General features: G+C 30.2%; 1 protein-coding gene and 1 long non-coding RNA gene across 2 annotated transcripts; one reads left to right on the top strand and one right to left on the bottom strand.

The window, feature by feature from the left end:
* Nucleotides 1-79545: 79545 nt before the first annotated feature.
* LOC129913956 (uncharacterized) lies at nt 79546-141912 on the top strand. Its single transcript, XM_055992963.1, has 6 exons — nt 79546-80067; nt 92448-92628; nt 123150-123358; nt 135081-135214; nt 135291-135537; nt 141762-141912. Exons 1-6 carry the CDS (start codon nt 80028-80030, stop codon nt 141869-141871), a joined length of 921 nt encoding a protein of 306 aa, XP_055848938.1. The 5' UTR covers nt 79546-80027; the 3' UTR covers nt 141872-141912.
* LOC129913957 (uncharacterized) lies at nt 93055-94152 on the bottom strand. The gene is made up of 3 exons (XR_008772115.1): nt 93626-94152; nt 93225-93321; nt 93055-93166 (listed from the first exon to the last, which is right to left on the bottom strand). It is a non-coding gene; the product is annotated as an uncharacterized LOC129913957 (long non-coding RNA).
* Nucleotides 141913-144179: the final 2267 nt, after the last annotated feature.

Here is a 144179-nt window from a genome sequence, read left to right as displayed (position 1 = left end):
TTCAGTGTTTCGTATTGAACCAAAATGATATCATAATATTCGCACAAGATAGGTTAGAGACGTTAACGTTATATCAGATGATAGCAAAAAATGTATAAATGGATGAAATTCCAATTTTTTTTTACAATTTAACTTATTACGAGTTCTTATAGATGCGAATACTGGAAAATATTTGGGAAGATTCGTTTTTGCACGTATTTCAAGTTTTATTGAAAGATGATATTATTTTGGGTGCCTCTTTTGAAGTTTAAAGAAGTCTATGTACAAGTTTTTCATACAAAAATTTTGGCATGCGGAAGAAGAAGGGTCAGTCAAAAACCTAAGAATGGAAAAGCGTACTGATTCTAGTTTTTTCCATTAATCTAAAGGAAGTTTATGGATATAGCATATAGGCTTGTTTCTATACGCTGGAGCTGTCAACTGATTTCGCATGCGTGACGCGCGGTAACTTGATGGATGTTTAAAGCCGAGGTGATGTCTTGAAAGGTAAGGAGCCGATATCTTGAAGTCCTCATCTAAAAGGCAATTTAAAAATTTACAAAAATTGCCATTATTAAAAAGTTTTTTGTTCAGTTGTGAATTGTAGCCTTCTTTCTAGTAGTCCTGATACTTAAATTATGGACAGAATATGATGAAGGTCCTTCCTATGATTGTAATAGTACAAATTAAATCAAGCCCAAAAATGAGATAGTTAGTTTTTACCTTCTTCATTCACTGTCTTTCAATATATGAAACGAAAATAGCAAATTGGGAAAAATTTTCAATTTCGCAACTATCCACTTTTAATAACGCAAATGCACGTGTTATATGTGTTTCAGGTGTCAGAAGTGGTAAGACCATACACTTTTTATATATCCGGGAGAAAAGATGGTTTTTTTAAAGGTTTTTAAAAACTTATTGATTTTATTAGAGTTTCTTTTCAAGGCATTGTAATAATGAAACCAGAAACTTTTTGATGATGCAAGTGGAAAAATTGTTCATAGTCCGTCATGAATAAAACTGCATTGAACTCAAACAAATTATTTTTAATAAACTAAAACAATTGATGGTATATTGCCTCCGACAACACTTAATATTCCGTTCAACAAATAATTTCACTTAAGATGAGGAGAGGAAAGAATTGTTCAACTTATCGAGGGTGACAAAAATATATAAGATAATTTTCAATTATAATTGAAATAATTAATAATTATTATATCCTTGTAAAATAATTTGGATTCCTCTGCTGATTGAACTGCGCTTTAGTTTTTTTCAAATTGATTTAAAACTGGCGTATTTTTAAACATATTTACTATATCAAGAGGACAATTGGAATTTTTCGGCAGTGTTTTGTTTTTTATTGCACGTATAAATTTCATCGCATTTTTAAATATTGCAGCTTTTGGTGCCATTTCTCCTTAGGCTTACTATTTTTGATTTTTGTTTTAATTGAGTTCACCAATTCCCAGTTTATCAAGAAATTCTTTTTGATTTTCGTGATCATGGGCACAATTGTTAAGCTTTTTACAAATATTATTGGACATGGGCACGGAACCACTTTCTTTACAATTTTATACAACAAAACGTACCAAATATATTTTTCCATTTGATTTCGCATGGCAAATAAATTGTTGTTCACTTTCAATGAATAGTAATTTACTATTGGCTTGTAAAGCCGGCATAATTTTAAAGTTCAAACTTTCGGCGTTATCTATTTTTTAGTAATATTTTCAGGTTGTGTTTTTTTCCATTGTTCCATAAAATTATTTTTTTTTCTAAATTTCAATTTGCATGACAACAATATTTGTAACTGTAATGTTTTGCCTCTTTGTTTTTGTTAAAAATGTTTAATTTAAAGTGTCAATAACACCTGCAGGTGTAAATGCCTTTTTGTAGCAGGAGTTATTGCCACATTAAAAAGAAAAGAATCCCTGCAGGTGCTAGATATTTTTTTTTTTTGCTCATTCGATAGAACATTGGCTGAATATCATTACCCTGATTTTTCGCACTCGTGAAATTCACCTTTCGGTCGCCATATTGGATTTTAGTTTTTATTAGATAAATATCTCCATTTCTATTTATCCTACATAAAAGTTGTGTATACAAAAAACGTAGAAAATTAAATTTCGCTTCTTTTATTATAAGAAGTTAAGTTACAAGCTAAAAAAAGTAAAAGAAAACGAAAAAAAAATAATTTTAAAGTCTTGAGAGCTTTTTATCAAAATTATGAAAAAAACCTTCCGAGAAAAAGTTGTTCACCTTAAAATTTTCTACAACTCTGCTATATCCTTTTTTTTTTGTATTGCTATAATAACAAAAGTTATTAATACTTTTTTTTTTTGTTAAAAAATGGTCTTTTGTTTGAGTATTATCTAAAATATGGTTTATTGTTTAAAAAGTTATACTGTTTTGTTTAGAGAAGATTTTTGTCAGTGTTGTTTTCATTTGAATAGGGTTGCCACATTTGTAGGCTGATGTTCTTTATAGTATTTTATTATTTTTTTATTATAGACTTTCGTTTTGCATTTCAATTTTTACTTGCGATATAGGTACTATATATCAAGTTATACATTCGTACAAAAAAAAAGTTGAGATAACATTTTTCCGTCTGTCTGTCTGTCAGTCAGTCTGTCTGTCTGTCTGTCTGTCTGTCTGTATAAGGAGCTACAGACTAAACGGATGGACCGATTAATTTCAATTTTGGTATGTAGCGTTATTTGGCGACTCTCCAAGGGGCTTTTTGGAATTAATTTTTTTTTGACCAAAAATAACGGTACTTTTCATTATCGATTTTAGTAAAATTGTAATATCTCAAAAACGGCTCCAACGATTTTGTTTAAAAAAATCAAATGTTAGTTTTAAGCTAAGGTCTACCTATCTTATAATGAAAAATTTTTTTTGGAAAATCATTATTAACGGTACCTGTTATAGAACCGATTTTTTCAAATCCGATCATCTCCGAAACTGCTTATTCGATTTCAACGAAACTTTTTTTGAGGAAGCATTTATACAATTTAAATATAAAACGAAAATAAAATTTCCAAAAAAATAATTTCTGGATTTTTAAAAAAATTTTGAAATTTTTTTTTTTGAAAAATCAAATTTTCGAAAACGTGACATTGAATTTTTTTGAAATTTTCTTTTTAGATGTTGATTAGTAATTTCTACAAAATGGCATACCAATTTTATTTTAAAACATTTTTTCCAAAAAACTATAAAAAATTAGTTTTTTAAAAAACGGCTCTAACGATTTTGAAAATTTTTTTTCTAAAAATGCATCTTAACATATCAATCAAAACTGTATACTTGTTTTGGAGGGCAATTTGATTTCAGATTTTATTTTATTTTTTTTTTTTTAAACGAATTTTAATAAAAAATCTTAAAAATTTAAGCAACTTTAACTCTAAGAGCAAGTTCGTGCGACCCACTCGTTCATTTTATTTGTATCTGGCCAAACAAAGATATGAATGTATTAGTTATGTGACAATTTTTACATTCAAATAGGGTTGCCACATAGAAGTTAACATTTGAAAAGTGGCAACCCTATTTTTTTTTCAGTATCAACTTATCATTCATTTGACACCTATTTTAACATCTAACCTTATGAGGTAAGTAACTCGACGGTCGCCTCTCCGGCTATAAGAAGTGATGAGTTTTGTTGCCATAAAGCAATGCTCTGGACAACAGACATCGTAACTAACCATATCTATCATACAAAAAGTGCTAACCATTTGTAGAGAAAACTTAATGATTGGATTGTTTCTATTTAAATCTAAGGCTTATAAAAGTAAGTCAAACAGAAAAACTAACAAAGCGTTAAGTCACTTCATAAATTTATTAAATTATTCGTTCAGATTTTCGTAAAAACGAATCATTTAGGTCAAAAACACGCGAGGCAACACGGATCCTTGTTTTGATTTTATTTTTCACTTGCATCATTCTATTACTGGGCCTTTCGATATCGTGCTAACCGTAATATGTCCGGTGATGGTGGTTTGGGTAAGGATATCCGTTTACTAGGTATCATCATGAAGTTCAATCTGATTTCTCCACACCTTATTTTTCATTTATTTAGTTTTTTCTTTTTTTTTTTGTTGCGCCTTCGGTTTTCCTATATTGATCTATACAAGATAAGGATTCCAATTGAATGGTAAGAGTAGGTATATTCATTCGATGGAAGTTAGGATATTTTTTTTTTTGTCCCTTGAAATCAAACCTTAGCCATATACTTTGCCGTTCTCGTTATACCTTTGGGGAAATCGGAATGGTGCTCATTGGAACGAAAGAAATAGGGTTCAAAACCGTATGGTATATTTCTGTTTTTCGTGTTTTCCTTATTTTTTTTTTGATTTTATTTTGAGATACATATAAACAGATTTTCTTACTTTTCTGTTGAAGTCCTTTTTTATATTTTGTGGTCTGATTTTGAGGCAAAAATGAAGCAAATAGGTGGGTGTTGATGGAAATGAGATGGTTTCTTAAATGTTTATGTCAATGTGAAAAGGGGTTTTTCTTTTGTTTTGTTTTAGTCATAAGATTGACATTTTGTTTTTTAGTTTTTTTTTGTCAAGTGAATCTAAACAATGTGTATTGAGTGGTTTTGACCGGATTTTCTCTGGCACAAGGAGATGGAATTTATAAAAAGGTTATCAAGTATTTGGAAAAAAAAACAACATGAAAATGAAATGACTGTTAATGCATATGCCTTCTTGGAAATTTAGACTTTCACAGAAAAAAGATTGGCAAATGGATTTGATAATACAATATTGTAGAAGTAAAAATTTAAATTCTTTATAAGAAGATCCAAATTTAAAAAAAAATTTAATTTTTTGCTTTTAAAGTTTACTTAAGGTCCTTACATTGGCAATTTTTTATTTTTTTTTATATTATAAAGATAGTACAAAAATATCAAATGGGTTCGTCAATAAAACGTTTGCTGATGTTTAAATGAACATAAAGCTAAGGGATCAAGATTATAGATCGATAACCATGTTTTAAAATTCCGAAATAATGAACTAAAACAGAATTTAAACCCAATTCTTCTACGGTTTATTAATTCAAAAATAGCTCAATAAAAGAAAGTAGGTACAAGGATTCAGTCTTTGCATTCTAATTTTTCCATTGTAACGAGTGTGACAGAATCACTTCAGTTTTTGGTTCCTGATTTGTGTACTATTCAATTAAAAGGTATTTCGTAGCTTCAACACCTAATGTATTTAGTAATTTATATATTTTAAAAATTACTTTTTGTTAAGTTATTTTTTTGAAGTGAAAACTTGTTTATATCGAAATGATTTGAAACACGATGAAACGAAAAAGCGACAGATCAAAATCCTGAGATAACGGTGAAAAGATGTTGTTTTTCTGATCTTTTGATCTAGAGCATATACAAATTTGATTTAACTTTTAAACGCATGCTGATAATATTAGCTTTGATATATCACACGTGCTCTACAAGTTACACAACATAAATTGAAAAACCTGAAAAAAAAACCTCAAAACACCTGTGGAGATCTATTGCCGATGACCGGCCACCAAAAAGTACCGTAATCTCAGTATGAAATTTCGACATGGTTGGCTTTACAAAATTCTTCCTTTTTATGTATGCATTGTAGAAATATGATTGAAACGTCAAATAAAAGGTGATATAATAAGCTTTCAGATGATATTAAATTTAATATAGGCTGTCATTTAAAAAAATCGATATAATGGTATTAGAAGAGAAAAATTATTGATTTTTTTACTTTTTTGGAAGAAAATTGATTGGCTTCGAAAAATTCTAGATCTTTTTGTAAATGTTGGACAGTCATGATTGAAAAAAAATATTAAGAGCTTAAGCAATAACCTTTCATATGATATAAAATCTATTAGGTATTATGTTGTCTATACAAAAAAGAAATGGATTTAAAGGTGATGGAAGAAAAAAATTAGATTTTTTCGATTTCTTTTTTTTTCAAGAAAAATGATTTTTTTTAAGTTTTCACTTCTACCACGTGTAAATTGCACACATGATTTTATTTGTTAATCCCGATTGAAACTATTTCAGTGACTGTAAGAAGGCAAGCGAGCATTGTAGTTTTTTTAAGTGAAAAATCGTGTATTTCGCATTCAATTCAAAGTTTGCTTAACTTACGAGGAATTAACATTTAGTTATTTTAAAATCATATTACTGAAGGATCTTCAACTATTTGCAGTTTTATTTCCAGAAGATACAAAGTCAAATTCTACAATTGAATCGTTTATTTCAGAAACGACATAAGTCCATGAGCATAAACTTTTCAGGAGCAACAAAAAACTGTTTTTTACTTAAAATTCCACAACACTTCAAATTTAGAGTATGCCGAGTTATAATCTAGCCTAAGATGCATTTAGAAACCTTTAAAATATAAACTTTTTTTTAGGTCTTTGTGGGTTTTTAAGCCTTTAAAGTCGGTGGACTTATGTCGTTTCTGAAATAAACGAAATTTTTGTGGTAAAACTTTTGTTTTATTAAGCTATAGTTTTTGAACCCTACTTTCGATTTTAATAAATTAAATAGCAGTAGATAGAGTTAATCTTTACCTTTTTATAGATGTATAACTTAAAGGCTTGCGTGTCATGATGTTTGCCAAAATAATTTAAAACTGGTAAAATGTCATATTATTCAAGAGTTAAAAATGCTGCCACCACCAGAAATCTGGCTATAACTTTTGAATCCTGAGTACAATTTTAATGAATTTAATAGATATAGATAGAGTAATTCTTTACCTTTTTATAGATATATAACAAAAGGGGGTGCGTGTCAAGATTGCTGCCAAAATAATTTAAAACTGGTAAAAAGTCATGTATTTAACAGTTAAAAATGTTGTCACCGGGTGAAATCATTCCATATATTTTGAACCCTTTTCTTTCAGTTTTCGTATTTTGGGGGGTCTGACATACTTAATTTTTTTTCAGAAGATGAATAACTATACATAAATGAGAAATTTCCAAAAAAAAATTTTTTGGAAAAAGTGGACTTATGCTGTTTCTGAAATAAACGATTCAATTTTTACAATTTCCTGTCGTCTTCTACCTAACTTCCCATTTTCCAAATTCGCCAAGGGGTTATTCCACGCAAGTTGAATAGGCAAAAATTGAAATTGGTATTTTCCAGGCCTAGTGACTTACTTTCAACGATTCTTGGGCGTGATTAATTTCTAGGGACCTACAATTTAACTCCGAGTCCGTGATTCAGAGATGCACTTTTTTATGATATATTTATAGGATATTTTTGGAGGCTTTATGAATTCTTCGCAAGACTCAGTTCCTACCCCAAAACAAAATGTTTTCATAATCTAGGCTGGATTTGAACCCAGGACCTCTTGTATGAAGTATGACAATCCATAAGCAACATCTGCTGGAATTTTTTCAGGAATTTTCAGAAACCTATAACCGAGGTTATTTTGAAAACTAATTTCATTTCTATATTTTTTTTTGCTTGTATTGTTGTTTTGTGACAGTTCGCTTGTGAGATTGCTTTTACATCAAAACATCGAAATGTTATGATCCGATTTTAATGAAAAAAAAAGAAACAGATGCAATTACAACACAAGCTTGATCTTTCTACTAAAGACATTTGTATGTCAACAATGAAACCACAAAATTAAATTTTTTTGATATCATCTGTTAACTTAAGAAACTTGGACTCAAATTTTTCAAACATTTTCGTTTTGCTTTTTTTTTTTTTTAGTAAAGAAATACTTTGTTTTTGTTGGGCGCGGCGCGTAAACTTTCAGACTATTGGAAAGCAATTAAGTGTCTGTTTCTGGCACGTACAATCCAAACGTGTCCACCAACATCACAGTCGTCGGATGCAATATGGATAAAAGGAAACGCAGAAGAGAAGACATCCCGTGGAATGAATAATCAGAGAAGTTATCACGAAATCAAAAAAAAAAAAAAAAGAAAAAACAACGTGAGAGAAAAAAACTCCAAAAAAAGAAATAGAGCAGAAAACAGAAGAAGAAGAAAAAAAAAATAGAAGAAGAAAAATCTTAACTCAGCTTGAATTTCGACCGGAAACCTATCTCAAGAAGTTTTGATGCACAAAAACTCATTATGTTGGTTTCGACAGAAAGAGTGGAAGTTTACTTTTTCTATTTCCTTAGTTTGTTTGATTTTTTTCCTACTTTTTTTTTTATTATTTATTTTGCTCTCCCTCATCGATTTTTGTTCGACATTATCGTATCTTGAGTTTTACATCCTCCCTTTTGCCCAAAAACATCATTTTCTTCCCAATGATGCTGATAATGCTCCCTCGCTGCTCTGCTCGCCTTGATTCTTCTGGTTTTGAAACCTTTTGTGTGTTACATTTCTTATACTTATGCTAGTATTTTTGGCTAAAAACGTGATTAAGCTGTTTTCTGTTTTACCTTTAAATATCCGATTCGCAGGCATGTTACAAAAATATATGTATGTGGTCCATTTCATAAGAGGAAGGCGAAAAAAAAACAATATTGATGAACTTCGAAAAAGAAATTACTGGTGAACTTTTGAAGGATACGAGATTAAGTGAGTAGTTCTAGATTGGTATAATTCTTTTTTGTTTTTTTTTTTTTCTGTTGGCAAACTCAAATTACATTAAGCTTCAAGCCAGCACAGCACGGCACAGCTTGCTGAGGGCAGACTCTCCCAAACTTTATCAATTTAAAAGTGTATTTTGATAGACAGGTCCAAAAAAAGAACAAAAAGTATTCAACGTAAGAAAACTTTACCATTTTAGTTGCTCGTGGGAATCTGTAAGCTATATGTTGATTTTATTTTCAAAAATGCAATGTAAGGTAAAGAGTTTCTGTTTCACTGTGACGGGGCAACATTTAGATGCAATTCTGTCATGAGGTGTCTTATTTCACAGTTTGCTTTTATTATTGTGTATTGACTTAGCGAGACGTGTCAAACGGTCTTTAACCCCTTGTAGCCCCATGTGACATTTCTGTAACAAACCGAAAAAGATCGCCCAAAAGCTGTGAAAAACATATTTTTATTCTTTTAAATCTTCTTACATAATCTTTAAGAATTGCTTTATCGAAATAATGCGCCATATTTCTAATAAATAGCACCAATAGTTTTTAATTGGCAGTTAATGTTGAAAGTTTGGCTTTTTTGGAAAACAAGCAAATTTATGTAAAAACTACGAAATTCAGAAAAAATATTTTTCGTGCATAAACTAACGGGGTTTTATTTTTGGATTTTAGGAATGCGCCTAAAAATAAATATTAGATAGCTTTTTGTTTGAATTTTTGCATTTATAATACAAAAATAAATTATTTAAACATTTTTTTTTTACTGCGTAAATTTCGAAATAACTAAGCAATTAATGAATTTATTGAATTTTTAAAAAATACGAGTTTTATTATAGCTAAAGCCCTTTCGATTGACATTATTAATTTTAAAATTTACGATGTTGGGTTACAAGGGGTTAAACTTGAAATTTCTAGACTTTTTTTTTCCTTCAGGACCAATTTAGTTTTTCAAAGAAAAAATAAAACAACATCTTAAATCAAATTGAGCTTCAAAACAGGTATGCTATTTCTTTCTTTTTAACCGACTTCCAGAAATGAGGAGGTATTCAATTCGTCTGCATTTTTCTTTTTTATGTTTGTTACCTCATAATTTTGGACCGAGTGAACCAATTTTGATAATTATTTTTGTGTTTTACTGTGCCTGCAGTGTGGTCCCATTTCAATTTGTTTTGGCTTAAAGAAACTATGAGAAAAACCATAAAACCCAGTTTAGATCCATGAAAGTCGGTTTTGTTTTTTGATAAAGAAGCATTTTTAGAAAAAAGTTTTTAAATTTTTTATAAATATTTTTTGAAAAAAAAAAATAAAATTGTTATGCCATTTTGAAGAAATTACTAATCAACACCTAAAACCAAAATTTCAAAAAAATTCAGTGTTCGGTTTTCGAAAAGACAAGAACCTCATCAAAACATTTTTGATTTAAGACTCTATCTAAAAAAATGGCCTCATAAATCAACATACACCTATTTCAAATGAGAAAAAAAAAATCATGTGTGCAATTCACACGTGTTAGAATTGAAACCTTAAAAAATCATTTTTCTTGCAAAGAAAATCGAAAAAACCTACCTTTTTTATTCCAACAACCTATAACAAATTTTATATCACCTTTTATATGACGCTTCAATAATGTATGTATCTACCATGCCTACCAAAAAAGTAAGAATTTTTTAAAGCCAACCATGTCGAAATATCAAAATGAGACTACGGTACTTTATTCACTGGTGGCTGATCTGATCATCATCGGCAACAGATCTTCACAGGTGATTTGAGGTATTTTTCAATTTTTTTCAATTTAAGATTGTGTAACTTGTAGAGACTTGTAGAGCACGTACCGTTATGTGTGATATATTAAATAAAAGGTTATGTTATCAGCATGCGTATTAAAGTTAAATCAAATTTGTATGTGCACCAGATCAAAAGTGTGTAGAAAAAGAACATTTTTTTACCGTTATCTCAGAATTTTGAATATGAAATTAATTGAAATTTTGTACATTTATAGTTTATTTAATTACCTATCTACAGTACAAATTTCATTCATCTATCTTTTGAAACAAAAACGTTATAACAAGTTGAATGTTCGTGTCGCGTTTTCGTTTCATCTTGTTTCAAATCACTACGATACTAAAGTAGTTTTCACTTCAAAAAGCGAAAAAACACGTATTTTTATTTCTCACGCTATTAAATCCATTTTTTTCCCTAACAACCTATACAAATTTTTACACCATCTGCTTATTGTAGCTCAAAATATATATATATCGATCAGGTGTAGAGACATCTACAAAAAGAGCTATAATTTTTTAAACTCGATGAAATTTCATCCAAAAAGCAAAAAAAAAACATTTATTTTTATGTTTTCATGCTATTAAATCAATTTTTTTGTTTGACAACCTATAAAAAAATTTATACCATATGAAAGCTTATTGTTTCACCTTGTATAATCTTATATATAAAAATGAGTTCATTTAGTGTGTGTGGCCGATAAACTCGCGTTTGGCTGGTCCGATTTTGGTAATTTTTTTTTTGTTTGAAAGGTATTAATGGTTTGTATACAAAAAAAATAATACCTTTTCTCGCATCTTTACATAGCTGTCAATTTGTACGAGTAAAAAAACACTCTCACTTAAAAAAAAAAAAATAAGCTTAATTTGTAAACAAATTTATTAGACAGGCTTTCAAAATAATTATTATCGTTTAAGGCCTGATTTTGACAACATTTGCGTACATGTTAATAGTTCGCAAACATGAATTTAATCAGATTTTGTTGTGTCATGCTGTGGATATGTATTTAGGTATGTATGCAAAAAAAGAACGATTAAATTCTATTTTTTTTGATCAAAAGAAGTTCAATTCTGAGGAGTACCTACTTTCAACTTCGTGATGCCATTAATGATGGTAATGTTAATGATATTGGTCAGTTCACTATTTTGCTAACTTCATACACTGGTGCACACTGGGGCCTACTGTATGGGTGGCTGATGTGATATTCTTATATATAGTAAATTAAAGTTTGGTTTTGTGTACGTTCGCTAACCGGCCAAAACGGTTGTCTGATTTTCTTAAAAGAGTAGAAAGTTTATTACAAAAAAAATTGATGATTTTATAGGGTAAATAGGGGTAACAGTACATTGAAAAAAGAGGCTATTTTCTAAACGGTAAGTTTTAGAGATCTGATTTTTTTAAATTGATAGATACATTTATTGTTAGTTTGGAAAAGGTAATGAAAAAATTCTAAAAAATTTCAAAATTAAGTTGTTAAGGGTTTTTTGCAGTCAAAACATGTGATATACCTTCGACAAAAGATTAATTACAGATAGGCAAAATTTTGTACAGAAATTTGAATTACACCATTAGAAAGATACTAAAAAAAAATAGGCGTCTTATACGGATTTTTTTCATAGACCCTGTACTTTTAAATATGAATTTTTGAAAAAAACAAGGAATTTTAAAAAAACTGCGAAAAATTTTAAATTAATAGGACATATGGGTTTTAATTATGCGCATGCATGTGCAAATAATTGAATTTTTAAAATGATTTTTGACCGAATAACGGGAAAAACAAGTTTTTTTTTCCAATTTTTTTGGCCGTTTTTAACTGTTTTTTATTTTTATCTTTTTTTCTTCAACATATAAATGAATGAAATTTACTGTGTAGATAGATAATAAGCAAGACTATAATTGTATATTTGTATCAAAATGTAAACACAATCTTGAATAACGGTAAAATAAAGTTCTATTTTTCAACACTTCACATCTTTTGATTGAGAGCACATAATAATTGTATTTAACTTTATTGAGCATCTTGATGATATTACCTTTCATTTGATCGCACATATCGCACATAGCCGTACATCAACTACAAGCTACATAATGTTAAATTAAAAACTTGAGAAATACCTAAAAACACCTGTGGAGATCGGTTGATCATGACCAGCCACCAGTGGTGGTGACCAGTATGGGAAGTACCGTAATCTCAGTTTGAACTTTTGATATGGTTGGCTTTAAAAAATTCTTACTTTTTTTGTAGGCATCGTAGAAATATCATTAAAACGTCATGTGAAAGGTGAAATAATAGGCTTTCACATGATCTAAAATTTATTATATAATCCAGTCAAATAAGGGTTTAACCTCGGAATGAATGTTAGTAGACATTTTTTTTGCTCAATATCTTCCTTTTGCCATTCTATAACATATCTCAAAAGTCTAGAAAAATCTCATGTCCGCTTGTCGCGATTTCAAGGTCAAATCGCGAAATGGAGATTTTTAAAATTAGCAAAAATAGGCTATGGTATTATATACACATATGATACATGATTTGAAGGTATTTTTTAATGCAAATTCCAAAAAATCTAAAATCAAGACAATCTGACGTCTCTGGAAAAAGTTATACCTGTTTTTCATCTGTCAACTCATATTATTATAACAGTTGCAAACTTACTGCCGAAAAACCCTTAAAAGTTATGGTAGATGAACCAAATTTTGCATGAAGATTTTAGAATCCATCATTATTAAAAATCAAAACAATCCATTACAAAAAATATATATACCTACGAAATAATGGTTTTTTTATGGAGGGGCAAATTTTAGGATATGCACTAAAGAAGATTCTTGTTCATCTTATGAATAAGTGCTAATAGGCTAATTTTTTCATTTTAATCTTTGTTTGGATATTCTTTAACTACCCTCAAAAATCTAAAAAAATCTCATGTCCGCAAGTCCTACTTTTCTTGGTTTGAAGATAAGTTGCAGATTTAAAAAAATTGAAAAACTACACTTCAGATATTTGTGTCAGATCAACATGAATAAGGTGCATTACTTTTCAAGGATGGTCAGGTTGACTTGTTTGTGAGTTTTATTGGAATAAGTGTTAAAGAATACCTTTATATCATGTCGCTTATGTTGGTATACATATAAAAATTTAAACTTTTCTTATTAATTTTTTAAAATCTGCACCTTATTTTCAAACCAAGAAAATTAGGACTTGTGGACATGAGATGTTTTTAAATTTTTGAGGGTAGTTAAAGAATATCCAAACAAAGATTAAAATGAAAAAATTAGCCTAATAGCACTTATTCCTAAGATGAACAAGAATCTTCTTTAGTGCATATCCTAAAATTTGCCCCTCCATCAAAAAATGCCATTATTTCGTAGGTATATATATTTTTTGTAATGGATTGTTTTGATTTTTAATAATGATGGATTCTAAAATCTTCATGCAAAATTTGGTTCATCTACCATAACTTTTAAGGGTTTTTCGGCAGTAAGTTTGCAACTGTTATAATAATATGAGTTGACAGATGAAAAACAGGTATAACTTTTTCCAGAGACGTCAGATTGTCTTGATTTTAGATTTTTTGGAATTTGCATTAAAAAATACCTTGAAATCATGTATCATATGTGTATATAATACCATAGCCTATTTTTGCTAATTTTGAAAATCTCCATTTCGCGATTTGACCTTGAAATAGCGACAAGCGGACATGAGATTTTTCTAGACTTTTGAGATATGTTATAGAATGGCAAAAGGAAGATATTGAGCAAAAAAAATTTCTACTAACATTCATTCCGAGATTTACCCCTTTTTTCTCCTTATTTGACTGTATGGTTGTCATCGAAAAAATTGATTTATAGCATGAGAAAATAAAGTATATGTTTTTTTTGTTTTTATTAAGAGACAATTAAATTAATTCTCTCCATTGCATCCATGTTGCTTACAATCAATTTTGAGAAATTCACATAACGCCATGCTTTTCATAGCGTAGGAATAGCTTGCCGAGCGAACCAGTTGAGCGAACCACGCTCATGCACATTATGGGGTAGCATATTTCCGCTGACTCGCACATGCTTTACGAAAAAATTTAACTATATGTAGAGAGATCAAAATATTTTCTAAAGTCGAGTAAAAATGGGCGTAAGAAAGGGCAGGCTAAATAGCATACACATTATTCAAATTTATAAAGAGCCGTTAAATTGCGATATTGATAATAGGGTGTATTTCCAAAACGCTGATTTTTTAAAGTGCCGTAACAAGCCGTATTGAAATATTTATGGAAAAAACGTTTGAAAGAGTTAATAACTTTGCATTGTGAAATTTTGTGTATTGCAGCATTGTAGTGCATGTAGTGAGCATTTTACTTAGGCTACTTTTTGCTAAAAGTTTAAAAGTGAATATTTTTAGACTCATTTTACAAACTTTTAAAGTTTTAATCCCCTTTTTTTTGTTCATTACAAAGTCGAAAATTGGAAATAAATACAAGAAATGGCGGAACGAAGTCCGCCGGGTCAGCTAGTGATGTATAAATCTTATTTCAAAGATGTCTACAAGAGAAGTAGAATTTTTTAAAGTCAACCATGTCGAATTTCCAGACTGAGATTACGGTACTTCCTACACTGGCAGCTGCCAGCTGGTCATCGCCAACAGATCTCCACAGGTGTTTTGAGGTATTTTTAAATTTTTTTCAATTTAATATTGTGTAACTTGTAGAGCACGTAACGTTATGTGTGATATATCAAATAAAAGGTTATGTTATCAGCATGCGTATTAAAGTTAAATCAAATTTGTGTGTGCACTAGATCAAAAGATATAACGTGTGTTGGAAAAGAATATCTTTTTACCGTTATCTCCGAATTTTGAATATGAAATTAATTGAAATTTTGTACATTTATAGTTCATTTAATTACCTATCTAGAGTACAAATTTCATTTATCTATCTATTAAAATAAAAAAATTATATCAAGTTGAAGTCGTGTCGCGTTTTCGTTTCATCTTGTTTCAAATCACTACGATACTAAAGAAGTTTTCACTTCAAAAACTTTAACCCTCTTGGGACACCATCGAGCGTCAAAATAAAAATCTGAAAAAATTAGGGGATTTTTTTTTTTTATTATTTTGAAATAGTTTTAAATACACTACATACCTTTTTTGCCGCTTCCGTTTCATTTCTCACAAAAGCACATCGGAAGAACCGATAATACATCTGATACTGACATCAGCAGAGTTCTGTATTATTCTTTCAAAGATGATTTTAAAGAATTTGCTATCGGCTTAGCTTATCTAAAACCTCTTTGAGATCCAAGGTGTTCGTGAGATGTTGCCCACCCTGGCCAAGCAGCAGCGTGAGTCCGCCATTGTCATCCTGCACAAACAAAAACTAGAAGATACTGTCATACGAGGCTTTGAAATCGATGATGGGTATGGATTTGATGTTTCTAAGTTTTTTCCAAAGATCTGCCGTAAAATGAACATTTGGTCGATGGTAGACTTTCCTGATCTAAGGCCACACTGGATAAGGACCTATCAGATTTTTAACGAAGATATTCATTTCAGACGTTCACAATACGACAGAGAGGATGATAGATAAAGTCGGTGTTAAGGAGACTGATTCCTCTGTAGTTGGGGGAAAAGAGGATCTCTTTTCTTAAGTTAAACCCGAAAAACGCTGAAGTTTTGAGTATTTTTAATTTAGGCTTTTATGATCTATGAAACGGACAGGACGTTTCGTTAACATTTTTAGGGTCTTAGATTCCAATCTGCGGGCATGCTTTCTTCTCACCAGAAAGGATTTTTTAGAGTAAAAAATAGTGAAAAATTAATTAAAAGTTTTCTTAATTAGGAACAAACAATCATACACACAAAAAAATGGTTTCTCTATTAAAAGAGGTTCAGTAAATAGATACCCTATACAAAATTAGATTCACATATTCACAGTTGGAAAGGTTTTGATAATTTAGAAACCAAAAATTCATGGGAACTAATTCCATATGGATCAACTTCTTTCCACAAAAAAAAAAAAAAAAAAAAAAAAAAAAATACCAAAAGAAACTCAGGGTGTAGCTAAAGAGGAATAAGAAAATATATTGTTTTGTTAATGAACAATGAAATAGACTTGTATATTGTATACTGTGTCTTCTTTCGTAGAAACAACACACTGTGATGTAATTTTATCTAAAGCCATTCTTCATTCTCCCAAAAACTCTAACCTGCTGTATATTTTCGTCTATCCCGCCCGCCATCACCGATTTCCCTTAACAATATCTTTTTCTATATAATTTTTCTATTTGGTTATATATACGGAAAATACGGCTATGATGGTTATACGGCAAAAAGCGGAAACGGAAAAGAGTATTCACAATGCATAACAATTTGTGTATGTAAAACATTTGTGTTTGTGTTATCTCTATGTTTTGTAGAAAAACATTAACATAAGTAAATAAATAGAAATTTGTTTTGTAAATTTTCCATTCGGGACATGATAGCTGATGCTTGTTGTATATAGGTATTGTGTTGGTTGGTTCGTTGTTCCTTCTTCGTTTTCAATGTGATGCGATGACGACAACAAGGACGAACGACCACGACCACGAAATCCAACGACTACGACAACGACGAGTATGATGATGGGCGAAGAAGAAGGGGACACAAGGCGAAATTAAACAAACCGACCGTTGAAATTGTAGAATTGCTAAATATTCTGTTTTCGAATTTTTAAGGGGCTCTGCAAAGGGACACGAGAAGGGAATCGTCCTTCGTAGTATAAATTAACAAACAGTTTTGATAAATATGCAAACATTCAAGGATTTTCACCAAACGTACTCGGGGTGAATTTTAATTTTTATTGAACAAGGTCCTTGTCGTAGTCGTTCAAGTCATTCCCATCCTCTCGGCCTCTTACCACTGGCCCCTTCCCTAGACTATAAGCCCTAAGACTATACAGAAGGATATAATCTTCATTATTTGCTAAAGCCTCACTGAATGCTAGGGCTCCCCCACACTGCAATACCCTATGCTAGTATTATACCAAGGGACCATTCTACATATTCTTATTCTAAGGACGAGTGCTGCACGGAAGATGTAACACTAACAATAATAACATTTAAGCTACCTGCCTATTTAGTTTAATGATAACAATTTAAGTTAATTACACTTACCTACTTTATGGGTTTCGGTTGTTCCTTTATTTGTTGGATGTACACTCGTCCTTTTGGTGCATATCTCTGTGTATATTGAAAGGGACGGTTAAGATAGTGTGGGGACCACTTGATGGAAGTTGAAGCTTCAGCAAGCATGAGTTCGAGTTTAGCTTCTTCACGTTTTTGCCTTTAATACACTCTTACGAGCTTCTTATTAAAATATCCTCTTTAGGCATTTTCTTATAAAAATGTAGGCGGTTGTTGTATATGTACAATATCCCCTGACCTGAGGTTTTTATTTAATGTTTATATTCTGTTTAAGGGATTTATGTTTCTTATTGCTCTTCAAGCGAAAGGTGGATTTTTTTTTGTATATTTGTACATTTTTGGAAAGACGTCAAAAGGCATCATAAAAGAGTCAACATGAGCTTTTGTTTGGCCATTAAGCTTTAAGGACTTGATATAAAAGAAATTTATTTCATTGTTATAATTTTCATTTTTCTTTGAAGGCCTTTGTGTTAATACAAAATAGGCATCATCGAAAAACAACACAGTTTTCTGCGAATCGGTTTTTGAAATGAAATATATTTGTGGTACGACACGCGACGATCCCATGAAGGAGCAAGGCCTAGTGACTTACAACTCTTAACCATTCTTATGTGTGTGTAAATTATTATAAAAAATGCAAAGGACTAATCGTTTTCCACCACCGAGTCCGAACGGCTAAGCGGAGATCCACTTCTTCATGACAAAGATACACTTACAGACTTTGTCAATTCCTCGCAAGAGGCAGGTTCCCTGAAATGTCTATTGGGTAAAGGCTGGACTTAAATCCACACAAGTTTGCTTAAGACGAATGAATTACATAAATGCAATGTAGAGATCTGGTATGGGTTAGCCTTAGGCTCCACCCAGTCATTTTTTTTTTTGAATTTGAGGCTTCACAAGTGCACTTCCGGTTTGATCAGGAGACATTTTAAAAAAATAACTAATAAAAAAAAAATTGATGTATCTAAACTCCAATTTTGCAGCTCCAACACTTTCAAAAATATTTTAGGTTTTGTTTAAAAAAGTTAGCTCAAAACTAAGCTTCCAAATTCCAAAACAAATCGAAATTCGATTTTGTAGCTCGATCGGTTTTCTTTTTATTCAATACTCAGCTCAAATAAGACTAAGCCTCATATGTACCTAAGGGTCAAAAGTTTGCATCAAAAATTTTTAGTTCCAAAAGCTACAATTGAAATAACAAATTACTGGGTGGAGCTACAAAATTAGTTTTAGTGCAAGAAATTAGCATTTAATTATCTTTAATTTTGGAAATCGAAAAAAATTATAATTTTCCTATTTTATTCGACTTCAGTCTTATTTTTGCGGAGTTTTGAATAACAAAAAAAATGTTGCGGCTATAAAATCCAAGTTTTTGGAATTCAAAAGCATTTAAAAAGCTACAAATTTGTAGGTCAGTCAAACCTATCATTTCAGATTTTGTCTGCTAACTTCAGACTTATTTTGGCGGAAAATTCCGTTGTGAAGTCTTACAACGTTTTTGGAGCATTCCTCATAGCATTTTGCAATACACTCGCAAAAGCTTTTTTTAAGAAGTCATCTTTCTCTTTCAAATTCCAGCTAGTCATCGATATTTCTGGAAAACGTCAAAAACTTGTTTTTAACAATAAATTCTAAATTTAATAGTCAAGGGAGGCAACCAGGAACTTTAAAGTCTTCAAGATTGAAATCATTTTAACCCAGAGTAGTTACCCAGGTTAATTTGTTTAATGTTCAATGAAACAAAACTTGCATTTAAGTTCAATTTATTTAACAAATTTAATGTTTACACTTGTCTTTATCGAAAATAAGAGCAATTTGCATTCATTTTATCTTCCCTGTAGGTACGAGTTTTGTAAGACAAGTAACAGTCATAAAGTCTTATCAAAGGAATTTACGACAGTTCTTGATATAAAATAAAATGGACAAACAGGATTTTAATTCATAAAACATTTTCATATTCAAAAAAAAAAAAAAAAAAATATAGAAACCAAAGCCAACGCCTTTATTCAAATACACATACAAAAAAAAAACACAAGAAATCAAACTTTTCTCCAACCTAAAAGAATAAGAAAATCTAACAACTAACTCCTTCTAAATGTCATGACATGACGATGTTACAATTAAAACAAAAGTTGGACTTATCAGATTTTCTTAATGAGTGTTATAACTTTTCTAATCAATGTTATGAAGAAGATGTAAGTTGACATTAAAAGCACATAAGGAAATTACAGTACAGTGTGCAAAATTTTTTTTGGAAAATTAATTACTTTTGTAAGTCCGCTAGAGTAAACTAACTTTTTTAAAATGCATAGACTGACTTTCTTTCAAATAAAATCTATAACTTATTGGAACCGATGTTGTTTGATACAAAATATTCCTTTTCTTATTAGTGGAGTAACTAAAGCTCAAAAATTGGCAATATTAGGGAACCCGGCCGAACAGCTTAGATTTTGATGATCTTTTTTTTCAAACGTCGGTAATTAAAAATACTTTAAAGTCTATAGATTAAAAATTGCCGGTGTTGCCGTTTTGATTTTTTAAATTTAATTGAAGATTTTTGTGAACAAAAACAAATTTTTTTCAAAAATTTTTCTTAAATTTCATAAATTAATTGATGCCAAAAGATTGTCTAGGAAATTCAAGGAAAAAAAATATATGGGAGTGAGGGACAATCTTCCATAGTTCAAGCGATAGATGCAATTTTCTTATTAATTGACTTCAAACACAAAAAAAAATATTTGAACACAACGGCAAATTTTTGAATATTCATCTTTATTTTAGAAATTAATAAATTTTTAATTATTTTCGGAAATGTTTTATATTAAAAACCTTTTCTTAATATTTTCAAATTTATTCATTTATAAAACAAAAATTAATACGCATTTAAAAAATGACAAATTTTCAAAAAGATGATTTTACAGAATTCTGCAATAAATTAAAAAAGGGTTTGGAAAATATTAAAAAGCTCGCGCTTTTAAATTTTTTGCAGAATTTTGAAAAGCAGAATTATGAAAAGCAGAATTTTGAAAAGCAGAATTTTGAAAAGCAGAATTTTGTAAAGGAGAATTTTGTAAAGCAGAATTTTGTACCCAACCCGAAAATGCTACTGTCAAGGTTTTAAAAATATCGATTTAAAAAATTTTAAATTAGGTAAAAAAAAATTTATTTGGATTGAAAATAAAGTTTTTATTGCAAATGAAAAAAAAAATTATTACAAATAAAAAAATTCAATGCAAAATGTGTGCATAATATATTTTTTTTTTTTAATATTCGTCGAATTACTTACAATTTTAAAGATTTTTCATGCAGAAAATTTTGTATTTACAAAAAAATTTTTTTTTTAAATGCAAAATATTTTTTTTTTAAATTTGTAATGGAAAACAAATGCTTTAAAAAAAATTTTTTTAAAACCCCATCTACTCGGACAAAAGAGCAGATGTAGATAAATTGTACTAGATCTACTTATCATGTAATCCCTAGTAGATCTACCACATCCAATTGAAAGGGGCTCTTGCCATACTTTAAAAGGTGCGAACATAGTTTTAACTTGACAGTAGACACTGCAAACAAAAGTACGAGATTGTAAATGTAGGTATTAAGTCAGGTATTCTAGTACTTTCTTCACTAATAGCAGAGCAGTCTTAACTTTATTTCATTGAATTTCTCAGGAAAATTTTTTTTTTTAACATTTTCGAAATTTTTTAAAATATTTTGACAAGTTTAAATTACTTCAAAATAAACATAACATAAAATATGTTTTCTTTACAAAAACCTAAGTAAACCATAAACCTTACTTTTTTTTTCACAGTACTATTTTTGGGAGACAGAAAATGAGTGAGCAAAGAATGGGGTGATAGAAGTCAAAAGTAATGTCCTTTAAAATTTATTATGAGTAAGGGCACTGACTGACTGGGCCTTGCAGAAAGATTATAAAGGCTGCGTATGGTTGACTTGTTTTTCTTGTTGAAAGAATTAAATGAGTTTTAGAAGTTTGCCAATAGTTTTTGTGGATTAAAAGGAAAAACTGGCAGAATTATTATAAGAGACATAATGAATATGAAACTGTTCAGGGCTTTTGTTTGACGATTTGAATTAACTATTCGTAAGCAAGGGTAAGTTTAGGATTCAAAAAAAAAAAATTCGAACTCAAGATGATGGAGAATGCCAAAAAAGTCGGTCCGCCAATTCTATCTTTCTGTTCGAGCTTCAGACCAAAACTAACGCTACCTGCCATATAACGGAAATAGAAAAGTTATTTTGTTTACAAAAACGGCTCATTACACTAAAGAAACAACCTTTGAAATAAAAAAAAATATTTTTTGTACCGTTATTAACGGTACCTGCCATAGAACGGTTTTTTTGGTTTCTGAATATCTCGTACACGACTAACCCGATTTCAATGAAAATTTTTGTACAAAAGCGTTTAGGTAAAAGTAATATTAAAATTTTAGAAAATTTTAGAAAATTTTCAAAAACCACATTTTTGGATTTTTAAAAAAATATTTCAATTTTTTTTTTTTTTGAAAATCAATTTTTTGAAAATGGGTTGGTGAAAAATTGTGAAATTTCGTTTTTATGTGTAAATTAATTATTTTTATATATAAAAATTATTTTTTTTTTAAAAACCGCTCTAACGATTTTCGAAAAATGTTTTCTAAAAATTCTTTTTTGTACAAAAAATTACTGGCATACTTGGTTTTAAAGCAGTGTTCAGCCAATTATAAAACGATTTTTTTTTTCACTACTTTTGAAATTCCTTAAAAATATCAATTTTTAAATTTTCCCTAATTTTGAATTAAAATTTAAGGTTAATTAGGCAAACGAACATTTTCTTTAAATAATGCAAAATTTTCAGGGGAGAAAAAATGAGTTCGTATCTTAATTAGAGGACCACCAGCTTACTTTTGTGGTTACAAAAAGCGAGAACAGTTGTTAACATGTTAACATCTTTTTCACATTTGACATGCAAGTTTTTCTATCCTCAGGTCAATTTTGAAACTAAAAAAAAAAGAATAGGTATCATTTAATGTCAAAGTTCTATATAATATTGAACTGTATAATACGGTTCAATTGTCTCGAGCAGACGTTTTAAATTATTACGGATTATCGGCAATTAACCGTTGTCCTTATTTAAATGAATGATTTGCATAATATGAAATTTCCTGCCAACCATCTATGAACATATTTGTGCATGTGTATTTGGTAGCACCCCAGCACAATTTTAATTGGAGGAAACATTATATTTATTGGCAAATTCATTATTCCATTATAAATATAATAATTGTCATTAGAATAGAAAATATCAAAAAGGAAATCGAATTGTTTTTGAAACAATATAACACAGCAAAAATAACAAAATGAACGCATTTAATTGGAAGTGATTTTATTAGCTGAAGTTGATACAAATTATCTCTCTATTTAAAGGGGATTTCATTTCAAATGTAATGACTCGAATTGAGCATTGTTCTAAATATTGTGATATTTGTTGACATTTTATCATGGATTTTAAACAAAATGTTAAACTTAAGCATGAATAACTCCGTTTTTTATGAAAAAAAACAATACATTTTAATAGCTTAGAAAAGGTTGAATGACAATTGACAAAAGTGTGTAATATTACCATTAACTGCAAAATGCTTTTTTTATTTTTTAGGTTAATTTATGCATAAAATTTTCACCAAGCTCCCTAGTATGAGAAGGTAGATCACACAGGAGCCCCTAAGACCCACCAAGTTTCAAGAAAATAGATTGTATCTTTAACATGCACCATCTATATCCTTCTCGCTACTTTAGAAAAGACAATGTGCTATGCCAGAAGGCACGCATCCAATAACTTAAAACAGCTCATACATTCTTACTTACGTCCTGAGAACTATTAAGTTCTCTAGGGGCCTATAGGACCCCGTGGCATATAAGATTCGCATTATGAAAAAAAAAAAATAATAATTCTGTAACCGATACGATAAAAAGTTCAACTATTAAGTCACTTACGTTTCTGTACCTGACCATTTATACCGAATTTGTAAGTAAAATACTTGAAAACTACCTGTATACAAAATGGAAACATTAAAAATTAATTCAGCACGATTGAATTTACGAGGAATACGCCGAAATGCTTATAATCCAGTCAAATAAGGGTTTAACCTCGGAATGAATGTTAGTAGAAATTTTTTTTGCTCAATATCTTCCTTTTGCCAGTCTATAACATATCTCAAAGGTCTAGAAAAATCTCATGTCCGCTTGTCGCGATTTCAAGGTCAAATCGCGAAATGGAGATTTTCAAAGCTAGCAAAAATAGGTTATGGTATTATATACACATATGATACATGATTTCAAGGTATTTTTTAATGCTGATTCCAAAAAATCTAAAATCAAGACAATCTGACGTCTCTGGAAAGTTATACCAGTTTTTCATCTGTCAACCCATATTATTATAACAGTTGCAAACTTACTACCGAAAAACCCTTAAAAGTTATGGTAGAGGAACCAAATTTTGCATGAAGGTTTTCATATCCATTATTATTAGGAATCAAAAAAATGCAATGAAAAAAAACATTCATATCTATGAAAAATTGGTATTTTTTGAAAACAAGGGGAAATTTTGGGATATGCACTTTAAAACATCCTGTTACAATCTTGCAATTAGTGCTAATAGGCTAATTTTTTTGTTTCTATCTTTGTTTGGATATTCTATATCTTATGTCAAAAATCTAAAAAAATCTCATGTCCGCAAGTCCTAATTTTGGAGGTTAAACTAAGTTAGGTGCAGACTTAAAAAAATTAGCAAGAAAAGTTTAAATTTGTATGTGTATACCAACATAAGCGACATGATTTAATGGTATTTTTTAACACTTTTTCCAAAAAAACTCACAATAAGTCAACCTGACCATCCCTGAAAAGTAATGCACCTTATTCATGTTGATCTGACACAAATATATCTGAAGTGTTGTTTTTTAATTTTTTCAAATCTGCACCTTATCTTCAAACCAGGAAAATTAGGACTTGCGGACATGAGATTTTTTTAGATTTCTGAGGGTAGTTAAAGAATATCCAAACAAAGATTAAAATGAAAAAAATAGCCTATTAGCACTTATTCCTAAGATGAACAAGAATCTTCTTTAGTGCATATCCTAAAATTTGCCCCTCCATCAAAAAATACCATTATTTCGTAGGTATATATATTTTTTGTAATGGATTGTTTTGATTTTTAATAAAGATAGATTCTAAAATCTTCATGCAAAATTTGGTTCCTCTACCATAACTTTTAAGGGTTTTTCGGTAGTAAGTTTGCAACTGTTATAATAATATGGGTTGACAGATGAAAAACTGGTATAACTTTCCAGAGACGTCAGATTGTCTTGATTTTAGATTTTTTGGAATCAGCATTAAAAAATACCTTGAAATCATGTATCATATGTGTATATAATACCATAGCCTATTTTTGCTAATTTTGAAAATCTCCATTTCGCGTTTTGACCTTGAAATCGCGACAAGCGGACATGAGATTTTTCTAGACTTTTGAGATATGTTATAGAATGGCAAAAGGAAGATATTGAGCAAAAAAAATTTCTACTAACATTCATTCCGAGATTTACCCCTTTTTTCTCCTTATTTGACTGTATTATTAAGAGTGTAGGTTGAATCGGGGCAAGAAACAAATAATACAGGAGGAAGGAAGGGTCTCTTTCCCCCGTTAATTTTCTGAAAAATGTACTTAATATTTACTTGGAAAAAAAATTTATTTAAAATCAACGAACACCTACACTGCCGTACTAAGCAAAAACGGCGCATGAGTCAAAAATCCAAAACTGAGTTAAAGGCATATTTGACATCCTGAAACAATGCCTCATTTATATGTTAACTAAAAACAGCGCATTTTCAATTCCAAGTGGCTCAAAATAGCCAATGAAAATGAGCACAATGATATTACTCCGCTGTATTCCTCAGTATAAAAATGCATTTATTACTAACTCTAACAATTAAAAAAAAAATTAGATACGCATTTGGGAAGCTTGAACAATATATAATTATTGTGTAAACTAAAAATTATAATTTTCCTACTAAAAGTTGCTTAAAATCATTTTTTAAATTGAGCACACTTAAAATTCTCAACCTTTTCCCTTTTCAGTAAAATGCATTTTACTTTTTTTTGCTTAGCACGGCAGTACAATAACGTGATACATCCTTCGCTTTTTGACATATAGGTACCTATAGCCAAAGTGTATAAAATGATAAGAGACCTACAACTTTGGGAGCATTTTATGAGGAACTTTTTAACCCGTATCATCACAATCATAACTCATTACAAGCCTGTTCATTTGAGCTACTCATTAAAAGTGTGCCTTTATTCAAAATCATATGCAAATGGAAAATAGAACAGATTATTTGCTGGCATTTTTTTCCAATTTGTTTGTTTTTTTCAAGCTTATTTTTCTTTTTTGAAGAAAACAGAAACTTTGTTGTAAAAAAGCCAAGATTTCTGGAAAAGAAGCTAGAATTTGTATGAAGAATTTTTGTATTTTTTTACAAAAAAAAAACTTAGCATATCTAATTTCATCCGAGAGCCATTCAAAATACCTAAGGGACAACCTAAATCGCTGTATATGTAGTCAAACATTAAGATCGTCTTCAAATTTTGAATCTTGAAACCTTGTACAAAGGAAGCGCTGCGATAGTTAATATGAAGATAAATTATTACGTAATACACGTAATATACGTAATACATATTGTATGTAAATGTATTTGGGGTAGTCTAAAGACTGTTTTCACGCGAATTATATGTCTGTCATGAGTATTTTTTGAAATCAAGGAAGTGAGAACGTCAACATCCAATTGAATTCAAGTGGTTATTCCAGAGCATAAAATCGCTTAAAAAAAGGGGAAGCATAAAAAACTTAGCATATCTAATTTCATCCGAGAGCCATTCAAAATACCTAAGGGACAACCTAAATCGCTGTATATGTAGTCAAACATTAAGATCGTCTTCAAATTTTGAATCTTGAAACCTTGTACAAAGGAAGCGCTGCGATAGTTAATATGAAGATAAATTATTACGTAATACACGTAATATACGTAATACATATTGTATGTAAATGTATTTGGGGTAGTCTAAAGACTGTTTTCACGCGAATTATATGTCTGTCATGAGTATTTTTTGAAATCAAGGAAGTGAGAACGTCAACATCCAATTGAATTCAAGTGGTTATTCCAGAGCATAAAATCGCTTAAAAAAAGGGGAAGCGAAACATAGTAATACAATCAAAGGAAAATGGACATTTTGGACGTTAAGCGGCCATTAAAGAAATTGATGTCAAATGAAAGAACTATAAGTCAGGAAAAACTTTGGCTATCTGAGTTTGGATGCATTTCGTTAAGAATGCAAGATATTGCAATATTAGTATTGTAAATGCATCGTTCAATGTGTGAAAGCATTTTCTCTGAACCTGAAGACATTAATCTTGAAAATCCGACCAATAGAACTCATAATATTAGATTTTTAAGCCAACTACTTCAAGATTTAGTTTGAGAGTTTTCAATCTATTCAAACAAAAAAAAAAATTGAGCAATAAAATTCTCAAAATAGGCTTGAATTTGTTATAGTTTGTGTTCTAGTTGTTGGATATTCAAGATAAAGGTCTTCAAACTCAAGTTACAACGTTGACATAATCTATAAAAAGTGTTAAATGCAAAATTGCATTTTTAACCTTCATGAAGTACATCATAAGGATAAAACTTCTGCATAATATAAGTAAGACTTAATTACATCCAAAAATAACAATTTCATTCCTGGCCACGTAACGTCCACATTCCATACAAATTTGTCCATTCTCCTTTATTTTTTAATTAACAATTAATTATTATTATTCTTATATCTGGTGTCATTAGGAATTTTTGGTAACACATTTAAGAGAAAAAAAGAGGTTGTCTGTACGGACAATGATTTTACGTGATAACATCGTAAGAAAACAGGTTGTGTGCTTTTTAAATGAGTCAATTGAAGAGTTTATTTTAGTCTAAATCCCAGAGCAGATTTTGGGAGCTGAGGTATAACCGAAAATAGGTCATATTTATGTGTAGGTAATAGCGTCCTGATAAAGAATTCGAAAATCTGGCAGGTTTATTCACGGTATTCTATGGTTTATGGGGAGTTGAAAAATGCATTTTTTCCGATTTTTGTGTAGAGTATATAAGCACTTTAATTCATATAGAGCCGATAGAGGGCGATACCTTGATTCCAAAAAGTTCGGTCCCAGGCGTTTTATTCGCGACATTACACTTGCCAGACGGCCTTGAAGATTTCCGAATTAGCGATTTTCATACAAAAGTCAGAATATTATTTTTTGCAAGATGTATAATAGGGTGGGTCAAAAAAATCGAAATTTTTTTTTTTGATTTGGTACTCCGAAAAATCGATTGCTAGACCCCTCTAGAATATACACACCAAATATGAGCTCTTTATATTAATGGGAAGGTCCTCCGCTTTGCAATTTTCCATTTTTACATCAAGCTTCTACTAAAAAAAAAATAATTTTTTTATTAATTGACTTTTTAGCAAATTTCTTTTCATATTCTTGTAGGAAATTGAACGCTCTACAAAAAAGGCCTTATACACTTTTTTCGTTTATCTAACCGTTGAATAGATATTTGAGGTCCAAAAATCGAGAAAATCTTTAAAAATTCGTTTTTTGTTCTTAATTTTGTAACAAATTGAAAAATTATAATGATCAAACGCGCAAGACATATTCCTGTTGGAAATTGATTGCTCCACAAAAAAGGTCTTATTAACTTTTTTCATTAATCTAACCATTCTAAAGATATTCGAGGTCAAAGTTAAAAAAAAATATAAAAACATTTTATATTTTTAAAAAATTTCTAATTCACTGAAACTTCATTATTTTCAAATTAGCAAGATATATTCTTGTAGGGGCTTAAACGTTCTACAAAAAATTCCTTGGAATGAAATTGATTGCTTTAACCGTTTAGAAGATGTTCGTATCCAAACCAATGCTTACTGATTTCAATAGTTTTCTTATGACCCGTATGCATTGCGATTTGGATACGAATATCTTCTAAACGGTTAAAGCAATCAATTTCATTCCAAGGAATTTTTTGTAGAACGTTTAAGCCCCTACAAGAATATATCTTGCTAATTTGAAAATAATGAAGTTTCAGTGAATTAGAAATTTTTTAAAAATATAAAATGTTTTTATATTTTTTTTTAACTTTGACCTCGAATATCTTTAGAATGGTTAGATTAATGAAAAAAGTTAATAAGACCTTTTTTGTGGAGCAATCAATTTCCAACAAGAATATGTCTTGCGCGTTTGATCATTATAATTTTTCAATTTGTTACAAAATTAAGAACAAAAAACGAATTTTTAAAGATTTTCTCGATTTTTGGACCTCAAATATCTATTCAACGGTTAGATAAACGAAAAAAGTGTATAAGGCCTTTTTTGTAGAGCGTTCAATTTCCTACAAGAATATGAAAAGAAATTTGCTAAAAAGTCAATTAACAAAAAAATTATTTTTTTTTTGTAGAAGCTTGATGTAAAAATGGAAAATTGCAAAGCGGAGGACCTTCCCATTAATATAAAGAGCTCATATTTGGTGTGTATATTCTAGAGGGGTCTAGCAATCGATTTTTCGGAGTACCAAATCAAAAAAAAAATTTTCGATTTTTTTGACCCACCCTAATGTATAACCGTCTGGTGGTAACTCTTAAAAAATCACTACTACCTTCAGATAAAAAATAAATTAGCGCCAGACTTTTAAATCACGGCATTACCCCCACCAGACGTCCTTGAAGATTCGCGAAATAGCGATTTTCATATAAAAGTCAGAATATTAGTTTTTGCAAGATGTATAACCGTCTGGTGGTAACTCTTTTTAAATCACCACTACCTCCAGATAAAAAATAAATTAGTGCCAGACGTTTTTCTAGAGATGCCGCGAACATTCGGCCACTATTCGGTATTCGGCCAATTTTTCTGGTATTCGGTATTTGGCCGAATAGTTTAACTATTCGGCCGAATATCGAATACCAAATGAAGAAGAAAAAAGACTTAAATTATTATACCAAAATGTGTGTTTTATAAAAAAATTGCAATTTTAGTACTCATAATCTACTAAAGGCAAGTTGTGGTGAATGAAAACTATTTGTTCCGCATTTGTTCGTAGTAAACGATTACGTTTATCTTCGTAGACTATTGCTGCTTCGAAAAATAGTCTTTCGCTGTAAACACTTGTCCCAGGAGAAGAAAGGTAGACTTTAGCAAATGTTGTCAAAATATGAAATTTTGTAGTATGTGTGGACCACCACTTGTATGGGTCCGCCGTTCGATCTTGGCGAACAGTCCTCATGTATAATTCGATTTTGGATGTCTACCTTTGCTGTAGTAGGTAGTGTGTTCAGACATTTACATATCTTAAAAGTAGTTCAGTTATTTATCGTTACAATACGATGTTGTTGGGAATTTTTTAAGCCACATCTATTCTTGAGACAAAGTATAAAATTTTTGAAATTACCAACGTTTTTTTCTGAGTGTCCTTGGCCGAATATTCAGTATGCGGCCACATCAATGTTCGCGGCAGGCATCTCTAGTTTTTACTACGGCATTACCCCAACCAGACGTCCTTGAAGAGTCCCGAAACAGCGATTTTCGTACAAAAGTCTGAATATTATTTTTTGCAAGATGTATAACCATTGAATAATTACAAATAGAAGTGGACACCCAGGGAAACTTCCGCTGTAAAATTGTAGTCGCTAGTATCGTGCGTTGAATTAAAAAAGCAAATCCAACAATCCAAAAGCAAATCCAACAATCCAAAAGCAAATCCAGCAACCCAAAATCAAATCCTAAACAGCTTATACATATGGATAAAAGTTTTTCTATTTCAAAAAGTGGAGATAGCCTAGAGGATAAGGTGCATGCCTGTTAAGTTTACCTGCCCAGGGACGAATCTGACGGGAGATGGAGATTGTTTTTTTTTTTTACATTACTAGAATAAAAATTAATTAAATTTCTCAAAAAAAATCTCCGCAAAAAAAAAAAGTTTCAAAATTTACCGGTATTCGAACCTAGGCCAGTAGGAGTAAAAGGCATCGGCCTTGTTCTCTAGACTAATACGACTTTTCAAAATACGAAAACTTATTTCAATATAAGCTCTTTGAAATGTATAATAATAATTATTAATTTTTTTATGAAGGTTTAAAAAAATTATTAGTTAAGACTCAACTCGAAAATACATGATAGTTGAGGCGCAAACCTGTAGTTCATCTATCTTCCGGTACTCTTATAGTCGCATGAGTAATCTGCGGTGTCACTTCTATTTGTAATTATTCAATGGTATAACCGTCTGGTGGTAACTCTTTTTAAATCACCACTACCTCCAGATAAAAAATAAATTGGTGCATTGCATTTTTCAACTTCCATTAACCATAGAATGCCGTGAATAAACCTGTCAGACTTTCGAATTCTTCATCAGGACGCTATTACCTACACATACATATGACCCATTTTCGGTTATCCATAAACTCCCAAAATCTGCTGTGGTCTCTCTATCTATTTATTTCAAACAATCATAATTAACAAGAAAAAGCTAAAAAAAATTACCTTTTTTCTTTTCTCATTATGTTCATTTTTTTTATTTTAAAAGCTTACAAAAAAAAAAATTATACCATTAAAAAGCCAAATATTTCTTCTAAATAATAAAACCATTTTTAAATTTTTAAAATAATTTATTAAAAACAGCAAAAAAAATATCATTTCTTATGAAAAAAGTGAAAACATCATTTCCATCATCCAAAAATTCATTTTTTTGATATAACAACCTAAAATACAGGTGTTTTGAGGTATTTCGCAAGTTTTTTTTATAGCCGTGTTTCGGTGGTACTCAGTATTTTACTGAGAAAACATTTTTTGCTGTTAACAACAATAAACGATTACTTTATTTTATTATTAACAATCCTTTATTGTTAAAGGGTAACAAATGTATAATTTTATAAAAAAAAATTCTCTGTAAATCAACAAACAAAAAACTTTTATTTATCCTTAGTAATCATTTGTTGTTGTTTCCCGTGCTAAATTTTACTGAGCTAAGTACTGAGTTACCAATAAAACACGGCTTATTTAACATTGTGTAGCTTGTAGTGAATTAACAGTTATGTGTGATATACCAAATTAAAGGTAACATTATCAGGATAATCAATAAAGTTAAATCAAATTTGTATTTGCTTTAGATCAAAAGATAGAACCTGTTGAATAATAAAACTTTATTTTACCGATATCTCAAAAAAAATTGTAACTACAAAATTATTTGAAATTTTGCACAGATATGTCTATTATCTATCTAAAATATAAATTTCATTTATTTATCTGTTATCGCGCATCGAACGATAAATGAACAAGCGCGATTGGTCAATTTGAACTGTGAATTTTGCTAGGTACCCCATCTTACCCACCACCCCGTCTTGTCACCCTGTCCCTTAACGTCTTTTTTGGACTCCTCTATCGGCTCGAACCTCGAAGGGGTTTAAAAAAAATTTTTATCTAAGGTTAGTTTTGCAGTTAAATATAATTAACAATGCAAATAATTTGTAAAACTTTAAGTTTCTTTTTGTTTAATATGTTTCGAAGTTATTGAATCCAGTACCTAGATTTTTAATTTAAGTTTTTACTTATAGGTACCTACATATATGTAAATGTAAGCTAATGGAATTTCTCTCTTGACATTCGAATCAATATTTGTTGCAGGAAATTTATAAACATCGTACATGTTTTTCCAAGGACTTATATCTACTCATTTATAGATATGAAAAAGATATGAAAAAGAAAAAAACTTTTGACATACAGATACACAACATATCGCATGTTTTTCTGCCGAATTTCTCAAGTTTGCGTGTATATTTACTTTTTGAGAACTTAAAGTTTTTGATGGTTCTACAAAAAAACAAACCATATCTTTTATATCTATATTTCGCTCTCAATCAATGATTTGCTTAAGTGTTTCGGAATCATTATTTCACCGTTCTGATGGTTGCACAAATTCGTGTATGTATTTATATTTGCAAGCAATTCAAGTGTGTTTCCTTAGTTCATCGGTTTCCAGGTTGCTGATGGTTTGGTTGCCGGTGTTGTTGCCATTGATATGTGATCCTTGTTTCCTTTCAGGAGTTGAAGTCAACTGCAGCACGAGACTCGGTATCGGTTATAAAACAAATTCTCTAGTTCTTGTATCTTGTTGACCTGCTTTTTTTTTTGTATTTTTTATTTTCTGCTGCCATCTTCGATAAGTATAGAGACAACATAACGTACAAATATAACGCACCTCCACTCCAATGCATTCCATCAGCCCCGCCCTCCCCTACTTTTGGGGTATATGATGATTCTGCTGTATAGCGAGACATCCTGATGCAGCATCGTGATGCATCCTGGCATCCAACTTAGTGATGGGAACTATCAAATAGTTTGAACTATCGATAGTTAGTAACTGAATGATTTGAACTATAGAATAGTTTATTCATTCATTTAATCATTCGAATAAAAACTATCGAACAAACTATCGGATAGAAACTATCGAATAAACTATTGAATCAAAAAAACTATTCGAATGAAAAAACTATCGAATCGAAAGAAAACTATTCGAATGAAAAAACTATCGAATAAAAAAAAACTATTCGAATGAAAAAACTATCGAATAAAAAACTATTCGAATGAAAACACTATCGTTTAAGAAAACTATTCGAATGAAAAAACTATCGTTTAAGAAAACTATTCGAATGAAAAAACTATCAAATAAAGAAAAACTATTCGAATGAAAAAATTATCGTATAAAAATAGTATGTGAATGAAAAAACTATTGCATAAAAAATAACTATCGTTTAAGAAAACTATTCGAATGAAAAAACTATCGAATAAAAAAATCTATTCGAATGAAAAAAACTATCGAATAAAAAAAACTATTCGAATGAAAAAATTATCCTATCAAAAAACTATTGAATGAAAAAACTATTGCATAAAAAATAACTATCGTTTAAGAAAACTATTCGAATGAAAAAACTATCGAATAAAAAAATCTATTCGAATGAAAAAACTATCGAATAAAAAACTATCGAATGAAAAAACTATTCGAATGAAAATGAAGGGTTTTCCATTAAGGGCGGGTCGATTTCAAAATTGAACAAAACAAGTTGTATATGTGATATCGATAAGGTTTTATCTTTATTTGAAAGCCCTATAAATGACATTATGTGTGAAATATGAAATTGTTTAAATGGCCGCCTCGGCTTAGCTGGGTGGTGCGCATTTGAAAGGTCCAGTTTTCGACGACTTTGGCGCATAAATCAGGCTTAAGTTGACCAATGGCATCGATTATGCTATCTTTTAGGCCAGCAGTGGTTTGCTGCTTATTCGTATAGACGTGTGACTTTAGAAAGCCCCATAAAAAAAAGTCTAAAGGGGTCAAATAATACGATCTTGGTGGTCCATCTGCACGAGCTTATCCAGCCATGAAACCTATCGTGCACAAAATCGATTGTGTTTTGAGCTGTGTGGCACATAGCGCCATCCTGGTGAATTCACATGTCTTCGGCGCCCATATCATCCAATTTAGGTTACAAGAAGTTTGTGATCATCGACCTATAGCGATCGCAAATGACGGTGACCGTTTTCGAAGAAGTACGGACCGATATGACGCCTTCAGCCCAAAATCCACACCAAACAGTAACTTTATTTGAATGCATTTGCTACTCGTGAGTCTCACGTGCATTGCTTTCGTCGCAAATCCAGCAATTTTTCTTATTCACACACCCTTTGTTCCAAAAATGGGTCTCATCGCTAAAGATGATTTTTCGACTAAAATTGGGAGCAACTTCCAAGTGCTCCAAAATTATTTGCACATGTTACTGTACGCTATAACTTGCCATGATGATTTGTCTTCAGTGACTGATTAAAAATCGATATTTTGACAGAAGGTAAAAGAAACAATATGGCCGCCACAAGCTGTCAAAATCAACCCGTCCCTATTGGAAAACCCTTTAGTAACTAAATAAATGAATGATTTCAAACAATCGAATGAATGAATATTTTACTATTATCCATAGTTTGATAGTTTTTTTTTTGATAGTTCCCATCACTATTCCTACTGCTACTTGATTGCCATCCATATACACAAACATTCATATACAAAAATAATATAAATTGTGAATGTGCCTGGGTACTTTTATACATAGTTTACGGGAGGATATTTTTTATATAAATTCGTAAACACACACCTGTGATAGAATAATTGATGTGTTTTAGAGTTGCAATTGAGTGCACTTGGATTTTATTTCAGATTCCAGTTCGGAGTCCTTTTTATTCCTCTTTTTCCTTTCCTCTCTCTGACTCTGCTTTTCTGTGCTTCGGAATGGGTCCTTTTTTGTATGAATCTGATGGTAGCTCAATATCAATTTTTGTTTCTATATATTTGATTTTTTTATTTATTTGTTTGTGTTTTTAAGTGAGCACATGTGTAAACAAATTCAAAGGGATTTATTGATTTCATATATATATTTCGTTTTTCGATTGCCCATTCAAGTATGATGCAATTCCAATTTTATTCAATTGAAATTGAATTATTCTTGCCGATTGAAGGTCCTTGTCAAATGCTTGAATATTAGTGTTGACTGTTGAAGGTACGAGAAGAGTAGGTTTTGGTATCTAGACAACAGAGTTTGCAGTTTGGCATAGATTCGAATTGCACATAGAATAGATATACTTTTGGAGAGGAGGTATAGATATACACACGATTCGTGCGGCAGACGCATTCAGAGTGCTTGAGTGCTAAACAATTGCTATCCTAGTTCGGATGATTAAAACCTAATGTCATTGCAATGATATATATTTCATCATTGATTCAATCAATTGTTCTCTGTCATCATTGGTCTGGGTCTGGCTGTTGGGTTGGCTTTAAAGTGTTTTAGGATGTTGAAAGGACAAACAGGTGGGTGCTATATGAGTAGCAAATAGGTACGTTAGTACTCTGGTTACCGTTGATTATTGTTTTGGCCTATATTGAAAATTGGTATTGGATCTTTAACTTTAAATTGGAGATTAAATGATTTTGGGATTCTATTGGATATAATTTTGTTGAAAAACCTTAGATTCGAAATTCTTTAAAGTAAGAACTTTGATTGATGTACAAAACATATTATGTATTAAAATTGAAGTTCGACCTTAAATCCACAGTGTTCCTTCTTTTTGAAGGTTACGTATGGAAAAATTACAAAACATTTTTTTTTTGCATTAATAATCCGTCCTGTTGTGAGTTTCACCTGCACAATTTTTCTCCCGAAATATTTTTGTTCGTCCGGAATTTAAAAAGCTATAGCAAGTTTCATTGGTAGGAAATAAGCATTTTCCGCTAAACTGGTTTTTTTTGTTTTTTATCAAAATTTAAGTAAGCTGCTTACTCGCATATTAACTGAAATAATGTTCAAAATACGAAGAGTTTTCGAAAAGAGAAATTTAAATTTTCCGGATGGAATCTTGTTCACTTGAAACTCGCAATAGGGCTGAGTATGTTTTTCGGGGAACATAGTGGGGCTTCTCATGGGACTTAACCACCACACCGACTCAACGAGCAAACCAAGCTTTGTCAATTTTTTAACTGCATATTATATAAAAACGGAACATACACTCAGGGAAAAAACAGCTTAAAATCAAAGAAAACCACGTTGATTCTCCTATTTTTCGGAATGATTTTGCGTTAAAGACGAAAATTTTAAAATCAAAGTAGAACATCAACCCCCAAAACCCCCGCCTGCGTTCGTTCCTGATCTTAGGGCCCCAAAAAATATTACTTGAATAATTTTAGCTAAATAAATGAAACATCCATACCAAATGTGTTTTAGACAAAATAAATGTTATTTCCTGGGTCCAAAAATATTACTTTTGGGGCCAAATATATAATTAAACGTTCTGGGGCTAGAAAAAATTAAATACTACTTCAGGACCAAAAAAAATGTTGCCCTGATATATTAGGGCCCCAAAAAAGTAAAAGTAATTTTTGCTAATGCAAAATAAAAAAACCTTAGGTACTGCAGAGGCCGTAAAAAGAGGAAACTACGTTTGTTAATGCACAGAAAAAAAACCAATATCAATTTAACATTTTTTAAATATCAGCCAAAAATGCTCTATAAAATGTGTTTTATGATATTTAAAATGTTAAAACAACATTTTTATTATCAGGATGATATTTAAATGTCACATTTTTGAAATTTTTTTTTGATATTTTATTATCATTTTTTCATATCAATTTCTCATTCCAAATTATTGAAAAATATTAAATAAAAAATTCTTAATGTGTACTAATTTAAAGGCGCTTTGTGTTTTTTCGAAGTAAAATGTATTTACTGGGAAAATTTGATCGGCACTTAGATTTTACTTCACATAGTTTGGGAGAAAATAACAAAACAATTATATCACCTATAATAGAAAAAATAATACAACCACAAAATAATAATATTATAATTCAGCAAAACAAAATATAAAATATAATATCACCACTATTTTGTAAAGAATATTCCCTTTCAGTACCTAATGTTTTGAAAAAAGAAAGAAAATTCTTAAAATAATAAGAATAATAAAAATGAAAAGGAAAGAAATAGGTTTCATTTTAATAAACTAAAACGTAAAATCTAGTCAACACTGATATTTTAATTGTCAAAGTGAAATTTTCACTATCCACTTAAACTTAAAAAATGTCAAAACGATATTTTAATTGTCAAAGTGAAATTTTCACTATCCCACTTAAAATAAAAAATGTCAAAATGATATGATAAAATATCAAAATTGATATTTTAATTGTTGGACGACTTTTGTCACTGAAAAATGTTAATTTGATAGCTGTTATTATCAAATTTTTTTTTCGGTGTGGCATATCACACATCACTTCATACCAGGCGCCCCAAAAGCTATTAATTCACTGCCTCAAAATATATATGTAGGGGAAAGGTGCGGACAGTGAGACACCCTTTTTTTAAATTGGTATGTATATCTTAGAATGTTTTCAAGATAATGTAACGAAACTTTGAAGTCAGTTTAAGACATATTTTATCTTAATGTTGCAAAAAAACTTGTAGTTAAAGAATGAATGAGAGCATCACATTGGACTAAAATGTAGAAAAAGTCAAAACGTCTCACTGTTTGCAAAGGGTGCGATCAGTGAGACATCCTTAGGTGAAAAAAAAATTAACGAAAACGTCAAATAATTAGGTAATTGACAAGTATATAATTAATAAATTTATGTTACTTTGACCCATTTTTTCAAAAAATATAACAAAAAGCCAAAAAAAGGAAAGAAAAAACACTACGAAATCATATTGAAGTCATGCTAAAATAATAGATTTTTTTTTTAAATCTTATGTCTCACTGTTTGCTTTTTTTAAAATCTATGTCTCACTGTTTGCTTTTTAATAATGTCTCACTGTTTACTTTTTGTAATTTTTCGGAAAAATATAAAATTACAAAAAACGAGAAGGAATTCTAATTACATGATATTTTTTTATGAAAGAACATACAAATATAATATATATTTAAAAAAAGTTCTGTCCACTAACCAGATTTTTTTGTGTTATACACTCTTTTTATAACACTCCAAAAACTACTTTCACCTGATTTTGTGTGATATTTTACGGTGTTGGAAAATGGACAGCTTTAATTTAGTCGGGACAATATTAAAAGACGCAGACGGGGAAATAAACGTTTTGACCCAAACTGGCGTTACTGTGCTTATTTTCAGGAAAGAGAAAAATGGATTGTCTCACTGTTTGCACTGTCTCACTGTTCGTACCTTTCCCCTATATAAGGCCCAAAAAAAAATAATTGTCTATCCTAATTTTGTACATACCGGAAATATAAAGGTATGTAGATGCAGTTAATAATTTTTACTTTTCTAGTACAAGTATTTACTACTTTTTATAACTGTGGAAAAGTTCATCACGGAAATATTAAATAATTATACACTCGTTAGTCAAAATATTACATAAACAAACCATTAAAAAAAAAAGTGTGGCGTATACTTAATTTTTTCTATTTTTATTATTTTCTGTATCAAAGAGGCCCCCAAATTTTAAACGGGCTCCGAAATTTAGTTTTGCCCTGAGGCCCCGCCAACTCAAGGTGTCCCAGCCATTCTCATTGTTGAACAGTTTGTCTTTGAAAATTCTTCGCCAGAAGTTTGTAACCGCCTCACATAGGGGTATTTAATCAATTTAGGCAGACAAAAGTCAAAATTTTCAACTGATCCAAACGTAAAAAATTAACATCCTGCTAAAAGTAGATAACTTGCTTAGCATTTTCTTATAGTTTTAAAATTAATTATCACTCCAGATGATTAACAGCAGTGGTCTAGAGTTCAAAGTTTTCAGCCCAAAGAAAAAATTATTTTCTTTTAGCGACAGTGCTTATGTAAGAATTTTTTTTTTAAGTGGCTATAGAAAAATGTTTTTATGGAATATTGATATAGAGATTCGAAACTGTCTACTAAATGCTGTATCTAAATGTTATATTACTTTTTAAATAAAAAAGTGATAAGTTGAATCTTAATATAAATTAAACGTAAACATAGTTTTATTTCTGTGAAAAGTTATACTATTTCACATTATTGTGCCATAAAATTTAATGTTTTCTAAAGGTTAAACTCGTATCTAATTGAATCTGCAAAAAAAAATTGCAACTAAGTGCAACTTTGACACATTTGCTCCTTTTAAACGTTTTAGGCTTTTTTAAATGCTTACCTTTTTTTCATGCATCCATATTTAGTTTTTTTTTTTTAAGATTCAAAGTCTTGAATTACAGAACCTGATTCCTTATAATTTTTCCTAAATTTTAAGACCTTTATCTTGTCGATACCATTAATAAAACTCTATACATGGAGTTTTAATAGACCTATTTAGGTCCATTCTTGAAACTTTTTTGTTTAATCAAAAATTGGTTTTGGAAGAAAAATGTTTTTATTGAAATCCACAGTTAAAATACTTAATTCAAGTACTAAATACAAGTTTTTACCTTGTCAATGAAGTAAAACCGGAAAAATAATTTTGTCCGCGTAAAACTGGCAAATACCCCTATGTGCGCCTGTGAGATAGTTCATGTATTTGCAGCTTATAACTGCACTATACTGGGCGAATGCAACATACAGACTTTCACCAACTTCAAATTTATATCTGTTTATAGTCAATATCTGATCAAGTCTATATAATAGGGTAATAAAATCTTGTTTCGTTTTCATTTATGATAAGGCCAAATTATTTAAAAGGCATCAGTAAAGAACACTTGGTTCTTCGCATCATGTCAAAAGGGATTCTTGATAGTGCATCAGCCTTTCCTCTTGTTGTTTTGATTATTTCAGTCGATTCAGTCGGTTTTGTGTTTATATTTATAGCGGAGCCTAGGTCGACAAACTTCCTTACTATTTATCTCAAAGTTACATATATGGCTGTTTATGGGAAAATCATCATTTAGTCCAGTAATTTTAGGTTTTATCTGCGGAAAAATTCCTACTGGGCTGAATTTTGGTATACACCTTAGTTATGGCGTTTTAATGAAGATGTGAAAAATCGACATTGATATCGTGCCGGCTTTAAAAGCTATAAGGGTCAAAATGTCACGAAAAGTTTTTCGCAAATATCTCGCTACCTATTGATCGGAGGTCATCAGAGGTTGTTTTAAAAATTGTTCGTCGTGAAATTATCTATATAATTATGCCTGTAAAAGGAACCGTTTCAGGATTAGAACTCAGAGAAGGTGACTAGATTGCACTCACATTCGAAAAAATACATATATTTTTGGTTTATTTTACTCAATTTTTGAGGTTTTTATCGAAGTAGTTTACTTTTTTTTGGTCTTATTAACTTATCTTATTACGTAAATACGGATTAACTGAAAAAAGTAATAATGAACATATTGGAATGAAAAAATATAAACAACCGGGGAAACCACGTTTTTTTATAATTTTTTTGTTTCCCTTTTCTGTACAATAAGTGCCTTCATTGCCTATTTAGAGCACACCTTTTAAACATGATTCAATTTTAGTATTGAGCGAGTTAAAAATCTTAAATTACCATTAAGCTTTTTCAGCAACTAATTTTGTACTGTTATAAGATATTCTGCAACTTTTCTCTTGAGAAGCTCAAAACGACATTTCCTGTGGAATTCATGTTTGGAAAATTGATAACAAGCTCAAAACTAAAATTGAACCATGTTTAAAGAGTGTGTTCTAAATAATGAAGGTGCTTATGCTTATTGTGCCAAAAAGGAAAACATACAAAATTTCCAAAAAAATGTATAGGTATTTCCTTTTTTGTATATTATTTTGTATCCCAATGTGTACCTTTTACTTTTTTAGTTGATCCGTATTTGCGTACTAAGATAAGTTAGTAAGACCAAAAAAATGTAAGCTTCTTCGATAAAAACCTCAAAAATTTGCGAAAAACTTTTCGTGACCTTTTGACCCTTATAACTTTTGGAACACTTAATAATTTAGGGCGACTTAACTAGCACTTAAAGATTCAATAACAAAACTTACTTTGCTCTGTTAACTTAATTGAAGAATTTTGTTTTTGTTTTTCCAAACTAAATACTTGGATAGAAATGGTTGAATAAAATTGCTGATTTAATAGACCTGTGTTTTTTACCAAAAATAATCCTGATACAAAACTATTAAATGTATCCATTAAACTAAACTTGATACCAAAGACTTCGCACTCAACAACCGATTAAATAAGTTTAGTTTTTTCGTTACAAGGATCAAACAAACAAATCTTCTATAACATTGCAAACTAACATTTTGATCCTCTTAAATTCGCAAACACTAATATATTTCTTTTAAAATTAAATTACCCACCAGAATTGAAGTATTTTAGCGAGATTAAAGATAAACATCCTCGAAAAATGAAAGCGAAAATATTTTGTGTTTGTATTTGAGTAGCTTTTCCGCATTTTTTTTTTCTTTCTTTAAATTGCAGAACTAACAAAATAACAAACACCAATAGAAAAAGTGAAAAAGTATATATACAGTCAAGAGTAGCTTCTATTTGACCAATTTTGTTTGGTCCTAATTAAACTTTTAACACACTTAAACAAGTACACAGTAGGTACACATTATACTTAGCTGTTTTTCGACTCCATGGATTCCCGGAAATACTCGCCTATTTTCCTTAATCTCCCCCTCTCCCTTTTTCTATATCCCATCTGTGTAAATTTTGAGTTATAAATTGCCAAAGATAAGCAAAATGAATTTAGTGAATTTTTAAATATTACAAAAACACAAGAACCGTATTTAGTTATATTTGGCAACATTTACCAAGGACTTGTGTTTCAATAATACCAACAAAACCGGGAAAAGCATCAGGATATACAACCAAACCACCCACTCGTAGCCGTTATTTATGATATAATTGGGTTATTCCATGGACATTAATCTAAATATTAACTAAGTTGAATTCTGATAACAATAAAACAACGCGCACCAGGATTATGCAAATCATGAGAAATTCGCCGGATGATGGAATTCGATTAATGTACTTGAGAAATATTCTTCTTCAGCTTTTGTAAATAACAAAAAAACGTTATACTCTCTCAGAACAGCTTACAACAACAACCAACCAACAATATCCTTGGGCTTTGTTTTTGAAATTCACATCTTCACGAATTATGGATGAAGAAAGCCGCCCTAAGGTCTTTGAGCTCTCATAACTTATATCCCAAGATTTATTTATGATATTTATATTGATTCGGAGCAATTGAAAATTAAAATCCATTAAGAGCGAAGTGAAGGAGGATGAGAATGAGGATAGGCATTAATTAATAATGCGCCTACTTAAGGAACTCTTATCCCTTTTAGAGAGTCTTGCGTGATGGTGATTGTTTCGTTCGTTCGAAGTGTGTATACAAGGTGCTTCTGAGTTATGCCAGTTTAGTTTGTGTGCGAGTGTTAGTAGATACTGCGAATTAATGTTGATATTTCGGGGCATCCGCTTATACCAAAGTTCATATTCTATATTCCTATAACCACCGCTATTTACCAGAATTATGTTGACCCAATAATCGTATTCGAGTGTTTGCTCTAATTGAGGATGTTGACATAGGATGTTTGAGGATCTAACATTTATTGGAGAATGCCGAACATTGAACAAGCATTATTTTAGTGGATTAGGATAGTGGAAATTCGTAGAAGAGCACTTGTTCAGTGTTTTTTTTTTTTTTGAAAATTAATTTTACATCATGATTAAGTAACCAAAATGTAAGTTTTTAGATAAATATTTCAGTTTATTTACGTTGGACTCAAATTGTCCTTATTTCACCATGAAAGAAATGATACCTATCATTCCATGATATTACGATGGTAGAAAATGCCAAAAAAGTGGGTCCCGGAAGTCCGTCTGTCAGTCTGTCTGTCTGTCTGTATAAGGAGCTAAAGCCTAAACGGATGGACCTATGAATGTCAAACTTGGTATGTAGCGTTTTTTGGCGACTCTCCAGAGGTGTTTTTGGAATTAATTTTTTTGGACCAAAAATAACGGTACTTGTCATATACCGATTTTAGTAAAATTGAAATATCTCAAAAACGGCTCTAACGATTTTGTTTAAAAAATTCAAATAATAGTTTTAAGCTAATTTCTATCTTCTAATGAAAAAAAATTTTTTTTGAAAATCATTATTAACGGTACCTGCCCTAGAACCGTTTTTTTTTTTTCAAATCCGATTATCTCCGAAATTACTTATTCGATTTGAACGAAATCTATACAATCTAAATATAAACCAAAAATTCAATATAAGTTCAAGTGACCTCAACTCCAAAAATTTATAAAGCGTTTCGCCCAAATAAAACTTCCAAAAACTAATTTTTGGATTTTGAAAAAAATTTTGAAAATTTTTTTTTGAAAAATCAAATTTTCGAAAACGGGACATATAATTTTTTTGAAATTTTGTTTTTAAGTGTTGACAAGTGATTTCTACAAAATGGCTTACCAATTTTATTTTAAAACTTTTTTCCCAAAAAACTATTTATAAAAAATTAGTTTTAAAAAAAACGGCTCGAACGATTTTTTTTTTTCTAAAAATGCATCTTAATATATAAATCAAAACTGCATACTTGTTTTGGAGGGCAATTTGATTTCAGATTTTGTTTTATTTTTTTTAAAAAACGAGTTTTATGTTTTTTTTTTTTGCACCTATAAACAATATACATATATGTACATATTACCTACATTTCCTAAATTTCTATATAAAAAGTCTTAAAAATTTAAGCAACTTGAGCTCTAAAAGCAAGTTCGTGCGACCCAGTCGTGCATTTTATTGTCACAGGCTTAATCATGCTCTTAAACTCTTTGGATAGTAGACTTTTTCAGTGGGATATTAATTTATAATATTAAATATTTTTTAACAAAATAGGAATATTTACTGTTAAATTTTTGAAATAACTAATTTTAAATGGGTTTTGATCGGTTTTTAAATTCCTATTAAGCAGGTGGCCTTGGCACAGAGGAATAGGTAGATGACTTCAGAGCCAGACATCGTGGGTTCAATCCCAACGGTCGGCTCAGAAGTTTTTTCTAAATCGCCAGCTTAACTGAAGCCACCTGTGCGATAATATGAGACAATTTTCAACTATGTCTCCTCCTCTGTGCCACGTAGTTCTATGTTATATGTTCTTTCTTAGTGTCTATCTGTCTCTTTCTTGTGTCATTGTCTTGTGTTGTCTCAGCCAAATGGTCTCAGTTGCCCGTGCTGTTAAATGTCTGTACTTCGTACATTTATGTGCGTTGTACATTGTATATAGTATAGTATAATATAGTATAGTATAAATTCCTATTAAATTTTTAAGGTTTCTTGAAATAACTACTTACAACTCAATTTTAATGATTTATCCATTTTATATAAAAATTTTAATTTTTTGAGTTTCACTTAATCTATTCATAGGCCAAGAGGCAATTATTGGATTTTTGTACAAAAAATTATATTTTATAATCAAAACCCTGATGAATAGATCTCGTTGATATGATTCTTGTGAAATTTTGAAAGTTGAAGCTTTTGAATGCAACTATCTTTTTTTTTTTATATAATACGACATTCTAAAAACTTTCTTTTACACTTTCATTATTTTTTATTTTATTTGTAACGGGTGTGACACAGTTACGTCATTTTTTGTTTCTGGTTTCAATTAATAAGGTATTTAATAGCTTCAACGCCTGATGTATTTAGTTGTTCATATATTTTTAAAATTAATTTTTTTTTAACATGTAGGGTAGAAGGGGGAGGATTTGCCAGGATTTAGGAAAATTGACTTAACGCAAAGTTTTTACGTTTCTTTTAATTTTTTTATATCTGATATTATTATTGACTTTATTATCTTCACTTAAATATTTTTTTTATCTTGATATATTAATTATTTCTATTTTTAATAATTTATTCAAAAAAATGAAAAGCGATGTGGCAAATCCTCCCCAGGATGGAGGCTTTGCCACGGGGGTGGGGAGGGATTGCCAGTTATCTAAATATCAAAGTTAATACAAATAAAACCAATAATCATAAACAAAACTTCTTTTTAGCTGAAAATACGAAGAAGGGACTGATTTTAAAGGATTCTGCCATCCTCTTTTGAGGAAGCTTACTTCTGGCAAATGAACCCCATGGGGTGCATTTGCCAGAGCAAAACCTACCCAAAAACGAATGGCAAATGCACCCCACAAGCTAATCTTTCAAAAATTTACTTATAACTTTTCTATAAGTTAAACAGTAAAAAAAATCGCTTCTACACAGCATAGTACTCATAATTTTGAAAAGATATTTGTATCAAAAAGTAATTTAACACGACAAATACCTACAATTTACGACGGTTATGTACCTTCATATTTTGGTTCTCAACATTAAAAAACTAACACAAGCGTCTACTTTATGTCGTGTCCAGCCACGACACAAGCGTCTACCCTACTTCAACGTCACAAACTCTTAAAATAAGATGTTACGGGTGTGACTTTAGAAAATCGATTCAGTCTGCTATTGTGACTTTTAGAAGTCATATTGTAGAGAATTGTCGTGGATATTGTATATAATATAAAAGAAGATTTTATTATTATTCCAGTTAGCATATATTTGAAGAAAAAAACATATTTTTATTACAACTCAAACATGCAATGGGTGTGACATATTTTTTTGAAGTTTGTCACAAACTTGTATAAAAAAAAATATTTATAAAATAAATAGAAAAAAATCGATAGGTATACCAACACAATAAATAACACTGTGCAAGTTTTTTCAAAATAATTTTTGAGACAAGTGCGCTGTTGACTGTTCCCCCCTATTTCGGACCTGACAAATCGATAGGCATCATTAGTTTTTCGATTTATCGATACGACTACCAACAAAATTTTTTTCGGAAGTTTTTTCAATAATTTTAAGCATTTTGCCCGGTTTAAAGTCATTAAACAAATAAACAATTTTATGCTATTTATTTAACAATTTAACAAGTTTTTTTTTGAAAAAATTCAAAAAATTTGGATTTTTTTTGCATTGTTATCGTTTTATTATGTTTAGTGGAGTAACTAAAGCAAATTACAAATCCAATTTTGATAATTTCTGTTTTTAAACGTCGGCAATGAAAAATTCTTTTAAATCTATGTGTTAAAAATTGCCGGTGTTGCCTTTTTTTTTTAACTAAAAATAAATTTTTTTCAAAACTTTTTTTTTTTAATTTCATATATAAAATGATGTAAAAGGATTATTTAGATTACACGGTGTAACACTCAAAATATACGTGGGCGGAGACCTATCAGGTTTTGTAGAGCTAGTCGTACTGATTACGAAACGGTATTTGAAAATCCCCTAACACCCCCAAAATCTGGAGTTTCGGGCAAAAAACGGTTTTTTGGACCTTCACCCATTAAAAAAATTCTAGCTTCGTCAATTGTTTACCCATTTTCGATTTTTTTACAGTTTCTGATAGAAGATAAATATAAATATACCTTTTCAATGTTTAAAACATATAACTCGGTTAAACCACTTAGAATTTATAAGCTGTCAAAGTTCAAAAATTACATTTTTTTCGTCATTTACCCAACTTCAGCATCAATTTTCGATTTCAACCCAGATACAGAAATTCGAACTTTTAGGTATAGAACAAAAATGTTGTTTCGGCACGTAGTAGGATAACTTGGGCGCCAGGATTTGATAATGGGTTTTTGTAGAGGAGCTCAATACAAACATTTTTTTCTTTTGGAGGGGGGTCTGTCTCTCCCCGTTTAGGTGGGAGGGGCATTTTTCTAAAAAAAATGTATCAAAATAAAAAAAAAATTATTAAAAATCAACGGCAACACTTACAGTAATAAATTATACCATTTCCGAAAGGAAAAATTGACCATTTGATTCTAATTTTCAAATCAATATAATATAACCAATAGTTTTTGAAATAATCGATTTCAAAGTTAAAAATAGGGAAAAAAATTTTTTTAAAACTCATTTTATTCTATTTTTGTCCAGACTGTGAATTTTAGTAAAAAAATTACTCACACAGAAAACTGGCTCAATTGATTCCTTATCGAACAGTGAAAACTATATGTTTCTATGTCTTTTAGTTTATGAGAAAATTGAAAAATAAAAAAAAATAAAAACAAAAAATATTTTGAAAAAAAGAATCTGATAAAATAATTTTTCAATTTTCTCAAAAACTAGAAGACATTATTGAAGTATAAGTATTTAAATACCATCATATAATTTGGTTTACGTTCACTTTCATTTTTTGCCTATAAATGGTCAACTTGCGTGGAATTACTCCAAAATTCAATACTTTTTGCTCGTAAATTACACAATCATACCTACTTAGGAAAAAAACTACCCTATTTAAATAGACAAAAGTATTTCGTACAAAAAATCCTTTGAGAACTCTTTGACAGTAAATACTTATAGAAAATATCGCTCGCAATTGTTTAGTCAAAAATTAATTCTCCCTTACCATTGAATGGGTGTTTGAATGATAATTTTATATATGTTACAATCCTGTCAATCCTAAAAAATATTATTATTTTCACACATTTTTGGACATAATTTGTCAAGTAAACTATGAGCATGGTATAATGTGATAAGAATATTGAATTTCTAGAAAATAAAAAAAAAATAAAAACAAATTTTAACATTTATCGACAAAATTGTTTTCATCATCACATACCAAAATGGTATTATTTTTTCATTCATTTATCAAAAAAAAAAAAATAATAATAATAAATAATAAAAAATAAAAAAAAAATATCCTGTTGAAAGGAGTGTCAGAATGAGAAATAGGGTGAGATTTTGATATTCAATCAATCTCAAACTAATAAATATTCTTGTTGAAACTTTCTATATACATAACTTCAAACTCAATAATTCACAAACATATTGAAGCTTCTACTATAGTCGTCAATATTACTACACATTGATTATAGCAGCTCTGAAGGTCTGCTTTCTGTTCTTGGCCTCCTATATGAATGAGTTAATGCGTATATCCTTTTTTGCACTGTGTTGTGTGTGCCACAAATATTTACTGGCCAATATAAATCAAAATGTTTGGCAACAAATTTATTTTCCAATAAATATTTTATCACTTTACTGCGTGTGTTGTATTTCGTCAATATTCTTTGAAATGGTTTTTTTTTCCATGCTTTGAACACCTTGAATTACTTGATTTAAGTCACTTTCGTTTTTAATTTTGCTGTTCATTTGCTGCAATCTCTCGAAAAAAGAAGCCAAACTTAGTGGGTCAATTCAATGAAAAGCCAATTGTGTCTACTTTTTTTAACTGGGCAATTTGAGGTATGAATAGTGAAAAACTAATACAAACAATTAGGACTTATTCAGGCGATCTGGAGTGTAGATTGTGATGCGAATTGATTAAAGTGAAAATTTAAGGTTAGATTGAACATTTCATTTAATGATAATGACTTTAAATACATAAGAGCACTTTAAGGAATGCGTGATAAGTGTAATGTAATAAAGAAAATGATCGCTATCAATTTCTATTATAACTTAAAAAGTAAATTCATTTGAACTATATTTTTAAAAAATGAATTTCACCAAATGATGAAGTGCAATTAAATATTTTTAGAAATTTTGCAAAAGCATTTCCGTTGAGTGAGAGTTGGACGAAAGTGATTTTTATATTCTAAATTCGATTTCGAAGTAAATAAAATGCACAACTCTTATCTTAAAGCTTTCTATGAAAAAATTATTTTTTATAACGGTAGATAGGGTAGGTGGTGTCAGTAATCAGAAAAATAATTTTTAAAAATCGCATTTTGTGAATTATGGGCATTCGAAAAAAAAAATAGAAAAAATGGTCACCCTGTGACGGTTTTTCTACAAATCTTAAGTTTTCTCATTTTTTTTCTTTTGTTACGGAACCTTGAATAACCCTGCTACCAAATGCATTACAAAATTTTAACTTAGGTGTATTAATTTTAAAGCAAACATCACCAACTATGTACTCAAAAATTTAACATGACCCTAATTCAATGAACCGTAGTGTAAAAAAAATGCACTACGATGCACAATGGGCCCAAAGGACCATTTGCGTCTCAAAAATGGTTTTTATGAAATTTTAATTTTTGGTAATTTCTTTACGGAAATGAATCAAGGGAAAGTCAATCTATATGTTTTCATTAAAAATTGATTTTTAAAATGAGTTCCTCTATTACAAAATTGTATCTGAAGTCTCCACTTGAAAATACTTTGTTTGAGTAACAAAATAAACCAAATCTTCACGATACGTTTTCAAAACTATATTTGAATAAATTATATAAGTGTTGTATGTCGTTGGAAAGCTTATTTTAACTGCTATTTATATTGCTGAAAATAAAAATTTTTTAAAATATATTTTTAATTAATATTATTTTTTTCACACAATAAGCTTTTATTTGCAGTTTTTTAAGTTCGAATTGAGTTTTAAATGTTTCCGCTGTCTACTTTTTTTCACAAATTTGTTTTTTGGTTTATGTACTAAAAGATACAAAAAGAATTGGCTGCTTTTATCTGCTTTTCTTTGATAGAGAACGATATATCTGTCGAAAGACATAGTACAAAAAAACGTATTTTGGTGCATTCTGACCTGTTTCAATACATATCATGAGTTCTATTGATCGCACTGTCAAGATTGATGTCTTCAGGCCTTGGGGAAATGACAGAGCATCCATCCTTATATTCAGAATGTGATTTTGTGTTATTTTAGCCTACTCATATTAATTGGAAAACTCGCGATATTTAACCTCTCGGAAACCATATAAAGCCGCGATTTAAAGCTGCCAGACTTTTGAATTCGTTATTAGAACGCATAAGGCTATAAAACTGCATTCTCACATCTTGGTTATACGCTATACCTCAACTCCCAAAATTTGCTGTGGGCTCTTAGACTTAGTATATGCACCCGAAATTGAAGATATTTGTATTTTGAACAATTCAGTTCAAAATACTATTAGAAAAAGTCTAAGGTAGCAGAAAAATGTTAGAATTTAATATTGTAATTGTTGAAAAAAATTTCATTTATGGAAAAAGATAGATCGAGATTTTATTTACTGATTTTGATTTTACTCGAAGATTTTCAAAAGAGCCGTTTAAAGTATTTAATTAAGAAGGATTTTCGTGAAAATTGACAACCATTTTTTTTTGTGATTTCTTTTTTTTTGCTCTTTTCTCAAAAGCGTAGTTTTTCTACTATTTCACTTTGCTTACAAACGACTTTATTTAAAATGAGTATAATCAATATTTTTCTTATAATTTTTCAATAAAATAGCTTTAATTTCAAATAACGTAACACAAACAAACTACATTGAAATGTATTATTTCTTTATTTTATACTCATAAAAATAATTAAGTAATTTTAAGACACGAAGGGAAGGCCTTTATAAAATTAAGAAACCAGTTTTATCTTATTTTGCAAAATTTGAGAAAATAATCTTTTAAGATACAAAAGTTACAGATTTTTGAGACGTTCTTGCCTAGTCAAAATCGTAGTTTTTTAGCTTTGAATAAACGTTTAATACTTAAATAAAAATATTAGCTAAAAAAACAGTGTGTCAAATAATTTTTTAAACATTTCAGGTAATATATTCCTAATTTGAGTTAATTATTTTCAGACGCGAAGAAATGACAGATTTTTGGAACGCCATAGTCGAGCCAAAATTGTACTTTTTGAACTTTGCCTAGCTTTTCAAAGCTCAAAAATAATTTGCATTTAAAAAAAGCTACGCTCAATGATTTCTGATGCATTAAAGATTATATGTTCCAAATTTGGTTTAATTATTTCAGGAGACAAAAAAGTTACAGATATTTTTAAATACCCAAATCAAGCGAAAATCGTACTTTTTGAACTTTGACTAATTTTTAAAAGCTTAAAAATAATTTTAATTTAAAAAAAAGTAAGTTGAATGATTCGTTATATATCAAAGGCATTACGTTCCAAATTTGAAGCAATCATCACAAAAGACAACAAAGTTACAGATTTTTGAGACGCCTAAGGCCATATGGGCCCACTGTGCGATGTTTCGGCAAGTTACCTTAAAAGTTGGTGTGTTCAATTCTCTTTTCAAAATTGTATAAAATTGTTGAGAATATTCCATAAATAACCGAGATAATAATAAGGTAATTTTTCCATATTATTTAAGTTTTGTAACCTTTCAGAAAAAGTTTTTTTTTTTTTTAACGGTATAAAAATTTTCTAATATTTTTTCAAAAAAAAAAAGTATTTGTTCCATTTTGAAAAAAATAGTTAACTAACACTTAAAAATTAAATTTCAAAATATTTCACTGACCCGATTTCAAAAAACTGATTTTTCGAAAAAAATTTTTTAAATAGTTTTCTATAAACCCAAAAATGTGTTATTTATAAATATTTTAGTGATTAGCAGGGATAGGATGTTGTGGAATTTGCCTTTTTTTCTTGCTTAATCGTAGACATTATAGATTAAAAACAAACACGTTTCACGTCCCCCTCGTGCCAAATATATGTAATTTATTTTGCCTTTTTTTTGCCTTTTCTTTCGTTATTGCCTTTTTTTGCCTTTTCTCTTGTTATTGCCTTTTTTTGTCTTTTTTATGTTTTTTTTATCTTTTAAGAGTCTTAAAGGTAATGCCTACACACAAAACAAAATTACCCCACACAAACAAAATTCGAATGAAAAGATCTACCTATGCAACTTGATTGTCTGCTATTGCTACCATTTATTGTCTCCTACGTTCTATTACGCGGCCGAAAACCGACACGTATCAGAGTTCAAAAGCTAACTTACTCAATTTACAATACTCGATTTGAGAGATTTGGAAGCTGCGAAAGGGGCAGTCGCAAAAGATGTTTTTCAGAAATACAGATCAATTTTTTTTGGCAAATAAGGGACTCGAAAGAGTTGAACAAATAAATTGCGTAATACATTGGAACACAAATCAATGGGTCGAACTACGGCATACGTACGTTAACGTATTGACGCTTTATGTCTCTATCATTTTCTTCTAATTAAATAGAGAAAGCAATAGTCAAAACGTTAACGAACGTATGCCGTAGTTCGACCTCAGAGCTCCCGGCAAATGTTGAAGTGGGCGATGTCGAGTTCTTTAATTGGGGTCCAGTCGTCTCAACAGATGTAGACAGTTTTTTAGCTCCTTTAGAGCACACTTAAGGGACAATCGGAGGCGCTTGTTAACTGAAAATTTTAAAAAACTCATGATTGTTCAAAATTACTGCAATTAATTTTTATATTTCATTCTTTTCTCAATAAATGCCTTTTTATGCCTTTTTGGGAGTTTTATTTTGCCTTTTTTTAAGTTTTTAGGTCCACAAAATCCTATCCCTGGTGATTAGTTGTGTACGAGATATGCAGAAACCAAAAAAAGTGTTCTATAGAAGGTACCGTTATAAACGGTTCAAAAAATATTGTTTTCAATTTAAAAAGTTCATTCTTATTTCTAACATTACAAACAAAAATTTTAATCAAGCCGTAGTAGGTAGTTGAAAAAAACGAGCCATTTTTGAAAAAAATTACTTTTCTATTTCCCTGTGAGTTTTTGAACAAAGTTAATTTTTTAATCAAACAGCAATATTTTGGGTTTCTAGTTCGGCTTCTTAGGATTAGTAGCCAACAAAAACTTAATGTCTTAATCCAATTTTAAGTTAACCCTTGCCCTTATAATCCAGTAACAAAATGCCAAGTAAATTGTTAAGTTCAAATTCAAAAAGTCACCATCAAAATTGAAAACAATAATAATAATAATTTCTTTACTTTAAAATTAAGTGAAGAAAGAAAAAGAATATAATGAACCTTCCAAAAAATAAAAAAAAACAACTTCCTCATCAAACCGCATCTCACTTCATTTAAGTTTAAACTAAAATTTTTGGCAACCAACAAAATATTCTTATTCGTAATTTTAATAAGTTCGTATGACCGCAGGCTTGCGGTGTGGACGCAGAGTCATCATCCGCACACCACACCATCGCATCCAAAAAGTATCCAGGACAAGAGACAGAAGACGACTTCTTCTTCTTCTCCTAAAGTCCTTAAAGCACTCAAACATCCATTCACAATAACTTTTGGAATTGCAAAATAATGAGCACATTTCTACACAAATGGAGGTTGGGAATCAAGCCTCCATTTGGCCAGCAACCAACTATCTTTTTCTTCTATATTCCTATTTCTTGTTGTTTTTTTTTTTTTTTTTTTTTGATAACACAAAAAGATAGACATTGTATGATCCTTAGTCTTCTTCCATCTTAAATAGTTTTATTTTTTTTGTTGTTGTTTTGGATTTTTTTTTTTTTTTTTTTTGGATTACAAGAGTAAATTTTGGCAGCGTGTTTTCTGCTTATTTGCTCGAAAATGAATGACTTCGTTTAATGGACCGACTGACTGACTTGTTATTCCCATTTTTGTTTTTCGTCCTTGCCTGTGATGGGTTGAGATAGTAGTTGTTCTCGTTTGCTGCTTTGCTATAAGGAATCTTTATGATTTTTCTACGGTTTTTTTCATGTTGGATGAGTGAGTGTGGTTATATATTTTTAAAGAGGTTTTGATGTAATGAAAGCTTTCATGATAAGAATGTTGATGAAAGTTGAATTCTTGTTTATCCATGGAGTTTTTTCTCCATCGAATCGAGAGCCAACAACGTCAGTCGTCTTGAAATAAAGTTGAGGTGGGTAAAATATATAAAAACAACCTCTTTCGTCAGTTTGTTGTGTTTGTTTTTCGAAGGTTTAGTCATCATAGCAGAAGAAAGTATAAGGTAGCATTTTTTGATAGGTGATGGCTGGTGCCTTCAGTTTTTATAAAGTCTATCATCTTATCGTTGTGTCAGGATCATGCTGTATTTTTTTTTTTTTATGATCAATATTTTGTGGACAATTTAGAAATGACACAGAGTGACTGAAGGAGTAAGGTAAAGTTAGATATATACATTATCAACTAATACTTTCGTAAATTATGTAGTTGATTTAAGATTATGACAGAAAAATACTATTATCTTCTGACTTGAAACATTGTGTTGATTGTGGAATTTTGTAGTTTATTTAGTCATCATTGTGGAAGACGCGGAGCCATTGTGGGTTTTAATCTTTAAATAATTTCATCACAAACAAAAACAAATAGGAACTCATTTTAGTTTTCGATTTATTTAGCTGCTAAATGTATCTTATAGGTTCATAAAAAATATTTACATTAGAAAAACATAAAAATTCTGGTTGGCAAAATATAAGATTTTATTTTTGTCAAGTACCTACTGACTTTTATATTCAAAAGTTTTAAAAAGGTTTTACATTTTATTTTTGGATTTGAAGAGTTTACAATAGGAGTGTTTTTTCTAATACTCAGTAGCTACTAATTTTTCATTGTATTCGCAAAACAATATTAAAAATTACACAGTATTTGTTTTATTGTTTTTCGAATAAAATAAAAAAAATGAGTAGCTATTGAGTTGTAGAAAAAACACGCCTAATATGTGTCTTGTTAGTTTTAATGAAATAAGGAACTGGTTTGAAAATCTAGTTTTAGGATAACTATTTTTAAATAATCATCATTACCATCTACCATTAAAAAAACAAAAACAAAGCACTAATAAACTTAAACGGTCACTGTGGTGTATACGTAACTTGTTTGTATTAAGAACAAAAATTGTTTTGCTCTACAAATAATGTTATCTTTTGTGAACCATTTTTCGATTATATTAACATTTTACAGGGATAATTTTGAATTATATATATTAAGTGATGATTCTTATGAACTTTGCAGTGTTAGGGCCAAATTAATAGATGTATACGGTATACCACATTTTTTTTTTTATTATTTGAGTTTTCTTCTTCTTACCAAAAATTTTGCATCTTAGAAGGATACAATTACATCTAACTGATGAGCCCAACTGTTGAAACTGGGCGAAACGCATTTGGACTAAAGGTCAATAACATTGGTATACATAATTCTTTACTGTGTTTAAAAATTAGCCAAACTCAGTTCTGTTATTTTGTTTTGTTTTTTTTTTTTTTTTTAATAATTTTAAACTAAAAATTTAACAAAAAAAAAATAATAATGTATTTTTTAAGCATCAGCGTGTTTATTTCTGAAAAACTAAGCCACATTTTGGAATCTGGATATTAAAAATCAAATATGAGACTTAAAAATCTTATACTTTTTTAACAAAGTTATCTAAAACAAATTTAATTTTTTTTTTTTCAAAATTTTGAGTTTGAAAAGGTATTTTTTTTTTCAAAAGCTTTTTATTGAAACAACCTGATTAAGTTATAAACTAAAAGAACGGATTCCGAAAACTAAGAGCTGACGATACTTTTAAATATTTTTTTTCTCTAGTTACAGTCCAACCTTTAAGCTTCTCATCATTGGATATAAGAATAAGACTCAAATCCATTTTCGAACCACACAAATCCCAACTCTAAAGCTTTGTTTTGAACTTAGATATGAAATCGGGCATTTCAAGTTCATGGTAGTGAAAAATTACACAGCCACACAAAATAAAGTTCTGAATTAGACTTGAGACTATGGTTAATTATGTAAAATTTTTTTAGGTTTTCTAGATAACCTCAAAAAGTGTTCAAATACACCCTGAAATGGTCTCTTTTCTTAGGTTATGTCATGATGGAGTAAAATAAATTTCAGAATCGAACATTTTAAACACGTTTTTTTTTTGTGTCACAGCCACGTGTCATCTTCAAAAGAAATAAAATGTTTTATTTTGGAACTTTCGACTTTTACCTTAATACTGGCGTTCACAAGTTTGCGATTTTCCAAAAAAAAAAAAAAACTATTTGGTTGCATAATGCATATCTTGATTCGATGGGTTTATGTCCGGAATTCGATATGGGAATTATGTCTCACTCATTGTCTTCCCTCTTTAAAGATCACTTATATGAATTTGTAATTGCCATAAGAGATCAATTGTGTTATTTGTCTCCTTTCAAAAAATACTGAAAATGAAGAATCTCTAGAAAAATGATAAGTATTTTGGTTTTGATCTTCAAAATGGCTATACGAATGCGATGGAAACTCCATATTAGAAAGTTATTTTAAAGTAAGGCTGAATGCAAACAGAGTTACAAAATAACTGCAATCTATAAAGTGTGCAACAAGTTTCGCGGTGTCTAAACTAAGGTAACATACATATAAGGTTTCTGTTCTTTCGAGTCGACAACAATATTTTGTAATAGAAGTCCTATTCCTGATAAAAAGGTTTAGATTGACACAACTTAAAAATGAGTTAAAAATTTCAGGAACTCCTTATAAGCTATAACTCTAGGCTATCAAATTAATGTTGTGACACTCAAGTTAATGTTATTTTATCCCTTTTTACCCATTTGAATACTAATTTCCTTCTAATGGTTGGGTTTGTTTGTGAATTTCCAAAAAAGGACATTTACCACACAAATAATAACAATAAAACAAGTTTAACCAAAACAAAATTCTCTTAAATTCTTTTCAAAACTTCACTTTCATACCAAAAAAGGATGCATATAAATGAGCTTAATTTTATTCATAACTCAGTTTTGGTGACAGTTTTGGTCATCTTGGCAAAAACTTTTTGTTTTGCAAAAAAATATATAAAAAAAAAAGAATTAACAAGAAGAAGAATAAATAAATATTTACAAGGCCTCAGGTGCGGTTGAGTGTCCTTTAAGTATTTTCCAAGAAGCATTTTAATGGCAACCAGTCAAACTCGTAACAAATTTTTTTGAAATATTAAATGAAAATCAAAAAAAACTGAGAAAAAAAGGAATTCATCCCATTATCATAAATTTACTTTGATAAATTAAAGGATGCTTTTTTCTTAATCACCTTTCCACACCTTAACCCCGAGGAATTATGCAAATTCACATAAATCATTTGAACAACTTTTCATCGTCCTCGCCGCTGCTGCCGTGCCGTGTCGGTTATGGTCCGGGTGCGATTCTCTCCCGGCGCCGCATCCCATCGCGCATTCCCCGCAGCAAAACAAAAATCATTTAAAAGTGAGTCAGTTAAATACATGGCTTTTTGTTCATTCAAGCACTAAATATTTAATGCATCTGACAAGTGTCTTAATTGAATATCAATCAATCAAATATAAAAGGACTGAAAAGCGGGACAACGACCGACGACGACGCCAATGCCAACGCAAACGGCAACGGCAACATGACGACACCGACAAAGTGCTGATGGCTGGTGATGTTTGCGCGAATTTCCAACGAAATTTGCAACCTCCCAGCAGCCGCTCTGATATATATGAGCATATTACCGGGGATCCGTGGCATGCCACAGTGATGACTGGTAAAAGGCGGCAAGGCTGTGTGGGTTGGGTTGCGTTTTTTTTGTCTGCTTTTGGTTTGGGTTTGGTTGGGTGACAGATTTTCAATTTGCCTACCGCTTCGGGCTCACACAGGATATTCACATTTTCCTATAAATAAATTTCAACGCCATACTGATCCCTCTCCTCCTCCGCCCGCCATATTGTTCTTCATAAATGCTACAAATAAATACTTTTTATTGATTTTTGAAGACAAATTGAACTTTAGCATGAAAAATAAAAATTAAAAATTTAGTTTTCAGCGAAATACGATAGATAAACAATGGCCACAGATTTGTTCAATAATGACGATTATGTTGGATTTAACCAATGTGTCGTGTAAAATTTCAAGGTAAACCAAATTGATTGGAAAACCCATTATTATTTTTTATGAAATAATTTTGTGTATTTTCGATTTTAAGCACATTTTTAAAGCAACTACTTCCTTGTAGAAACTATACTTTTCTACCAGTTTTGTTGATCCTTATTTTATTACATCATTTGAAAACGGAAACAGTTTATTTGGTCCTAATGTGTCGAATTGTATTCAGACCATGAAGCATGAAGACTCTAAAATCCTTGTTGAATTTAACCCATCGAAATATAACAGGCGTCAATTGTAAAAGTTGACTTTAAAGTAAGATTCTGGATTAGAAATTCTTACTTAATTACTTCTGCCAATTCATCAAAAGAGCGCTTCGTTATGTTCCTGCTTTTATTTTTGAAAATATGTTTCACTTCCCAACAAAAAAAAATGTTTTCTTTCTGTATGTCATTTTGTTCATGCTAAAGGACTTTCGAAACAGGATGTATATTTTGAAACACAATAATCCTTACTTACATTTTTACATTCCTTTCGTTGATCTAGATAAACAGGAAAAAAATCCCAAAGACATGTGTCTCATGGGACATGTCTCTTGAGACATGTTTTTAATTATTATACCATTGATTTTTGGAACTTATAGTGATTTTTCTTTAAAAAAAAAACACCCTTTCACATAAAATTTGCAAATTCTTCTAAGATTTTTAGTGTTTGTGGTAAAAAGAAGTATTTTTACCCATTTTCATTGGGATACTATTTTATGAGGTACTAATTCTGAATTTAATATTTTCTTTAAAAAAAACACCCTTTGGCTCAAGAATGTTTTTAAGACTCGTTAATCTCTTAGTATATTGTACGCCAAATTAAAAAAAAAAAGAAAACAAACAAATGTCAGTTATTACGATATTTGTCTCACAAATAACTCAAATCACAAAACACCCTTTCCCCAAAAAAATATTTTTAAAAACAGAACTGAAGATTAACAAACGCAAATATCAGCATCGTTATCGAAAGCTTTACAGTAATTTACTTGCAAAATGATTACAAAATTTACCTACACCGCACAGTGGTACCGGTTTCTAAAAAGGGCGGCCATAGGGGATTATGGTTAGGATAGCAACAAAATTTACTTGAATATGTGTGAGAATATATTTTTTTAGCAATAAAAAATGAATTAATTTAAAAACAATTGTTTTAAAAAAAAATCTTGTATATATTTAATAACAAAATGTAAAAAGAAGCCTTGAATCTACATACAAACAAATGATAAGTTATTTTTTAAAATTAATTATTTGGTTTTTTTTTCAATTTCAGTCATAATTTTTATGTTACATTTCAGATTTAAAGCTTGCTTAATATCATATATTTTTATAAAAATATGTGCAAAAACCTAAGGAAAACATAAAAACTAAAAAAAAAAAAAAAATTTTTGAAAAAGTTTTAAATATGAGAAATATGGGTAAAATTGAAACAATGAGTGTGAAAGAGTCAGTCGTCGCCCGTCGCACTTATTCGCAGACAGATTCAATTGTTTAAGAAACTACACATGCTAGAGAAAATTTATGTATATGAATCATGTATTTATATTGATGACAACATAGTTAAAAGTTTCGGTAAAGTGAGAAGAAAAACAAAAGTATGGAATTTGAACCTGTCCTTTTCTAGTCTGTTTTTTATTGAAAATTTTAAATAAAATAGAATTGTAAACTCTTTAAATAAAGTACATACCTTCAACTTTAAGTTCCATAACAAAAAAAAAAACTTTAAAAATAATTTTAACCGAAAAATACACTTAAAAGTTTAAGTTGATTCGGGATCAAATATAAAGCATTGAAATCAGACTTTTTTCGACAACTTTTCATGGTCGATATGAAAAGTTCCGTTATTTTCTCAAAATGTCTGTTATGCTATCTTAAAGAATAGGCTTTTTATAACAAACATAACGAAAAATGACGTCATTATATTGACATCGATATTTCGGCCTATGGCTTACTACGGAACCACTGTGCACCGTCCGCAATGATGCATATTTTCACAATCAGAATGTCGATAAGTTTTCTTTAACAAATTAGTTAAAAACTCATGTCTGTAAGAACAAACCTAATTTTGGACAAAATATTCCTGTTGTTCCTTTAACCCTTTATTTACCAAAGTTTTGAATTCTTCTGATTTTATTCTTATGTCATTCGAACTGCACAAAATTAAACAGTGGTAATCGATATGAACTTAGAAAAAGTGAACATGCATTCTCCCGAGTAAAAATAGAACTGCTCCCCCGCACCACCGCTGCACCTCATCCGCAGCACTTTTTGAACGACGCACCACCGCTGCACCACGTCCGCAACATGATCAAACATTTCTAAACCGCTGCACCACGTGTGCACCGTTTCATTTTGAAAAAATATGAAAAAAATTCGCTGTACCACCGCCGCCGCACCACGACTGCACCACGTTCGCACCATTTTATTTTGAATTCTATTCTCGTACTTTTACAAATGTTTAAGTCGTCTTCAAAGTTATTTTGACTTAAGTAACAAATTACCAGTTCGTGCCAACATGACTTGACGGTCCAGTGGGTAATGCGTTGGACTTCTAATTGAAAGTGCGCTGGATACTCGGGTTCGAATCTCCTTCTCGTAAGTAGATTTTTTTTTTATTTTTCAATAATCCTATTAACTATCATGGTGCGGCTTATTTTTCATACAAAATGAAATGGTGCGGACGTGGTGCGGCAGTCAAGATTTTTTTTATATTTTTCCTTAAATAATTCCATTTATATTTTTGCTCGGGCTGTAACACTTTAAAATTATTTAAAAAAAAAGAAAACATTCTTTCAAAAACAAACAAAACCTTCTTCAAATGTTTAATTTTTTTTCTCTTAAGATTTTACCTTAATCAAGAAAACTGTCACACACTCACAAAAAAATCTTTCAAAAATTTTGTCTTTATAAAATTATAACCAACCCCCCTCTCTCCCCAAAAAATTACACTTCTGCATGACATAATACAGACAATATGCTAATAATAATATGCTAATCTAAGCATATTCTTATCCACATATGATTTATCTCCTTCACCTGTTAATGAATTGTGTAACACTCTTTCAAAATTCTCCTACAGAAAACACTCTTCTGTCACACGGTGTTTTGAGGACGAGAAGAGGGAAAGAAAAAGGAATTTTCATTTATGAAATTAACATTTCAAATTTTCCAACAAGAAGAACAAAAAGAAAAATAAAGAAAGAAGAAGAAGAAACAAGATTTTCCAGAAATTCACAAAAAAATAGACAAAAAACCGAAAAAAATCCTCAAAGAACTAACCATCCCAATTTACATAGTAATTAATGAAAATGAATAAGAGTATGAGAAACAGAGCGATGAGAGAATGGTACAAAAATGAAATAACCCCTTCAACAAAAAAAATAAAATCCTCGCTAACGTCTGGCGCCCAACGTGGAGTCATGCATATTAAATAGTTCATTTTACATCTTCTTCTTCTTGCTCGCTTGGTATATGTAAAAGGTTAAGGGTTGGCATGACATAGTATAGGATCTTGTCTTACCTCTTTATATGTGATTTAATCTTGTCTTAAAAAAATAAATCTTTTTCTTTGAACATGATGATGATGAGAAGAAGAAGAAGAAGAAGAAGACGTCCCGGCTAAAAAGAATAGAGACATCTAGTTCTTGGAATTCAAGTCTTTAATTTCCAATGTCATATGTGTCTGCTTTTTACAAGTCGAGTGAAGATATAAATAGAGCAAAAAATACCATCTGAGAGAGAAAAAAAAAGGCTTCTCGTTCTACCGGAAGATTAGAAAATCAAATTAAGAAACATAATATGATTGGTTGGGTGGGGTTTTGTTGAACATAGATTCGGATGAATGGGAAATGGCAGGCAAGTCTCATCTATCCCTCAAAGAATTGAGTGAATACCTTCAAAGGAACATTGCTCAATTTTTGGACACAATAAACCTAAAGCTATATACTACAAACAAGACAAGAGACAAGATATACCTACGTTAAAGAGAAAACTTGTATGTGTCTTGTCGTTGTCGTCGTGTCATGAAGAAACAACCATAAACGGAATTAGTTTCTGGAGAGACGAACGACAAAGTGCCTCGGGTAATCCTTGAAGTAACAATCAATATTCTTCAAGTATATGAAGTAGAGATGTATCTATTCTCGTATATGGCTTAAAGCCGTTTAGAAGAGTTTTGTGAGCTGCAATATATTCGTACAATCACAAAACTTTAACATTATCTTCTTCATTAAATATGGATGGGGAGGGGATAAATCTCATGAGAAGTGACACCTTCATTGCGGATAAGAAGTAGAAGCTTATATAAATGTATTTCGCTTTATTAATTGATTCTAATCTCTTGATGTAATTAGATTATTAGCAATATCATGTGTGCCGTAGGAATGTTTAACCTTTTATATTTAATTGCGTGTAGTAAATTGTTGCAAATGGTGTGACTTGTTATCCATCAAAGGGCTTCGTATGATGCGTAGCGGGAAATTAGGGTAGTGTCAACCTCAGTTACAATGTGTTTGTGGTGGAGGAGTTATAAGCCTTATTTTTTTTTTTGTTCTATTGAATATGGACCCTTGTGGGAAGCTTAATTATTCATCATTTACCATATCCGTTCAATAACTGTAGGGTACTGACTTTAGTGGTCGGATTAAGCAGCTCTAAGGCCAATTGATATCTTAGTTACCTTTATGTTAGTTATTTGTTGTTCTGATCGTAGGAATATTAATACAGTGAAATCTCAAATATGTACTAACTTTGGGGTGGAATTAGTTTCGTCATCGCAATAGTAGAGATTTGAGAAGTTTTCCTGCAATTTTTCAAAATTCCGAGTCGGTAAAAGCAATTTTAAGGTAAATATTTTGACATGGTTCTCGTCTCTTCAGAGAATATTTTCATAATCAACTCAAGAATTGGAAATTGCTATAGAAAATCTTCTGAAAAGATCTTGGACTGATCCTGTTATAATACGAAGTGAAAAGTATGTTTTTGTACCAAAAATGTTACATTTACATTTTTACATTTACATTTTTTTTAGAGCAAATTCTTTTTGTTTTTACTTGCTCTATAGGGCAAGTATTGGTTTCGTGTAGAAAAAAAAAATTGAGGTTTTAATCAAAACCAACATTACGATAATGGAGAAGATCAAAAAAGTGGTTTTCGTCATGCCGTCAGTCGGTCTGTGCGTCTGTGCGTCTGTGCGTCTGTACGTCCATCTGTACATCGAGCTAGGGCCTAAACGGATAGATGGATTTGCTTGAAACTTGGTACAGATGACTTTTACGTAATTCCCTAGACCCTTTTTTTTTATTTTTTTAATATCTCCGTTTTAACGCATATCTCCCATATAACGTTTTCGAGGTATTGCAAATTTCTCGAAAACGGCTCTAACGATTTTGATTAAATTTAGTGTACGTAATACTCTTACTGATTCTAACAAAACTGCGTTTTTAGTTTTTCTCAAAAAATGCGGAGAACGGAAATATGGCGTTGCCGTTTTTCAAAAATTGACATATTTTCAAAGTTCATAAATTTCATCAAAACATAAGTCAATTTTATTCAAAATTTATAGACATAATTTTGAACTGGCGAATGTAAAAAAAATTAAAAAGAAGTTTTTAAAAAAAAATTTTTAAAAGGTTTTTGAAAAAAATAAATTTAAATGTAATTTTTTTAACTTTCATTTTTTTTTTGTATTTTTTCTCGACACTAAACAAAATCTTAAATTTCCGATAGATATTTAAGATAACGATACTTTGAACTACAAGAGCAAGTACGTGCGACCCAGTCGTGCATTTTATTTTATAGGAAGTCTGAAAGTGAAAAATCGTATATAACGGTCAAATTTTGAGAAAGACGTATAGACCATTGCAATAGGTTGCCTACCCAGAGTGTTTATACATAACAAAAATCATCGTTTTTCCATGTCCACTCTCCCTTTAAGAATTATTAAAAAAAATTATATTTATCTTTTTGTAAAATTCGTTTTTAAGATATTAAAAAAAAAAACAAATTTAGTACTGAAAAATTTCGAAATTCTGTCGTTTGTCCACTTCGAGTTCTTAAGATGTACCAAAAATCTTAATTTGTTCACTCTACGCTCAAGATATATTCAAAAAACGAAATTTACGGTACAAAATTAAATAGTCCTCAAAATTAAAACAAAAATCCAAACATTTTTAAAAAATAAGTACTCTACATGAGAAGAAGAAGACTTCGTCCCGGCAGAAACCCAAGGAATAGAGACAGTTAGTTCTTGGAATTCAAGTCTTAAAATTGCAATGTCATATGTGTCTGCTTTTACAAGTCGGTTAAAGATATAAATATAAATTCTACATGTGTCTGAATTTTTATAATTTAAGGAGTTTTTTTGGGAATAAAAAAACAGACTATGCAGCACTGTATAAGCCCCATAGTCAAAATTGTTCACTTACTAAATTGTGAAAATAAATCAGATGGCTTTACCTGCTACATTAATTAAATTAGATTAAACTAAGAAAATCTCTTTGTTGTATGCGTAACTTTTGTGTATTTTAAAATCCTATTTTATTTTTATACGAATTCATTAAATTGAGCGTTTAAGTTGATTTTTCATTTTTAAACTTCCTATGAAAAAAGAATTTGGTCTAAAAATTTGAAGGGTGGGCAGACGAATTAGACTAGTTTGGTTCAAAGATTTTGAGGAGCTATATTAGGATGCGCCTTATTTTAAAACTTTTGAAATTACATTCTCCCAACCAAAAAATATTATATTATTCAATTTTTATAAATTTTGTAGACAAATTTTCTTTCTGACAATGAACAAAATGGCGGGTTGGTACGGTCAAAATTAACAAAATTTATTACTCCATATAAGGAGCACCCTAAGCTATATATAACTATCGATTTAAAGAAATCTTATATCGATGAACTTATTACATTGAGGGAAGTTCCTGTCGATAGGCCAGATGATTTTACAACTCAGGACTTTTGTTATATTGAACTACGTTAAATCACTGATGCAAACAAATTTTAGTAAATTAATTGTCAAAGTTCCAAAAATAATTTTTGAATTTAAAAAAAAATCGTTGTTTGTTGAAAAATCAATTATTGTGAAAGTTCATCAGTGAATTCTTTCAAAACTTTGTTTTTAGGTAATGTTTCTATTGGCATACTAATTTGTTTTTGTATTAATTTTTTTTTTTGAATATAAAACTTTAATAAGAATAAATTCTGCGTTATACAAGACATTTTTTGGTATGCTTTGTTTAAAAATATGTTTTTAAATAAATTTTATACATTTTTTTTTAAGTTTTTAATAAATTTATATACAGAAAAATTAAAAAATATTCTCTTAGTAGACCGAAAGCTGACAGTAGATTTTTTGCGTGAGATGTAACCGATTCAGATTAAAGTTAAAATTTGTCCGGTCATGGTGATGACAAAAACGATCGTCTGCCATTATGTATCGACGCTTTTATAGTGGGTTCAACCACTTAGAAAATGGATCCTGACGCCCTCGTCTTCCTGATTACAAAAATATCCATGACAGACGTTTTACTTGCGGACTTAACTTGCATGGTTTATTGCTAAGAATATTTCAATCTTCAATTAAGCGGACAAATTTTCTTAATTTATTGAATATTTCAATTTAAAATATCCATTTAATTTAAAAAGAAAGAAATTTTATTTTCATGTGAAAACATTTTAATTTAAGGTGGATTTTCACTAAAAATAAAGTTTAAGGCACTTAAATGCAATAAGTTTTCTGACTGAATTTACTTAAATTTCAAACAACCAAACAATCTATCTGCAAAAGAATAACAAGCAAAAGTAAATGTTTTAAGCAGATTTTCACGTTAATTTAAAACGATTAACAAAGTTTTAATTTTAAAAAATGTTATGTTTTAATTTAAAAAAAACGTTTTGTTTTAATTAAAATTATGTTCTACAAACTTGTATCTGAGCGTATTATATACAAATTAATATTAAGGTTTTCTTGTAAAAAGGAAAGAAATGAGTACAAAATTTTGAAATGGGATTGAAAAAAACATGACGGGACAAAATCACATAATTTTATTTTAAAGAGCCTTATTTTTCTTCGTGTAGGTTTCACTGTATTGCTGGCTTACGTCTTCTTAAACCTTTTACGAATATTGGAATAGTAATTTAAACTTTTACGAAGGTTTCCAGCTTTTTTTTTTTGAGACATTGATGAACTTTTGAAGTACCTATACGGATATTACAGATTCAACACTTTAGCGGTTCAATATTAGTTTGATCATTAAGCTGACATTGACTTTGGCTTCTTGATTCAGCTATTGATGTTTTGAGTGCAACTAGTAAACTCTAAAATGCTTCCTTCTCTTCGAGGATTTAATTTTGTTGTGCTGTGGAGATTGAATATATGGCAAACCATTAAACCAAATAACTAATGCCACAAAAAACTCAATAATTTTCAGTTGTCGTATCTTTTCCTTACCCACAAATGTTGAGTGATGAACTTGATTCTTCTAATGCTATAAGAAAGTGATGAAAAATTACACATTCACCACAGTGTACCAATACATTACTATCATAACTTTGGCATTGTTAATCACCATATTTCTGAGATTCTATTCAACATTGTCCTTGCTTAACACAATTATATAGAGTAAACCCTCTGGGTTTCTTCAAATTTGCTAGGGGACTCGCCATTTTGCTTTGGAGTTGTGATTTGTGGGCACCCTGTTCATTTCAAAATTTGATAAATACCAGAGTGACTAGAAAACCAAAAAACAACACTAAAACAATAATACTAAAAAAAAAAAAAACTGGTTAAAATGACATAAATTCTAATACAATTACAGTCACATGTCCTTGTCATACTGTCGACATTGTCATGTCATTATTCTTGTTCCATTTCCCCCCCATTTTTGTCTTCCCCCATCCACTCTTAATTCCAATATAACTTTTGGTTAAGTAATCTTTTTATGTTTCTCCACTTTAACTCTCTCTTTCTTTCTTTTTTGATCCATGTTTCTAAATCTTAAAGATAAGAAGGAAAAAAAAATATCTCTATGAGAATTTTGTGCTGCCAGCATACAAAACCGAAAATAATCAAACATTCATTTTCATTCTCTGCGTAATTACAGAATGTCAGGACGAAATTACACGCCTATCTTATATCATAAAATAAAATTTATCGTACCTACTTCAGGACCATGTCTGGTTATATACAAAAAAAAAAAGAAACAAAGCAACACAACAAAGAAAAAGAACAAAACAAAAAAAAAAAAGAAATCAACAATATCAACTCTATAAGTATATTAATTTCGCACATATCCTTTTTGTTGGACAGACACACTACACACACACACAAATACACCCCCTCACCCTTATCTCAGAGAGTCCTAGAAATATTTTCGGGGAATAAAAGAGATTCCTCTATATTATATATTCTCCTTCCATATTCGTCTATTTGGAATTTTTAGAAGAATCGGGATATTCGGGGGCTGGCTGTGAAGGGAATTATCATCTCGAGGGAGAAATAAAGTATGAAACTATAACGCGAGACTATGAATCAAACAAGACAAGCAAAAAACAATCAACACTGAAACAAAAGCAGAATAGAAAAACAAATAAAAAAAGAAAAAAAAAATGAAAAAAAAAAACAAACAGCTGGATAAAAAAAAGCAAAAAATATAAGGATAAACTATAAATTTAGTGTTCGCAATGAAATATTATGTAGGTGTGGCTGGATGATGTCCAGAGAGAATTATGTGTGTCTTATGTGTGTGCACAAAGTTGTGTGCAGTAAATGCTATCACATGTATCAAATAAAAAACAAAATAAAGAGGGAGATAAATATAGACGGAAGAGATGCGGTTTACAGTGGGACAAAAAAGAGACAAAATCCTCCTGCAAATCATCAAACCTGGTAGACCGAGAGCCGACAGCATATTTTGGCAGTTTTGATATAACCGAAATTCGAGTGTGCACATATCTAGATATGCACCACAGTATATCAACGGAACAAGTCTGGCAGTGATCTTTTTCAGCTTTCCCTTGCCAGACGCATCCAAAGTGCAGCAAAAAATCAATTTTTGGCGTTTTGGTATAACCGAATAAATGATACACCAAAAAATCATAAAAAATCCCCTGATTTCGAATCTGTGGGTACCGCAAGTTTCTTTTTCAGCTTTCCCCCCGCCAGACCGCTTTAAAGCATTTTTAAGTGCATTTTTCTAATGAAAAACCTAATTACTTATTTTCTGTTAGGTATAACCGTATGATGGTAACAAATTAATATTCTATGTCTATTCTAGGTCTAGAAAATATAATTTTTAGCCAGCTATTTTTCAGCCTTCCCTCTGCCAGACGCATCCAAAGTGCAGTCAAAAATCAACTTTTGGCGTTTTTCTAGGTATTACCCCAAAAAATGATACACCAAAAAATCATAAAAAATCCCCTGATTTCAAAAATGTGGGTACCAGAAGTTTTTTTTTAGCTTTCGCCCCGCCAGACCGCTTTGAAGCATTTTGAAATGCATTTTTCTAATTAAAAACCTAATAGCTTATTTTCTGTTGGGTATAACCGTATGATGGTAACAAATTAAAATTCTCTGCCTTTTCCTGATTTAGAAAATGTAAGTTTAAGCCAGTTTTGTTTCAGCCTACCCTCTGCCAGACGCCCTAAGAGGTATCTCAATAGTACGGGAAAGTTAGATTTTACTATATGGGGCATGGGGGTCTGGGCAAAAAATCCGAAATGCATTTTGACTTCAGGGCTCGAAAGGCATAAAGACACGAGTAGTAAACCAAATTTTTTTCAATCGCACTAAGAGTCATTTGGCCGCCATTTTTTTTTAATACAAATTTTAGTTTTTCACATAACTCGCGTAATTTTGAACCTACGAAAAAAACAATGTATGACAAACTTGAAATAATTTAATTTTCTACAATATATGTTAAATAACATTTTTCGATTATCCCTTTGGTTTAAAAGTTAGGGTGTTTTTTTTTTAAACACGTCAAAAAGTGATTTTCTTATTTTTGTCATATCTCTTTTACTTGAGCGTTTTTAAAAAAATTTCTTCGTTGTAAAAGTTGTAGATCTTTTAATTACCTTCATTTTTTACAATATTGGTTTTTCGATTTGACAGACCGTTTTCGATCTGTAGGCAAAAAACTTCAAAAAATTGCAATTTTTTGTATAGGGACAAACAAAATGATTCTTGGTGCGGTTGTACAAAATGTGGTTTTAGACTCTTTCGATCCCTGGGTTTATGCTCTTTTAATCCCTGAAGACAAAATGCATTTCGGATTTTTTCCCATATAGCAAAATCTAACTTTCCCGTACTATTGAGATACCTTTTAGGGCGTCTGGCAGAGGGTAGGCTGAAACAAAACTGGCTTAAACTTACATTTTCTAAATCAGGAAAAGGCAGAGAAAGTTAATATTTGGCCATCATATGGTTACTCTAAACAAAAAAATATTATTTCAATTTTATAAGAAAAACACAGAAACTAGGTGTTTTTTCTATGGAAAAACCTGTTTGGAAAACCTTTAAGGGCGTCTGGCAGAGGGAAGGCTGAAAAATAGCTGGCTTAAACTTGTATTTTCTAAACCAGGAATAGACATAGAATTTTAATTTGTTACCATCATACGGTTATACCCAACAGAAAATAAGCTATTAGGTTTTTTATTAGAAAAATGCACTTAAAAATGCTTTAAAGCGGTCTGGCGGGGGGAAAGCTGAAAAAGAAACTTGCGGTACCCACATTTTTGAAATCAGGGGATTTTTTATGATTTTTTGGTGTATCATTTATTGGGGTAATACCTAGAAAAACGCCAAAAGCTGATTTTTGACTGCACTTTGGATGCGTCTGGCAGAGGGAAGGCTGAAAAATAGCTGGCTAAAAATTATATTTTCTAGACCTGGAATAGACATAGAATATTAATTTGTTACCATCATACGGTTATACCTAACAGAAAATAAGCTATTAGGTTTTTCATTAGAAAAATGCACTTAAAAATGCTTTAAAGTGGTCTGGCGGGGGGAAAGCTGAAAAAGAAACTTGCGGTACCCACAGATTCGAAATCAGGGGATTTTTTATGATTTTTTGGTGTATCATTTATTCGGTTATACCAAAACGCCAAAAATTGATTTTTTGCTGCACTTTGGATGCGTCTGGCAAGGGAAAGCTGAAAAAGATCACTGCCAGACTTGTTCCGTTGACATACTGTGGTGCATATCTAGATATGTGCACACTCGAATTTCGGTTATATCAAAACTGCCAAAATATGCTACCGGCTCTTAGACTATGGTGCTTTTTTTCCTAAAAACAAAAAGTTTATCACCGAATCAGTTCGAAAATTTTGAGATCATATATAAAGTCTTAGCTAATCAACGTCATCACTTGAGAAAGGTACATGTTATGAGGTCTTATATACAAAATTTCTGTACAGTCTTAAGCACCAATCTTTCATATAAAGTGTGAAATTAAGTTCGTACCCTAAACAGAATAAATGCATTTGACTGATGATCAATATGACCCAAATGAATAACACTGGCCAACAATTTTCAACTTTTTAAAAATTTCCAGAAAGATTTATATCAAATCGTATGGATTTGGGTTCAGTAAGCTCAAAAATCAAATTGGTTTCTCTCTAGCATATTTTAAATATTTAATTTAATTTTTCATATTTGGGGACATGTTAATACAAATTTTCAAGTTTTTCTTATTTTGAGCCTTTATTAAAATTTTCCAAAAAAAATTATATTAAACTTAATGTATTTGGGGCCAGTAAGCCTAAAAATCACATTCGTTTTTATCAAAGAGCACTATTTTTTAAAATATTTGAGTTTTTCACATTTAGAGAGGGTAATTTTGTACTAATTTTAAAGTTATGCTAAAACAGTTAAACAGTTTGTTAACTTTTTTGCGGAAAATTTTGTATTAAACCTAAAGTATTGGGGTCCACTTAGCCTGAAAATCACATTGGTTTTTTTTTCAAGGAGCTCTAATTTTTTAAATGTTTTCATTTTTCAGATTTTTGGGGTAGTTTCATACTATTTTTGTTAGTTTTTCTTATCATATGTGTTTTCAAAGTTAGACTGGAAAAATTTATTTTTACTGTAATATATTTTGGATCAGTAAGTAACATAAAAATAAAAAAAAAAATTAAATAAAAACAAAATTTACGAAAAAAAATTGTATGAACTTGTATGCTTTTATATGTATGAATAATTTTAAAACTAGAGCTGCTAGAAAAAACTAATGTTGTTTTCGGAATCAGCACTTTTTCATAAAATATCACCCCTAGATTTGGATAAAACAAAGTGATTGTCGTTTATTTAGTGAAAATCGGTCCATTATTACAGTCCTATGTTTTTTAAATTAAATTTTTTGGATTTGTTTTTAGTTTTTTGGCCATAACTTTTTTGTTAAGACAAATAAAAAAAAACTAATAAATAAATCGGAATCGACTTTGGTGGGTTTTCAAACTTCAATAGGCAAATTGTCTGCAAAGTTCAGGATCATATTTTTAAACAAAAACGTTTAAATGACCTAAATTTAAAAATTAAGTTAAATTTGATTTTTTTTTAAATACATATATAGGTATCAATTTTTTTGAAAACGGAACAATGAATTTTCTTAAACTTTTGTTGAAACATTTGTACCATAAATTTTTTTGAGAAAGGAATGATTATTTTTTGAAAAATATTTTTTTTTTAAATGGCTCCAACAATTTCCAAAATGTTTACTCGGGTGAAAAAAGGATCGTTTATAACAAAGAAATAGTTATAACTATAATTTTATCGTTGTTTGTTAAAAATTTCATGAATGCAACTTTTTAATAGTTTTGTTTTGTTTTGTTTTTTTTTTTATTTTACATTTGTCAAAAAAAAAAAAAAAAATTGTTTACTTTACATAATATTATTACATAATATAATATTTACATAATATATCTGTCGTTTTTTTTTTAATGTATTCAGTTTTCAAAACTGTCTTTAAATTTTGTGTACAACCATTTTTGTTCAAAAACTCATTTAACTTATAATAACCAATAAATGAGGCGTTCAGAATAATAATGGGTCAAGTCCATTTGAAATTTGTGCATCATACAGAACTTTGAGAAGCTCTATCTCAGGAGAAAAATGGGAATAATATTTCACAGATCAATAGCTCTATACCTCCAAAGTTTTCTTTCATTATATTTAAGAAAAGGCGAAACTCTTAATTTTCAAGACTTTAAAACATCCAATTTGTAGAAAAGTGGACTTGACTCATTTATTACTCTGAACGCCTCAAATAGGTTAAAGACAATATTTAAAAAAAATTGAGAAATTTAAGCTCAGAACACAAGGTTTTTATAGTTTTTACTTGGATTAAGTTAAAAAAAATTCTAAATCAGTTCACCTTAAATCTCAAAACTAATTTTATTTCAATTTTCGATTTACTTAGTGTTTTTTTTTTATTTGAAACTGATTCCAATTATATCAAATACACTGTCCCACTGTGTTAGTGTGTAGTGGGAGAAAAGTTAACAATATGACTTTTTTATTTGCTAAAAGGACAATAAATCATGACTCTATGAGTCCACTTAAATGTCCCTGAAGGGAATATGCTAGGAATGTGTGATGTCTTGCTTCTGCTGGCTAACTTGATGGATTAGAAATTATTCTTCTGTATATAGTTTGAGGCTGACAGAGGTGAATAAAAATGACAGAATGAGGTTATGAGATTTTTTTTTCATTTGTATATTTCTCAGTCTGTTTTTCTTGCCCCCCCCCCCCAAAAAAAAGTACGACGTTTTCAAAAAAGATAGATATACTTATTTTTTTTTATTTTATATTATTAGAGCATAAATTCGATCAAGTATTTTGACCTCTTGATATTATGTGTATTGAAAAGTCAAGTAGTTTGCATCTAAAATATATCACGACACTAACAGGAAACTGTCAGTTAGAAGTATCTATCGGAAAGTTAAATTGTTTTACAGAATCAATATAACAAAAAAAATGTTACTCATACACCATAGTGACCGATTTGAGTTTTGAACCTTTTCAGAAACTAAAAACTATATTCAACTCTATTAAACAACTTAGAAAAATTATTTTTTCTTTGTTTGTGTGTATGCACACAGGTGTTTTATATCTCTATAAAACTAAGTAAACAAGAATTGCATATTTCAACTTCAAGTCAATGTTCTTGCATCGCACTTTTTCTTCAAAATTTTCAATTTACTATCTGAAATGATGAGAGAAAGTCGTAAAAAAAGTGAAATGAACGAGAGTATTCTCTTTTCCTTTCAATTCACTGAACAAACTCAAGTAGCACAAAAGTCTAAAATACACCAAAATATTTGGTGTATTTTTTGCACTTTCGTGACATACATTTTCAATATAAAAAATACACCATTTTCTCGTATATAATAAACTCCGGTGGTTTAAAAAATATACCGATTTTGGTGTATAAATGGCGCTAGTGGTATATTAAATGATCTGGTTTTTGGTGAAAATCATCCCTTTGAAATTGAAAAATACACAATAAATCTATGGATAAAATACACCATTTAAATTATTCTGATTTAAAATTTGAGCCAAAGTTTATTTTTTACCTCAAACAGTTTGATGAATTCTAATTCACACCATTTCTTATGAAATAAATGAAAATGAATTATTATTCACTTTTATAATATTGCTATAAGAAACTAATGGTTAAATATGAATTTGTTTGCCTAATTTTAAAACGAAACACATTCTGTCTACTAATTTTAGATACTACCCCCCTCTAAAAATCGAGCGCCTCAAAAATGTCAGTGAATTAATGATTTTTTTTCGATTTTAAAAATCAGTTTTTCAAAAATTATAATTTTTTTTTGTTGCTTTTACATTTTTTTAGAAGAGTTCTTTTATAGTATAATATACCGAAGCGAAAAAACCAAGAATTCGGGATAATTAGGTCAATAAATATACTATTATAGTAAAATATTTAATCGCTGTCTTCTTTTTTTTAATGGCGGCCATTGAAAAATATGTCGTCTCCCACTTATGCATTCTGGTGAATTTTATGTCCACAGGGTGTACTTCCTACACCAAAGAGAGTGTACAAAATATACCGTTTTGGTTGATTTCAAAATCGATTAATTTTATGCACCATTAGTGGTATATTATAAAAACAACTGAATATCGGTGTATTTTTTGCACGGAATCTTAAAAAAATGTTGAAATTTTTTACAGAAAAGACAGTGGTATAATTTGTATACCAATAATTTTGAGAAATACACCATATTTTTTCAATTTCCTCAATTTTACACCAAAATTAATGAATTTACACTGATTTATACACCAGTGTGCTACTTGAGAACTCAGTGCAATGCACTTATTTTTGTATATCTTTACAAGTGAATCTACACTTTATGGCGAAATAGCAGCAAATCATGTTTCTTCATCTTCGCACTCGATTACCATGAATAGCTTTTAACGATGTTCAGTTTTTTACGTTTTGTTTTTATTTTGTCTGATTAAATTTTGTTAAGCGAATTCAATTTTATGAGAAAATGAAAATGTATTTTGTTTGTTTTTTATATTGATCGGATAGTTCAATTAAAATCTATTATCCGGTATAAATTGATAGAATTTATCTAAGATAATGAAACAAATTTATATAAAATGTAAGTTGTAAGAAAAACCTTAGTTTAAGTATAACAAAGATTTTTTAGAATTATAATTTTAAAAGTTATTTATGTATAATAACTTAAAACTTAAAAAAAAATAGTTTGCTGCTGCTAATATATTATATCTATCGTGCAGGTAAAATAATATAAAAATATGACATATTAATGTAAAAATAACTTTTTTTTAAATTCTAAAGGCAAATGTTTTTATTTTTGAGGTAACAGGGTGTCATTAGGTTTAGCATTATAAATAAGTTAAAACATGTGTCACATTTTTTATATGCCTAGCACTTATTTTCACTATTTTGTTGACCTTCACCTTTTCTTCTATCCCACCAAAACGCAACTTCCCCTATATCTAAAAAATGACCTCATAAGTCAACATACCTATACCTATATCAAATGAGATAAAACTTAAATCCTCGTGGGGCGCCATCTAGCGTCAAAATAAAAATCTAAAAAAATTAAGAGATTTTTATTTTATTATTTTGAAATAGTTTTTCCTCTTAGGAACACGATCCTCAAAAACCATTAAGTAACGAACGGCCTTGTATTTACAGAAAATAACTCAAGCCAAACTCTAATATCTGTACAAAAAATCCTAATTTTGAAGACTCCTCCAGTTCTTGATTTTTTCCATAAAAATATTTTTTGAAAAGCCAATAGGGGTTATAGGTAAAAGATCGCTTAAAATAGTGTTAAAATAAAAATGTTAGCTGTTAAGTAAACATGGGTTCGAAAATCTTGAAATGTGTTGATCAACTTTATGTGAACCCGGTTAAAAACCCAATTAACCTAGTCAAAAGTTGTGAGGTAACAAACATAAAAAAAAAAAAAAAATACAGACGAATTGAATACCTCCTCCTTTTTGGAAGTCGGTAAATATTAAAGTTTTTCATTAAGACTATTTTTAATTTAAATAAAAACTAAAAAAAAATTAAAAATCAAAATGTGAAGATAGCGGTTTTAAAGCACAATAACTGCAGTAAAAAAGAATATTCACGACTGGGTCACAAATACATGTAAAAGCTTTTCATGGAAACATTTTAATTTGATTTTTATGGAACTTCATTAGTAATGTAATATTTAAAACAAAAATAGTATACTACATTTATGCGTTCGTTATTTTTGAATCAAGTTACTAAGTGTAAAAACTGTTTCTAAATAATAAAAAAAAAATCCCCTAATTTTTTCAGATTTTTATATTGACGCTAGATGGCGCCCCAAGAGGGTTAAAGTTTTTCTCATTTGAAATAGGTATATGTTGACTTGTTAGGCCATTTTTTTTTTTAAGATATAGCCTAAATGTAAACATTTTTGATGAGGTTGTATTCTATATTAAACACCCTTTTCAAAAAGGTATAAACCATTTTTCTAGGACTAGGGGTTTAGTCAGGACATGCATGTCTTTTTTTAGAGCAGCTTGAAACTTTTAGATTAGATTAGATTAGATTAGATTTAGATTTATTGATTCATCGAGAAAAAGAATTACAAAAACATTTTGTTTAATTAACTTAAATCTTTAAGGGCATGGCCAGATGGGCCGTCATCCAGATGATAGCTTTGCTAAATGATTACATTTATGAATTTGTAAATTAATTGATTTTTGTTTCTTTTTAATATAATTTTAAAAGGCTTCTCTTAATATTTTGTTTCTATAACTTAATGATATTTTTATATATTGCGATAGTTGGTGCCAGTTTTTCCCATTTAAAATTGCAAGAAGATCATTTTCATCCAAATAGTTTTGTTGCCATACTTGTCGCCTTATTTCTGCCAAAATTGGACATCTTGCGATGAAATGAACAATATTTTCCCTTTCGTTGGTATTGCATAAGGGGCATTTCAGAGCTAAGTCTTCGCGGTGCGGTATGAAATTCAATGCTAAGTGCTGCTTGAAACTTTGTAACAGCACTTTTAATTGTTAAAAATAATGCCTTCTCTTTCATAAATTAGAAAAGCCCTGAAATTTTCTTATATGAATAGCACTTATGTATATACCTACAAATTTAAGTTTTTTTTGATTCTGAGGTAAACTATCAGCCCTCAGCCCTATTCTATGAAAACATTTTCGGGAGAAACCTTCCCCATAAAAAAAACTCCCAGAACGTTTGTGCCTTTTTCACTTTTTTTTTTTTGTAATACATATTTAAATAAATTGCACGACTGGGGTCGCACGTACTTGCTCTTATGGTAAAAGTTATTTTAATGTTAAAGCTTATCATTAAACAAAATAAAGGAAAATTTAAAATTTGATATTTGCACGGAATTTCATAAGTGTTGCAAAAAAAAAAATTAAATCTGTTTTTATAAAGAATAAATACCGCTTTAAATTATCTTTTACAAAAAACTAGGTTAGGTTAGGTTGAACGGGGTGATAATCCGACAAGTCGAGTTATCCCACTCGGATCTCGATGGATCCATTGTGATCCCCAGGGTTAGGGTGGGCAGGAGTGAGGATGGGTAAGGGAAGGGTTTATTGGGAATTAGGTGTTGGAATTAGTGTTAGGGGCCTCCCTGAACCATCCTGAAATTACAAAAAACTAAGTATGCCATTTTATTTCTTGTATAAAAAGGAATTTTTCGAAAATCTTTAGAACCGTTTTTCAAAAAAATAATTTTCTAACATTTTTCAAAAAAAAAGTTGGTATGCCTTTTTGAACAAATATTTAATTTACACATAAAAACGGATTTTTAAAATTTTCCACTAACCCGTTTCCAAAAAATTGATTTAAAAAAAAAAATCGAAATATTTTTTTAAATCCAAAAAAGTGTTTTTTGAAAAATTTTTAAATTTTTTAAATAATTATTGTTAAAACGTTTATGTTTTGTCGTTTACGAAAAATTCATAAATCAAAAAAAAAAAACGTTCTATGGCAGGTGCCGTTAATAACGATACAAAAAATATTTTTTTTTTATTTACAAAGAAACCTTTTATGTGTTACACTACACACACAAATTTTAATCAAAATTGTTAGAGCCGTTTTTGAAAAAAAAATTAACTTTTCTATTTCCGTTATATGACAGGTACCGTTAGTTTTGGTCCTAAAAAAAAAATTTCAATTTTTCCTCTAGGGAATCACCAAAAACTTTTAACTACCAAGTTTGAAGGAAATAGTTCCAGTAGTTTAGGCTGTAGCTCGAGGTTCCTACAGACAGACAGACAGATAGAATTGCCGGACCCACTTTTTTGGCATTCTCCACCATCGTAATGTCATGTAAAATTGTTATCTCGAGTTCGATATTTTTACGAATCCTAAACTTGCCCTATAGTACCTATATCGCAAGTAAAAAATAGAAAGATATTTAAGACAAAGCAGAGCCGTATTCTGGGAATTTTTCGATTGATGGGAGCCTTCTTTCTAACCAAAACATTTTCTTGGGATTTCTTATTTAGACTGGGGCTGAGTTTCTTTTTCCTTACCTACTAAACTTAGTTCGAACACACAACAATAAATGTCAGCTCTCCCAATCTTGAGCAAACTAACAACATAATACCTACACAACACATAGCCCACAATATTTTATTTTGGATGTTAAGAACAGACTTGCGTCTGCTTATTTATCTTGTAAGTATCTACATCTCCAATTGAGCTCCAAAATATGAATTCTCTTTTAAAAATTCAAGTAGGTAAACTTTTAAAAAATGTATTTGTCAAATATCTCCTGTAGGTTAACATTTTTACATGTTTGATATGGACCACTAATTGAACCAATTAATTTTGTAAGTTTCCAGTATTCATCAATCCTTCTTAAAAGAAAAAAAAAGATAAAATGTTTGAGCAAAATATTTTCAATTTGTATTTTTATTTATAAAAGATACAAAAATTAAAAAAAAAAAAAAATTAAAAAAGTATTTAAACTTAAATTATACCTACCCACAGTATTTTCCAAGTATCATATTGCATATGACGATGAACTAAACTTTCAAAAATTATTTTTGTCTACCTCTATCAAATAAACTGGTACACAGGGCGCGCCCTAGCCCCGAATTTTCAACAACAACAAAAAAAAAAGAAAATCTTCAGAAAAAAACGTTTCAAATTGCAAAAGATAAAAATCTCCTCTCAAATTCTCTCCATCATATCAAAGCTTTTACTCCCAAACTCTTTCTCTCCATTCAGCATCTTTTGAAACCTGCGTGCGCTTGAAAAAACCACACCAACTCCGAAAATTGAGAAAAAAAGCTTCATAAACTTCTCAGCCTCCATGGTACTTTAATCTTTCATGAAAAGCACAACAAAATAAATGTCAAAATCCTAGATAGCATCCACAAAAGCAAAAGAATTCATCTGTTTTCTCTCAGGAAGAGAGAGAGAGAGAGAGAGTACTGACATTCTACCACTTGTGATTATTTTAAAACACTCAGGATGCTCAGAAAATCATGGCCAGGAAACACCAAAGGAGCACATCAACGAAAGTAAATTTTAACAACTCACCGATAATACATACGGTCCATGGTACTTCAGTCCGATTGTAAGGTTCAATCAGAATAGCTGGTTAAAGGCTCTTTTTTTCACACATTCTCTTTTTCTATCTTCCGTTTCTCTCGTGGAATAGGCATAAAATTGTGATAGTTTTGATAGTTCGAAAAAAAAAAATAATTTCCCCCACAACAACCCTACGGAATATAGGATAAAGTTGCAATTTATTAAAGATCCGTTAATTACCGTGATAAATATGACTTTGTACGCGTGGGTAGCAACTCAATGACACAAGGAAAACACAAAGAAATACACGAAAATAGAAAAAAAAAATATCATGAATCTTTGAATTCTTCGCCATGAATTCTTGAAAGGACCTTAATCCCTCTTAATAGATCCCTAATTGTCCCAAGGCAAATTGTCCTTACACACTCATGACAATATATCGGATTAATTTTACGCCATCCGATCCGTTGTTCGCCTTATGGTTTCATGATTTTTTTTTTTTATTATTTTTGCTTTTTTCGGTTCATGTTTCCGTTTGTCGTCGTGGGGGGGAGAGGACTTAACTCGTCCTTGCGTGGGTGAGAGCTCTTCTGCTTCAGCTACTATACCATAAGGATAACAATAAGCTTTTGTGTCATTCAATTGCGTACAGGGAAAGAAAAAAATCCATCCATGCTAATCGGAATAAAATTAATCTGACGTCAGAAAAAAAAAGTACGGAGACGGGCGGAGAGTGTGTGTGTGAGTGTTTTGAACGTCTATATCCTTTCTCTCTCATCCGTCGTCGTCGCGGGAAGCACGACAAATGTTTTCTTTTTTTGTTTTTTTTTTTTTTTTGAGTGAATGATTTTAATTACTTTTTTTTATCATCATTATTTTTTTGAAACCTTGACAGTGATTTAGTTCGGTAAAGTCCTTTATTATTGTCGTCGTGAAAGGATAAAGTGGGAGACACATTACCTAACTGAATAATTATATTCTAATTAAAGTTGAATAAGTATCAATCCTCTGAGCAGCGTCCTGGGGGGAAAGTTATAAAGATAGAAAGAAAAGAAAATTAAAAAAAAAAAAAAAGTACGGTGGCCGTGACAGCCGTAAGTGAATTAATTGCGAATTTATAATTTCCTGTGATTACGGTTTAATGTGCGTCCCAATTAAAGTTTAATAACTTTCTTAAGTTCATAAATTTTTTTTTTATTTTGTTCTGCTATTTCTCTTGGGTGGACGTGTTTTTGTACAATTTTCGTATTATTTTCACGAAGAAGGAAGAAAGTTTTTTGTGGATTATCGGTTTTTTTTGGCGCAAAATGTCGGTGTTTTTGGTGCTGTTGCTGGCCTTTGTTCATGGTAAGAATAAAATGCCGAGAAAATGTATTTTTTTTTTTCTAGCAGGATTTATTATTTGTACTCCATCTTCATCGTCGTTGGTTTTTGGTCGTCATAGTCGTGTCGTCTAACTTTTTGACTTTGACATCTCAAAAAGTGGAATTAAAATTTGCTGAAACTACACTATGCTTGGGTTGTTTGTTTTTTTTTTTTGCCAAGTTTAAAGAGAGAGAGGGAGAAGGTTGGTTTATTTAGAGGGTATAAGAGTGCTATTTACCCAACTTGACAGTTTAATGTTATTTGCCTTACGAAGTTTAGCATTTAGAATTTGAATAAAGTTTGTTTGTTTTTTTTTTTTTTTTTTGGAAAAGTTGAGTTTGAATTTGTATATAATGTCTATGAAGGGAAAAAACTTGACAGTTTAATTTAATTAATTTGTGGGATTTTATTTTGGCCAAAAATATTTGTCCTGTTTTGGAGAGTTATTATACTGCGGGGAAGAGGGAAAGGTATAGAATGTCTGGGAAACTTGTGAAGCATGTAATTTGTAATTATTGATTTTAGATGTGCAACATAGCGTAATGTTTTGATTTAGAAAATATGGTTTTATAAGAGGGAATGTTTTGGATAATAATATTTTTTAAAGTTTAACTCCTATGGCTAGATATGACGATATGAGATGGTTCAAAAACAAATACATTTGTTTACTGTAGTGGTAGCATATTGTTAAGCTTTAAACTAAAAAAGTGTCACTACGGCGTATGTGTAACATTTTTGTAAGCACATTTTTGTTGGTTAAGATATTTTTTGTTGTCAACACAAAAAACAGTACAAGTTCATTTCATCGTCTTATAAGTCGATGAACCATGGCAGCCATCACAAAAAAGTGACGCCATTTTCTAACGTTACACTCTCGCACTTTCGCAGTGCGGCAAAAAATTTCAATTCAAAAATTAAAAATAAACTATTAGAGATACAAAAATCTTCTATAGCTTATTTGAATAATAAGATAATAACCTAAAGCTTAATCAAAATGAAGGATTTTTAAATTTAATAGGGTAAACAGGGGTAAAACGGAATGATGAAAATTTTGTTAAAATCTAAACGCGAATTCGTAGAGAATTGATTTTTTTTGCTATAGATAGATGAGATTAATTGAAGAATAACTGCATTTAAAAACAAATTCTGAAAAATTTTGAAAGTAAGCTATAGCGTTTTGTTTGAACGTTGTACACGTGTTGGGGCTATGACAAAATGATGATTTTGGGTAAAGGAATTTTTTTTTTTTACAATTCTAAAGATGCCAGGTGAAAGATGAGGAAAAAAAATTAAATGTCTGATACGGATTTTTTTCCAACACTCTACGTTTCGAAATATGAATTTTTGAAAAACACCTTGTTTTAGGGGTATTTTTGGGTAATTTTTGATTTTTAGCTTTTTTTTGGAGCGTTCAAAAAATCTCAAACTTATAGGACATGTAGGTTTTGTCATACATGTGCAAAAACTTGTAATCGTTTAGTGAGTTTTGACTGAATAACGGAAGAAACAAGTTTTAAAAAAAAACACGTTTTTTGACAGTTTTTCATCGTTTTTTATTTTTATCTTTTTTTCTTTAATAGATACAGGAATAAATATGTAGAATAATGATAGACCATGACTACGACTATATGTGTGCGAAGTTTCGATCATTTTCGTAAACACAATTTGAGATAACGGTAAAATAAAATTTTAGAATTCAACAGGTTATAACTTTTGACCAAGAGCAGACAGAAATTTTATTTAACTTCAATGAGCATCCTGATACAATTACCTTTCATTTGGTATATCACACATAACGGTAGACTAACTACAAGCTACACAATGTTAAATCAAGAAACTTGCGAAAAACCATCCGCATTTGCGCTAAAGTCACATAAATCAAAGTAGTTCATCTTTGAAACAACGACGTTTCAACTTCAATTTATTTTTTCCCTCAGTGTAGGTATGTTCATTTTTGGAAATATTGAAGTTTCGACAAAAAATGTATGCTTTATTGAAATTTTCAAAATTCAAACAAAATTTTCAACAATTCTTATGACTCTTTTTTTGGACAAAAAAAAAACTGTAACAATTCAGAAAATAATATTTTGCTTCAAACAAAATTAAATCTTACTTTAAGACCAAGTTTACGTACCTATATTCACAAAATGTTTTATTTTAAAAATTTAAAAAAACAAAAAATTGTTTTTTTGCATTATTCTAAATATTTTTGAGGTTATTTAATTAAAGATCCAAATAAGAGTTGTAGATATTTGAACACTTTAGCTTATTTTTGGGCATAAAAAACGTGGAACTTTCTTTGTAAGCATTCTCTTTATAATGCGTAAAACATTAAACACAATCCGATTTATACATTGAATTCAATTTTGAAAGAAAAACAAATTATATTCTTAGTCTACAATTAATATTGAAAAAAAAAAAAATCCATCCATAATTCACGAAAAAAAAAACATTTATATCAAGTCACCTGTTGTTGTAATATAATATCCGAGCTTCATTTCAATTTTTCATACTTTGTACCTACAACCATACATATATATATTTATGTATGTAGATGTAGGTAGGTATAATGCACCTGTCCTAAACATATTTTATGTTCAGCAGCTAGCTCAAGGCCGAACTGACTAAAAAACAAAAAAAACAAAACGGATAAGGCTTTTATGTATATCTGCGTATAACAACGTTTATAGTACACCTCAAATATTTTGTGTCAAAGCTTCCTTCCTCCCTTTAATCTGGGTCTGCCTTCTACTTGATATCATGAAAACGAATCTGCCTCGTTTTTTTTTATTTTTTGCTTGGGTCCACTTGCAAATGTGTTTTTGTTATTTTTCATTTAATTTAAACAAACACATGTGAACACCACCGAACGACTTTGTAGCTTTTGTTATTCCCTACAATGGCTTTTTCGCATTCACTCTCGCATCCACCCCAAAACTCTCCGCCTTCTTTTCACCGCCCATTGCCATTACGAATCGGGCTATAAATCGGGCTAACAACAAAAAAAAAGGAACAAACCCTTAAAGAAATAAATAAAAATAACTTAAAGCAGCTTCAAGGACACGCCGATCTGATGCAGATGGTTAACAAGAAAAATTGAGAAAAAAAAGAAGAAAACACTCACTCAATGGGAGGAAAAACCATTCAAATCGACAGAACTGTCCCGTTTCCGGCAGGAAGAATCAGTGAGAGAATAGTGGGGGGAGATTTGAATAAAAATGACAACGGGTGGTTAGAAGAGAGAAGGGTTTGGTGGTTAGGCATTAGTATCATGTCACATAAACTTGTTATTCCTTTTCCAGATTTGTTATTCTCAGCAGCATCCTTCCCCTGCATGATGGCGGTGGTGTTCATATTGATGTTGAAGTGAGAAAAAACACGGTTTGTCTCCAAGCTGTAGAAGAGTTAGTTTCTTCTCCGTTCCGTTCTGCACTTCAACACTCTATCGACAGAGTTAAAGAATCATACTTCCTTGAAGTCCTTGCAAAAACGAGCCCTTTTTGATGTCCTCGACTTCGACTTCCCTCGCAAGAATTGTATGTTGTCGCTCTGTCAGTTTTATTCATGCTCGCGCGTTTAGCCATCATAACATAAACATTCGCCCCATTCGCCCCAATCGCCTTGGGCTCACTCTGGCTGTATGATGTGGCCGGAAATGGTGTGAAATTTCGAGCTGAATTCCTCCATTATACTTTCTTCGGCATCAAAGTGTCATTTATGTAAGTGCTTTGTGTTTTGATGGATAGAGGAATGCTTGGCTGAAGCTGGAGGTTCGTCTTCTTGTAGAGCTGTTAAAACCTTACGTCATTCGGTATAAAGGTCGTCGAGGGGTTGAGTTTGAGTGAGAGAGAGACTTTTACAACTATCATTTCATCACATGTGGAGAGAGATCCTTACACCCTGCCTTCTACCATAATAATACTCAACTCGTACATATGCACATATATATTTTATTTCGGGTCGTATTATGTCGTACAGACGTCTTTCTATCTGGATGACGTACTTTTGCAAAATGTTTTATGGACACCAGGGCAATATATTCATTTTTATGCCTGAAGGCAATTTGAAAAGCAACAAAAAAAAAAGAAAAGGATTGTTGCCTTTCGAAAAAGGAGAAGGCGTTTGGTTGTTATAGTGTGCTTCAGATGGGTGTTATCAGGTTGAGTAAGTGAGCCGTATCGTCATGGAATATATTTTTTGGGAAAATCCTTGACTGTTGGGAAGATTATGCGGGACCATTGAATGTGTCCATTTTTATACGAAAATGTATATATGTTAGGTATGCCAAAAACGAACTATTTCGTAGAGTGAAATAAATGGAAATCGTTTACGATGTGACCTAAAATAAGGCTTGATTTTGACCTATGCTTTCATATTATCCGAAAGAAGTTTTGGTTTTTTTTGTTTTACCTCATAAATATGAATTGAAACCTTCTTTGAGGACAGTCTTTTTTCAGATTTTGTGCAGACTTGATTTGAAATTAAAGCTTTTATTAATTCTATTCTTAAAATTTGGTTGAAATTTAAAGAAAATTATTTCTTCGAAGCTTATATCGTATGTTGCAAAGACATTAATTAGTCTTTTAGATTAACACATCAGGTAACCAATGTGGAGAGACAACTTACGTTTTGCCCATTTTTGAAGTTATACTTCTTATGGGAGGGTGAGTATGAAAATTTACTTTTTGACAAGAATGTCAAAGGGATTATGACGCGATCACTCTTGGTAGCAGGGCTGTTGTTTCACCTTTAGAGTAGGCAGTACTTTAGTATTTAAAAATGCAGTACGCCGCAGTACGGCAAACATAAAACACACAACACGTTGCAGGTTACATGTTTCATGTGGCAAGTTCCATGTGGCAAGTTGTATGTGGCAAGTTGCAAGTGGCAAGTTGCATGTGGCAAGTTGTATGTGGCAAGTTGCGTGTGGTAAGTTGCATGTGGCAAGTTGCGTGTGGTAATTTTCATGTGGCAAGTTGCCAGGGTTGCAAAAAGCTCACATTTCAGCTCAGCTCACACCTCAGCTCAAATTTGAGCTAGCTCGCTTTTGAGCTAGGTACCATAGCTCAGCTCATTTGAGCTGAACTGAAAGTGGGCTGAGCTGAAAGTGAGCGCCCCCAACTTCCAACGTCTATATCTCGGAATTTTGAAGAAAATGAAAAAAAAAATTGTTGATGCCAAAAGGTAGCGGGGACTCTAACCTACATTTGGTCACAACTCTCATCCCTGTAGGTCCACGCGTTCTCAAACCGGGAGAACTTAAAAGTAAAAAAAAAATAGGCACGATTCTGAAAAATTAGGCATGATGTGGCGGTTTAACATTTAAGGCGATTTTTTAAAAATCTGATAATGTGCGAAGCGTAGGCCCATGACACAAGCTATCATTTGGCATCACTCCCAAAAATTGCTCTAAAGCGGTTTAGCATCTAGGAGCGTTCAAAGATTCGGGGATTTTTCGAAAAAAAATTTTACCCCAACTTTCAAAGGCGATTTTCTCGGAATTTTGAAAAAAATCGAAAAACCGGATTATACCACTATCGGGTAGCTGAGAATATAAGCTTTCATATGGCACCACTCCCCTGTCTCTAGATCAAAGCGTTCGAACACCTATATCGCTAAATTTTGAAGAAAATGAAAAAAAATTTTTTGATGCCAAAAGGTAGCGGGGACTCTAACCTACATTTGGTCACAACTCTCATCCCTGTAGGTCCACGCGTTCTCAAACCGGGAGAACTTAAAAGTAAAAAAAAAATAGGCACGATTCTGAAAAATTAGGCATGATGTGGCGGTTTAACATTTAAGGCGATTTTTTAAAAATCTGATAATGTGCAAAGCGTAGGCCCATGACACAAGCTATCATTTGGCATCACTCCCAAAAATTGCTCTCAAACGGTTTAGCTTCCAGGAGCGTTCAAAGATTCTTGGATTTTTCGAAAAAAAAAATGTACCCCAACTTTCAAACACGATTTTCACAGAATAAATTGAAAACTACACAGAGAAAAATAGACCTCATAAAATAGAACAAAAACAATAAGATTTCTCTATGGTTTTCATCCAAGAAGGAAACCTTATTAAAACAATCGGGTTTTCCTTATTGTTTTAAAATCTGAAAAAAAATTAAAAAAAAGATGACCAGGCTGGGAATCGAACTGGAGACTTCAAATCATTAGTCGCCCACCTTACCACCTGAACCAACCTGCCATGAAAATATTGATCGCGATTTTTGTTCTAGTGCTTAAGTTGCAAAAAAAATCAACTTTTCAGTCAAATTTTAATAAGATTTTCTCTATAAAAATAATAAGAAATCTCCTTAAAAAAACCTTATTAATCGTTGATTTTAATAAGATTTCCTTATGAAATGTATGGACGGTAAAACAATATGGCAATCTGTTATTTTTTAGCGGGTCATATTTTTCTCTGTGTACATGGACGCAAGGAGGATGAAAGAATTAATTTATTGTTCACTTGATAAAAATGTAAAAAAACTAAGTGTGGATTAATTACTTCATAATAGAAATTAAAAATATCAAATGAAATTCATTTACATATACTGAATGAGAAGTATAACTTTAGTCGCGTGTAAATATGTACACACACTCTTTTTTTAGAAACAGCAGATTTTCAACGATTTTTTTTTTGTTCAATACTTTTAAAAAATTTTCTTTTTCTGCCAAATTTTAAATGCTGGACAATTTTTAAAGGACGACAAATATTGCGAAAAGACCATGAGGCAAAACCAATGTGAAATCGGTTGTGAATAAATAACAAAATCAGAGTGAATTCACCACCGTTATCATTACCCAACCAAAAAGTTTCTTTGTATGTATAAGGCCTTACAGCAGCTACTTTTGCTTTTGTATTGTTTCAAAGAAGGTACAATTGGACACTTTGTGGCATTGGTGGATCCCAGGCTCTTATCGATGAAGACAAAAAATGTAATTCTTTTGGAGGAATGGAACACGACATTTTGATCATTTCGATAAACTCGGTTACATGAACTTTCTTTTAATTTTCAAGTTGCTTAGAGTGTCATAACCTCATAACTAAAAATATTTACAAATAGATTTTGAAATTAAAAAAAAAATACTTACGTTCCGCATGGGAGGAGAGGGGGAGAGTTTAGAAAAAAAAATAGAACTCCAAATAACAATCAGACATGGAATTACGATGATATAGAACGCGATAAAAAGCGTTTCGCAATTCTGTCTGTTTGTCCGTTTGTCTGTATTTATCTAGATGTACAGTCTTAACTACTGGAGCCATTTTCTTTAAATTTTGTAGTAGTTATGAGATTTATAAGATTTATTTATTCAGTACAGCTAAATACTAGCTTCAATTTACATTAATTTACAAATTTTAACAAAACATTAAAACATTATATTAGGTATAAATTACAAAATCGAGTAAAAATTTGATTGAAATTTAGGAGATAAATTAAGTGATTGGTCAAATAAATTATGAAATCTATTATTGAAAACATTAAATAAACTGAACATTACATTTAAAGGAGAAAAACGTTCGTAATTGGTACGATAGTTTGAGATTAATATACTATTGGGGACATTTCTGAAATTGCGTTGAGGAATATTAAAATTAATGCGAGACAAAAGGTGCAAAGAGTCTATTTTCCCATTAATTAATTTTACAATGAACGAAAAACATAAATAAGACCTTCTATTCTGAAGACAAGGCATGTCAATAAGTTTGAGTCTGTCTATGTATGGGGGGAGGTTGTAAGGGTTGTCCCATCCTAAGCCTCTTAAGGCAAACCGCAAAAACCTTTTTTGAACTCGTTCTAGCCTCGCTATGTGACACTCATAATGAGGTGACCAAACCTGACAAGCATACTCTAGGATGGGTCTGACAAAAGTTACAAATAGCTGTTTTGCAATAAAAGGATCGGAAAACTGACGTGACTCTCTCTTAATCCAACCGAGAAGCGAATTGGCTTTATTGCTTATGGAATTGATGTGTTCAATAAATTCCAGTTTAGGATCAAATAAGACACCAAGAACAGAAACTTGACTTACATTCGACAAGGAAACTCCATTTAACAAATAATTGAAAGGAATTTTAGATAGTTTTCTCGTAAAACTCATAAAATTACATTTATTGACATTAAGAAGCAAACAATTACGAACACACCAATCGAAAAATGAGTTAAGGTCACATTGCAACATTTCACAATCACGAACATTAGAGACGGTTTTAAAGATTGTAACATCATCCGCATAAATAAGGCAATTCGAATGTTTCAAGACGGATGGTAAGTCATTTATGAATATTATAAAAAGTATAGGGCCCAAATGGCTGCCTTGCGGTATTCCAGAATTAACACAAAAGTATTTTGATGGACAACCATTGAAAAGCACCGAGTATGATCTATTTAATAAATAAGATTGAAGCCACTTAACAAAGTTTTCATTAAATCCAAGAGCTCTCAACTTACTTAACAAAATTCTATGCGAGAGTTTGTCAAACGCCTTGCTGAAGTCTGTGAAGACGCAGTCTAACTGTTTCTTAGTTTTAAATGACTCAATACAATTTTCGGCAAATTCCATGAGAAAAGTCACGGTAGAGCGGCCTTTTGTAAATCCGTGCTGATTTGGGACAATAACTGATTTAACATAGAAAGACAAAGATTCACAAATAATAGCCTCAAAGAGTTTCGGAATAACCGACAACTTTGCTATAGGTCTATAGTTTTGGACCTCGTCTTTTTTTCCTTTCTTATGTAGAGGGATAATAAATGATTTTTTCCAGATACAAGGAAATACACAAGAAGATAACGATAAATTAAAAAGTACAGAAAGAGGTGACAATAATTGACTTGCACAGTTTTTTATAACAATAGAAGGTATACCATCAGGACCAGGTATACAATTGTCGTCAAGATTAGATATAAACTTTGAAATGTTGTCAGTATTTATAACAAAGTTTATATCAGTCAAGTATGAAAAAGGTTTCAAAAAGTCAAATCTTTGACAATTTTCGTCAGAATTATCACAGATCGAAGTATCACAGTTTAAAGTATCACAGTTTAAAGTATCACAGTTGTTAGTATCACAGTTAAAGGCGCCTTGAAAAAAGTCTGAAAATAATTGTGTAATAACTCGAGGGTCATGGCTAGACATTTCATTTGACTTTAGAACAGATGGATATGGACACGAACTTTTTTTACTATTAATAAATTTCCAAAAATGTTTAGGATTCATTTTGAGATCTCTTTGCACCTTTTGTAAATATTCCAGATACTTTAAACTTGTAATTCTATTAAAGTTATCTCTAGCTAAACAAAATCTGTTGAACTGCTCTTGCAGTTCAAAGTACTTTTAAGTTAGTTTACTTGTAGATTATAAGAGCTGCTTCTATAATATAGAATCTAGAATATAGAATCTATATACATTTTTAAGAAATTTGGTTTATGTAAGGGAAGAGCCGACATGGAGACCATATTTTTGTTAGCTATTTGACTTTTTTGAGAAAAACTAGAAATGCTGTTTTATTGCAATTGCTTTGAATATTACGTATGCAAAAATTAATCAAAATCGTTAGAGCCGTTTTCGAGAAAATTGCAATAACTAATTAAAGATTTAAGGGAAGAGCCGACATGAGTGATTTAAAAAAATGAAACATACCATATTTCCATTATCCGTATTTTTATAGAAAAACAAAAAAAGCAGTTTTGTTAGAACTTTGTACAGCATTACGTGTGTTAAATTTAGTCAAAATCGTTAAAGCCGTTTTCGAGAAATTTGCAATAACTCGAAAATTTTGTATGGGAGGTATACGTTCTAAGCGAGATATTAAAAAACAAAAAAAAAACCAACCCTGGAAATTACGAAAAAAACATCTATACCAAATTTCAAGAAAATCTGTCCACCCGTTTAGGATGTAGCTACTTGTACACATGGACGCACAGACGCACGGACACACCGACGCACAGACCGACGGACGTCATGACGAAAACCACTTTTTTGGACTTCTCTATCATCGTAATGTTAGTTTTGATTAAAACCTCGAAATTTTTTTTTTACACGAAACCAATACTTGCCCTATTGAGCAAGTAAAAATGTATGTATTGTAGTTCAAAAGGTGCTTCTTTTGATAAAAAAAAATATTTATATTATTAACGATAGCTGAAATGTACATTTTCTTGATTTCTGACTTTCCCCTAAATAACTTTAGTGCAACAACGTTTTAGTAGATTTAACTTAAAAATTAATATATATTTTTTTGAAAAATTAATTTTTTCAAAACGGATCAAAGAATTTACTTGAAATTTTGTTTGAATATGTGGAAAAATAATTTCTTCAAAATGGCTTACCAAATCCTTTTTTGAAAAATATTCGAAAATTTTTGTATACAAAAATTATTTTTGTTTTTTTTAAACGGCTTTAAAAATTTTCAAATAAAATTTCAAAACTCTTTTGTTATATAGGAAATCCGTTGGCAATCTTTATTTAGAGATTAATACCATTTAAAAAGGTGTTTTCGTAATTTTAAAATCAACTTTTTTTTTACATTTCTTATAAGAATAATGATAAAATTAAATAAATATTCTTTTAGGATGTTTATATAAAGCTTTAACATTCTAAGTAACTTTAACCATACACAAGAGCAAGTACGTGCGACACAGTCGTGCATTTTATTTTATAAAACTTCGTTTTTATTTGTCAATTATGTAATTAATTATCTCTTAAGAATGACAAAACACTTAAAATTTTTCAAACTTTCTGTTTTTATATGGAATTAAATGTCATAATTTGTTAAAAGATTAACAACATTTGAAAAGATATTTTTGTAATTTTTAAAACTTTTAAAATATTTTTTAAAGTTTTTATTTAATTTCTCATCTAATTAAATCAAAATATTCTGTTATGAATTATTACATAATATGAAGGTTTAATATGCTAAAAGAGTTTCGCATTCTGAGTTCCAGCAATAATATGGGGCATTCTATAGTCACGGGTGGGACACTTGTATAATCAATTAACTGTTCCCCTCTCCAGTTTCACCCATTGTTAGAAAGTATTTACATAGACTTTTATAATACCATGATTTGTTAATAAATAAAACTGTGCAAAGAAAAATATGTCAACTTAATTATTTTTTTAATATAGACGAGGTCTTTTTTCCGTCATGGGTGGGACAAAAACAAGAAGTGATTTCGAAACAGAAAATGATCTTACAGAATATCTGTAAACATTCGTAATTTCTTTTCTATTACAAGGAGAAAATTAATTTAAAAAAGAATGTCTTTTTAATAAAAATGCTTTTAAGTAAAAAATTTATTTTGGAATGCATCACCTAGAAGTTGAAAAAAAGACTAAAATTTAATATCCATTAAAGTGAAGTAGTTCATCTGACCTATTTCTCTTGAAGTAACACATTCCTTTTGGTTTTCCACACATTACCTTCATTCTTACCTACATCCTAAATCTATCAAAAAGCTGTCAGAAAATAAAACGATTCTATCACTCTTTCACGCTATAATGTAGGACATCAAGCATAAAAGTCTCTGCAATCAGACATCAATTCATCAATATTCCTCGTGCCTGATATATTTTTTTTTTCTTTCTTTTTTTGTCACACAAAAAAGTCAAAGCCTAAAACACTTTTCAAAAATGAGTCTTTATCGATTTGGCATTATTAACACATAAAAACCTACATACGCAGTCACACATATGTGTCAAAACGCATTTTGTCATAAGAGCATAAACACCTCTCATCAAAGCTTACGCGAGGGGATTCCTTTCTTCTTTTTTTTTTGTTACTTCTGATAGCAAATAATAATATAAATGTGCCTCCAAGGCTTTTGCTACATTATTCCAACACATCTCTTTTCTCTTCGTTTCTATAACTTCACGCTCGATTACGCTTACGCACTGCGCCTTTGCATTCTTTATCCACTCAAGTGCCAAAAAGGAATAAGCAGTTGCTCTTAAAGCCTCTTAAAGCCACCCCTCTCCCTCACCCATTTCAAAAGGTAGATTTGAGGAACCATCCAGGATCCAATATTATATGGCAAAGTGCTGAAGTCCTGAAGTGCTTGCTTGGTTGCTGGTTACTGGTGCGAATTCTAGGGAATGAAGGAAAGAGAATGAGAAAACAAATGAAGTGACGGGATATATGGTGTAGAGGTAGGTAGTAGATAGGTATTCCCCTAACATGTGACAAAATGCTGTCAGAGTAACATGTCAGTTAGATTTATGCAAATATCGTTACCGAATCCCTTGCTACTTCCTATTCATGATATGCACAACATTCACATCGTTTATCCTTTTCACTCTTATAAGCGAGATAGAAATATGTATATCCTTTTTTGTATATCCTTTGGAATTTTTTTTTTTTTTTTACAGATTGTCAACTTGGTGGTGGTGGTAGGGGAGCCAGTGGCGTGTACGGCCTCTTTGTGACTGACATCAATGTTCCAGAAATTGTTGACTTTCGGGATAATGTGACTTTGTCGTGCAGCTATGATATGAGTGGGCACACATTAAACTCTGTGAAATGGTACAAAGATGAAATGGAGTTTTTCAGGTGAGTAGCGAAATGGCATATATGATAACGTAATTTGACAAATTATATTCAAGATATAGAGGCATATTAATGAGCTAGGGTGACCATTTGGATATTTGTTCGTCAATTAAACTAAATATGTTTCTAAAATTGGAATGCATGGCGGCTGACCATACTTATAGTAATAACTAAAAACCATTTTTGACATAGGATTTTGAACATATGTACCTTATATGTATAGAGCCTTAAACTAAAATTGCAGTAGAAAAAAGAATTAGAAATCCAACAAAATACGGACAGGAGCTACTCAAAAAGGATTATAATCAGGGTTGTTCAACCACACATTAAAATGAATTTAAATACAAATTAAAACATATTGTATAATTTTATAAAAGAAATGAATTTACTAAACACTGAATTAAAAGATTAAATAATTTATTAAAAATCTTGTTTTTCATTTTTTTTTAAGATCACATATTACATATCACATTTTAAATTCTTAATCTAACTTAATTCTAAACTTAAAATTAATAAAAATTCTTAATATTCAGCTTCAATCCTGAAAAAGAAAAAAAAATTTTATTATATGTTGCAAAGGTAAAATATCATCAATTTACCCTATTTTATAAATGCAATGTAAATAAAAAAAAAATTGCAAATTTATGTCCATTGGAGCACCAGCAAAATCCAATTGCCTAATAAGGGAGTTGGAACCTGCAAATGAAAGAAAAATTAAATTAAATTGCTTTAGTTTCATATTTGTAAACTATTAGCACTAAATTACAAACAAAAAACAACACATAAATCAGAAAATTAACAATTTACATTGAAGTTGCAATTTGCAACACTTATATTAAAACACACAACGTCACAAGTTTATTTTTTTGTATTAAATATACATAAACAATTAAAATAAACAAATATAATCACTTCAATGACTAAACGAAAATGTTTAATTGTATATAAACAATTAAATAAACAAATTTACAACAAAAAGGTTTATCAAAACATAACCTACAAAGTACACATATTATTTTTACTAAAATTTCACTTATAAATTTATGTCCCCGAACAAATACACATTAAATTTAATTAATTTAACAATCTTTTAATATTTTTACAATAAAAAATTAAACAAAACACAAATATTTCACGAATAAAATAAACAAATAAAGTTAAACGTCACTTGTAAACATGCGCGAATAAACAAAGTTGTTTTGACGATACAACTTTATAAACCGAGATTAAAAAACTTATTCACAATACAAATATTTAGTTGGGGAACAATAATTTTATAATAAATTATAAAAAATGTTAATAATTTATTAATAATTTAATATTTTATAATTCCCAATAGATCCAATAAGTGAAAAAGAGACAAACATATATACCGACAACAACAAACAATCATATGAAAGCTAAGCAGCTGGAAGAAAAATGCTGCCAAGGCTCATTATTTTCAATAAAATTCTACAAATTTGAATGGCAGCACCAAAGCTCGAATTAGAATATAAAAGGGCGACAATTTTCCGAAGAAACTCACTTTTTTCCCGACATCTCAAGCAAGAAGGATCGTACAAAATTGTAAGTTGTAAATCAAATTGAAATTGTTTTACGAATATATACGTAAAACAAATATAATTTGATATAATTTTTTAACATTAACATTTAATACTAAATAGTAAAGAAAAGGTGGAATTCGAAGTTGAAATCGATCGATGACAATATACGTCGTTCGAATATAATCTCGAAAAAACCCTTTTTTAATTGTGATCGTTAGTAATTAATTAACATAAAGTAGTATTTATAATTAAAAATTCGATTGGAAAGTGTTCGATGACAATATACGTCAAGCACAAATCTTTCGAAAATAGTTATTTATATTAAATTTAATTAATTAAGCATTATCCAATAATTGTTAAGAAATTAAACGGATAATAAAACTTACATTTATTAATAAAATTATCACCGCTTCCGACTTCTTATTTTTTTTATGAATTTTGAACCTACGTCGAATACGTACAGTCGTAAGTATCAACGTTGGTCAAAAAACATTGGTGGTTCCATCCAGGAAGGTGATAAATATTAATAATTTGTTAGTTTATTAAAACCGAATACTTTTCTTTTTTTTTTATTATTTTTTTTTTGTTCACTTTGTTTTTTTTTCTGTGCTAATCACAGCAAAAAAAAATCAATTACACGACCGGGTCACAAATTAATCGCATTTATATCCATTCAATCATGAATGATCTTGACAAGCTATTAGTCAATCAACTCGTTTTGAAAACGAAGATTGAAAAAACAATCGAAAATGGCAAGAAAACCAGATTGGAAAAACGAACGGCTGGTTTTTACAAACAAAAAATGATCGATATGCGTGAGTTTTGGCATGAATTCGTTAAACAAGATCGACAAATAAATGAAGCCATCATCATATCAAAGGCTGAGTGCGAGAATGCTTATATAAAAAAGCAACAATTCGATGAAATCGAAATCAAATACGATGAGTATATGGGCGAGCTTGAAGATGGTATCAATAGAACAGCTACAGATACCAACCTAAATTCAACGGTTTTAGCAGAACCTCAGTTCAAATATACTCAATTGCCAAAAATTACATTGCCAAAATTCGATGGTGATTATAATTCATGGAGATCATTTTCCGATTTATTCACATCATTAATTCATGATAACAACCAGCTGCAACCGGTACAAAAACTCCATTATTTAAAGGGATGTCTTAGTGGTGATGCGGAAAAATTATTAAAACATACTCCCATCACTAATCAAGATTATGAACCGGCTTGGAGTAAATTAAAAAAGCGATATGAAAATACTAGAACTTTAGCAAATTTTCACCTCAAGACCCTAGTCAACCAAATCAAAATTACTGCTGAATCGGGAAAGAGCCTAAAAATGTTAGTCGATACAACCGAAGAGTGCTTACAGCAGCTCAAGGCGTTGAAAATAGACACCAGTCAATGGGATGCATTGTTGATATTTTTGATAGTTCAAAAATTACCATTTATGACATTGCGCCTCTGGGAAGAGGAATTGGGAGATAACCAAGAACTTCCAAAATACTCAACATTTTTAGCATTTTTAAACAAAAGGATTCGAGTATTGGAATCCATCGGTAATACCATTGGTGCAAAACCAAGTACCGCCAACATAAAAAGGGAAAACATTCAAACCTATCACACCGTCGTTAATTCTCATTGCCCCGCCTGCAATGAAAAACATTACGTTGGGACCTGTAAAACTTATTTAAATATGGATGTACCTACACGCAAAAAAATAATTAAAGCATCGAATAGATGCCTTAACTGTTTTTCAAACAAACATTCGCACGCAAAGTGTCGAAATAAGTTTAAATGCAAACAATGTCATCAATCACATCACACTACACTTCATTTCGATGAGTCTTCATCAAAGGATTCAAATACTGAAAGGGTTAACAGTAATGATGCTGAAAGGACAAACACTTTCCTGTCAATGGAAAATTGTAATGCTCTATTGCCAACGGCGTTGGCAACAGCATGTGACCGCAATGGTCGTTCAACAATATTGCGATGCCTGATAGATACAGGATCGCAAACCTCATTCATCACAGAAAAAGCCTGTCAGAGGATGCAAATACGTGGAACACCCACATCAATACAAATTCACGGTCTAAGCAAAAACCAAACTGCATGTTCCAAACAAAGGGTGCAGTTAAGACTTAAATCTACTAAAAACAACCACACGGCGGTAGAAGTGAAAATGTTCGTATTAGAAACAATCACTGACCTACTGCCAGCTAAAGAAACATCAAGTCAAGTCTTAAAACATTTCAAAAATCTTGAACTAGCGGATCCAACATTCTGGAAACCTAATCCAGTAGACATTTTACTTGGAGCCGATGTATATGGCCATATTATTCGCGAAGGCATACGCTACGCTCCAGGTAGATCCGTAGTTGCCATCAACACTATATTTGGATGGATAATATTAGGAAATAATTTTATCTCACCTAACGCTTCAGTGAAGGTATTCATCGCAACTACAAACCCCATCAACGAACTCGGATTTCTACTTCAGAAATTCTGGGAGATGGAAGAAGTGCAAACCTTCAACACACAAACTCCAGAAGATCAAAAATGTGAGGAGTTATATAAAACCAATTATGAACGGCTGCCAAATAATCAATATATGGTAAAATTACCATTCACAGATCCAAATGGACCAAGTCTAGGTTCCTCAAGGGAACTCGCGCTGAGGCGTTATGAATATTTACAAAGGAAACTATCCAAGAACGCACAACTTAAACGCGAGTATGAAGCCTGTTTGGATGAATATATAACCATGGGTCACATGGAAGAATGTGAACCACCCAAACCAAATGAACCACATTATTACATACCACATCATGCGGTTTTTAAACAAAGCACCACTACCAAACTACGGGTAGTTTTCGACGCATCTGCTAAAACTACAAATGGTAAATCACTGAACGAGCAATTATTGATCGGTCCAACCATACAGCCGAAGTTATTCTCTACTGTTCTCAATTGGAGAAAACATAAGGTAGTGATCACAGCAGACGTTGAAAAAATGTATCGAATGATTTGGATGCACCCAGAACATCGCACGTTTCAGCGCATCCTATGGAGAGATCCAGAAACAAAAATGCTTAAAGATTATCAACTTAAGACCGTCACCTTTGGCGTGTCCCCTGCACAATTTTTATCCGTTCGCACAGTACAACAAGCAGCACTAGATGAACAAGAAACATATCCATTAGCAGTGAAGGCAACTTCATCAGAATTTTACGTTGATGATTTACTAAGTGGAGCAGAAACCATCGATGAATGCCTGGAATTACAGAGGCAGTTACGAGATATGCTTAGTAAGAGTGGATTTAAACTCCGAAAGTGGGCAAGTAACCGAGTAGAAGTAATATCACACTTACCAACAGAAGATAAGGAGCTACAAGGTTCACTCGAACTACAAGAAACGGAATCTGTAAAAACTCTGGGAATTCGATGGTATCCTGCAGAAGACTACTTCACTTTTAATGTTCAAGGTTTATCAGATACGCAGGCCAAAACCAAACGTATCATACTCTCGGAAATAGCATCATTGTATGATCCAGTTGGATGGATCTCGCCTATCATTATAACAGCCAAAATACTTATTCAAACCCTTTGGATCGGCGGTTACTCTTGGGATAGCAAGGTTTCTCAAGATATCGCACAACAATGGTACGATTTTAAAGAGGATTTAAAAAATCTGAATAAACTAAAAATTCCACGATGGATTGGTATATCGAAAACCAACCAAACAAACCAAATTCACGGATTTTGTGATGCTTCTATTAAAGCATATGCCGCAGTTCTATATATTCGAACCCAAGATGAAAATGGAAATATCAAGGTAAATTTATTAACTGCAAAATCCAAGGTTGCTCCAGTAAAACCAATAACTTTACCTCGTTTGGAATTAAACGGCGCATTGTTGCTAGCTAAACTTATAAAAGCTACGATTCAAGACATGCAACTTGAATCCTTTCCTGTATTTCTATGGACGGATGCTACTATTGTTTTACAATGGATTCGAGAGCATCCATCGAAATGGAAAACTTACGTTGCAAACAGAGTTGCAGAAATTCAAGATGTGACACCTACTGAGTATTGGCATCATGTTCCCACAAAGGATAATCCAGCTGATTTAGCTTCGCGGGGAATAACAACCAGGCAAATCCTTGATTGTGATCTATGGTGGCATGGACCTGAATGGCTTAGCCAAAATCAAACCCAATGGCCAAGAAATCCAATTCAACTCGAAGGAACAACCTTAGAAGCCAAGGCACCATCTATAAATGCATTACTTTCAACGTCTTCAAGTGACTGGTTGCCAAAGTATTCATCATACACTAAACTTGTCAGAGTAATAGCTACGGTATTGCGATTCGTCGAAAATTGTCGCGACCGTGAAAATAAACGAACAAGTCCGTTATCCGTTAAGGAATTGAATGAATCAAGCACGCTGATCTTAAAAATGGTACAAATCTCAGCCTTTAAATCTGAGTTAGATATATTCAAGGCAGAAAAACCTCTATCCAAGAAAAGTCAGCTTATGACACTTAGCCCATTCTTAGATGGAAATGGTTTGATCCGAGTTAGAGGTAGACTGGAAAACGCAGATGTTCCATATGATATGAAGCACCCCATCATTTTACCACGAGATCATCACGTCTGTAACTTGATTATTGATAAGGCCCATAAGGAAACATTGCATGGAGGCACTTCATTGGTTCTTAACACTCTTCGCAATAATTTTTGGATCCTCGATGGAAAACGAGTCGTAACACGGGAAATTCATAAATGCGTTATATGTGCAAAACATCGAGCAGCAACAACACAACAACTAATGGGAGCTTTGCCGGCACCTAGAGTTAACCTCACAAGACCCTTTACACATGTGGGTATTGATTACGCTGGACCCATACAACTTAAAATGTCCACTCACAGAAACGCAAAACATTACAAAGGATATTTTTGTATCTTCGTATGCATGGCAACCAAAGCTATACATATAGAGGTCGTATCAGATTTGACCTCAATGGCTTTCATAGCAGCTTTAAAAAGGTTCGTGTCTCGACGAGGATTATGCTCGGACATATATTCAGATTGCGGAACGAACTTTAAAGGTGGAAAGGTGAAATTGGATCGCGATCTAGAACAAGCCATCAAGGAAGCAGCTCCAAACATAGCAAATTATTTGTCAGCCCTAAACATTAACTGGCATTTCAACCCACCTGCCGCTCCACATCACGGAGGATTATGGGAAGCAGGTGTAAAATCCATCAAATATCATTTGCGTCGTGTGCTAGGCACAACGGTTTGCACATTTGAAGAACTCGCGACATTGCTTGCTCAAATTGAAGCATGTCTAAACTCAAGACCCTTATGTGCATTGAGAAATGATATTGATGATCTGGCGGTTCTAACCCCAGGTCACTTCCTCATCGGTCAGGCTTTAAATGCAATCCCTGAACCTAACCTAACAGCATCAAACTCTTCGTTTAACCAAAGATGGAAACATGTCCAACAAATGAATCAACATTTTTGGAAAAGATGGTCAACGGAATATTTAAACCGTCTCCAACAACGCCCTAAATGGCTAACCAACGAACAAAGCCTTAAGGTTGGAGATGTTGTCCTAATAAAGGATGAAAACACTCCACCGACTGCTTGGCCTTTAGGGATAATACAAATGATTCATCCTGGAAAGGATGGATTGGTACGAGTTGTAACGGTTCGAACAAGATTTAGTACTTGTCAAAGACCCATTGTAAAAATTTGTCGTTTGCCGATCGACCAAGTCGAAACTATTACGACAACATGAAACCAATTTATACTAATACTTTGTCCATGTGTTGTTTGTAGTAGTTACATGTCGTGTCGTACTTATAAAACTTTCATACAAATTTCTACAGATAAATATTCTTACAGTTTAATATGCAATCCAACTGGGACGATATGGATTATATCACCATTCTTGAGGATATAAGGTTTTCACCACCTACCATTTCAACCCCATTGGTAGAATTGATACAGGAAAACCTAAGGTGGTCGGCTGAAGTGGAGAATGAATCCGAATTAAGGTGGTCGGCTGAAGTGGAGAATGAATCCGAATTTATTCAAAATAATGAAGGCTTTACCGAACCCCAAATACAAATTCATAGAAACGAAGGCATACCGATTCCGGTTACTATTAATGGGTCGACGATACATTCCCTCGATAGATTACGCCCATCCTCCACTATCCAAGAAATAAAAATGAGGATAGATAATGATTACCAGAAGTTTATAACCCGCGAAGGGGAAGAACTCTTCATTAACAGGGATACTCTTAGTAGGATTGATTTTGAAAGGATCCGAAATAGTAAGAGGAAGCAATTTTCGGTAAACCTACCTGACAGGTACCAAGTTAAGGTAAACGTAAACAAGGCTGGAAAGGTTGTCTTTCATCACCACCATCGCCGTGGGATAGAAAAAATAAAGGCCAGAATACTTGAACGTAACCGTTCAACGGGGGGAGTATGTTCAACCACACATTAAAATGAATTTAAATACAAATTAAAACATATTGTATAATTTTATAAAAGAAATGAATTTACTAAACACTGAATTAAAAGATTAAATAATTTATTAAAAATCTTGTTTTTCATTTTTTTTTAAGATCACATATTACATATCACATTTTAAATTCTTAATCTAACTTAATTCTAAACTTAAAATTAATAAAAATTCTTAATATTCAGCTTCAATCCTGAAAAAGAAAAAAAAATTTTATTATATGTTGCAAAGGTAAAATATCATCAATTTACCCTATTTTATAAATGCAATGTAAATAAAAAAAAAATTGCAAATTTATGTCCATTGGAGCACCAGCAAAATCCAATTGCCTAATAAGGGAGTTGGAACCTGCAAATGAAAGAAAAATTAAATTAAATTGCTTTAGTTTCATATTTGTAAACTATTAGCACTAAATTACAAACAAAAAACAACACATAAATCAGAAAATTAACAATTTACATTGAAGTTGCAATTTGCAACACTTATATTAAAACACACAACGTCACAAGTTTATTTTTTTGTATTAAATATACATAAACAATTAAAATAAACAAATATAATCACTTCAATGACTAAACGAAAATGTTTAATTGTATATAAACAATTAAATAAACAAATTTACAACAAAAAGGTTTATCAAAACATAACCTACAAAGTACACATATTATTTTTACTAAAATTTCACTTATAAATTTATGTCCCCGAACAAATACACATTAAATTTAATTAATTTAACAATCTTTTAATATTTTTACAATAAAAAATTAAACAAAACACAAATATTTCACGAATAAAATAAACAAATAAAGTTAAACGTCACTTGTAAACATGCGCGAATAAACAAAGTTGTTTTGACGATACAACTTTATAAACCGAGATTAAAAAACTTATTCACAATACAAATATTTAGTTGGGGAACAATAATTTTATAATAAATTATAAAAAATGTTAATAATTTATTAATAATTTAATATTTTATAATTCCCAATAGATCCAATAAGTGAAAAAGAGACAAACATATATACCGACAACAACAAACAATCATATGAAAGCTAAGCAGCTGGAAGAAAAATGCTGCCAAGGCTCATTATTTTCAATAAAATTCTACAAATTTGAATGGCAGCACCAAAGCTCGAATTAGAATATAAAAGGGCGACAATTTTCCGAAGAAACTCACTTTTTTCCCGACATCTCAAGCAAGAAGGATCGTACAAAATTGTAAGTTGTAAATCAAATTGAAATTGTTTTACGAATATATACGTAAAACAAATATAATTTGATATAATTTTTTAACATTAACATTTAATACTAAATAGTAAAGAAAAGGTGGAATTCGAAGTTGAAATCGATCGATGACAATATACGTCGTTCGAATATAATCTCGAAAAAACCCTTTTTTAATTGTGATCGTTAGTAATTAATTAACATAAAGTAGTATTTATAATTAAAAATTCGATTGGAAAGTGTTCGATGACAATATACGTCAAGCACAAATCTTTCGAAAATAGTTATTTATATTAAATTTAATTAATTAAGCATTATCCAATAATTGTTAAGAAATTAAACGGATAATAAAACTTACATTTATTAATAAAATTATCAAATTATCAGAAGTCGGACTTCTTATTTTTTTTATGAATTTTGAACCTACGTCGAATACGTACAGTCGTAAGTATCAACGTTGGTCAAAAAACAGGGTTGTAAAAATATAAATTAAGGAAATGCATTTGAAATAAAGTAAAAAAATATTCATTGCAAATAAAATTACCATTAGAAAAAAAATATTAACTGCAACTAAAAAAAATAATTTTATTGCAATTAAAAAATGTCTGCATTGAAAAAGAAATTCAATGCGAAATGTTTGCATTAAATATTTTTTCGTTGAATTTCTTAAAATTTTGTCTATTTGACCATACAAAAGGTTCAATGTTATACTTTCAAAATTGTAAAAAAATTGAATTCATTTATAATTGCCGAAGTTGTCGTGCTGTTTTTTTTTTTGTAAATATTTTTTTTTTAATTTTAGAATTTGAAAAATCAAATTAAATAAAATAAATTGCACGACTGGGGTCGCACGTACTTGCTCTTATGCTTAAAGTAACTATAATGTTAAAGCTTTTTATTCAAGAAATTTAAAATTTTATATTTTGAAGAAATTTCATAAGTAGTATAAAAAAATTAAATCTGTTTTTATAATTAATTAAACTCCGTTTTAAATTATCTTAAAAAAAAAACAAATATGCCATTTTATTTCTTGTATAAAAAGGTATTTTTAGAAAAAAATTTTCGAAAATTGTAGGAGCCGTTTTTTAAAAAAATAATTTTTTATGTATAAAAATTTTTAACATTTTTCAAAAAAAAAGTTGGTATGCCATTTTGAAGAAATAATTAATTTACACATAAAAACTAAATTTCAAAAGTTTTCATTGATCCGTTTTCAAAAAATTGATTTTTCAAAAAAAAAATTTGAAATATTTTTTAAAAATCCAAAAATGCGTTTTTTGAAAATTTTTTAAAACTTTAAAATTATCTTTACTTACACACGTTTGTTTAAAAAATTTCATTTAAATCGGGTTAATGTTGTACGAAATATTCAGAAACGAAAAAAACCGTTCTATGACAGGTACCGTTAATAACGGCACAAAAAATATTTTTTTTATTTAAAAAGTTGGCTCTTATGTGTAGTACTACACACAAAAATTTAAAGTTTAATCAAAATTTAAGCCGTTTTTGAAAAAAATTAACTTTTCTATTTCCGTTATATGGCAGGTACCGTTAGTTTTGGTCATAAAAAAAAAATTTCAATTTCCCCTCTAGGGAATCACCAAAAACTGCTAACTACCAAGTTTGAAGAAAATCACTTCACTCGTTTAGGCTGCAGCTCCAGATAGAGACAGACACACAGACAGACAGACAGACAGACATCAGACAGACAGAATTGCCGGACCCACTTTTTTGGCGTTCTCCATCATCGTAATGTTATGTAAAATTGTTTTCTCGAGTTCGATTTTTTTTACGAATCCTAAACTTGCCCTATAGTACCTATATCGCAAGTAAAAACGGGAGAGTATGACAATTATTATGTTATTCTAACTTAATTTTTGACAAACTTATTAAAAAAAAATTATTTATTTTTCAATAACACTTTTAACTAATTTGAATTCTTAAATCTTAGATAGAATCCTTTTTATCAATACCGATCCAAACATGGATTTATGATTTTCTCCTGGATTCTATAGTCAGACCTGGTCAAAACAGAAATGGAACCAGACTTTCGAATACAAAAAAAAAATCATCAAAATTTGTTCAACCAGTTCAAAGATATAAGATCACAACCATAAAATAAATAAAGTATAGAGAAATTCATAGGATAGCCTTCTCCTTTCTGGAAGTTGGGAATAGAATTGTATAAATTTTTTGAGGTAAAATTCGTTAAAGATGATGTTTTTCTGCGTGAAACTATTTTGATGATTCTTTTTGTATTTTGTATTTGAAAGCTGGTACATGCAGTGTCGTCCCATTTTTTGGTTCAGTTTTGACCATGACATTCATGAGAAAATCATATAAGTTTAAGTTTTGATCGATAAAAGCCGGTTTTATTTTTTTTTAAAAACTATTATTTATCATTAATAACGACTTTCTCTCAAACGACAACACTGATTTTACGGAATTTCGTATAACCTTTTGTAGCTTCATGTGACATTTCTGTTACAAATCCACAAAGATCCCACAAAAGCTGTACAAACTCACAGTACAAACTATATTTTTTACTTGCGATATAGGTACTATAGGGCAAGTTTAGGATTCGTAAAAAAAATCGAACTCGAGATAACAATTTTACATGACATTACGATGATGGAGAATGCCAAAAAAGTGGGTCCGGTAATTCTGTCTGTCTGTCTGTCCGTCTGTCTGTCTGTAAGAACCTCGAGCTACATCCTAAACTACTGAAGCGATTTTCTTTAAACTTGGTAGTTAACAGTTTTGAGTGATTCCCTAGAGGAGAAATTGAAGTTTTGTTTTTAGGACCAAAACTAACGGTACCTGTCATATAACGGAAACAGAAAAGTTGATTTATTTCAAAAACAGCTCTAACGATTTTGATTAAAATTTTTCTGCTTACTGTTACAGATAAGAGCCTTCTTTGACAATAAAAAAAATATTTTTTGTACCGTTATTAACGGTACCTGCCATAGAACGGTTTTTTTGATTTATGAATTTCTCATAAACGACATAACAGATTTCGACCAAATTTGTAATACAGAAACGTTTAATTAATCATTATTTCAAAAAATTTAAAATTTTTCAAAAACCACATTTTTGGATTTTTAAAAAATATTTCAAAATTTTTTTTTGAAAAATCAATTTTTTGGAAACGAGTTGGTGAAAAAATTTGAAATTTTGTTTTTATGTGTAAATTAATTATTTATTCAAAATTGCATATCAACTTTTTTTTTTTTTAAATGTTAGAAAATTTTTATATATAAAAAATTATTTTTTTAAAAAACGGCTCTAACGATTTTCGAAAATTTTTTTCTAAAAATTCCTTTTTATACTAGAAATAAAATGGCATACTTTGTTTTTTGTAAAAGATCATTTAAAACGGTATTTTATTATTTATAAAAACGGATTTTATTTTTTTTGTACCACTAACGAAATTCCGTGAAAATATCAAATTTTCCCTAATTTTGTTTAATAAAAAAACTTTAACATTAGAGTAACTTTTACCATAAGAGCAAGTACGTGCGACCCCAGTCGTGCAATTTATATTAAGCTTATAACATAAATTTTAGATATATTTTTTTTATCAAAATAGTATATCTTTTTTCTAATAAATGGCACCAATAGTTTTTTATGGGCAGTTTATGTTAAAGGTTCGGCTTTTTTGAAAATAAGCAAATTTGTGTAAAAATTACGAAATTCAGAAAAAGAATTTTTTCTGGATAAACTAACTGGGTTTTATTTTTGATTTTAGGAGAATGCCTAAAAATACATAAATAAAATAATTCTAAAACAAAACATTCAAAAAATAAATTTTTTGTTATTTGGAAGGATAACATCGTGTTATCGGTGTAACACATCTATCATTGAAAAGGTCTCTATAAATGTAGTGTTTTTTTTTTTTTTTTGTATGGGCCTTAAATTATAGCTTGTTTGCTTCACAATAAACAGTCCTATTTAGTAGCGGAATCAAGTATTACATTTTGATGTCTAATATGAAATAAATAATAAACTAAGAACTATATTCGTGTCTATATTCTATTAGACATTGAAAACAAGTATTTTGAAGAACTGCCCGCTCCTCTTTTATCACCAGGTGTGATTACAATTAGGATAAGAAGACAAATCTCAATATACATACTTGTGCCCTTCCTTACTATTTTTGATCAAACGTTTTTCCTGTAGGAAGCATAAGTGCACGATTTATAAAGTATTGTGATGTTTTTTTTTCAGTGAATATATTATTTAATAGTGTCTCTAATCATTTCAATAAATATTGTACACCAATCTCTCAGATATTAAAAAATAAAGTTCGCTATTCAGCTCTTTTGTTTAACGAAACTAATTCTCCTAAATGGACTTTTTTATCTATTTTCAAATTTTAATTAATTTAAAATAACGATTATATGCCAAAAATGGTAATTTCATTTATTGAAATGCAAAAAAAATTGCCGTGTTTCTTATGCATGCGTCTCCAGTAATGTTTAAAAAAAAACATGGCTGAGTTAAAACAGTTTTTTTTTTGTTCAAGATACTGATTTCACTTCAGCTTTTTCCCAATTTTTCTAATTTCTAATTTATCAAGAATTTTTTAAGATTTTTAATTTTCTCTAAAAAGTTAAAATTGACTTTTTTTCGGCTTTTTGATTTTAATAAATTTGAAAGAAAAATTTAATATTCAAACCCATTTTCTCCATTTTCCTTAGAAAAACTGAATATATATGAAGAGAACAAAAAATAGATTTTTTCAGAATTTCATTTAAAACGCAAAAAAGAAAAAGTTTGGTCTGAGGAACTTGTGGATGGTGCCACGTGCTGCCATATCCAATTTCTAAAAAATAAAATCTTCGGTCATGTCACCCTAGACTATGGTCCTTTTAGTAATTATTTGGTTTCATTTTTATTTTTCCTTGAAAATGTGGATGGTATAGGTGAAATTGTGATATCATTTTTGTTAGAGTGTATATATGTCATGTTGAGTAATAAATAATAATGTTAGTTTAGTGAGTGAGAGGATACACAAAAACCATCTCTTTTTTGATATACCTACCTACCCGATCCTACTGGAGTCTGTAGGCATTCATTTAGGACACTCTCTTGTTGGGTATATCTACTTTATAAAACATAAAACCTCGACAGAACACGCAATTTATTTACCCGTTCACTCTTGAGGGCAAGTAAAAAAGCAAAAAAATAAAAAAAAGATGCTCAAAGGGATACACACGACATACACACATAGAGATTTAAGTACCAAAGAAGCTGTGTAACTAAAGCCTTAGCTTGTGTACACATTAATGCGCTCCCGACATGAGAACCACATTAGAATTATTTAGATTTTGTTCTCCTTTTGTCATAACATAAAACAATGCGGTATACGCTCTTTGGTTAAGGTTTTTAAAAAAAGGATCAAAAATGTAAAGCAGAGAAGACTCGTGTTCTTGTGCTCTTAGATTTTTTTTTTTGTATTTTACAAATACAATGTATAATGTTAGGACGAACACAAAAATTAGATCCTTTTTTTCATGGAGTGACTTTTTTTGTTGCATGTCTTCCGAGGCTGATAAATTATTTTAGCAACATTTGCCTATTAATTCTGAGGTTTTTTTTTGTTGGTTGATTGTATATTTTTTATTTTTTTTTCTGTTTTTTAATGTTGACAAATACTTGCTTATGGGAACTCTCAATTTATTATAATTAAGTCTGTGAATTATTTGCAATAAAAAAGTATTTACCTTAGTTTTAAATGGAGTTTCGAGTGGAGGGAATAAAGAAAAACCTATAAATTCACCGCACGTGCGGTGTCCTTTTAGGAATTGGAGATTTAAAATTGCTTTAGTCGAGAATATAATGTGCGTAGGAGGTATAATTTTACCTTGTGTCCTTGTATACATATCTTATCATGCCAAAAGCTATTACATCGCTGAATGAATCTGAGAAAAAAATTGTTATCGTTATAGAGTTTTTCTTTATTTTTGTTTTGTCTTCTTTTGGTTTCGATTTTATCTGGTGGTCTAATTAGTGATATTGTGAATCGATTTAATACAATAAGTGAGAAAACTTGAATAATTTCAAGAATAGAAGAATTTGTAATAACTAGCGGTATAATTTGTCGCAAAAAAAAATAATGATAGGTAACAGAACCTACAATTCTGTATTTTGAATCACAGAAATTAACAGTTTATTTTCAAGAAAACGAAGTTGTTACAAATAATACAAATAAAAGCTCATAAAATCTCACAAAATTTATTAAAAAAAAAAATCAACATTTTCGATAGTTCCATTTATCAAAGTTTTTAGTATAACATTAAAGAACTACTTTTTGAATGTATGACATTAAAGATAAAGATTTAAAGTGCATTTAAAAACAAAAGAAAACCAAATTTACAAATTAAAACTTTTGAAAATTTAGTCCTTGATAAATCTTCCGTCTTAAAATGTAAATTTTTTTTTTAAATATGAATGTATATTTATTTACTTTAACAGTTAAATGTTAGTGTTAGAGTTTTTTAAATTGTTCTAATCCTATAATAATTTTTGTTAAAATTTGAAGATCAATTATTTCAGATTCAAAAAATAACTAACGCCCATATTATTAACATTTATCAAACCTCGAAATAAAACTAGTTTTCGTTAAAACTTGTTTTTTTTTTTAACGAGATTTGAAAAAAACTAGTTTAATCAATAAATTGGAATTAATCACTTAATTAGGTAGAATTAGTTGTGATTTCCAAAATGGTTTCTAGATCCGGTAAATAAGAGGTCTGTTTAATGAATCTGTTCCGCATAGATCCAAAATGACAGATTGTTGTGAAGCACAGTTTAACTCAAGTTTTTTGACTCCTAATTTTTAACAGATCAAATGAGTGAGAAGTGTCAAGGAGCAGGAATTTCTAAAAAATGGTTGTGTGCTTTACATTACAAAAAAAAAATGATTAAAAAAAATTATTTTTTGTAAACTTTTTTTGTACAAAAAATTTATAAGATAATAATATTATCTGTACGTTTTGTAAAAAAAAAAACGATCATATTTTTCCAAAAAAAAAGCCAAAAAATTATCTTTTTTCAATTTTGTCAATTTTTATATTTGAAAAGTTTATAAAAACTATTTTAAAGATTATACTCGTATGTATTGTAAAAAGTATCATAATAATTTTTTTAAATCTCTAATTTTTCCTGAGTAAAGCTAGAACAAAAACAATTTTATTGATGTGACAGTTAAAAATGAAAATTACTTGAAAAAATAGAAACTTTTTTGTACTTTTTTCACTTTGTGTTTCTATGTAGTTCAGGCTTAAAGCGAAAAAAATCAACTTCTTTTGTCTTCGCACAACATTTTGTCAATGCTTTTATTATGACGAACTACTATAAATTTTATACCATCAATGGCCTATTGCACCAACTTTCAATTTAAAATCACAAAAATTGTAAAATAATTAAAAAATTCTGTTGCACCAATTTTTCAACAAATACAAAAGTTAAAAGTTTGTTAAAAAATTGGTTCAACCGGGGTGGTGCCCCGGGGCTCCCGACACGCAGGGGCCCCAACTGGATACAATGCAGAAAAGGCAACTTATTTTAAGAGTAACGAAGCAAAAAATTTGACCTGAATCATAGAGAGAAAAATTATATTTTTCAGTGTAATGCGTAATGAATTGATAGCCAGCCGGACAAAAAAAAAAAATATTACCTCAGGGGCCCCAAAAAAATAAATCGGTTTTTTGAAAGAAAAATTATATATATTATCTTATTGCCCAAAAAATGTTACTTGAATAATCTTAGCGACCAACAAATGATACATCGGGGGCCCCAAAAAAATAGTAATGCGTATACAATACATACTTTTTTATGTGTTCATATTTTCTATATCAAAGGGGCCCCCAAAATTTAGTCTTGCCCCGGGGCCCCCGGCAACTCAACGTACGCTTCTGCCTCATACTTAGTTTATTTTGGACTAAGAGTGCGACATGAGCCTTTTTTCCTCTGGATCATTCACCGAGAAAACTTTAGTTACGTTTTTGCGTTGATGCAGCAGAAGTTTACCGATTTATAAGATGGTATGACGTCAAAAAATAAAATCCTTAGTTTATTAACTTCTTTTTCCTCGATTTAAGATAAGAATATTAGCCAAAATTGATTTTCAAAATTTTGTCACCAAATTAATATTTTTGAAATAAAACTTAATTTTTTTCAAATAGGTCCCACAAATAAGAGGTGGAATTACGGCATGGGATCGGTCAAAATTCTGGCTTCAAAATTCTGTTTTTCAAAATTCTGCTTTTTTTATGAAAATTCTGTTTTTCAATATACTTCTTTTTTTCTATTCTGTCTTTCAAAATTCTAATTTTTAAAATTCTGCTTTTCAAAATTCTGCCAGCATATTTTTTTAAACAAAAAAATTCTGCTAATTCTGTTTTTTTTTCATAGGGATCGGGTCAAAATTCTGCTTTTCAAAATTCTGCTTTTTTAGCGAAAATTCTGTTTTTCAAAATTCTGCTTTTTTTCTATTCTGTTTTTCAAAATTCTGCTTTTTAAAATTCTGCTTTTCAAAATTCTGCCAGCATTATATTTGAACAAAAAAATTCTGCCAATTCTGTTTTTTTTTTTTTATAGCATATGCACTGGCTAAAGAAATATACACTTCATTAATGTAATTCAACATTGGTACTTTCCTAATTTTGTTTATTTAAGTGTAGCAAATATTTTTTGAATTCCATATACCTACTGACTTTCTTTCAAATAAAATATGTAAACTAATTGGAACCGATGTTGTTTGATACAAAATATTCCTTTTCTTATTCAAATTTTTGAATATTCATCTTTATTTGATAAATTAATAAATTTTTAATTATTTTCGGAAATGTTTTATATTAAAAACCTTTTCTTAATATTTTCAAATTTATTCATTTATAAAACAAATTTTCAAAGAGATGATTTTACAGAATTCTGCAATAAATTAAAAAAGGGTTTGGAAAATATTAAAAAGCGCGCGCTTTTTAACATTTTCCAAACCCTTTTTTAATTTTTTGCAGAATTTTGAAAAACAGAATTTTGAAAAGCAGAATTTTGAAAGCAGAATTTTGTAAAGCAGAATTTTGATAAAAGAATTTTGACACCGGCAGAATTTTGACCCCAACCCTTTTTTATAGCAAAAGCGATGGCATCTCATTAATCCATTATAGTAATTCAACTTTACTACTTGCCTTTGTTTATTGTGTAACTGCCCCAAACATTTGTTTTAATGCATAGACTGACTTCCTTTTAATTCACATTTATAAACCGTCGAAAACTATTAGAAACTAAAAGGAAAGACACAACATAATATTCCTTTCTTAGTCAATTTTTCGAACATTCACTTTTATTTGATAAATTAATAAATTTCTTATTATTTTTCGAAATTATTTATTAAAATTAAAAATCCTTTCTTAATATTTTTTAAAATTATTGATTTATCAAACAAACAATGAACATAAAAATAACTAACAAAGTGAGTAAGTAATCAAATAAGCAGCGAAGAGATAATTTTACCAAATTCTGCAAAAAATTAAAAAATGGTTTAAAAAATGTTTAAAAGCGCGCGCTTTTAAACATTTTCCAAACCATTTTTAAATTTTTCGCAGAATTTTTGTAAAACAGAATAATTATGAAAAGCAGAATTTTGAAAAGCAGAATTTTGAGAAACAGAATTTTGTAAAACAGAATTTTGAAAGCAGAATTTTGTAAAGCAGAATTTTTAAAAAAGAATTTTGACGCTTTATGTCTCCATCTTTTTTTCTGATTAAATAGAGACAGCAATAGTCAAAACGATAACGTATGATCGTAATCGTATGTCGTAATTCGACCCTGAAAACAGCTAAAAACTGAAAATCGTATGAAAAATCACAATTGTGCTTTTAGTTTTTCGATTTTCTGACCAAATATAAAACGTTTTTTTGTGTTATCCCCTTTAAAAAAATTCATGTAAGGCTTTGCAGTACCTCAAATATAAATTAGTCCAAAAAATCTGCAATTCACAGTTTGCAGAAATATTTTTTTCCAGCCCCTTACACCAACTTCTCTTGTCGTCTTTGCAACTGTTCTATAATAGATCTGCAGGTTTCTTGAGTATTATAGCTACGGTGACCATCCGTCCCGGTTTACCCGGGACTGTCCTGTATTTCTACAACTTGTCCCGGGTTTTTATTTAAGAAACTCGGGACGTATAAGTGTCCCGTATTTTGTAATTTGTCCCGTGACTGTCCCGTATATGGACATTCTGTGATTTTTGTATTAAATATTTTAAATACTTTGTACGGAAAAAGGGAAAACAGTGGCTGCAAATTAAAATTTGTCTAATTTTTCGGATAAAGCATAAAGTCTAGTACGCTTCTGAAGCAAAACGAAAATTTTTCTAAGTCTCCAAAGTCAAAAAACTTTTGCTGCAAGAAAAATAGCCTGGACAAATAAATTAGGGTGACAAACGCTTTATTTTTTTTTTTTTTTAATTTTCGTCAATTATTTAGTTCCAGCTTCTGTTTGTCAGGTTGCTACGTCAGGTAAAATGTTTTCGAATAAAGAACAACATAATATGGAAGAGTAAAGAACCCAGTTAAGTTTCAAAACTTTTAAGGAAACGTTAAAAGTTGTGTTTAAGATCATACAATTTCAAAATCATTTTAAATAAAATTTAAATGTTAAAAAACAGCTCTCCCGTTTTTTAGAAGTTATTAACAGACATTATTATAAAACCATTTTCTTGATTTCTGATTTCGTAAATGACTTAAATGATTTCAACAAAAACGCTCCCATAAAATCGTTTAGGAAATCTTGATATCAAAATAAGGAAAAATTATGAAAACTCATTTCAAAATATTTAATTTTTTTTTTTTGAAAAATCAATATTTTTAAAACGATCCAACAAATATTGTATCTGTCCCGGGTTTCGCTTCCGGAAATATGGTCACAGTAATTATAGCCCATGTTTTGAAAAAATCAATCATACAGATTTTGGTTCGTAATTATAATTGCTACTTCATTTTTTCATTTTCTCGAGGAGGAGTGTTTCTTTATCCGCCACCTGAAAACCCACTCGATGTAACAATTCGAAATAAAACCCCACCCCTGTCTGATGTCACTACTCAATTAGAAGGTACTCTTCTTAATAAAAACCCTTTAATTAAATGATTTATTTTTCTGTCTTCCCAATTTGTTTTTTTTGTTATTTTATTTTATTTTTGGTTGCGGCAAAAGAAATGTACACATCCATCCTTCAATTGGTTTTAATTCGTAAAACCAACAACGAATATTTACGAAGAAAAAAAAACACAAACACACACAAATTTTGAACAATGGAATATATCAAGTCATGCAACAATGTTGTTTGTTTTTGCAGTCTCTGCTATATCTACTCCTTGCTCATTATCCCAGCATCTTTTTCATATAAACGAGTAGATGCGAGAGAGAGCGAGAGAGAGAGAGAGCGAGTATTTGCGACGAGGAGGACTTGTGCTCCAATTATTAAGTTTTTAATTAGCTTCACCACGCGCGTGTAAATTTATATCCTTAATTCTTCTCCTTGCCAAATAAAATCCCAATGCCATGTTGGATGTAAAGTGGTTCTTCTTCTGCTGCTGGATATATGTTTGTATGCTTGCTGATGATGATGATGGTAAGAAGATCTGAGTCAAGTATTTGCTGTTTTCAGTACCACTCAGCATAAACCAACTCATTATTCCATGCATGCATCGTATAGTGTTTGCTTGCGACCGCTACACGAACACAACCCTACCCTTCTCAGAACTCTCAGAAACATCAGCTTCAGAAGCAGTAGCAGCAGCAGCAGCTTCCACATAAATCTTGATTCGTTTTGGTATACCTTTTAAAGACGAGGTCATGAGTGTGTGCTCTCGAGAAATGTCATAATCAAGGAAAAGGATTAAAATAATGAAAATAGAAATAAAAAAAAAACAACAAAATACCCCCCCCCAACACCCTCTAACACACGAACAAACGAATAAACTTTAAAACAGACTTTACCTTGTGGTTTCAAAATATATGATGAGCTTCTTTAGATCTCCTCTTAATCATTTTGTGTTTAACCAAACACATGGGTGCAACATTTTTCAATTATGTGTTGGTTTTAAAAGAAACTACACAGAGACACAGTCTGTTCGGTGGGTGACAGCACAAAAAAAAAGAACAAAAAAGATTGTCTCCAATTTGGTTTTGCTAGAAGAAAAGGTACGGGTACATCACTCCTTCATTTTAAACACACAGCCAACATCTTCAGGGTAGTGATTTTCTTAATCCGATCTTATTTGTCAAGAGTTTGCTTAGTGTGCCACCCCCTTTCTGGTATTTACATAGATTTATTTCGAAAATTTTAATTAATACAAGAGTCCTTCGTTTAAACGAAGAAGTGAAGTATACAAAAGGATTGTGGGACGTATACGAGATGGATAATTTAAATTATCATCCTTAAAACACAACTTCATTAGGCAATAAAAGTATCAGGGATGGATTTGGTTACCTTTTTTTAAAATTTTTTATTGATAATTTTTAAACAAAATAATAGCAGGTTTTTGAAAAAGGCAAAATATATAAAAATAATTTTTTCAAAAGTTGTTAAATCAAATTCATACAGGTGATTATAACAAAGTCTGACTATATGGACTGCACGGATTTAGAAATCCAGATTGTGATGACATCCTAGTTAAACGAAGTCACATAAGTTTAAAGAGATCGTTAATTGAATCATCAGAACAAAATAAGTTCACTTTGGAAAACTGTTGAGAAAACGCAAAAAAACAGAATCGGGTCCTTTTATTTCTTTTTTTTGTGATGTTTGAGCTATATATTCTCATTATTTTACTCAAATTGACTTAAAATTTTGACACAATACTCTTGAAATACTAAGCATTTGAATTAAAATAATACCCGACCGAGGTCGAACGTACTTACTCTTATGGTAAAAGTAACTTTAATTTGAAAGCTTTTTGCTGAACAAAATTAATTTTTTACTTATTCAAATTTTATAAGTAGTGTAAAAAAAAATAAATTTTGTTTTAATAAAATTAATTAAACACCGTTTTAAATTGATCAAATTGAACAAAAAGTTGGTATGCAATTTTTAAGAAAACGTTATTCAACACATAAAACCGAAATTTCGATAAAATTCATCAACCCGTCTTCAAAAAAAAAAATTTTTTTTTAATTTTTTAAAAATCCAAAAATGTGTTTTTCAAAAACTGTTTAAATTGTTTAAATAATCATAGTTTTATGTAACATTTCAGTATAAAAATTTTGGTTGAAATCCGCTTTGTTGTTTACGAGAAATTCATAAAACAAAAAAAAACCGTTCTATGGAAGGTACCGTTCATACTGGTACAAAAAAATATTTTATTATTTCCAAAGGAAGCTTTTATGTGTTACACTACACACAAAAATTTTAATCAAAGTCGTTAGACCTGTTTTTGAAAAAAAAAATAACTTTTCAATTTATTTTATATCACAGTTACCGTTAGTTTTAGTAATAAAATAAATTACAATTTGTCCTCTAGGGAATCACCAAAAACTACAAAGTTTGAACAAAATCGCTCAAGTAGTTTAGGCTGTAGATCGTACACACAGACAGACAGAATCGCCGGACCCACTTTTTTGGCATTCTCCACCATCCTCATGTCATGTAAAATTCATATCTCGAGTTCGACTTTTTTCCGAGTCCTAAACTTGCCCTATAGTACCAATGTATTTTCATCAAAAGGTCATTTTCGGAAAACAGTGGACTTTATGTGATGATTCACTTTAGCTTGATGATATTTTTTGACGGATTTGGAACTAGAATTTAATTCGATTTCGTGGCCTTTTTCATCGATGACAGTTCAAATCAAAAAATGTATGCATTTATTTTTTCGGACGCTGACGATACTAGATTTTCTATCTTAGCTGGTCTAATTTTGATTGGTCTCAAGCTCAAATTTTTATAATACATAATTACTTCAGTTTGGGTCGAGACAAAGTTATTTTATTCAAACAAACAAACAAACAAGTTTTTAAAATACAAAAAAAAATAGTGCGCATACGCCACAGTGACTCATTATAAACTGAGCATACGTAATAGTAAATCACTTCTGTATGAATATATGAGATTGAAAATTCTTCTTCGATGTTGACATAAAGATTCTTTACTTATTTAATAGTTTCGACAAAACGACTTGTCTTGGGAAATTTTTTATCCACAAAATGATAGGCAAATTGTCGCAAGCTTTACAACGAACCCAATTTACTTCACAGTTATTGATGTCAATATTTTACATAAATTGACATTTATATAGGTAGATAATGTATTTTCTTTTAAAAAGTTTTTAAAATCTCAACTCGAAAATCAGTATGGCAATTTATAATAATTTATCAAGAAATAATAGTTAATTAAAACATACAATTCGTTTAAGCACGAAAAAAATATAGTGTGTAGAATTGATTTTTTCTATTATAATTTTTTTTTTTTAACAAACCAAAAGAAAAAAAAATCAAAAATTTAAATAAAATATTTAAATTAAATTTAATATAGGGGAGAGTGGGGCATATTTGAACACTTTTTGCTTTCGCCACTGCTTGAACGAAATATGTTCGTTTTCTTGATGTATAAAGTTTACTAACATTGAACAGTAACATTGAACTTCGATTTCAAAGAACATTTGGTTAGTTAAACAAATTATTTATATTGTATTTGATGTTTTAAAAATATAGGCTCTTATGTTCAAAAGTGCCCCATGTATGGGGAAGTTTTGAACATGGGAGGGGCACTTTTGAACAGCAGTATTAGTTTCGTTGTAATGAATAAATAATACTTAACTTTTTATTAGTTTTTTAATAAGAACATACAAAAACTCCAAATTGATTATTATATCATATTCAATTAACCAACAAATAATAAAAACTCAGAAAAAATAACATTAAAATTTAAACTATAGTTATTAGTTTATCACATTTATAAGTTCAAAAGAAAAACAAAAACCAAGAAAAATTCATTTAAAATATATCTTAGAAAAATGGAATTCATACCATTTATGCTTCTCAGAGTAAAATAGATTTATTTTCAATATGTATAGATTTATTTCTAGACATTAAATCCAAATGCTAACAAAGCGTATGGTCTTCATGTACCAGGAGCATTAATTGGTGTAGGTAGCTTGACTTTAATTTCTATAACACTTAAGCGGTATATAATCGAGTTCTCATCGAGAACAGTCTAGCAGAACTTGAGGTACTCAGGCATTTTTTTAAATTTTCAATTATGTTGTACATATTCCCATTTTTTCTTTAATTTTGCCCACAAACACAAATGCTATAGTTTCATTATTTTTTTTTATAAGAACATTACGATTTATTAAATAAAACACATTCAAGTGTCCTTAAAATGTCTGATACAAACTGCTGGATGCGGTTTTGAACATGTTCAAAAGTGCCCCACCACACTTGTTCAAAACTGCCCCAACTGTGTCAACGACATAAAATGTTGAATAAATATTTAACATTAATATATTCATTCAAAAATTCACCGTCAATTAGTTTAAAATTCATTAACCATTAACAAAAATTGTATTGCGTTTTGAAATCACGTACCAATTTTTTTTTAAACTCTTACAACTAAAAAACTAAAATAATGCAAAACCACTATAAAAATCATCTTCCACCTATATATCTGAAAGTCAGCCGAGATAACGATGGAAAGTCATTGACATTTATGGATATCGTGTTGACGGGTTCAAATATCGAAATACTTCTAAAAAAGATTGATATACTAAAATTTTATATGCAGTGTTCAAATGTGCCCCGTGTTCAAAACTGCCCCACTCTCCCCTACATATAAAATTCTCGTGCCGCAGTGTTTGTTACCAAACTCCAATCCGAAATTTTGTGTGCTTTTAGCATAGGTCTGAGAATTGGCCAACATCTATTTATCATATCTCTAAATTGTTAGGGTGGTCCAGCCAAATTTTTTGTATATCTTTTTGGAACGATCTTTACGAATTTTTTGGTGTATATCGGGTAGGTCTGAGAAACAGCCAACATCTATTTTCATGCCACTAAATGGTTAAGGTGGTCTAACCAAAAATTTTTTTTATATATTTTTGGAACGATTTTTATGAATTTTGTGTGCATATGGGATAAGTTAAAGAATCGACAAACATCTATTTTCATACCACTAAATGGTTAGGGTGGTCCACTCAAAATTTTGTTTTTAAATTTTTTTTGAACGATTTTTATGAAATTTTATGTCCATATCGTCTAAGTCTGAGAATCTACTAATATTTTTTTCATAAAACTAAATGGTGCCCGGCAGTATTTGGCCTGAAGACATAATTCTCGATAAAGCGATCAATAGAACTCAAAAAAACAACATTCTTTTATTTATAAAAACCTTCATTTATTTTTTTGGAAAAAGATTGACACACTCCAAAATTGAAATTAAATAGCAAAAGAGGCGTAACGAAGTCCGCCGGGTCAGCTAGCTTATAAATAATTCTTTGGCCTTATCCGAAAAATTGATTTTTTTAATTTGGAAGTGAGATGTATGTTTTTTTTTTGTTTTAATCGAGGTTACGATAAATGCGGGTGTACTACTAAGGGCCATTGTTTTAGTTTTTGAAAGCTCAAAAAATATGTACTTGAAAAACTTGTTGAAAAATTTAGGTATAATTTAGAAATTTATATTAGGGCATAGGTTAAAAAAGTCTTAAACCGGCCACATCGTTGGACATAGATTCATGTTCAATGAAATTTTATTTTGTTTTTTTTTTTTTTTACTTTTTTGAGAAATAAATGGCAGCTATAATGCAATTGCTTTCAATATTACTCATGCAAGGCTTAATCAAAATTGTTAGAGCCATTCTCGAAAAATATGCAACAATTTGAAAATTTTGTATTGAGAGGTACACGTTCTAAGCAAGATATAAAAAAAAAAAAAACAAAAACCAACATTCAGAATTCCATAAAAATCATCTGTACAAACCAAAATTTTCGAATTTCTCCATAATCGTTTTGATTCAAACCTCTAAATTTTTTGACACGAAACCAATACTTGCTGTTTAGTTTACAGAGCAATTAAAAATGTTTATACATAATTTTTCGAGGCATGATTTTTTAAAGGGTTCTTTTCAACATCAACAATTTTTTATTTTTATAGATATAATGAATCATTTATTTTCAAAACATAAGAAAGAAGTAGTCTATTAAAGCAATAAAAAATGTCCGGGATTTACCATGTTTTGATAGTAAAAAAAATATTTTGCGTAGCTGTAAAATCGGATATAGATGGAATGGATACTTTATATTTTGATTTTGAAGACAAATGTCGTTATCTAGGTAAAGAAAACAAATTTAGTAAAAACAAAAAAAAAAAAAACACTTTGAAAAAAATGGACTATCAAGTTTTGAAGATAAGTGGAAAAAAACGATCATATCTTTACAACTTATCTATAAATTTTTAAGAAAAGTATATCTTGTTTTCTTACAAACTTCAAGGCAAAATAAGGACTCCAAAGATTTTTTCTTTGGGTTAGATATTTTATTGGCAAAAATTTCCTAAAAAAACATTTTTATTTAAATATTTTCAATCAATGCTTTGCTATTTTACTTGGTATAAACAAACAAACTAGCTTAGAAAGTATGATTCCCTCTTAAAAAAAAGGCAAAATAAGGTGCGCGATTCTCTTTTTCGTACCCAAATAATTGCTGACAACAACAAAATATGACAATCTCATTTAACTAGGTACAAAGCAATTATTAGTTTTCCCGTTTCCCCAATGTCCTCTATTTGAGTCTCTAATACTTGTGGGGAAAAATAGTTGAAATGCTTGCTAGATCCAACCCTGTTAAAAAATATCCGAAGACACCATAAACATTTTATCCCCTTCAAAGAAGATAAAATATGTTTTCCTTTTTCCCGTTCGCTTGTAATCCGCTAAGGATAATGTTGTTGAAACAATTCTACGCTCTCTATACGATGATATGGGTTGAGATGAGATGAGATTGAAACAGGCGAGACGCTTGCTAAAAGAAAGTGAAAAGCGGTATCTTCTATTAGCAAATACTCTCCTACACACACACACTACCCCGCACCCGTTCTGTTTGTGCCTCTTGGCTCCCTTGTGAGTGCACAAGGGTACGTAATTAAAACGATGTGAGGAGTTGTTCTTCTGCTTGTTATTAACGTGGTAATTATGGCTGCTTAATGGTTAAGATACACGATAAGATACAAAGAGAGGGAACATATGATTGAATCACAATCACAAAATGTCTCTTTGTCTATGTGTGTGTTTGTGTGTGAGTATTTGAGAACATGATTATAGAATGTCACCAGACCAGAATTGCTTGAAGGCTGCATTGCAAAAGCTCTATGTTTTGGGTTGAAGCTATAGGGGAACTAATTGTACGTTTTCCAACTTGTTCAATGCCAACGTTTGACTTTCTCTCTCTCTCTGTCATTATAACCCAAGGGTTGTCATAAGGAAATCATGTTTTTTTTTAATGGAAATGGAGAGATACATGATGGGTATGTTGTACATATTATGTAGTAGGTACTTTCGTATGAAGGTGAAGTAGGCACCTAGATAGGTACTTGTCAAATGCTTATGATATGCCTGCGAATATTATTGACATTAAGAGGAACAAAAAAAAAAAAAAAGAAGAAGATGATGATCTTGAGGCTTACCTTTATGTGTATTTTAATTTGTACGCGTTCGGAGATTAAAAGATTTTTAACGATTGTTAAGATAAAAGCAACAAGTAAGCATTCCCATAAAAATGTGCATAAAGTCTAGATAAGTACCTATAGAAAAATAATTATAATGGGGAAATAGAGATTTTATTTTAAATTTATGGAAGAGAGAGTCAACATTTGTTTACTTCTTTTAATTTTATTTTTTTTTTTTGTCAATGTAGCTAAGATGGTCACTGTTGCGTATGTGTAACATTTTTTTCAAAAATCTTAATTGTTCTTTTCTTGAACAATTTAATACCTCAATGGATTTGAATTTGTTTTAGGTACTATTTTCAAAAGCTTAAAATTACAAAAAAAAATTGTCAAAAATTACAACTACGTCATCCCCGTGTTGATTTTGTTTTCAAATATTGGTAATTTTCATGAAATTTTCATGACCATTAAATTATTAGAAAAAATTGCAATCTTTAAGATTATTATAAATAACTTTTCATTAAAATGTGGAAAAGAAGGCAGTTTCGATATATTAAGCAAAGCTAGCATCGTTAAAAAAAAAACTAAACTGCAGTTTAAAAAGAAAAAAAAAATCAAACTACATACATATATATAGTTAAATTATTATTATTATTATTACATATATTAATAAAAGAGCTCCTTGTGTTTCTAAGGGCATAATCCTTAGATTTGTAAAATTGTTCTCCCTTTTTTTGAAATTATTATTTTTGAAAATTATTCCAGGTTGTTCTCGATATGTTCCCGAATGCTTTTACCTTTTTTCGAAAACTATATTACATATGTTCAAGTTTTCAAAGTTTTTCCTAACAATTTTTTTATTGTTGGGCCTCTCATAAGTCCAGTGTCTTGAAAACAAAAGACAATTCTATTACAAAATAATTTTTTTTTAAGTTTTTATATTTTTTCGATTTTTAAAAAGTTTTTTTTAACCATTTTTATTGAAATAAATTTTTTATAAATAATTTTTTGAAACAAAAATGAAATAAAATAGGTGTGCCATTATGTAGCCATTATTATAATCAACCTACCTTCCTACAACAACAAAAATTTCAAAAAAAAATTAATGTCACGTTTTCGATAATTTTATATTTAAAAAAAATGATGTTTTTTTTAAATCCAAAAGCTAATTTTTTCACAATTTAAAAATTTTGGTTTATATTAAAATTATATCAATACTTTTGTACAAAAAATTTCGTTGAAATCGAATTAGTAGTTTCGGAGAAAATGGTATTTTAAAAAAATGGTTCCATGGCAGGTACCTACAGTTGATAATGATTTTTGAAAAAAAAAATTTCTTGATTTTAAGATAGACCTTGTATTATGACTAACGGTTGGAGCCAGTTTTGATCAAATTCAATTTTAACTAAAATCGATTTATTGCAGGTACCGTTATTTTTAATCCAAACAAATTAATTCCAAAAAACCCTCTCGATAGTCACAAAAAAACACCACACACCAAGTTTGATGTTAATCATTCCATCCGTTTAGGCTGTATATGTATAGTTTCGTATACAGACAGACAGACGAACCACTTTTTTGGCATTCTTTATCAACTTTTTTTTTTTGTACGAATGCATTGCTAGATAGTAAAATCAAAAAGGTTTTTTTTTTTGTTTTTTGAACAAAAGTTTCGAAAACGATATCTTAAAAAAACAAACATTTAACGACATCATGTTGTTTTAAGAACCATGGTTAGAATACTTTTTTAAAAAGCTGCCAAAATATAAAATCTTGAAAAATTGGAATGTTGAAGTTGGAGGTCCAAAAATTTGAAAACAGCTTTTATAACCTGAAATACATTTCAAAAATTCAATTACAGAAAACCAAGGGGGGCTAGATCAAAAACGATTTGATCGAAAATAAATTGGAATATTCCGAAACAAATTGATATCAACCTGGAACAACTTTCGTGAGCAACGATTTAAAAAAGGGGGGTTACTTTACACACTCATAGTCCTAACTCAAAACTGGTGAGGATTTCATAAAAGCATATAAGCAATTAATGCTTTAATCGCACATACTTCTAATGAAATTGAAATATATAGGCACTACAATGAAATAAGACGGGGAAGATACATCAAATAATTATAAAAATAAATATTGGAATATTCCAAATGAATCGATTTATTTCAACCACTATTGAATGTTTGGTTTCTTGATTTTTCAAACTTTAAATGCAAAGAACTTAAAGAATCTTATTTCTGGACATTCTATAACAACTCTTTTTACCCCCTTTAAAATGATTACGATTTCAGTTTGTCAGAGTTGAAAGTAATGCGACCTACAAACCGTATCTTGTATGAAGGTAGGGAGGTAGATACGTTAAAGTTAAGTTCCAATTCACAATAGTTTTTAAAATTACTGCCATAAGGTTTGTATTGATTTTTACTTCATGTCATCTTTAACAGTTAAAATCTTAGACAAAGTAACATTAAACTACACAAAACAAACAAAAAAACTAATTGTATTAAATTCACTTTCAGATACTCTCCAATGATGCATCCAGTTTACATGAAATTTCCAGTTGCTGGTGTGATGGTGAGCGAAGATAAAAATTTCTGCAACGAATTTTCGTGTCAAATCGAATTGAGTTTGCAAGGAAAAAAATCATCAGGTGTGTACCGATGCGAAGTATCTGGTGATGCACCACATTTTAAGCTGACAACTAAAGCTGCCAATATGACTGTTGCAGGTAAGTCTCTTAACTTTTTTTTTCTCGACTCTCATAACTTAAAAGCCAAATGACATTTCATCCGATTTAACACCATTCCACTATATCTTACTGTGATTTCTTATTTTTCGACTTAAATGTTTCAATAATGGTTTAGTCTTCATCTCTCCCAAAATACACACATACATCGATCATTAAGATAATGAAGAACGAGGTACGATTGTATCATCATTTATATAGCCATAATCTGAATGGAAAAGATTAACGAGGCCTCATAAATCAAGGATTTTCATGTTTTACGAGCTCTTATTGTGTGCAGCAGTTCAACTGCATTCAAGCGCAGAGTGAATCCACTCAATCTTCACCCTATTTCATTCATTCATTCATCCAGTTCGTTTCGTGCAAATGTCGCGTCGGTCGGTCGTTCGTCGTTGACGATGACGTTAGTTCAAAGTATCTTGGTCCTTGGAACTGAGTTTTTGAAATATTACTTTGCTGCAGCGCAACACCGACCGACTTTACTCTGTGAGACTGAATAAATGTGAATGAAGAATGAATGGTGGACGGACTATGGATATCCACTTTTTCCCAGTACCACTTCGTCTTTTATAATATTTAACGTATGGGGACTTATAGTTCCAACAAAAAGTTCTTCGCAAGTGCATATGCTTTTTCTTCCAAGAAGTGCAAGCTCCAAGAGGATATCTCTTATCATTCATGTCAAATGCATTATGGTATGTTTCGTTTGCACTTTTGTGTCTTTTCTTTTCTCTTTTTCATTCTTTCTTTTTGCATTTTAATGTAAAATTTTATACAAAAAAAAAATATAAGAAATGTGTCATAAAATCTCACATGAATCTCACATGACAAGCAGATAGATTTATTTGAAATTGTGTATCTTTCAAAGGGAAATTTTTCAGTTCTTAGAAAGAGAAAGATGAGTTTTAAGAATTTTTCTGCTTTTCCTTTACAATTTGTAGTAAATTTTATTTTAAATAAGGTTTTTATTTTTATTTTATTTTTAAATAAAAAATTATTGTTCTTAGAATTAACTTTTTAAACAGAGTATATGAAAAAAGGGAGCAATAATAGGTACCTGGAAAAGCAACAAAATTGTATGCCATTTTAGCTTTAGTTGGAACAGACTATTAAAGTACCTATACAGGAAAACTTAAACAAATAATAGTTTAAGTAAAAAAAAAAATATTTTTCAAATTATGATTTTTTTGTGGAAAAAAATAGTTTAATACTTTGCATCTTATTTATGTATGTATGCATACCAGTGTTGCCAGTTTTGATTTCCGATTTGTCGGAATTTGGCTCTTTTAATTTTGAACATGGTGATTTAAAGCTCCTTTAAAATCAAAGCTTTTTGCAGCAAAAATCTACTAAAGATGTGAACAGAGACAACCAATTTGCATACATTTTTCATTTTTTACGTATTACAAATCTAATTTAACCCCCGTAATTGAGCGTGAAAACAAGAATTATGAAAAAAAATTATTATACTTGAAGTGTGATAAGGAAAAGTTATCTGCAAATTAAAACAAAATCAAAAATCTCATACTAAAAAAAAAAATTGTTTGCGTGTTTTTGGACCAATTTTAAAAGCGGCTATTGACTGTTCAAAATTCTGGCAACACTTATGTATACTGAGATAAAGTGAAAGAAATTGTTTTGTTCGCAAAAAAACTGGCAGAATTCACTCAAAATCATTCTTTTTGATTTCAGAATGAGTGAAACCAAATAAATGACATACATTTTAATTATGTAATTTTCGATTGGTTTCACTCAAGGATTCAGTCATTCTGAGATCCAACAAAACAGTCTGAATCACTTCCACTCAATTCTGGAATTTTATATAGCTATGCATTGGTGAATAATCAAATACATTTTTTTTTGCTTTCTACACTAGTTTACAAAAAAAGAAAAAACAAATTTTTGGACACCAAGTGCCGTTATACTTTTCGTATAGATTTGAGCCCAGAAAACTCGAAAATTTAATCTAAAAAAATGTTTATGCGGATAGTTTTTGGAGATATGATTTTTCAAAGTTTTTTGTCGTTGTTTTTCCCAGTGTTCTTAGTATTTTGGCTATATCTTGAGTAATAAACTATCAATATCAATAAAAAGAACCGTCACCTTAAAGCGAAATAAATGAGCAAGAAACACTCAATCAACTTTTTTCGGTTACTCCAGATGTTTAAGTGCAATGTATCAAAACATTTAAAAAATATCCATTTTTAAGGAAAAGTTTTACAAAAAACGATGTAAATCATCTCAAAATTCCATAACTTTTTTGTTTCTTAATATTTTTGTTTGAAATTTGGCACAAATATACTACAATGTATATGCTTCAACATGGAATAAAAATCAGAACTAAAAAACAGAAATTATGAAAAAAAGCTCAAATTCATCAATTAATGGCTTAATTCATATACAAAATTATATTTTAAGTCGTTGTAATTTGTGTTAAATATAAGTGAAGTTATCCTATATATAATATATTGATAAGAAAGCAAAAATTAAAAGATTATTAATTAAAAAAAAGCATACGAATGAAAGATAATATAAAATTCATTGTAGGTAGAATTTATTTTATAAGTAAGAAAAGAAAGAAAAAATGTGAAAGGGATAAGTATCCATAAGCGTAGAGACTAAATTAACCACTTTCTTAATAAAATCAAAATTATTGTGTATTTTATAAAACTCAAACCAAAAAAAAGGAATGAAGAGGAAAAAAGTATTAAAACGAAATAGAATATGAAAATAATTTATATATAACAAAAGCTTGAGATAAGAAATAAAATAGCGCAAAAAAATAATAGTTTGAAAAAATGGGATGAAATTAAATAAAATCAAATCTGCAGATTTTGATTTGCGGTAGAAAATGGGACTTGAAATCCGTTCAGATGGTCAAGCTTGTTGGGAATTCCCTTTGTAGGGGATCCCAAAAGTAATAATTTAAAATACATATCTCAAATTCTTACCATTTTCGATAAATGCACTTCTTGTGAAATTTCGAAAAATTCCTACTTTGAAACAGTATTTTACTTCACTTTGATTTTTGTTTTAACAAACGTTCACTGAAACATTGGTAAATAAGAACCAATTATTTAATCAAAACATTATTTATTTTGTTCGCCATATCGCTACAAATTAGTTAGCAGTTTTAACGAAACTCAATTTCTTACTTTTATTTTAGAGCAACACCCTAAAAAATAAATTGTACATTTTGAAACTGGTTTATCATTTTTATAACTTGCCTAGTTATCAAAGTTTTCAAAAAAAGTATACAAAATTCGGAAATTGAAGTTAGGATGAAAGATACTATAATTTGAATTCAACAAAACAAGGTTTTTCAGAGTAAAAAAAAAACAATAAAAAACATAGGCTTTTGTTTAAACTAATTTGTAGCGAAATAATTTTTTTTTATTTGTCAATTGTTCTTAATTGTCAATTATTGTTTTAGGGACATATTTGTAAAAAAAAAACAAAAATAAATTATGAACAGCGGAAGCAAAATACTGTTTTAAAGTAGGAATTTTTCGAAATTTCACAAGAAGTGCATTTAATCGAAAACCGTAAATATTTGGGATAAACAAGTTACCAAATTTTAAGAGCCCTTTAAATAGCCTATCAGAATATTTCATTTGAATCATTAATTTTGAGACACCCTGTAGATGACAGTAAAAAAAAGATTTGCAAACATTTTTGGAAAATTTTTATTTTACCTATACATTTTTGATCGTAGATCAAAATGGCGCAAATATGCGCAAAATTTTATTTTTATTCCTTAATTTTGAGTAAAATGAGATTCTAAATTCATTCATAACTCGACATCGGCAGTCGTCGGCAAAGGAGAAATCTACAATTGAAAATTAAAGTTGTCCAAATTACTTAACATTAATTGTTATTTTTTCTAAGCAATCAATTTAAAGTACATTCAAAAACAAATAACGATTTATAAAGTAGAGATTCTAACCTTTTTATTGATATACAACACTTATAAGGTTTCTTCACAAACTTCTAAGAAAACTAAGTTTAAACTGTTATATAAAATTGGACGAAAAACAATAACAATTGAAATGTAAGGTTCGAGACTCATTTTAAGTACTTTTATCCAAAATATATTAAAAACGATGTATGCTATCATAATGGCGCACATTTCTATTATGTTAAACAATCATTACTTTTTTGAAATGATCACATTTGTTAAAACCAATTTTGAGATGGTTTTGGTGTTTGGTCCCATTGTGGATTGGTGAGGAACATATGGACTGGTGAAAAAACTTAACAAAAACCATTTGTATAGTCTAAGCTACATTTTAAAACCATAAAAACTAATATATGTAAGTTGCGGCGTTCTTATGTTTTTAGCGTTTGAAGGTTTTTTTTCGATTTTTAAAAAAATCAAACATGGACATTTTTTTGTATTTTTTTAGGTTTACATATATTCGGAAATTTTATGTTTATATTCGTTTGATAATCTCATTACAATTCTTTTGAGACCGTAGCATAGATCTCGAAATATTAACATTTCATTGCATCATATCAATGAATTTTTCGTTTATTTTTTCTATTTCTTTTTTAAAATCTAACTTTAACCGCTTTTTTGTACTTAATATTTTTGGAAAATTTTAGTGGTAACCATAAAAATCCACAAAATTAACATTTCTGTATAAAATTATTTCCATTTTTGACAAGCCGAATGACGCATACGCCACAGTGACCCGCATAAATTTGTGTTTTACAAATATTCTCTGAAAACACTTTTATCTTGGTTTTCGTAGATTTTTTTATTGAAAATGGACTACTTGTGAACGTACAGTCGGGATAGTCTAAGAGCCAGGAGCAGATTTCTTGCGTGAGAGGTAACCGATTCATATGAATGTCAGAGGTAGCGTGGGTCATGGTGATGACGAATACCTTAGTCTGCCTGCATTTATTTGGGGAGTTGTCGAGAAAAAGCGCATCAAAAGTACCATTTTTCTGAAAATCGATTTAGTGAGGGTACTTAAAATTTATTGATAACCAACGCACTGTGGGGCAACTTGTATGGGAGACCGGAAAAAACTCAATTAAAACTAAACTACTGAACCAATTTTCATGAAATTTGCAGGAAAGGTAGCTAATAGCAAGACAAATCTACACCAATGACCACCCATTGCCACGCCCACTCAGAAAAAAATTATATTAAAAAATCAGAAATCAAGTTTTTGCAGCTGTAAATGACTTATACTTCCAATCGCTTTTTTAGAAAAATCAAATTTTTTTGAGTTTATTTGAACATTTTATTAATAAATACCGTTTAAATTTTACACAAATAAAAAAAAAATCAAAAATTTTCAAAAAAGGAAAAATGTCCAAAAACGGTAGGTATGGCATTTTTTTCAAAATTTAACTTTCTTGGAAACTTTTTTTTTTTTGATTAGTTCTAAAATTTAAACGGCTACCAAGCCTAAACTTTTCCTTCAATTAGCTGAACATTCCATCAAATCATTCCATCCTTTTTTTGGAAACAAGTGGAACTAAAGATAAGAGAATCTTCAAATAACCAGTTTTACTGTATTCCGATTCCGATAGTTATAAATAAAGTAAAAAAAGTGGCTTAGTGAAAAAAACATTTGTTTTAATAGGTAAATGTGTAATGCAGGTTTCATTAACACAAACTCCTGATCCCAACAGCAACTAAATTGGGAAAAACTTTAAAATTGTGGGTTTAAAATTTTTTTTTGCAATCTTATCAAAAATGTTGGGCTGTTTAGCAAAACGGACTTCACATTCAGATTCAGAATACCAAAATACATTTAGAAAGATTTGTCTGGCGAAAATAGCTGCATATTTCTTTTTTGCCTTATTTTTTTTTTTTTTGGTTTTTTGAATGACTTTTTCAGATTGAAATTGCTATAAAAACCGAATACGGACGTCTTCGGGTGAGATTTTTTTTTAAACTATTGCTGAGATTCAATACTATCTAGGAAAACCTATCCGCCAACAGAGGCAGACGGAGGCAGTAGTTAAAACCTAATTTGAACCTAAAAAGTCACTAAAATTGAATGTTTTTTTGTTAAAAAAATTGTATTCAATTCTTTTTCGCTAAACTAATGTACCATATTGTTTGTCAATTTATTTTAAGCCTATTTACAAAAAAAAATTGTTCAAACCTTTAAATTTTAAGGAAAATAGATCATTTTGAAACTACTTGTATTTTTATCAGTTTTCACTGTTTTTCAACTTTGAGCGATAATTTCCAGGACCACAATTTTTTTTGAAAAACAGTTTTCATTTTCTGATTCTTCAACTAATTTACTGTTAGAAACACGTGCAGTATCAAAATAAATCGTACTTCCGAAAGTTGGGTTTTTTCCGCCTTTTCCCCACTGCGCAACGCCACATACTCACTGATAACAATGGCAGACATTTTAAGTGCGGCCAAACTCCCGGCAGACTGTCCCGAAAATGCGTTTTTTTTGGCGTTTTTAGACTTTGGCTTAACCACCTAAAATTAATCGCATCCTGTAGCGGTGGACTCCCTGATAACAAAAATACCCATGACAGACATTTTGAGTGCGGCCAAACCCTCGGCAGACGGTTTTGAAAATGCAGTTTTTCTGAAAATTGATTCATTTAGGGTAACCACTTGAAATTAGTCGCATCCTGTAGCGGTAGACTCCCTGATAACAAAAACACCCATGGCAGACATTTTGAGTGCGGCCAAACCCCCGGCAGACGGTCCCGAAAATGCAGTTTTTCTGAAAACTGATTTATTTAGGGTAACCACTTAAAACTAGTCGCATCCTGTAGCGGTGGACTCCCTGATGACAAAAATACCCATGGCAGACATTTTATGTGCGGCCAAACCCCCGGCAGACGCTCCCGAAAATGCAGTTTTTCTGAAAATTTATTTATTTTACTTTTTCACATAACTTGCGTATTATTGGACCTAGCAGAAATAATTGTACAGCAATCTTAAAGATAATTGAATTTCCTACAGAATATGTTAAATAATGTTTTTCGATTAAACCTTCGGTTTAAGAGTTAGGGTGGTTTTTTTGAAGCAAGTCAAAGGGTGATTTTCTTATTTTCGTCATATCTCTTTTATTTGAGCTTTTTTAAAAATTAATTTGAAGTAAAAGTTGTAGATCTTTTTATTACCTTCATTTATTACATTAACGGTTTTTCGATTTGATAGACCGTTTTCGATCTGTAGGAAAAAAACTTCAAAAAGTTTGCAATTTTTTATTAAACGAAGGATTTGTATCCCACAAAAAGTCGGGTGGTTCTTATTCTATATTTAATCAGATTCTAATGGTAGATTGGAAAAAAATTCATAGCCACGCCCCCTTAACCATACCCCAAAAACCAACTCTGCATTTTTTCAGTTTCTGGTCATTTAAATGTGAAAAATTGTAGAACACAAAATTTTCTACAACTTGCACATAGAATATCCACCAAACTAAGAATTTAAAAAAAAAAGTTACAATTTCCGATTTTATTTATTTTCAGTTTCTTACCTGTTTACAGCGCTATAACTTCCTAATTCTTAATTTTTAGCCAAAAATCCTTTTGTAGGGAATTCTTTTTGATGAATACAACTTTATTCTTTTGATAAGAACCAGGTAATAGGTAGTAAGTATTTTTATTTAATAAAAGTCATATTTCTTAATAACCTAGTTTAATATCTCATGCGCTTATAAAGCGGTGGGCTATGAGTGGACGAAGGTAAAAGAATTGGGGTATGAGGGACAGGGGTAGCACAGGTGGGGAAATATAGAAGTAATAGGTAAATTATAGAAGATGGTGAATTATGAGAAAAGTTGGCTTCGTTGAATTTTTCTTCAAATTGATCGATGATATCTGATCTTCTTCTTCGTCATCTTCCTAAAAAATTCATTTGGACGATTTTGACAGGATTGTCCACAGCAAAACTTACAGAATGTGGAACATTTAAGTCCCTCTTTCCTGCATCTGCCAGCTCCAATGCATTTAGGCACATAGGTATTTGCATGACACAGCTTTCATCAATTTTTGGGGAGCAGGATCTTGCACAGTTTTAATGGGTTGCAATACGTGGCATACTCTCGTCCAGCCCCATTCCAGAGGATTTTTCTCAATACCCATCCACGCCATGATCTGGTGATAAGTCCGGAGGAAATGAAAGTGTGCTGGATCTGTTGTAGGCGGTAGTTTGCACAAATTAAGTTTGTTGAACTAATCATAAATTTGAAATATCGAAGAAAGCTTAGAGATTGACTACTGTCCTCTCCATATAAAGCCAACAAGATATGTTCTTCCGCCTCCGATACTTTCTGATCTCTGGCATTTGGGTCCTTAGCTTCTCTGCAGCTTCAAGTGCAGAGGGGTTTTTGAAACATTTTGCAAAATTTGTCACATTCACTTATGGCATGAATGGAATGAGTAAGACGTTCTCCATAGAATTGAATGTGAAAAATGAGAATTCATCAGATAAATTGATCCTCCCAGGTTTTCGAAGGTACACGTTCTCGGCAATAGGTTTACTATGTCTTCCTCAAAAATCTTTGAAGCTCTATGGTACCTGCTTTAGATACTAATTCTGGCGCAACTGGAAGAAAGCATCCGTACGTTCGTGTTGAATCAGGGGTGGTTGTGTTTGCATGTTAGTAGAAACTTAAAGTAGCTGCGCCTCGTGGTGACTTGATGAAAAGCCAAGGGGTGTAATCATATCAATGAGAAGCTTAGGACCTTCCTATACATATACACTTATTCTGGTTAGAAGGGGGAAAGGAAGGATCGGGGACGAGCAGCAGCTATAACAGCATGGGATAAGGCCAAACATTTCCTTTTCCATTTATCCAAAGGACCACTCTTATTCTTCAGTATTACAGTTTCAAAAAATAGAGGATGGGTACTCATCTGTATTGTAAACTTTAGACCGAATGACTTCCAAAACTGTGCCTGCAGCTGCTTTGACTACTCTCAACCTTTTAACCTTCTCCATACTTCTTAGGCAAACAGGATTTGACTGTTCTATTATCCATTTTATAATCACCCGTATTGTGATTAACAACTGTCAATCGATTGTTGATAAATACTAAAATTTGGGATTTTTAAACCAAAATTATAGGAAAACTGGTCAACTGGAATTTTGTAATTAGATTTCTTTATAATGACTAGGACCATTCTCTGCTTTCAAAACTTTTTTTAATTAAGTAATAAGATATTAAAATTAAATTTGTATCAACTATCGATTGATAGTTGTATATTAGGGTGGTCCTTATTTTACTCTTTTTCGAAAATTGAGTGCGACGCCCCCTAGATTGGTTCCAAATCAGGAAAAAAAAATACCTTATTGTTTCCAAATTTTTATCTCTGACCCTTCCTGGCCCTATTTTAAGAAGTTACTATAGCAAAGGCTATATTCTGTGTCCAGTGTTGGGTTAATGGCGGATTTTTGATATAAACTTCTTAATTAAATATGGTCAGGAAGGGTTAGGAATAAAAATTTTAAAAAATTAGGGCTTTTTTTTCCTGATTTGGAACCATTCTAGGGGGCGTCAACACTTTTTTGTTCCTAAGGACCACCCTATTGTATATAGCAATAAAGCTGAACCTCCTTCAATCGTAGGTACTTGTCAACTCATCAACTCATAAATAAATATGAAACTTCATAAAACTGAAAAAATGCAGAATTGGTTTTTGGAGTATGGTTAAGGGGGCGGAGGGGGCGTGGATATGAATTTTTTTTCAATCTACCATTAAAACCTGATTAAATATAAAATAAGAACCACCCGACCTTTTGTGGGATACAAATTATTCATTTAATGGATAATTAAAAAAGTGTCGAAAACTATCAAAAATACTTTTTTACTTTTTTAGCCCTAACTCGGTTATTTGATTCACAAAATCAAAGTGGGTTACATTTTAATTTAGGTAATTAAATTGTCTATAAGATTGATTAAGATTTTTGCGTAAAAGTCAATTGTTAAAGAGTTATAGCACTGTTAAGTGACAAGAAACTGAAAATATTGCAAAATCCGAAATTTTACATGTTTTTGGAAGCTTCATAACTTCGTTGTTTTTGGTTGTATAAAAATACTATCAAAGTCATTTTCGTAGGAAATTATGTTTTCTACAAGTCTACCAACAACTTTTTTTCAATAAAATGCACCAGAAGAAAGTTATGGGCATAAAAGTGAAAAAAGTGCAAAATTTCTATGGTTTTTCGGTGATGCTGAAGGGGGCGGAGGGGGCGTGGTTGTGGAAATTTGGTTTTTCTATCTACTAACCATACCTAACAACATATCAAAAATTTAGAACTACCGGACCTTTTGTAGGGTAAAACTCCTTTATTTACCGGACTACAATGCTTTATCGTGGTAATGTACCCATTTTCATACATTTAAATACTGTATATATCAATTTTTACTGCACTATATCAATTATTTAAAAAAAGTACAAGGAGAAAAAAGAAAATCTAAAAACAAATAGAATCTGTGTTAAATTTAGTATTTTTCTGCATGGTTTTTTGCCAAGCAGATTTTTGACTTAAAACAAATGGTGAAATCTTCTTAATTTCATGAAAATTTTAATTTATAAGAATCTACTTTAATAAGAAAATGATTTTATTTAATCAATTTAATTTATGCTCAAATGCTAACAAACACTAAAATACTAATATTTCAGCCAAAATGTTTGATATTCAATAGAATTCGGCAACCCTACTCAAAAGCATTTCCGAACTTCTGTGTCTTTTTTTGTACAAATTTTGCACCAACAGAGTTTACAGAAGATCTCTATTATTTTTTTTTTGTAAGAAATAGTTGTCCATAATTCATGATTTTTTCGGTGATAAATGTTTATTAATATGTTTATCACAAATATCATACACTCAATTACGTGGTCTTTTAATTAAATACTCACTTAAAGACACGGAACCACATTTGGTCCTTCCTTTCATTATTTTCCGGTATACTCAGAAACGATGTACATGTACCTACATCTTTTGGTTTCCAAGTTAAGTTAAAAAGCTGAAACTTTTTTTTCTAATGAGCATTGCCATTGACTTTTCCTAAGAACTCTTTAGAATTTTCTAACAATACTTTTTATTCAAATGTCAAAATACAAAACTTAATTCCCATTCATTTCCACAAAATTCAAGAACTCAGTGTTTTTTTTTTTTTCCTTGCTTTTTAAGAGAAATTCTAATTGGAGCTTCATTAAATTGTTGGCAAAACAATAACAAGATATTTTACTCGCATAAATATTGACTTTCAGTCCTCTCGCCTATGATTGCAATCAAAAAACTTTTCCACAAGCCGAAGCCAATTTAAGTCTTCTATATATTGCCATCAAGCTCAAGTAGCTTGTTGTATACCCTTATAAACGGAAAGGAACACACAAAACGAGACGAGGATAAAAGCAATGTAGTTAAAGGTTTTCCTTGAAAATATTGTGTTGGAAAATCTTCTTAACTGCTTATTCATTTTAACAGAGAAAGAGCTGCTATCGTCGGTTGTAGTGAAAGTGTTTTGTTTCTTTGGAAACAAATTAAGTATTGCTTTTGTGTGTGTCGCATTAAAAGCACCTTCAGCCTGAAAGTATACTATATTTTTTTTTTTTCATCCTTAAACATCCTGCGACAAAAGAACCTACCGAACACACAAGTCGACTCCTCTGGCTGTATTTTACATAAATATAAACATGTCTATAGAATTTGTCAGAATGGGTGTTGACTCGCTCTTTGTTTGATTCTTTTCAGCTCTGCCGCAAAATAATCCGCTTATAAGCAGCTTTCACTCAATGTACCGGCTTGATGAATTCGTCACAGCAAACTGCTCATCCGATTATTCAAGTCCACCAGCAACATTGACATGGTACATAAATGGCGAAAGGGTGAGTTCTTATAATTGTTGTGTAAAAACGACTTAAAATTTCTTATTGTTTTTGTTTGTTACTCTTATTTGGATAGGCATTTCCGGGTGAACTACAACCAAGAATGGAACAAACTATACCTGCGCACGATTACAATTTGCGTAGGCAAACGTTGCAAGTGCATTTCTATCTTAATGGACCGAGATATTTTAATTCAGGAAGGAGTTTACAATTGAAATGTGTGGCAGAAATTGACAAATATCCGGATTTAAGACGAGAATCATCATTGAGTGCCGTCCTAACGCATGATGAAAATTTAAACAATCAAATGTTGCTTAGTTCGGGTGAGTTGATGTTTCTATTTTTATGTTGTATTTTGTTAACAAAAAACAAGCTCTTCTTCTAATTCTGTGAAAAGAGAATACTAAAAAATGCATGAATAAAAAAAAAACCAGCATCGATTTAATTAGTTTAAAATGGATGGGACCTGCAATTCTACAATGCTACAAGTTAGAACGGTTTAGAAGATATGTCCTTTTTTATGAAGGGCTTGTCAATTCTTCGCAAATGGCAGGTGGTGGAGACTGAATTCAGATTTAAGTTCATAATCATGATAGTTTTCATTCTCGAAAAAAACACCCTTTAGCCATTATATCAGCAATGTATTTTTAGTTTTCTAGATTTGAGACAGATTTTTGGTAAAAAGTACTAATGTTTCTATAAAAAAAAAAAACACCCTTTCATCCAAAAGGTCATTAGGTGCGTCCCACCAAGTGAGATCTCTGCACAGAGAAAAATAAACCACATAAAATAGAACAAAAACAATAAGATTTCTCTATGGTTTTCATCCAAGAAGGAAACCTTATTAAAACAATCGGGTTTTCCTTATTGTTTTAAAATCTGCAAAAAAATAAAAAAAAAACGATGACCAGGCTGGGAATCGAACTGGAGACTTCAAATCATTAGCCGCCCACCTTACCACCTGAACCAACCTGCCATGAAAATATTGATCGCGATTTTTGTTCTAGTGCTAAGTTGCAAAAAAAATCTACTTTTCAGTCAAATTTTAATAAGATTTTCTCTGTAAAAATAATAAGAAATCTCCTTAAAAAAACCTTATTAATCGTTGATTTTAATAAGATTTCCTTATGAAATGTATGGACGGTAAAACAATATGGCAATGTGTTAGTTTTTAGCGGGTCATATTTTTATCTGTGTGACCGCTCAGAGATTTTTTAAGTAAGACAAAAAATCTCTGCTAAGCGCTCACTTTTTTTCTGAGATTTCTGAGACAAAAATTTTTGGGATTCAATTTCTCAGTTTTCTTTCTCTTTCTTTAATTTTTTTTTGTTATTGTTTTGATGTTTGTTTTTTGGTGGTGTGCCAGTTATAAATGTGCTAAAAACATGAAAAATTTAATGAAAATTTAAAGAAAATGTTATTATTTTGAGATTGCTTCACGATATTTTCAAATAATTTTTTATCACAATTTAATATTTGAAGAAAAGTTGCAATTGTGTGAAGTTGCAGTTGAAGTGTTGGATTTGAAAAAAAAATTGAATTCATGTGAGAAACTTGTCCCAAAAAATGAATTTGCTCTCTTTCAAAATGTGATTGAGCCCTCAGAGATTTTTACTTGGTGGGACGCGCCTATTTTATTTTATGTTCTACATATGACCAATAAAACACGAATCATTGGCTTTCAAAAAAATAAACGACGGGTCGCACGTACTTGCTCTTACGTTTAAAGCAGCTAAGAATGCTAAAGCTTATAATATAAAATAACTAGCTGACCCGGCGGACTTCGTTCCGCATTTTTCTAGTATTTATTTCCAATTTTTGGCTTTGTAATGTGTTAACCTTTTCCAATATAAAAAAATCGGGCCACAACTTGATATATGGGGCACAAACATTAAATTGTATAAAGTATTAAAAAAAGCAAACCATTTGTTTGACAGCTATTATAATTTATGTATCTTGTATGCATGCCACTGTTTTTTTCTGTTAGTGGCACGGGTTTTTTGCGTCAAATAGTAAAAAAATTTTTTTAAAAACAAAATCGTATGTGTCTCGACCTCCTTTCAATCACTTACAATCGCTACTAAAATTTGATATTTTTGGCTATTTAGGAAATTCAAACAGTAGCGATCTTTTTTTGTAAATTGTAAAAAAAACCGACTTAAAATGAAAAGATTCCCGCTTAATTCTATGCATACGTCTTAGTATTAAAATATTGTATTAATAAATTGTTACACCGAAAAAAAAAACCAATATCAATTTAACATTTTTTAAATATCAGCCAAAAATGCTCTATAAAATGTGTTTTATAATATTTAAAATGTTAAAACAACATTTTTATCATCAGGATGATATTTAAATGTCACATTTTGGAAATTTTTTTTGATATTTTATTATCATTTTTTCATATCAATTTCTCATTCCAAATTATTGAAAAATATTAAATAAAAAATTCTTAATGTGTACTAATTTAAAGGCGCTTTGTGTTTTTTCGAAGTAAAATGTATGATTTACTGAGAAAATTTGATCGTCACTAAGATTTTACTTCACATAGTTTGGGAGAAAATAACAAAACAATTATTATCACCTTTAGTAGAAAAAATAATATCGCCATTATTTTGTAAAGAATATTCCCTTTCTGTAATGTTTTGAAAAAAGAAAGAAAATTCTTAAAATAATAAAAATAATAAAAATGAAAAGGAAAGAAATAGGTTTCATTATAATAAACTAAAACGTAAAATCTAGTCAACATTGATATTTTAATTGTCAAAGTGAAATTTTCACTATCCCACCTGAAATTAAAAAATGTCAAAATGATATGATAAAATATCAAAATTGATATTTTAATTGTTGGACGACTTTTGTCACTGAAAAATGTTAATTTGATAGCTGTTATTATCAAATTTTTTTTTGGTGTAGTTGAAACAACTTAAACAAATTTTAAGTTTCAGTTTATCATACCAATTTTCAACTGTGAGATAGCTTAGTGGTAAACAATTTTAATTGAGGATATAACATTTTAAAGATTTAAATCATGTTTGTTTTTATTAGCCTTGAATATGAGCTCTTTGAATCCCAAATACTGAATTTGCTCATAACTTGACAGCAGCGCCACGTACCAGGTCCAACTATAAAACAAAACCTGTCTCGAATGAACCTTATCAAATGCAAAAAATTTCATAAAAGTCTATACAGCTGCTCGGACTCCAAATATGGAATTTAACTATAACTTGACAGCAGCGTCAAGTCTCTCGAACTCCATACATGGAATATTTGCCTATAAATTAAGAACAGCGCCACCTTCCGCATACAATTATAATTTACAAAACATGGATGGACCTTATCACACAAACGAACTTTCACAAAAATCTGTCAAGTCTTTCGGACTCAAAATATGAAATTTGTGGTTTTCGTTGATTTTAAGTTGTTTTTTCCCTCAGTGTATAACTTGAAAACAGCGCCACCTACCGGATCATATCATAAAACAAAACCTGTAACGGATAGACCTTATCACATAAACTAAATTTCACAAATATCTGTCCAGTTATTCGACCCCAAATATGGAATTTGCCTATAACCTGACAGCAGCGCCACCTACCGGGTCCAATTATAAAACAAAACCTGTTTCGGATTGAGTTTTTCACATACATTTCACACAAAATATCGAAAAAATCTGTCTATTCGTTTAGGAGTAGGGTCACAAACAAACGCACAGGAGAAATATATACAAAAGATACAAACCATAACCCTGATTGATGACACCTTGCACATACACACACTTTTATTGATCGTTTAACTTTGGCACATTGGTTTGCACAAATATTTTTAATTTATTCAACGTATGTATGTAATTGTATTGCCTTTCGCGTTGTATTTCTGATCAAGAACATCTTGGTCTGCGTGATTTGGAACAACCAATCCTAACTGTGCCAGTGCTTTGCTCGCAATAATCAAACACGTGTCATTAATGAAGATCAGAGATTGAATATACATTTTATTTGTGCAGTCCATATGTGGATTTAATGACACAAGACGAATAATTATTTGTTTCACTCAAAATCAGGCTTTTTTAATTATTTTGAAAGCTTTACAAATTAAGCTTGGTTAAAATTTTTAAAAAGCGAGAGTGTTTTTTTACTCGTACAAATTGACAGCTATGCAAAGATGCGAGGAAAGGTATTATTTTTTTTTGATACAAACCATCTACATATTAATACCTTTCAAACAAAAAAAAAATTACCAAAATCGGACCAGCCAAACGCGAGTTTATCGGCCACACACACTAAACGAACTCATTTTTATATATAAGATAGTGTTTGATTAATTGAATTAATTAATTATTTTTAAAAACAATGTACACAAAAAAATAAAAATTGTTTTTCAAAGTACGAAAACATCTTTTCAAATGGTTTTAATTTCCAAATAGAAAATTTTAAAAATGTTAGGACCTGTTTTTTAAAAATAATTTTTTGTATAGATACTTATACAAGAAATAATTAATCCACATAAAAAAAAATAAAATCAAAAAATAAAAAAATTAAATCCACATAAAATAAAATTTTAAGAAAATTCGCTAACCCGTTTTGAAAATATTGATTATAAAAAATTTTAATATATTTAAAAAAAAAAAACAAAATTCAATTTTTTTTTATACAAAAATTAATAAGGCAAATTTGCTGAAACGGAACTTAAATATTTAAGTAAAACATAAAGGACTATGTTCCACATATCGGTTTGCACCACAGTACACATAGATAATAAGGTAATATCTTCCGAACGTTGTCAAAATTGTTTTTTTTTTTCAATCGCAGTAAACAGGAAATTTGTTTTTGTTTTAATTTAGAAAATGTCATTTGAAAAAATTATAAATTAAAAATTAACAAATTTTCTTCGTGTTTCTTCGCGGAAAATGGTGAATAATTGTTAAAAAATTAATGGTATGCGTGGTTTTTCGGCTTTTGTGCGTTTTTCGTCGGTAAATAAATAAAATAAGAATTATTGTAGCTGACATTGGTCGCCAAATTGTCATGTTTTGACAATTTGGTGACCAATGTCAGTTTGGAAGATATTAATTAAATTAACTGACGTTTGAGTCGATTTGGCATTTTAATTTAAAACTCTCAGCGATTTCTCGCATAAAAGTAAATAATTGCTAGGTTGAACATAAATATATTTTAGCAACTTAGAAAAAACTAAGTAAAACATATGTTTGACCTACCTAAGATTCAAATTTATGATCCATATGAGCAAATGGGCCTAAGACGCTTTCGTACAAAAATGTTCGTTGGGATCGGTTCATTCCCTCACGAGCAAGTCAGAAATCAAGAAAACAGTTATACGGCAAGTACCGTTAATACGGTTCAAAAATTTGTTTTTCTTAAAAAAACAACTTAATTCATTTTAGTGATAATTTCAAGGACCGTTAATTTTGATTATATAATTTAATGTTTTGTTATATTTTGAAATTTCAGTAAACGGCTTACCAAACAAACAAACGTTTCGTTTTTGTTTTAATTTTCAAAATAATGAAATAAATTAATAGCTTCATGAAACTTTAAAAGTTTTTCATTTTCGTAGCTCCTAAAAAGTAAACACAAACTGAAGATAAGATCCACCTAAAATTTAAATTCTTACAAAAAATATATATTTCTTTTTATATAAATAAATCAAACTAAAACCTTCCTAAAGGAAATTTTAGGATTTTTAAACTTTTGGAAATTTTTCCTTTAAAAATAAATTCGGTCAAAAAAATTTAATTTTCTGCTAAAACTGCACCTTAAAAGAATAAATCAAACTGCTCAAATTTTATTAAAAAGTTGTTTTTCTACTTTGAAGAAAAAAATGTATCTATTTTTATTAAATTTTTTAACTTACACTTCTTAGTTTTAGAATTAATGTTTTAAAAATATAAGCAATTTCAAAATGTTTAAGCCTTACAAGAGAAACTCTGCAATACCAATTTTAAAATTAAATGAATTAAATTAATTTTCTGTGCTCAAGAATCGGTCTTTTCCAAAAAATGTGCACTTAATTGAAGTCATTTTTCATAAATGACAAATATCAACCTCCTTTAACCTTAATATTCGTATGTTAATGTTTAAATTTTAATTAAATTGTGAGAATTAAATTTTTATTCCAGTACTTTTATGTGTTTTTATTACTTTTTGCGCTACATGGGAAATTATAAAGTGTGGTTAATATAAAGTTCTTTTGACAATTTATTCGATTAATGTTTTCAAAGAATCAGTTTTGACTCTCAAGATTGTTTGCATACATAAATTAAATACCAGGAACCAGCAATCGTTTTCAGAAAAACCATTATCATTCGTACTCTTTACTCTTTTTTACTCATTCAATATCTTTCTATACTTTTTCATAATTCCAAACACAATGTGACGTTTTAAACTGTTTTAAAAACGTTATACTTCTTCTGCCTTGCTTACTCAGACCTATTACGCCCGTCTTTGATACTTAAAGGATCTTCTATATTAAATAAAATATTTAAAAAAAAATATATAAATCAATAAATAAATTTAAATTTCTTTTTCAGGTATGTCTACCTCAGTGTCAAACAATCGTATAAATGTACTTTTGCTACTTACACTTCTAACAACGATAAGTGTTCATCATAGCACATTCATGACTGCCATGAAAAGATAGTAAAGTAAACTCTTTAATTAATATATAAATTTAATATAAAAAAAAAAAAAAAACAAATCAAAACCTCTATATTCTTTATACAAAACTCTTCTCTTCATTAAACAAAAAAAAAATAAAAACAACAAAGAAAATTCTTTAAAAAATATACAAAAAAAAACTTTAAATTTTAAAGCACAACAAAAATTCATTAAATAAAATAAAATCACAATAAACTACACACAATATTGTACAAAGTAGATATGTATATCGTATAAATATATATTTTTATTTTTTAATTTACATGATTTAAAAAATCATAAAAAAAAAAATGCAAAAAAACTCATTTTTTAACCCACACAATGTAGTTTCTCTTTTTTTTTTTTAATTTAAATTTATTGTATATATTGTAAATTTTTCTAGATATCAATCAAAAAATGTAAATTTAAAATTAAAATAAAAAATGCATACGGGATTTTTATGGTAGATTTAAAGCGATTTTATATAAGTCGTTTTTATTATATTTTTTGTGTATAAATAAATATCCAACATGAAATTCACAAATATCTCTATACAAATTTAAACTTAAAAAAAAAAAAAAACATAACATTACACACATAAACAATGAAATGATTGTGAAAAGAATAAATCGTCATTAGTAACAAGTTTTCATTTTATTTTTATTTTTTTGTTAATTTTATTTTTAAACTTTTCAACAGGGTGTACAAATTAAATAATTTAATTTATATTTTTTCTCATGCTGAATTAATATTAATCATTGTGTTAAAAATATTGAAAAGAAAACTCAAAGGTTCAAAGGATGGAAACACACAAACACAGAAAAAAAATCATACTTGGATACAAAAAAGTACTTACCTATATATATACAACGGTAGATCTTAATAATTCCCAATAATGAAAGGCTAAACTACAAAAAAAAAAAAAAACGACAAAAACGGGCCATTTAATGATGCATTTCAGCGTCACGTACAGACAAATCTGATTTATTATTGCTCTTATTTTCTTTAAATTGTTTTTATGGAAGAAACTTCTATTTCTAACATGCTTCATTTTAAAGTTAATCAAATTACAAAGAACAGTCAGAGCGTACAGACAGGTAAAGATAACCGAGAAATTGTATGGAGGTTTCAGCAAATTTAACTAATGTAAACCTTCACTTTAAGTACATTTTCTGAATGAAATAAAAAAAAATATCGGATTTTTAGGATTTTCAGCTTGTATGGATTTTCTAAAAAATCAAAACATCAGTATGTTCTAAGACTTGTGGAAATATGTAGATTAAGGAAGAATGTTCAAACAGGTACCGGAAGTCACAATAAAGAACCTCATAAAATCAAAACAGCACGCGAGTTAACACTGGGCCAGAACCACACTTGAGCATTTCACAAACAATTAAGGTCTCGAAAAATACATATGGTATTAAAACGGGCACAAATCAGTCAGTGCAAATTGGTTTTTTTGAGCAGGTGCTCTACCATAGGTTGTAAGTAGTACGTTTTTTTAACGTTGCATCAAAGTTAACCATATAACATTTTACGTTACGTCTTTTCTATAATTGTAGGGGTTGACCACTTAAGCGAGGTTTCTTCACAATTTCCAATGGCTTTTTAGCACAAAAATTGCTTTAGTGGCACAATTTGAAAATGATTAAAAAAACAAACCACATGCAATCGCTATATTTGATATTGCAAGTGCAAGTAAAATAAAATGCACGACTGGGTCGCACGTACTTGCTCTTGTAGTTCAAAGTATCTTTATCTTAAATATTTTTTGAGAAATCTTAGATTTTTTAAGTGTCGAGAAAAAAAAAATAAAAAAAACATCGAAAGCTAAAAAAATTCAATTAAAATTTTTTTTCCACAACTTTTTTTTAACTTTTTTTACATTTTACACTTCAAAATGATATCTGTAAATTTTAAATAAAATTGACTTATGCTTTGATAAAATATATGAACCTTAAAAAATATGTCAATTTTTGAAAAACGGCAACGCCATATTTCCGTTCTCCGCATTTTTTGAGAAAAACTAAAAACGCAGATTTGTTAGAATCAATAAGACTATTACACACATCAAATTTAATCAAAATCTTTTGAGTCGTTTTCGAGAAAATTGCAATACCTCGAAAACGTTATATGGGAGATATGCGTCAAAAAGGAGATTTAAAAAAAATAAAAAAAATGGACCTAGGAAATTACGCAAAAATAATCTGTACCAAGTTTCAAGCAAATCCGTCCATCCGTTTAGGCCCTATCTCGATGTACAGATGGACGCACAGACGCACAGACCGACGGACGCGGACGGCATGACGAAA

This window comes from Episyrphus balteatus, chromosome 3 (assembly GCF_945859705.1).
Source record: "Episyrphus balteatus chromosome 3, idEpiBalt1.1, whole genome shotgun sequence".
In the NCBI taxonomy this organism is placed as follows: Eukaryota; Metazoa; Arthropoda; class Insecta; order Diptera; family Syrphidae; genus Episyrphus; species Episyrphus balteatus.
Note: the sequence above shows the minus strand (reverse complement) of the source record. Positions and strands in the feature narration are given on the sequence as shown.

Excerpts from the sequence above, each read along its gene's own strand:
- LOC129913956 (XM_055992963.1), top strand. The coding sequence starts at position 80,028 with ATGTCGGTGTTTTTGGTGCTGTTGCTGGCCTTTGTTCATG. Across the intron at positions 135,215-135,290 it reads GGTACATAAATGGCGAAAGG|GCATTTCCGGGTGAACTACA; the intron begins GTGAGTTCTTAT and ends TTATTTGGATAG. Across the intron at positions 135,538-141,761 it reads TCAAATGTTGCTTAGTTCGG|GTATGTCTACCTCAGTGTCA; the intron begins GTGAGTTGATGT and ends TTTCTTTTTCAG.